General features: G+C 38.9%; 2 protein-coding genes and 4 long non-coding RNA genes across 6 annotated transcripts; 4 read left to right on the top strand and 2 right to left on the bottom strand.

The window, feature by feature from the left end:
* Positions 1-5,316: 5,316 nt before the first annotated feature.
* On the bottom strand, positions 5,317-9,188 carry LOC106047371 (uncharacterized). The gene is made up of 4 exons (XR_001213734.3): positions 8,712-9,188; positions 7,891-7,939; positions 7,155-7,224; positions 5,317-5,982 (listed from the first exon to the last, which is right to left on the bottom strand). It is a non-coding gene; the product is annotated as an uncharacterized lncRNA (long non-coding RNA).
* Positions 9,189-31,600: 22,412 nt separating this feature from the next.
* On the bottom strand, positions 31,601-39,675 carry LOC136790534 (uncharacterized). The gene is made up of 2 exons (XR_010830647.1): positions 39,444-39,675; positions 31,601-31,703 (listed from the first exon to the last, which is right to left on the bottom strand). It is a non-coding gene; the product is annotated as an uncharacterized lncRNA (long non-coding RNA).
* Positions 33,701-111,747, top strand: LOC136790533 (uncharacterized). Its single transcript, XR_010830646.1, has 3 exons — positions 33,701-34,447; positions 96,552-96,662; positions 111,349-111,747. It is a non-coding gene; the product is annotated as an uncharacterized lncRNA (long non-coding RNA).
* LOC136790532 (uncharacterized) lies at positions 63,616-69,004 on the top strand. Its single transcript, XR_010830645.1, has 3 exons — positions 63,616-63,825; positions 64,464-64,600; positions 68,631-69,004. It is a non-coding gene; the product is annotated as an uncharacterized lncRNA (long non-coding RNA).
* A 6,824-nt stretch (positions 111,748-118,571) lies between the features above and the next one.
* Positions 118,572-125,945, top strand: NT5C1B (5'-nucleotidase, cytosolic IB). Its single transcript, XM_048047424.2, has 6 exons — positions 118,572-118,943; positions 119,454-119,621; positions 122,451-122,580; positions 122,988-123,110; positions 123,798-123,982; positions 125,000-125,945. The coding sequence occupies exons 1-6, from the start codon at positions 118,587-118,589 to the stop codon at positions 125,336-125,338; spliced, it is 1,302 nt and encodes a 433-aa protein (XP_047903381.1). The 5' UTR covers positions 118,572-118,586; the 3' UTR covers positions 125,339-125,945.
* Positions 125,946-130,972: 5,027 nt separating this feature from the next.
* Positions 130,973-143,128, top strand: RDH14 (retinol dehydrogenase 14). Its single transcript, XM_048047425.2, has 3 exons — positions 130,973-131,368; positions 135,493-142,705; positions 142,962-143,128. The coding sequence occupies exons 1-2, from the start codon at positions 131,006-131,008 to the stop codon at positions 136,108-136,110; spliced, it is 981 nt and encodes a 326-aa protein (XP_047903382.1). The 5' UTR covers positions 130,973-131,005; the 3' UTR covers positions 136,111-142,705; positions 142,962-143,128.
* Positions 143,129-144,179: the final 1,051 nt, after the last annotated feature.

Raw genomic sequence — 144,179 nt, 5'->3', positions numbered from 1 at the left:
GAATCCATAATCTAACCATGCCTTCTTTACAGTCGCAGGCTTTTTTTATTTTTATTTTTTGTCTCTCAAGTATGGCATCTCCAAACATTGAATGCTATAGATTGACTTTTGTAATAACACTGTTGCTGCATAAATTTACCAGTGTGAGTCCACTGAGTGGTTGCCTACAGTGCCTTGAGTTGTGTGTTATTGCAGAGCAATATAACGTGTCTACATAGCATAGAGTAGTACTCTAGGTTCTGGGAAAAAATAAATAACTGTGCTAACATGATGCTGTACCTGAGTTAATAAGTGCTATTCTTTAATCCACTAATTTGCTTAAACAGATTGTTACACTGAAATACTGAGGTTCAGGCTGCATATTATGAAAAAGTTCTTCACTGAGAGGATGGTCAAGCACTGGAACAGGCTCCCAAGTGCAATGGTCATGGCACCAAGCTTGCCGGAGTTCAAGAAGTGTTTGGATAACACTCTCAGACATATGGTTTGATTTTTAGGTGGTCATATGTGGACCCAGAAGTTGGGCTCAATGATCCTTGTAGATCCCTTCCAACTCAGGGTGTTTTATGATTCCGTAATACCTATGATGTTTTCCAGATTGGAGCTACTTTTAATTTGAAGAATTTGCACCATGCTTTATCACTCAATATAGAAATGTTCAATGTCATCTTCAAAATTCAGATTTTAAACTGTTTGCTTCTATTCTAACCTATGGAAACTAGTGAGATGATAAAACTATGGTGATACCTTAGTCAACATGGTCATAACTTAGTCCTACAGCGTTTTGTTTTCAGTTATTTATTGTTTTTTGTTTGTATTGTTTGTTTGCTTAAAGGTTCATTTAGGATAGATCTTGGCTGAGCTTATTACATTCAATTCAGTTCTGTACTAGAGTGCTAAATATATTTCAGTCTTGAGGTCACATCTTGATGGCTGAGAATGGAGTTAGTTTGTAATTTTCTAACCCAGATGGATAAACTGTGGTCCTGCAGAGGAATACAACTCACATAATTCTAATGTCAACATTGTAGATAACTATATGTGTGTTAGCCACCATAGACTGTCCACATAGTCTATGAAAATAAGTCAACAATTTGGGAACACAATTCATCTGGCCCATTTTAAGTGTTTCTGATTTGACTCGTATTCCAGAAATGTCTGTTTTTCTCATTGATGAAAAGGGAGTTTAGGATGACTACATGACAAAAACCTACATTATAGATATCTCCAGCCAGTCTAGTGAATACTGTGCAAGGAGACTAACAGGCCACAGAGCAGGCAAGCAAGGCTTAAGCCAAATCTATTCAATTATTTTTACCCTTATCCACTGAGAAATTGTTCCATGATCCACTCAGCACAAATAAAATGAATATACTGCAGCTGCTCTTCAAGAGCAAACACTGAAATACAGGACTGGTGACAGGACTGATAAGGTCCACACAAGACTACTCAGATTTAAATGTAACCTTTCCATCTACCATGCCTTGCCAGAATCTATTCATTCAGGCCTGCATTATGCCTTAGTTTTCTATCAACCCAAAGACATATTCAGAAAAAAAAAACTATTCAAAAAAAAAATCAAATTCAAAAAAAAAAAAAAGTGGAAGTTTTCTGAGGAAACCAGAAACCATATTTTCTCCTTGTGACTGAACAAGTTTGGAATTTGTTAGTGATCTCACTTAAATCAGTGTAAATCGGAAGTAATTACAACAAAACTGATCAAGTTGACCTATTATGAAGTGAGAATCTGGGCCTACTGTCTTAAAAATAGCAGCAAAGCTTACGTTACATGAATGAGAATGATTCAAGTTTGTTCTAGTGAAATGGTGTGGTCTGTCTTTCTTTTTTTTTTTTTTTTAATGTAACAGAGGGAAATAGCACTGTAGCTGAACTGTTGAATAAAAGTTTTCACTTAACTTACAATACATTTTTACTGTCATCAAAAAAGCATTTGGGAATAATAGTTTCCAATAAGTCTCCGTTGAAATTTTGGGATAATAAACTTTTATATCTTAATATTTATGATTCTAATAAACTACCACAGTATTAAAATGAAAGATACAAACTCTGAGGTCAAAAACTACAATTTGTTGTAAGGCAAAACAATTCTGAATAATAAACCACTATTGAAATCTAAGATCACTTCCTATAATTTAATAAGTAATCCCCTTGGTGATATATCCCGGATATTAAACTGGTTTAATTCACTTGGACCAGCTGTTTTAAATTGGTGCATAACATTCTGCCAAATGATAATACAAAAATAAACATGAAATGACATGGTAACCATTTAAGTTCTGAATTTTACCTTCATTGTCTACTACAAAGTGATCAAAAATTGGCAAATTGGGGATCAATGAATTAATTTATTACTTTTAATAGTAGCAAATTACAAGTCTAAAGATAATGTTTAGATTATTATCTCACCTGTAGTAGCCTTGAATAAGATGTCAGTTGATCAGATGCAAGTGGTTTTATCATATCTCACAGCTTCCAGTCCAGCTAGTATGTGACAACTAGTATGTGACAAAGCAGTTAGTGCTTTTTCACCAAAAGCATCCAGATGCAGAGTATCAGTGCTTCCATAATTAAGTCAATATAGCTTTTACTTATAAAATTTATTCAAAGGATGCTATCTGAGTCTGGGTGAGGAAAAACTCTGTCATGTGCAACCAAAAATACTCCATGCTTGGATGATCATAACATTTCAAATACATTTGAGTTAAAAGACTAGTCAGTCATTAGAGGAGATGACAGTTTATCCATTACTTGTTCCATATGAATGTTTTGTGATGCACTGAGTTCAAACTCTTCTGTCCAATCTGTGGTACATTACAGAAATTTCCCTTAACAACCAGATAAAAAAAAGAACAGGACAAGCCAAAAAAGTGCCATATTTATCCTTAATATCAAAAATATTCATTGGCTATGGTTTGGCTTGCCACTGGTGAGGACATTCCCTGCACACAGCAAATGAGCTTGTGAAACCTATAATTTATTGGAAAATGGAAAAATGCCATCATAAGGTACAGTGTAAGACCTTGCTCAATAATGCAGCTTTGAAGTGCGCGGAAATACAAGCAGCAGCCACCACAACTGACAGAGACTAGAAACTCACACCATCTGGTTCCCAGAGCAGGTGCCAATGCCCCTCAGGGAATCTCTTCTTCTCTGGTCAGGAAATCATATACTGTGTTGGTCATGCAATAGGACAGGCTGCAGCCATTACAATGTGGAACCACATCCCACAAAATTTGGTGCACTTGAGAGCTATGTTGGCTTGAGGTCTATAAAAATGACGGTTTTATTTACACAGTTGTTCCATTATGCCTTACTGAAGGAAACAGAGAGATTGTGTAACATGCTGCTCATTTGTTTATTTGTTTTTCTTTATTGGATAAAAGTAATGCTGAGGAAATAACTAAAGTAACTGACAACGCTGACTTGAAGAAGGGATGATGGCAAACAGAGACAGTTCTTTCTGAGAGAGTGCTGAATGGCAGGTTCTCTACCCATACAGCAAATCCTTCTTCAAACGAGTGCCCTCTATGGGTGGGGAAAGATGACCGAGATTATTTCCATTTGTGAAGGAACTGTGGTCTAACCTCAGATCAACAGATCTAATCAACACTAATACAAGAAAGCGCTTAGCCCCATTGTAAATAAGCATAGACTGCATTAGTTTGGAAGCAGACTCAGGGAAATCAGTTCTGGAAATACAAAATGCAGGTCTACCTGTAAGATTTTTGACTGACCTTAATGGAATTGGCAGCTTGATCTAAAAATAAAGATAGCTTGGGTAGGAAGAACATAAGAAGTTCATACGAATCACCCTTGGATTATTTATTGCCAAACTCTCAATGGTGTCAAATACTCTGTAGAGTATTACTCTGTACAGTAATACTCTGTAGAGTCACTTTTAAAGGTGGTATTTTTGTATTTGATCCTTACCTGACATACATGAGCAATATTCCTATGCAGATAATGAAGTTTTACCTCTTTAATCCAGGCCACAAAGCAGCTGGATTTCTCAATTTCTGTAATTTATAAAATACAACATAATGCTATAGAAGTAGCAGTTAAGATTTCCACTATTTGGTAAAGCACCAAACACTCTGGGGGCTCAGGAATAATTTTCAAGTATTGTTTCAATGTGTTTGAAAGTGTTTGAATTCACTGACTATTCTCAGCTATACAGGAACACACGCACATGCGTACACAAACAGCTCTTGATGGAAATCAGAGCACCTAAAGGAGAAGGTTTACTTTACTCTGGGTGATCTCAGCTACATTATTTACACACAAAAATATCTAAGAGGGAATCATAAAAGCATATCAAAGTGCACTGACTTTCTTGTGTCCCTCCCTCCCAAGCTCTACAACAGGTTTTGCAGTTTACCTTCTCTTCCTGGTCAGTCTCTTCCAGATCTCATAAAAAAACAGAGTAAGTGAAAACTGAAACTTTTCAGGAAAAATGTTGTTCAACGTTTTCTTTTAGAAACTTGTCTGCTGAGTGTTTTACATATTTTTACAGAATCTTTCATGTCTTTCTCTTCCTGCTCCGTAAGGGACACCCTTAGGAGGCGTACAAGCATATGTACATGTTGATTGCGTCAGACCTCATGCTTTGTGGGCCTCATGCTTCAGAAGCATTAACCTAATCCAAACCATCACCTGTCCAGTTTGTTGGGCAGCGAACAAGGCTGTTGCAGAACCACCAGGCAGGTACAACAGGTGTGGTCCTATAGAAATGTTCTAGAATGATCTGTGCATGGCACCTGTCACAGCCCTGAAGTGTTGGATCTAAAAGTGTGTGTTTAAACACAGAGACAAAGAAGGGCAAAACAATTTACCATGTTTGCTGAAACTTGTCCTGTGAACTATGCCTCCACAAAATGGGTCTTTACCAGTAACATTGGGATCTTTAACAAGAAATAGGTATCTGATATTAAAGACAAGGCAGAAATCAGACATGAAAATGAAGATTGTGCAAGTAGTTCGGTAGATATATGACTCCTCACTCTCTTTTTTTCTCTTTTTTTTCTGGACCACTGATGAACATAGCGCATGCAGAAGGGTAAGGCACACCTGCATTTCAGTTCCTATATGGAACTCCAATATGTGGGGTTTGGGATTTAAGCATCAGCTGGATACACGTTAATTCACTCCCAGGAAGAGGTGGAAACATAAGTCAAACCACAACAAATTGGACAGAATCAGTGTGGGGAGATGGGAGGTGGTGGTGGGGTGACTAACTGCTTTGCAATTTCTCATAGCCAATATCTTAATTCCCAGCCTGAGGGGAAGAAGGGAAAATCATTGCTCCATTGTATAAATCAGAATAGTGCCCTTTTTTACTACATCTCATCTTATAAAACTGATAGCAGATTCACAATCTAGCCTGAATTTTGGAGAATAATACACTTTCTTTTCTCTTTAGCATTCTCTCTAACCCTGTTTCTTAGGCACTTGCCCTGCTTGACATGTCCCTTGCAAGATGCACCTACTAAAATTTGATGTTTCATATTAAAGAAATGCAAGACTGTTCTGAGGAATATCTTCACCATAGCATGACAGTTGTATTGGCTGCTGGGCTTTCAAATTTCCAAATTACCTTTGAGTGTGCTTTTGCTATTTCCATCATTTTAAGGCCTTTCTTTTCCTTATGAGCCCACCTGCAAAATGGCAATAAAACTTACAAGCTTTAGGGGGCTTGTTTTCCAAAGTTCATTGCAACTCTTGTTTTTAAGAGAGCTTATCACTTTATCAGGCATCAGGTATTGTGTTATAATTCAGTATGCCTAAATATATGCGGTTAAATGAACAAAACAGCTTGTATCATGCAAGATTTATTCAGGACAGGGTCTGTTAAAATACAGGTGATTAAAAAAAAAAGTAATCTTCATCATTATACTTGTTTCTAAAACATACTACAGATCCCAACAAAATAGGTTCAGTATCTTGTTATGTGGAAGCTTCAGCCTGGAAGAAGACTGGAAGTCAGTTCAAACATCAATAAAACACCAGAGTCCTTAAAAACTTAATACGTAGTAATTCATCTAAAGATTATACCTGTGACATATTTATTATTTATTATTATTATTTTTTAACCTTATTACAGCCTTATTATGTTAGATAGATACAGTTGAATTACTTTCTAGACTGAAGATGGTGTTGTGGTTTAACCCTGGCAGGAAGCTCAGCACCATACAGCTGTTCACTCAGTCTCCCAGGGTGGGATGGGGGAGAGAATCAGAAAGGTAGAAGTGCAAGAACTCATGGGTCAAGATAAAGACAGTTTACCAGGTAAAGCAAAAGCTACATGCACAAGCAAAGCAAACCAAGGAATTCACCTGCTACATCTGCAGGCAGGTGTTCAGCCACTTCCAGGAAAACAGGGCTCATCACACATAATGGTTTCTTGGAAGGCAAATGCTATTACTCCAAACGTTTCTCCCCCTTCCACTTTTTACCCCAGATTTTACTGGTGAGCAGGACACCATATGGTAAGGGATATCCCTTTGGCATCGGTGTATTATCACAACTTTTTTCATCTAAAGTCCAAAACATAGCATTGTGTGAACCTCAAGCAACCAAGATCTGCTTTCTTTACTGAAAATAAATAAATAAATAAATAAATAAATAAATAAATCCTGAATCATTCACAAAGTTTTTTAAAAGACCTAATTTCCAAAAGGTGAAGAATATTATGAGAAAAATTCATGGAAAGTAAAATGAAAGCAGAGAACTTTGAATGAAACTTAGGAATTCTTTTAGAAGAGTTTCTTAAATGGCTAAACCCCCATGATTTCACAATCAAGAAAGAACAAACTTTGGCTAAAAGCCCAAACTCATTTTGTGGAAATCAGGATTATAAAAGCAATGCACAATACATAAAAATGGACAGAAATGGCAGATTTAGTTATCAGCATGAATGAGAAATGCTGAACAGGAGAAAAGAATTAATATAAGAAGTTAAAAGTATAGGACAATTATTACTGTCATTAAGGAAATAAGAAAGAACTTTTAAAATTTATATTAAAAATACAAAAAAAAAAAAAAGCCAGAAGTGATATCATCTTGTCATTAGATAAGGTTGTTAAATCTGTTAATAATGATAGAGAAAAAGAGGATAAATGTTCAGTAAATATTACCTTTTAATTATTGGATAAAAACAGGATCATTTAATCACTTCACATGAGGATGATTAAGTTCTTCCTAGTCCTATAGTTAACAAGAAGCATTTTAGATAAAAACTGTTAAAAATTTTAAATCGGTAGGCCAGAATGCTTGAATCCACGAGTCCTCAACAGTTTCTCAAGGAGACAGCTGGATCACTGATATTACTTTCAAATACATCTTGAAAGACTGGAGAAATTCCAGAAGACTAGAAGATTACAAATGCTGTGCTAACATACAAAAATGGTAAATTAGGCATGTTAACTGGACAATAGTCCCAGCCGAAATAATGGAAAAGGTGATACAGGAATAAGGATAGGATCAGGAACTGATTGACAGTTCCCATTCGTGGTGCATGCTTTTACCTCTAATGGCAGCTCTCATGGACTGCCTGAAGGGTAACCACCTGCAACACAAAATATGCCCAAAATATTGGGAGAAGACAACAATAGATGACACAAACTCTGATGTAAGTAAGAGCTCACAATTATGAGAAACACCAAATGAGCTGACCTATTTAGACAGGTGAGACCTTTTAACTAACTTGTTTAATACAGCCAAAATTATTCTAAAGTGGATTTGAGAGTCTTAAGAGACAAGCAACAGAGCTAAAGTTCCTAATATAATTCTGGAAAAGAGAAAATAAAAAACAACCACAAAATTTCTATTGTATAAACTGAATAACTAATGCAAGCAAAGTGAAGATTTTACCTCTGTCTGTAGTACTGATGAGATTGTGTATGCAATAGTCTAGTATCATCTGGTGTCCGTATTTAAAACAAAAAAAAAAAAGTGAAAAAATAGAAAGGATGCAGAAAAGACCTTAAAAATCATTTCAGGGTGGAGAAAATACCTAATAGACCTAATAGTGGGACACTGGAAATACTCATCTGTTTACATGATAGTAGATTTAAGGATGGCTTGATTATGTATGCATTTAAATTCATTAGGAAAAACACTGAAAAGAAAAAAAAAAAAAAACCCTAAATAAAATAAATGGGTGCAAGCTGAAAACAGACAAGCTTAGTTTGGAAATAAGGCACATATTTCAGCAGTGAGAGAGATAAGTCAGAAAAAGCAGCTACAAGGGAAAGTAGTGAATTCTCCCTCTCTTCATAGTAATATTGACTGCATTCCAGGAAGATGTGCTTTAGCCAGAAAAAAAAGCTATTCTTTAGTTGGAGATTTTTGCTCAATCTAATATATTAAATTGGCCAATTATTCCTTCTGAACTGAAACATTTTATATAGGATACAACTCATTTAACTTTAGTTGTCTACAATGTAGACTTTGAAACCTCATGTAGCCTCTCGAAGATTGCTTTAGAGTCAATAAACTCTTTGGGGGCTAGATTCATATCACCCATTTTAGATAACTACTTTAGGATGAAATTAATCTTGAAAACTACATGCTTCTCTATGATATAAAGGAGGTGCTATAAAGGGAATAAAAAGCAACTATAAAGGGAATTTGACAAAAATGGTGTAGAGGTCTCCACTGAAAATGTATGCAGTCAGATGAATTCTTCATACCTTTTGTGTCTGAGTATCAGCAAAGCATTTCATGTATCTCTACAAAATTCCTTGATCAGTAAACCTAGTTAGGCAGGAAAGGCAGTACCTGGATTTCTGTTAGCATTAGGTGAGGTTTATGACATCATTAAGTGAGGTTTATGACATTTCTTCTGTACCTGATATGTAGATTTTTACACACATATTTAGATTTTCTCTTCCACATATTTCAGTCTAAAGTATATTTTAAAATGTATAACAAAAATGTATGCATCCCCTATGTTTTAAAAAGAAATTTTCAAAAGGAATTAAAGATGAGGACTTGAATGTCTTTAATCACTAAGAACCCAACTTTTCATCTCTACCCAGTAATCCAACCCTATAGGAGGACACAGAACAAAATGATATCTAGTGTGAAATAGGATCTTGCTGTGATTCTGAATTTGGGATGTTTTCCTGTTTGCTTTGAACTCCTCATTTACACAAAACAGAATAAATATTTCCAACAACCAAAAAACTGGAAGATAAAATAAGTCACAGATCTTAATGGAGAACAAGGCTCAGTCACTGGAAGCAGGCACAGGAACACACATAGAGTTAAAGGAGTTGTGAAGTTTGAGGGGTTTTGTATTTGAAAATTAGCAAGATCTCCCATATCAAGTCCCTGGTCAAGTTTTTACACAAACAACATGGCTTGAAGTCAAGGGAAGATTTGCCTCGGGAAGGACTAGAAGGTTGGATTCAATGTACTGTTCATTATGGTTATTTTCCTTTTCTTTACGAGCCACTTGGGAATCTATCTCCCTCTTTCAACTGACATAAACTATTTTGTTTCAACATTATTTTTTACTGTGCAAGCCTGTATGCTCTATTGATGTTGATTATAATTTGGTTGCTCACCAACTTAAATTGAAAGGAAAAGCTGCAATCCAAACCCATTTCTGTAGTGATTTAAGAACAGCTAACACATATGATGCTTTGACAAAAATTTCTCATTAAATAGTTATTACTGAATTTTTTATTTTTGTTAAGGAACCTTTTAATACCAAAACACATTTCACCTATAAATGTTTTACAGTATATAATGCTTCTTCTAGATAGACTAATTACTTAAATGAGAACATTATACAAGCAATGAAAATGATTAAGGACTTAAAAGAGTCCCTTGTGGAGTACCTGAAAAGGGTAGGATTCAGCTTGGACATGATACATTAACTGAGTGCAATAATTAATGTAATAGATGTATGTAACTTCAAACGTCTATCTATCCTTACTCAAAGTAGTAAAAAGATTAATACATTTCATTTGTGGAACTCCTTGCTACAAGATACTGAAAAAAAAAAGAAAATCTCAGTATGTTTATTTTAGATTTAGGTTACTCAGAGTAAAGTTGTAAAACAATGCACATGGAAACTTTGAAATGCACATGGAAACTTTGAAATTAATTGGTTAACTAATTAATGAGCTAAGACACTTTTCCGTCTTGCAGTTCAAAATGCAGTTCTCTGTGCTGACATTTCTACTATTAATACAGATCAAAAAAGGCATAAAAAAAAAAAAAAAACAAAAAACAAACAAAAAAGCCACAACAAAACAGAACTTAAAACCATAATTGAAGTCTTACTGAGCTGGCCCCATTTTTCAAGTATTTTTACCCCTGCAAGAAAGATGAAGAAGAAAATTATCACTTGGCCTAAGCATTAGCTAAATTACTACATTTTTAGAGATGATCTCAAACCACAAGACTGAACATGACCTGAGATCCCATATAAAACTGTTCACTACCCATGATTAGGAAGAAAATTCTCATCTAGAGTGACTATTCTACCAAACTGTGGCAATGTCCCTGCGGCGTTTCTCATCTCCTCTCCAGAGAAGTCAGCTAGTCCAGAACGGCTTAAACCCATGGCACTCCTATCTATATTGGAGTGGTTTTATTGCATCCAGCGAAAAGCCCACCTGGCTCCAAAGGCAGAAAAGCAGATGACGAGCATAAGAGCAAGGCAAGCAGGTAGTGAAATTGCACCTACCTCCAGCTACACATTCATACTGATCTTCCCGATCTCAGTAGATTTCTCTGTCATTTTTTTTTTTCTCTTGAATGTTGGCATATACGATGTCCTGAGCCAAGGAGCCCCACTCTGAATCCCACTTAGTTTAACTGCACCCCAAGTGAACAAGCTATTTATTTTCTTTTGGGCCTCTCTTCTCCCAGCTCCAAATAAACAGTCAAGCCTTATGGCCTCCTTGATATCACTGTACACAATAAAACTCCTTTCCGTATCCACCACTCAATCATTTATTTCTCAGCTCTCAGAAGACTCATTTCTTTAGTTGGTCTACACAATGGGGGTATTCCATATCCCTCCCTCCATCTGAATCTCTTTCTGTCCTGTTATCCTATGTGGGTGATATTGCACACAGCGTGGTTTTTTTGTTTGTTTTTTGTTTTTTGTTTTTTTTGTGTGTGTGAATTTATGCAGTAGCACATCATGTTCTCTTTTTCTAATAATTGGTTTATGTTTTTGTTAGTTCTCTACAGTGTGATCTGATTGTGTCCACACACAGCAGCACTTGGAGTAACAGTTGGCTTGGTACTGACCCCACTGGCCTCTGCATGCACTAATTTAGAGGTCTCTCTCACACATGAACTGCAAAATTTGTCTGTTGCGATCCGCCCACCTATGTCTCACAGCTGTGACATCCCTGACACATCCCTGTCAGTAGCTAGTGATATTCTCATAAACCTTTTTTTTCCTTTCCTACCTCATCCTAGGATAGCCTAAGAAACACTAACAGAAGGCCTAGATCTCCTCCTGCCCCCATGTGGTTTATATTTATGCCTGATTTTGTTTCTTCATTGTATAGTGTTTTTTAAGAGGAAACACTTTTTGGATAGTGGCTGCTTTACATTCCTCACATTCATACTTTTTTACTATGTGATAGTATAGGCATAGGTTATGGACAGCAGAAGGTAGTGCGAGGACAAAAAGGGGCAAGGTCCAATAGGGTAAGTGTAAGTTGAAGACACAGGTAATAGAGAGAGACGGGGTGCTTGACTGATTTGTTGGACCAGACCATGGACTATCTCCTAAATGAACCACTGGTTGCTTGAGGAGAGACCCAATTTCTCAGTCCCAACATGAATCCTGGAGGTGACCCAATATGCAGTGTGGATGGCCCAGGGAGCAGGACCCTGCCATGAAGCAATTATGAGGCTTCTGCAAAGAAGAACAGAATAATCTCTTCCTCAGATCCCCTGAGGACAGGAAGAAAAAACAGTACATTTAAATTACAGGAAGGGAGAATTAGATTAGTTGCTGGAAAGAACTTTCTGCGTGTAAGGAGAGTTAAGCCCTGAAATAGTTTACCTGGCAACTGGTACAGTTTCTATTACTGACAGGTTGTAAGAACAGGTTAGACAAACATGCCAGGAATTGTTTTGACCTGCTTGATTTTTTCTTGGGTCAAACACAGAGATAAGATCATTTCTTCTGTTCTTCCCAGCCTCACCTGCTAGAATATTATAAATTTTCACCTTGGATTACTAAAGATAAAATGGATTTTTTTCATGTTTCCACTAGTGTGAAGATTATCTTGTTATGTCCTTCTAAAAATTCTGACAGACACAAAACCACATTCTGTACTAGTCAAAGTGGGAAAAAAAGCAAGCAAACAAACAACATGCCCCCAAAACAAACAAACAAACAACAATAAAAAAACTAACAAACATACCAAACCAAAACAACAACAACCAAAACAACAACAACAAATTGTCAGAGTCTCTGTCGGGTTCTGCCAGTTTTGCTTCATGTGCTGAAACTAAGTATGACACATTTCATGTAATAATACAATATTTGCTTAGTAAATACATTTACGCAATTGCTTTGGCAGTCTTTGCCTTTTATCTGTTGATTCTTTCACAAGCTGAAAAGTAAAATGAGTGTTATGGCAAGTTTCTTTTTCAGAAATTACAAATTGAAACCACTTCAGAATACCTCTGCTCAGAGATCTTCTAGGTTTGACTTTGATTACAAAATTACACATATCTGTTTAAGTATTACTAACGAATACAGGACTAGGAAGGATTATATTCCCAGTTTTGAGGTTAATAACTTGTACAGCCCCTGCTCATGAAATTTAAAAAGATTCTAAATAGTGGCCACTGGTCATTTTATATGCCATGAAAATGAAAAATAATGAAAAAGGTTGGCTTCAATCTCGCTGAGGCAGTGAAGGAAAGTAAGTCCCCCTTCCCCTTCCCCTTCCCCTTCCCCTTCCCCTTCCCCTTCCCCTTCCCCTTCCCCTTCCCCTTCCCCTTCCCCTTCCCCTTCCCCTTCCCCTTCCCCTTCCCCTTCCCCTTCCCCTTCCCCTTCCCCTTCCCCTTCCCCTTCCCCTTCCCCTTCCCCTTCCCCTTCCCCTTCCCCTTCCCCTTCCCCTTCCCCTTCCCCTTCCCCTTCCCCTTCCCCTTCCCCTTCCCCTTCCCCTTCCCCTTCCCCTTCCCCTTCCCCTCCCCCTCCCCCTCCCCCTCCCCCTCCCCCTTCCCCTTCCCCTTCCCCTTCCCCTTCCCCTTCCCCTTCCCCTTCCCCTTCCCCTTCCCCTCCCCTCCCCTCCCTTCCCTACTGTACCATGTAGGTAGAGACATTCCCAGAATTGTTTCTCAGATGTCAACTCCTCTAAATCCATAGGTCTTTTCTAGTCAACATGTTCAAGTTTTCTCAGCTGTGACAATGGGCTATGTGTCATGAACTGCTTCAAGGGTGTGCTCAGACCACAGCCAAAGGATCCACAGTGTGTTTCCTTTGCTAGGAAACTCTGTAATGCTAAGCAAGCTTAATCCTCTAGCTATGTGCAAAGCATGTCTAATATCAGCTATCAAAAAATGGAGGGACTTTGAACATGAGGGAGAATATTGTGTTACAATACTCCTCCTTGGAGCCAAGATACGGGGCACCTCCCAGATCATGGATTTAGTCATAAGGGACACTTTTTCTGCAGTTTTGGTTTTCCAAACAGGACAGGGAAATCACACATTAAACATATGCCTGAGCTTAAAAACAGCATCAGGAGAAAGATGACGGAGAAGAGAGGTAGCTATGGGGAAGTTACATTTCTTCAAGGATATTGTTAGGTGTCTCTAGCTAGGTCAGCTGCTTCTGCACCAAAATTTTGTTCATGATTAAAGTAGGTAGCCCTGATAAGCATCTCATTTTCTATATGGATACTGTAACAAACCTAAATGCATAGTGGTCTAATGAGCTGATGGATCCCAGTGATGAAATCCTGTACTCACGAACCAGTAATAAATCAAGCACTGCTGTGATGTTAAGCTCAGTTTTCTGAGCTCAGTATAACACAGATGAAACATAAAAAGAAAAAAAAAAAAAGAGGATTTTGTTGATGAAACAAAGATAAAAGTCTGTTACTGGTCTTTTTTGCAGGTCTCTTCTATCAGGTACTTCAGCCATGACAGAAGTTTCCTTTTGGCTTCTCGTTGGAAACAATGTTTTCCTTGCTTAAATGAATGTGAAAAAATGTCATTGTCAGTGTTATTGACTTCATCATGGATAAAGTCAAAATATTTCTTAGGATCTGTGAAGCATTTATGAGGAACTGAACTATTACATTTTTTGGAAAAGGTTGAATTTCCGGTGAAATTTGCTAAGATTACAGAAATGGAAATCTATGACTAAGTAACTGTCCACTGACATTCTCCATCCGTCTTAATGTAATGGTAGAGGGGTTTGTTAATACTGCAGACATGTAAAATACTCTGCTCTGAAGTGATTTGAAGGTTTTAAATATTTGAAATATATACATCAAAATCATTCATGTTTAAATTATATTTAAAATATGTATACTCAAGATATAATTCCAGGTGTTTTGTTCTGTTTTGTTTTGTTTGCTTTTATTTCCTCTGAAGTAGCAATAGCATTTTTGATCTTTAGATTTCCTATATTTTTTTTTTCTCAACACAGTTTTTCCAAAAGCAGGAAAATGATGTTTTCTAATTCATAGAGGAAACGATGTGACACTGCCAATGTCTTGACTTTGTTTTTCTTCCTTCCTCTTTAGACTCTTTAGAGCTACATACACATAAGATAACAGTCTTACTGTATATCTATACTCCAGAGACAAAGAAACAATGAGACAAGGTGAGTGAAACTTCCTGCTAATGACAATGTAGCATAAAGTGAAAGAAACAAAAAAGAAGGGGGAAACAAAAAAAGACATTGAATGAAGTGACATGAAAAATTTACAGTCATAGTTGAATCATCTGTGTGACTGTCTTTCATATAAAATAAATAAATAAATAAATAAATAAAAATCCAAAAGATTTGTGTGACTAAAAGAGCAAAGGATATCCTGAAGAATAGTGAGGAATTTCCACTTATTGTAATTCACGTGGATACCAACTCCACACAAATGAAGGGAGATGTACAAGCTAGAAGGACAGTGGTGGGTACCTAGGAAAAGAAAGGAAGCTAGACTTGACAGTCACACTGTACAGCTCACTGGTGCCAGAAGAAAATGTGACGGATGTTAGACATCACGTGCAAGTGGGCTATAGTGAGAAGGAGGTGTAGGCAGGGACTTCTGGAGTAGCAAAGTACTGTGAAAAGCAATGCATAAACTGGACTTGCATCCAGCTCCTGACTTCAAAACTCCTAATGCTTTTTAAAAGGTCTTCAAGACAGAAAGATTAGGAAGACACTGGAGAGGAATGTTAATTTAAATACATAGCTGTAACACTATTAAGATATGAATCAATGGAATATATGTGCAAGTAGAAGTAAAGAGTAAAGCTAAAGCTAGAGCTGGCTAATGAATAATACTATACTTTAAAAGGCCAGTAGCCAGACTAAGGTTGACATACACTTTGGTGATATGTAGAATAACCTAAGTAACCAAAGAACTAACTGTGCTGGGCATTTGCACATCTTTGGGATGGGAAGGAAAAAGAATTATTTTTTTTTTTCCCCCCAGCTTCTAAGGACTCCAACACTACAGGAAATTAATGCAGTTGAGCCAGAAATTCTAGAGTCCTGTTCTACCTGTGCAATGTATTTGTGCTATATACCTCACAGAAACATCAAGGAAGAAGTGTTACATGACAAACCATTCTGACACATTAAAGCAACCCTTGCTTATATAAGTAAAGGACCACTGGTCCAGAAAGAAGGTCCATCAGAATAAAAGTCATTCTGGATGAGATCTGTTTAAATCTGGACAGCAAAATCTATCATAGAAATGTTCGTTTTAAATGTAGACACTATTATTTTAGTTATAGCCACTCTTGCTTATTATTGGTGGATAGTTATGTGAAAAGATATTGTTATTCAGCATCAACCCTTTAAGTTATTGTGCATGTTAACACACAGGTCCATGTTCTTATACATTAGCTAAAAAGCACCCTCTGTCATTATTTGCCTGATATTTTAATCTCCAGCCACCCAACCATGCAGTCGAACACCACCATGATACTCAGGTTGCGAGTCATTCTCTGTGTGTTATAGCAGATGCTATCAGACCAAAATCCACCTATCTGAACCTCTTGGAAACTATCTGCACACAGTGGCTGATGTCAGGAACAGAATGACTGGCAAGCAAAAAAACAAAGTAGTCCTATTAACGGACAAAGAAGATTCATAAAGGAACGGGACTAGGATTTTGTCCATAATAACAACCAATTTTCATCCCTTTTCCTGTCCTTCTGCCGTTTTAACACTCACCTTTCCACCAAACAGAGGAATAAATAAAAAACTGGTCATACAGGTTGGTATTGTCTTGATAAAATCAAGTTCATGAGCAGATATTTCAAACCCTTTATTAGCAGGGCCATAAACAGCGTATGCTGTTTGATTAGGATATGATGAAAAGAATTTATTAGCAGATGTGTATTCAGCTCCACTGTTTTACTGGCAGCTTTATGAGATTCTCTCTTAGGCTGACAGGTGCGGCCTGCCAGCTGCTTTGTACAGTAAACAGGGGATGGAGACCATGCCATGTGTAACGATTTAATCAGTTACCATCAACTGCTAGAAAATAAACAAGGTTTTGTACATTTCTTTCAGTTCCATGTATATTAATTGAAACCAAATACTACGAATGACACTGAAAGGGAGTATCAATGATCAGAGAAGACCTAAATTTAATAGGATACAGCCATGTAATACATAAATATAATAAAACACAGTCATGTAATACATAAATATTTGGTTAAAAGATAGCAGAATTTTGTTAAACTTGGCAATGGGAAGTCTTTTGAAGTCTCATTTGTCAGTTTCCATTCATGGGACAGTCAAATCTAGTCAGTCGGGTCACAGCTGGCAAAAGAAAGATGATCCTCCTGGTTTATTGTTCTGATAGAAAATTGTCATTACAAATTGAAAACACAGAGCAAATAAAAGAGGGCAAATGGGGAACTTGTGTGGTTACATATTTTTAACTGTTGCGTCTGGCTGTACTTTGTTTAACAGAGGTTGCAGAATTCAAGATGTCTATATCCTGGGTCTCATTACTATTGTTTAAAAATTTCTATACCACTAGCTTACAATTAAAATGTTCTTCCTTGTCTCAGCTCTTATTTCCCATGTTTTTGGTCCTCTAAATATCTGTAACCTGAACTAATATTTTTAGTAAGTGTATGAAAGCTGCATTGAAACGTTTTTATTTTAAATGTTTGCATGTCAAAATAAAGATCCTTTTTCTGCAACAAAATGAGAATGTTCACACATTTTAAATAAAAAATAAAGTTGCTTAATCAACAGAAGAACTTTTTACAAAGGTTGAATTAGCTTCATTTTCTACATGCTTATATTGAAAAAATGTCATAATTTCATTACAAGCAAGGGCACCTTGAGAGGTGATGCAAAAAAATCTAGAAAACTTACCAAACTCATTGCCCAAATTATTATAGCAGTGATGAGTTAATAAAAATAAAATAAAATAAATGATAATAAATAATAATAATAGTAATAAAGATGCGTGTCTCTTGAGGAGGATGTTGTTTTGTTGAACTGAGAAGCCAACTTGTGGCATCAGGTATTTCTACTTCCTTCTTATTAGAGCCAGTGGTGTGTAAAAATGTAATGTTAATTTCAGAGAAAGTGCAGTGGTATTCACTGGTTGCACTGGATAACCATAAGAAAGAAAATACAGTAGAAGAGTGAAGAGGAGGTAACTAGTGAAGGGTCTTGAACATATGCACCAGAACTTTGAGATTTTAGCAGAAGGGAAGGCAACTGAAAGACTTAAAAGAGCATGAGGAAATAATGCTGTTGTGAAGGGATATGTCTGTGGATTACAAACAAATTAGGGAGATTAGCAGCAAACAGAAAAGCTAAGGATGATGGAATTAACGGGTGGAAACTTGCTGGGAGTAAATGCAGTCTGGAAGTAGGAAAGTTTGAACCAATGAAGGAGCAAAGCTTTGAAACAGTGCTATACTGGCAGAGATGAAAGTTGAGACCTGCCTACTGCTAAAGAGGGTTTTACAGGTTTGTGAGAAGGTCTCTATGATGCAGTTTCCTACCACTGGACTCAGTGATGCGAGATGTCTCCTTCAGATCTATATTTCTGTGACTGAAGTGAGACACTAAAAGGATAATTTAAGCAACACCAATTTTAATGACTTGAAGGTGGTGAGTTTGTAGTAGTAACAGCAAGAGAATCTGAAGCTGAGATAATGACTGCTGGTCTTAGTGGGCAGAAATATGACATTTTTATAATGTATTATGATGCACTTATTCACTGTTTTTCTTTCTGTGCCCCTTGGTTTGTTTTCTTGCTGAAACTGCTTTTCAACATTTTTTTAAGAAAAAGTATTAGATCAAGAGCATGTGCTGTACAACTCATTAGGAAATTGCATTTAATGCATACGCACTCTTTCATCTCTTTTGGGATGCTTCAGAAAATTTGCCTTGATCAGTTACAACGTAGGAAACCTGGCTAGACTTTTCCATGCAAATATCCCCATCATATTGCTTTTCTGTACATTTTCAGTGTAGACTTTGTCTTAGGGCACACATTTACAGAAGAAACACTCCTTGAACCCTTTCCATAGAGATGGCTTTCTATCTTCTCACAAGTGTTAAGACAGCTTTTACATCAGCTGGGGATCTAGAACAGGTGAGAACAGTAGCTCCTGGGTAACCCACAGAACTTGCATCTGCATTAGTAAACTAAATGATACTGTGGCCCTAAAGCTAAGCATGCCATGATATGGTTTTCTCCATAGTAATAAACTCATCACCTCCAAAATAAGGTGGCCACATTCAAATTCAGGATTGGGAATATCTTCATCCCATACATTATTCCCAGACCACACCTGGGAATCATCAGGAAGAGTGCTAGTTATCTTGAGTCAAAATCAGGCAAGGCACCATTTAACATACAGATAATGGAGTGCTCTGCTTAACTTGCTGGTAAAAATGAAACCTTAGGATACAGCTAAATCTGCAGTCTGGGTGCGCAACAATCACAGACTTCAGGATGTAATAAACCCATCATAGGATACATTTATATTGCATGTCAAGCTCAGGTCAGCTTTCTGGATCTGAACTCTAACTTACCTACAGCGCAAAAATTTACAGCCCTAAAACAAGATTGCATTTCCCCCGATGGTAGGTTTTTAAGACCTTGGGGCTGCTAAGGTCCAAGGTGAGACAGCATATGATACTCAGGCCTGTTTTGTGGCCTGAAATTAATAAGGGCAGTTTGAGAAACTACTAACTGTCTCCCAGAGGCTAGACACTGGTAAATTGTTCCCAGAATTGGCCTCTTGAGGCAGCAAAGAGCACAAGGTGTGTTTGTAACAGTGATGGGATGGTGGGAGGACTGTTTAGCTACTGCCTACTAGCTAAGCCTAATGCAGTAGCAACTAGTCCATAGGATCAAGGCTATGTTGCAAGTATTATAGACTGAGAACGTTATCTTCTCTGTGTGTTGTTCAAATCCTGTCATATATAAAGTTTCTCCGACTTTGTTCCACTTGTCTCCAACATAGCATGCATGTCATCTGCTGGATTGATTACTGTTTGGTTTCCTAAGGAATCTTGCTATATTCTTCCTGTCTACTTGAAAACAAACTATACTATCTATGCCCTATTCCTAATTAGCGCAGGCACTGCATGACCTATCATATCAGAGACATCCTGCTCTGGTTTCATAACCAAAGTTTTCTTATCTTAACCCTACAAAAGGTATCTCAAATAAGCATGCAAATGCAGCCTTAGAAACCATCTGCACAGCTTTGCAGACAGCTATTGTGCATGCCTTAGTACCACCTTAAGCACACCTCCAATGACCTTGGAACTTTTTTGTGAACATACATATTCTTCACTCTCTATATGCACAGATTTTAAGAAATCACAGAAACAGAAAACTGTCTGTCCAACTACTTGGCTCAAATCTCTGGAGTGCAAAATATACAGCTATAATAATTGATTGCTTTGAGCTAAACACGTGCACTGTAGCTACACAGTAGTGGCCATTATTTCCTGGATATTTCTGGTTCTCCATGTAAAAGACAACTTATTTCTCCTTTGTGTACCTCACTACCTCCTGCTCTCCTCCCTGCTTTTACAGGCTGGTGCACTTCTGGAGAACATAAATGCAGCAAAACATATACCCTTCTGGGCCCTTTTGAGCCTGATGGTTTTTAAAATAGAAGTTTCTCCCTTACTCCCCAAATAAACAGAAGGATCAGGCAACATTTAGTCTTAAGCTCAGAGCCCCACTGAAACATATTCCTAATGTTATTTATATGGTATTTCTATGTGGAGAGAAGTTATCCTCTGGAACCTTGCCAAGGAAAGTGCACAAGTAGGTGAGGGCCTAGAAACAACTGCTAATCTCTGAGAAGACTATGTGCTTCCACCTCCAGGGTCTTTGTTTAAATTCCTTGCTATAGATTATATACATCACTGAATGTATTCTTCTTGTGATGAATTTAATCACCTCGAATCTGGACTTGCATTCTAACTTTGGGATCACTGCAGTACACCATAGCTATAAATACAAGTTGTGTGTTGTGTTCTTTTTTTTTTTTTTTCAAATGTCACGGAGAATTCTCTGAATAACTTTGCAGTCTTGACATCTCAAAAACAAACAACAACAACAAACAAACAAAAAAAAACAAACAAAAAACCCACAAAATTTTACAGAGAGGTAAAAATAATGAAGATCATTTGAGAAAATATTTTCTGAAAGTATATTAACAAAAACTTCCCCCTTTTTGCAGGTAATGCCCTTTCTGTTTTAAGCACATTCTACAGGCCAAATGATTCCAACCTCTTGCTGTTAATTTCCACGAGGTGCAGTCAGTCTTGCACTCATGGTTTTGATGGAGGTCAACAGAATATAGACACACATACATTCCCATGCCCACCTATAAAATGGCATCCAGCAATCTGGAAGACATATGATGACAAAATACATTGCTTGCAATATACTCAGTATTTCAAGCACTCCGACATGCTATTAAATTCATAACTGTCCCAGAAGAATTTTAGGACCATGAAAAGAGGTTCTCTTGGTAGGAACTTAGTTGAATGTTAACAGCCACAGATTGATTAAATTCAGTGGGACTATACATGTGAGAAAAGTCCCCAGTGCGTGTTACCGTTTGTAGGACTGGTCTGTTAGTTTTGACTCAAACTGAGTTCATGGAAACATAGAATCATAGAATATCTTCAGTTGGAAGGAACCCAAGAGGATCATCCCATCCAACTCCTGGCTGCATGCAGATCTACCTAAAAATTAAGCTATATGTCTGAAAGCATTGTCCAAATGCTTTTTGAACTCCAGCAGGCTTGGTGCCATGACCACTTCCCTGGGGATCCTGTTCCAGTGCCTGACCACCGTCTCGGTGAAGAACCTTTTCCTAATAACAATCTGAACCAATCTGATGCAGCTTCATGCCATTCCCTCGTCAAGTGAGTTGTACCACTGCTTGTGCATTACTACTAGGCAGTGCGCCTGTTTGGCAGAATAGCAGTGTGTGTGTCATGTCCAAAACACTCCTAATGGAAACAAATAAATAAATAAATAAAACTGCAATGAAAACAATAAAAAAGAATTTGGCACTAAGTGAAGGACAACCTGGGAAGTGCTGATAAAGCAGAGGTGTTTTTCTCCTCCAAACAAAAATGCTAGAGTTAATTTGTTGCAGTTTTGTCTGCACAAGACCTATTATATGGGCTGTAATTTCACGGGATGGAGACTGTGAACTCCCAGGTCACTTGTAAACTGATCACTCCCCAGCCTCTCCTCCTTCTGCTTTTAAGTGTTTTGAGCCTGGTAAATTGAAACCTGAAGAAACACAGAGCTCTGATCTTTGGGACCTCTAGAGCAAACCTGGACTTTTGCTGATTTGCTCTAGGAAGTAACTGCTTACTTACCCCATAATTAACACCACAAAGCTGATCTTTGGAAGATAAAGTATGGGAGGTCAGAGACAGGATCAGGGAGAAAGGTTACATTAGAACTGCAGCATTTGGGGCCTGATTGTCTCTCATTTGCATCAAATTGATCCAGGAATTATTTCGTTGAAGTCAAAGGTGTTACTCAACTATAAAAGCTGTCTGGATTAGAAGCAAGTCATTAGTATCACTTGTTATACATTTTAATCTGCATATTTAGTAAAAAAAAAAAAAGCAATAGAAACTGCTTTCTAGCTGCACAATTACTTTTACTCTTTTATCTCACAGCAGAGGCTATGTTAACATTTTCTTACAAGTTCTGATTTGCAGAAAGGTTTCAAACTCATAAATAAGTATTGCTATTGATTGGCTTGCTTTAGCCAAGAAACTAAGTACAGTAATATTCATGACATTGAACAAGCACCGTTAAACAAGCTTTGTATAAAGTAGTATATTGTTTACTAGTTTTAAATTGTGTATTGCTGCTAAGAGTTAAAATCACATTCTTGTAGCAAAATGATAATAATAATAAAAAAAAAAAGTCCAAACCCTCAGCTGGTGGAAATCAGAACAGCTCCACATGTCCCTCATTTGCATCTTGGAAGGCTGATTTCAGGTTGCTATCAAGTTTATATTAATGAGGAATCAGTCCAAAATATGGGATACAATAAGTAATGGAATCAGTTTCCATTTCTAAACTAAGAAATTCATGAATAATAACAAGAACTCAATAGGTATATAACATATATTTGGAAATTCCTTTCCAATTTTAGACTCAGATTCCTGCATTCCACACAAATGTGGCTGTACCACAATTTTATTGTTGACAACCATTTACATCAGAAATAAAGAATCCTAATTTTGAGGTTACAGCAAGACTTATTTATACTACAGGACTGGGTCCTACCACATTTTAAATTTACTGGATGAATAGTTTTTTTGTGTCCCTCATTTTGCGTCTTTGTCACACACTGCATCCCACATTCAGGCTTTGGCATGCGAGAGTTATGCATCCCGAAGACATTTTCCTCATAAAACTGGCTGTTTACTTTTTGTGCAGCAATACCACAAAGCTAATGCTCTTTCTTTTTAAGAGGGTCAGGGTCCTTGGGTCTATTTTAAAATGAAAAATGAAGCAGTGCAGATCAACTAAACTTCAGAACATAAATCAAACCTCAAATAATGGAATGGGCAGCCTCTATTTCTTACCCAGAATATGTGAACACTGAAGATGGATAAACAGCCTGTTAATTTGCCCTCTTGTTTTAATCTTTATCTGAAAGATGATTCTAATATACAGAACAGAACAGAAATGTGTTTGTGGAGTACTTTGGCTGCCAAGAATAATTTCTGGCTTGCAAGCAAGAAGACATCACCAGTTATGGACACAATAGTCTCTTCCTATGGCTATACCTATGCTAATTGTCATAATAGTCATAAACAGTAACAGTAACATTCTGGGCACTGCAACACAATTACTTATGTGGTTAAATATTTAAGAATTGCCCCTGGCATGATCTGTCCAAGCCACCTAGCACTTTCCCAAACAATTCCCTGGCACAATACAGAAGTTGATGTGGTAGAATAACCACTGAGGCAGTTTGAAATAACCCCCATCCTGAAAACAAAGAAAACTTAATAATATGTAAGTGTCAAGGCAATGCCAGCTGGCCCCCTTGTCAGAGAATAGGCACTGGCACTGTTTCATTTGTTAGTATAAGTGTAGTTTGTAGGACTAAGACACACCAGCGCAGTAACACTGTATTTCTGGATGCTTCATCCCTAAGACTCTAGCAAATGAAAGGAAATCCATGTAGGGAAGAGCAACAGAAATGTCCAGAAATGTTTCCCTCCAGCATTTAAAGGTCCACATTTTATAGCTGACTCAGAATAACAAAAACACTGGGAATACTATCATCTTGTGCATGTATGCCTCACTGTCAATAATAATTGACCTGTAGTGATCATATAGCTTCTTTACAAACATACTTCAATGATGCATGATTATTTCAGGTATCTCAGTCCAACTTAAGATACCACCAAGAATTTTCAAATCCCAGGCAGCCACACGCAGACCCTCTGCCTAGGACGCACATTGGCTGGACAGTAGAGCAGAGTACAGGAACCTTTGTGAGGTACATGAACACTGAAGAACATTGCTATGGAAAGCAAGCAGAAAAGTCATGACAGCTCATAGACAAACTGTTAAGCCTTGCTTCCAGTTCAGGGACTAACAGTATCTTTGCTTTCCAGGTATTCTCTGTGTACACATGCTATATGCCCAAACTGGACTCCTCTGCCTATCTCACCAGCAATGCCCAGGGCAGCAGATACTCATAGCACATCCCAAGACCACAGTGAAGACTACTAATAAGTGATGACTTCTCTATATTTTTTGAAAACAGTAAGAATAGTTCTCCATATTTCCTCTCAGGTCCTAAACTGTAGAGTTAACGTGCCTTTGAGGGTTGGTCTCAAGCCAACTTGTCTCTAGTTCAGCGTCCCCCAAATGAGACTGTAGATATAAACTAATGCTGAGGACATTCACCTTGCACCTTATTCAAGAAGTGAGTTCACCACCAACACCACCCTCCAAAGGAGACACGTATATTTTAACTAAGTGTTCTGGAGCACCTCAGCCAAAAATGAGAAAGGAATATTTTGGGGTATATTCTCTCTAAAAGGTAAGATGCATCTTTTACAGGGGAAACAGGTTTAATATCTGAAAAATAGTTTTCCTTCTCCATGCAACCCTTCATCTACACTGCTCAACATGTAACCTAGTATTACAAAATTGCAAATCACCTACATTGACCTCTCAGAAGCTGATTACATCTTCATCATGGTGGCTACTGCCCCTACTACTTCTAACATGGAACAAGCATGATAGAACTGTGCTCCTCAATAAAATCTATCACACTCAGCCCATTGTAGTTCATCATGGGCTTCTGAAAATTTTATTAATGAAAAGAGACATAAGGTCATAATCAGTAATGAAGGAATGTAAGAAAATTCAAGTGGAGAACTTCAAAAAGAAAGCTTCAGAACGAGTTTTCTTCAGTATGTTCCTTCTTTCTCTCTTTCTCTCTTTCTCTCTTTCTTTCTTTCTCTCTTTCTCTCTTTCTCTCTTTCTCTCTTTCTCTCTTTCTCTCTTTCTCTCTTTCTCTCTTTCTCTCTTTCTTTCTTTTTCTTTCTTTCTTTCTTTCTTTCTTTCTTTTTCTTTCTATATCTTTCTTTCTTTCCTTCCTTCCTTCCTTCCTTCCTTCCTTCCTTCCTTCCTTCTTTCCTCTTTCCTTCTTTCTTTCCTTCTTTCCTTCTTTTTCTTTCTTTCTTTCTTTCTTTCTTTCTTTCTTTCTTTCTTTCTTTCTTTCTTTCTTTCTTTCTCTTTCTTTCTTTCTTTTTTCTTTCTTTCTTTCTTTCTTTCTTTCTTTCTTTCTTTCTTTCTCTTTCTTTCTTTCTTTTTTTCCTTCCTTCCTTCCTTCCTTCCTTCCTTCCTTCCTTCCTTCCTTCCTTCCTTCCTTCCTTCCTTCCTTCCTTCCTTCCTTCCTTCCTTCCTTCCTTCCTTCCTTCTTTCCTTCTTTCTTTCCTTCTTTCCTTCTTTCCTTCTCTCTCTTTCTCTCTCTTTTCCTTCTTCTCCTTCTCCTTCTCCTTCTCCTTCTCCTTCTCCTTCTTCTTCTTCTTCTTCTTCTTCTTCTTCTTCTTCTTCTTCTTCTTCTTCTTCTTCAGGCAGAATAAATTACTAGGACAAAAATTAATTAGGAATGGTTCAATTTTGAAAATAAAGACAACATGCCATCTCTCCATCTCTCTCTCTCTTTCTTCCCTCTTTTTTTTTTTTGAATAAAATGGGAACAACACCTTTTTGAGGACAGCTAAAGTAGGAGACTGAGTGGACATGTTACTTGACTCGAACTTTCCTGTTAACAAAACTCTCCACCATCAAAAACCTGTCAAGGGAGTTCTTGTATTCAAACAGACAGCAAATTAAACATATCACTAACCTCAGGGAACCTAGAAATACCAAAACAAGGGATATTTTTAGCCTAGTTAGCTACTTGGGAGTGGTAAGTGTCTGCTCTTATTAAAATCTTACAACTGTTTCTCCCAAATGTCAAAATTGTAAAGCCGTTGACTGATACAGCTGAGATAACCTAGGCAATGAAATCCCACTGCTTTAGGTGACAGTGGTCTCCCCATGACGCTGCCATGGAGCTAATTTACTTTTAAGAAAAACTAGGATTTCTTCCAAGTTTAATTAGAAAACCTTCATGATCCAACTCATTGCCTCTTTTCTTAGGTAGCGCTTGAGCTTCAAGCAGAGTGTATGTACAATGGGTGACTAAATTTGCCTTTCTGTGGAGTGGCTTTTTCTTGCTTTTTTCTTCACTTCATGACCTTGCTCTTTATTCCATGATTTTCAGTGTTCTGAAAACCAAGGATAGGACTTCTAGCTGAGTAAAAGCTTATGTTATAATAATAATATTAATAATAATAAATGTCTCAGAACAAACTAGTATAAAAATCTATACACCATTGGCAGAAACCAACAGCAATATTAAAAAATACAGAAGACAATATGTAGAAAACCAGCTCTGTTGCATATAGGAACACAAAGAAAATCAATGCCTGTGTTATAAAAAATAGGGTGAGATGTTCATAAGCTCCTTTGCATTCTGGATGTCCTGGTTTCATCTGGGATAGAGTTAGTTTTCATCCTAGTAGCTGGTATGGTGATGTGTTTTGGATTTAGAATGAAAATAATGATGATAACACACCAATATTTTAGTTATTGCTGAGCAGCGCTCACACTAAGCCATGAACTTTTCAACATCTTATGCTGCCCTGTCAGTGAGGATGCTGGGGATGCACAAGGAGCTGTGAGAGGACACAGCCAGGACAGCTGACACAGACTGGCCAAAGGAATATTCCATAGAATATGGTGTCATGCTGAAAAATTAATATGGGGTGGCTGGTTGGGGCGCGGGTGCTGCATGGGGTCTGGTTGGACTTGTTTAGCGACTAGTGAGCAATTGTGTTGTGCATCACTTGTTTTGTGTATTATTATTATTAATTATTATTATTATTAACCCTTCCATTCCTGTCCTCCTAAAAAGTCTTTATCTCAACCCACCAATTTTTTACTCCGCCCCCCCCCCCCCCCCCCCCCCCTCCCGATTCTCTTTCCCATCCCACTGTGGGTGGGAGGGAGAGAGCGAATGGCTGTATGGTGCTGAGCTGCCTGCTGAGTTAAACAACAACACTGGGGCATCCAACAACTGAGGGGATATTGGAGACCACAGGAGCTTTGTTGTTTCTGGTCCAATCATTCTTAAAGTTCGAAGGAGATTTGAAGGTGCCTAGACCATGAGGAGAAGACAGCAAGCTGGGAAGTCTACTTAGGGTAGTCGTACAGGAAGATAATTGAGACAGGAGTTTCTTAGGAATAGAACTTTTTTGCACTCATGGGGTTTAGAGGATGGGTGTGGAAACAGCATGCGTGCTTGTCCATCTTGTGCTTGACTAATCTGAATAATGTCTGGCAGAGCTAGGCGTGCACAGTCCACAGCAGCCAGAGCTGGCATTTTGTCAGCCTTGCCCAGAACACAAACCTGAAAACTTTGGGATTCAGTTCAGCCTCAAAAGCAGCATGCATGAGGAGACTCTGAATGCCATAACTAGCTTGCACTTACATAAGACTATTAAATTAATTAGTCTTATGGTATAAAATGCAATTCAATCCTGGTGATAGGTTGGTAGATTAATTGTAATTTACAGCCTTGTAAAAGGGAGATATTAAAAAAACAAACAAACAACAAAAAAAAACAATGAAACAACAACAAAAACAGTATATAGAAAAAGAAAACGTGAAAAAAAAAAGTATCCCAGTACTCCAAGCCTTCTCCTTTTTTTCTCAGTTTTTCCACTTAAACATAGAAGTTAAAACATTATGGGGTTTGACTGCTTTCAGTTTCATAAAAAAAAAATAATAAAAAAAAATAAAGCAGACAATATGGGCAATGTCGAGGTTTCATTTTGAAAATAAACTCTGATATCTAGAAATTTATTTATTTATTTATTTCCTGATTCTTTTTTGAACCATTCAAATATGATGAAGAAGGTGATTATCCTTGAAAAAATCTTGAACAAAAAATTCCCACAACTTCTAGTGCTCATCCCAAGCTTATACAGCCTACTCCCTTTCTTCTAAATGATATATGACTTTTCTTACACAGGTTTATTTTTTAAAAAGTCAGTAAAATAGTATGGATTTCAACATAGAGAAATTCTGTTATAGTCTTGAAAACCTACAACACCTGTATAGGGCATTTTAAAAGTGAAAGACACCATTCTGGGTCCTAGCCCTTTCATATCCCATTCAACAGCCAACACATTTTGGTGATAAAGCCCCAATATTTCATAACATGAATTTGTCTATGTCATATAAGAAATATGCACACAACTTCAGAAAGTGACTTTGTGTACTATTACTTCTTACAGCAAAGTAATGGGCTCAGCACATTCCCTGAAATGCTTTTCATTGCAGAGGATAACTCTCATTTTTCTTTTTTTCCTGTTTCACAATAATGTTTTTTTCTTCATTTTGTTTGAAATTTGCTTGCATCAATAATGAGAACAGTGAATCTAAATCTCCACAGTTTTTTACTCAAGTGGTAGAAATTCCCTGAGTGCAGCTATCCTGGATGAATATTTTCATGTCTCTCACTCGGAGCCTTCATAACAATATGTTTTGCCCTCAGTTGACTGAGAGGGCCTGTGTTTCAGAGAATAAGGCTTCAATGCTTCCTGAAAGTGTGACAGCTTCAAAGTATGTCCAATGAGACCCCAGAACCACCAGTCATTTTGGAAAAATGTTGTTGCTATTCCTCTGATCCATTGTCTTTTTCAGAGTGGCACAACTGTGTTTGCTGTGCACAATTCCCAACAAAGTGATTGATGTGGAAGGCAAGCCAGGAAAATCTCTGCTCCACCCCATTTTGCATGTTCCATGGTCCAAAATGTTCAATAACTGCCCAGATGGGGAATATATTTTTTCCTTTCTGTTCCTCTATATATTCCTTCTGCAATTTGCATTATCATTGGGTCGCTCGCATGCTATTTACTTCATTCTACAGCTTGTAACCCTTTAACAGTCTCCCGCCTACAACACTGCTCTAGAAATGTCACCAGTGAATTCCTGACATGAAATGTTCCTGTAAACAGAAAGAATGTGAGCAAATACATCCTTTGATTAATCCTTGCCACACACACACACACACACATTGCTTTATAATCCAAATGAAATCTGCAAGCAGTCAAGGTGCTTGCATTCAGCCCTGTGTTGTGGTGACATATGTGAAATGTTCTGCTCTCGCTTCGGTGTTGTATAACCACCATTGCTACAGCTTATGTCTTCAGTTTCTTCTTAGGTTGCATGACCAACACTGAGATTAGTAACAAGTTTTAAAAGATGTCCACATACTGATAATTTATCACACACACATTACATAAATATATAAATAATGTGTACACAAATATATCAACTGCTGCACATGTAAGTACCTGATTTCCCATAATGAGCAATTTGAGGAAGCCTATACCCCAATAGATATTAAATACTGTGTCTGAACCAGAGGTCTCACTTTTCTCCTAAACATGCTACATTCACTGGGCTGTTGGATTTATGATACTGCTCAACATCATGGTGCCTAAGCACTTTTTTTTTTATTAAACCGAAAGAAGTTGATTTTTATTTAATTATTTATTTATTTTTTGGAGGGGGGTGCAGAGTGTAATAGTTTTCTAGTAAGACACAAGAAAAATGATCTTTGTAGGATTTATTGCTTTCTGGTTTTATTTTATTTTATTTTTATACATATAGCATTTTGGTATCAAGGGATAAGAGTATTGCAAGTACTATATTTGGAGCAAAAAAATTCTTCTGCACCAATGTGCTTCTGGAGTAATTTCCTTTGCATAACCCTTAGTTTGCACCAGTGTAACTGATAGCTGGTGATGTTTTTTATGGTAGCAGGTTTGTGCCATCACCGAGAGCTGGGTTTCTCCCCAGAAATATATCCCCACCCCATGCAGAACCTGTAACACAGAGGTACCACCACTTCCTCCCAAGAGGAAACTGCAGCTGATACAGAGCCACACTCCATTTCAGAGGATTTTTGCATGATTAAGGATCCCTACAAATTTCTGGTCATGATATCAGTAAGTCTGAAGAGGATGCAGCCTGAAGGTACATTATGTTTAACAGCCTTGATTGTGTTTTACTCTGTTAAACGGACACCATTATACTAAGTCTCTAGTAATTGCTAAACCGTTACACTTAAGCAAATTTCCATGAAAGATATATAAGTCCCCAGAGATGTTCTGGCACAGGAGTGTTAAGTGCAGCATCCTTATTTTTTAAGTAGGTGATTCCTTGCTACATAAATGTCCCAGTCTGCTGCTTGCACAAAGGTAAGATGACCCTCCAGAGACATTAACGGGCTCTTTAACTCCTCCGTGCCTTATTCACAGCCAGGCAGCATCCCACCTCCCTGCTCCAGCCCCGCTTTGCTTATTTGTGTTTATGGTACACAAGGCGGTAGATAAACAAAAAGGTTTTAGACACTTTCTGTTCTTAGCTAAACCTTTTAGTTACACATTAGGGAACAGAAGTGTGGTACGACCCTCTGTTTATTTGTGGTTCTTTTAAGTGATGTCCAGAGACCTACATTTCATGGTTGTTTGAAAGTTTATATAACAGTGGGAAGCTGTTAAACAGCAGTTTACCTTCACTTTTTTTTTTTTTTTATCGTGTAAAGGATTTGAAATTAACACTCAGTCTACCCTATTATTTTAGTTATTACTCAACATTCTCCAGGTTTTCTTTTCCCCCAGAATTTACGTTTCCTATAAGTAATGATAAGAGTATTCATGTCACCAAATATTTAGTAACTATGTGCTTTAAAATAGCCCTTGCAGCTTTCATAATTAATTGCTTTTGAGCTCTGAGTTAAAAAAAAAAAAAAGTTGCGATTGAAAATTAAAATATGCATTCTTCACGTTAGACCTATAAATGAGACAAAAAGTACTTTCGTAGAAATCTTTTAATTTTATTTCCTTGCATTCTATTGAGTAATATGTAATTCAGTCTTTTAGATCAGCTGGAAATGTTTTTTGAAATGTTCACAACTTTCTTGCATGTCTCCCAGTTCCTAAAGCTTTGTCATGTTCAAACACCCTCAGGATCTCTTTAACACTGCACTGCATTCAGCATATAAATTTTTGTCTCATGTCTGAAAGCTCCCTTTTTTTCCTTCGTATAATTTGACCTAATTCTCTTTCCTTAAGTCAATGGTATTTTTGCATTGCTGTAGGATCCTACTTTTGCTTTGGTGTAGGATCTTTTTCCTGCTTTATATAGCTGCAGCTCTTTCCAACAGCAAACATTTCATTCATTAAAAAAAAATAAAAACACACCAATAAGCAAAATCCAGACTAAATATTTACTTTATTTACAAGCCAGATCTTAATGCAGTATCATCTTGGGATACTGGATACGTTGCTTTTCTTCAGATCTTCTTAAAACTTCAAGCTAAGAAATATAAGACAATTTAAATGTAAATCATTTAGCATATAAATTTGATTTTGATTTAAAAAATAACTGAATAATATCTGCCAAAATTTTAATGTAATGTATGCATTATTTTGGCTCCTTATATTAAAATGAAAGAAAATCCACTTTTTAATTATAATTTTAAGTTTTTGGAAAATTACTTTAAACTTCAGCCTCAAAGACAAGCCTTTTTTTTTTTTTTTTTTTTTTTTAAAAAATAAATATATATATATAAATTATTTGTGTCCAGGATTTTTTTTTTCTGGGAGAACATGGATGGAATTCACAGTAAAATAAATTTAATATAATTCCATCAATTATTTTTGGAAAGCTCACATGACATAGTCATATCCCATTAATTCACAGTGATCATTAGAAGGCCAAATGAAAACTACAGAATAATACAAACTAGAGCCAAAAACTTGAAATGGCTCACTACACAAGGCCACACTTATTTTAGGTTAAAAAAAAAAAAAAAGAAGAAGAAGAAGGAAAAAAGGCATATTTTTCCCCTTATTAACATTGTGTAATACTTTTAATTTAAATGACCATACTTTCTAAAACAATTTAAGGATAATGAATTCTCATGGTATAATGTTATGTGTTTATATTTTTTTTCTGGAACATTTCAGCAGCTTCAGACTCTCTGCTACAAACATGTAAAATGTTCTGCACTGCAAGGCAGTGGCAGACATAAAATTTCTCTTCTAAAGTTGCTGAAAACTCCAGAGTTTCTGAAGACAAATTTCTCTTGTTATCATACTTAGCATTTGTCAAGCTATTCCTTCCATTCTCTAACTCTCCCATAGTATATATACATATATATATGTATTAGTGAACGACAGAACTGCAAATCCAGTCCCACCCCATGAAAACTGGCCGTATGAAACTTTGCTATAGTGAAACTCCACTTAGATTGCAGCAAAATTAAAATCACAGAGCACGTTTCTGCTTTTTGAATGCGCACACTGCATTTGCAGAGCCTCTTGAAACTGCTGACAGCCAAGAAAACAGCCGCACTGAATGTCTTAATAGGTAATAATGCTAGCAGGGATTTCTGAGAACGATCACCAGTTCAGTTCCCCGTAGGAAGCAAGCAAAGGGACCAACTGTAGCTTTTGAACATTTAACCTAAGTTCGGCTCACAGTTAAAAGACAGATGTGGTGCGAAAGCTCCAATTCACAGTTAATAACTTCCCCCTCCTCAAACATATACAACAAAAAAAAGAAGAGATTAAAAAGATATAAAGGCTTGTTTAGGCCAACAAGTTGTTAAATTTCTAGAGCAAGGACAATTTTCTAAGTACGATCATTTCCTCCAACAAGGTAACTCATGTAAACACCATCAGGGTCGTATTGTTTGTTCTGTGCTGCCAGATGGGGGATATAAACCATGCAGAAACAATTTCAGATTTCCACCCTGATTAGTTCATCTTGAATATTTTCACAGTGTGAATCTGGAAGTCAGAAGTTTACATAATGGTTATAAATTAGGGAGAAATCCTGCTGCCAAGAAAGTCACACTCAGACAAACAAACTGTCTCCTTCCTAACATGTTTTAGGTGTTGCTTATCAAACACATTCTCAGCTGTAGGTGGAAAAAAAAGAGCTTCAGCTCCTCATCGGTTTTTGGATTACTGTTTTCCCATCGCAGGCTATTTATTCCAAGCAGCGATTTACCCAGTTAAAAGCGGACACCTCTCCACACCGTCCCCATCAGCCAGGGAAGGGGGAGGCTTGCAACAGCCTGCAGCTCCCCCCGTGGGTCAGCAGAAAATCCACAGCTTGCAAAAGCCTTAGATGAGCTCTCAGCTGAATCCTCGTCCAGTGAGAAAATTCACTGGGAAAAAAGCAATACCCAACACCCCGAGTCTTTCTACCAGGTGGCTGAGTGAGAGACCTGGTCCTGCGCCTCTAAACTCCTCGTGTCCCAGAGGGTGGCTGCGGTGGAGGATGCCGCTTAGCACCTTGCGCCTTCCCAAACCTCTCCAAGGCACAGCTTTTGCTGGTTTTACAGTCATCCCAAAGCATAAGCCTTAAAAAACAGTATTATCTTACAAAATCTCAACAGATTGCCAGTTCTTATTAGAATCGATGGTTGTGGTTAAAATGAAAAAAATAAAATAGAAAACACAGTGTAGCCGTGCAGTAGACAAATACCAGAGGAAGGTCTATGCAAAGGGAGCTTTTGAGGAATAGACAGATGGAGTAGGCAAAAGGTGAAGTTTATACATTCTTTCCAATTGACTTGGCTGAGTGATAAAGCCAGCAAAGAGCTTGCTTTTATTCAGCAATCATTTTGATCTAAAATTCTTTGTGTACCAGTTACGTAATTGAAATTTCTGGTTATTATAAGTACAGGGGTGAATTCTGCCCTCTAATGTATGCACAAGTTCAGCTTTCCTTTAGGATCATCTGGGTTAATGTACGTGTGTGTCAGGACAGAGTTTAATATTATCTCCGTGGAACAGCGAACAACGTTAGGTCAAACAAGCCGGTTTCATTTAATACTAAGCATGTTTAAGAAGAAATGTCAGAGTTCAGTTCCGCTGGCTCGTGATGTAAATCAGGAATCAGTGAAGCCAGACACCTACCCTGCTCTTATACTAATTTTGCACTAGGATTACTCCGCTGAAATAAATCAGTTCTTTACCAGGAATCCACCCTACTGACATATGAGCAGTTCATAAACTTTATGCAAACTAGGAAATCATGCTATGCAGGTGAGTAAATTTATTCATGTGGTTTAACTACTTGCTACAGTTACATACTTTTGTGTTCCTGCTGCTGAATTATTTTGAGCTGAAAATGCCTTTTCTATTTAAAGGAAAGTTTTGCTGAAAAACCCTATTTTTTTTTTTCTCTTCTCTTCTCTTCTCTTCTCTTCTTCTCTTCTCTTCTCTTCTCTTCTCTTCTCTTCTCTTCTCTTCTCTTCTCTTCTCTTCTCTTCTCTTCTCTTCTCTTCTCTTCTCTTCTCTTCTCTTCTCTTCTCTTCTCTTCTCTTCTCTTCTCTTCTCTTCTCTTCTCTTCTCTCTCTCTTCTCTTCTCTTCTCTTCTCTTCTCTTCTCTTCCTTTTCTCTTCTTCCCTCTCTTCTCTTCCTTTTTTTTTTTTCTCTCCTCTCCTCTCCTCTCCTCTCCTCTCCTCTCCTCTCCTCTCCTCTCCTCTCCTCTCCTCTCCTCTCCTCTCCTCTCCTCTCCTCTCCTCTCCTCTCCTCTCCTCTCCTCTCCTCTCCTCTCCTCTCCTCTCCTCTCCTCTCCTCTCCTCTCCTCTCCTCTCCTCTCCTCTCCTCTCCTCTCCGCTCCTCTCCGCTCCTCTTCTCTCTCCTCTCCGCTCCTCTCCGCTCCGCTCCTCTCCGCTCCGCTCTGCTCCCCTCCTCTCCTCTCCCTTTTTTATCCTCTCATCTCCCTTTCCCATACCTCTCCTGACACATATGTAAAGACTATAGACTATACAAATGAAAAAGTCCTCAAATATATTTTCAAAAATTTCTAACCTGATAATAGGATAATAGGTTTTGATTTTTTTAGTGATTTTTTTATTATTTTTATCGTTATTATTTAGATAGAAAGAAAATGAATGTTCTCCAGTTAACTGTTTTACATAAAGAAACTGTGACACTTTTCATACAGAAGAGCAGATCAATCCCTAGAGCATAGCAGACCGAATCCCACCCCATTTCATCTGTGGCTTATTTGGTCGGCTTTTGCCAGGTGGTAATGTTTGTGTTAGCATCTCTCCCCAGTATCAGTTGTATGAAAATATCCCCCGTGCTAAAGGACTTCAAAGAGGGAAAACACACAGTAAGGAGTGTTTGCTATACTTTTAGATGGGATTCCCATGATCACACTCAATGCATTTGCTGATTATTATTATATTTTTTTAATCCTCTACCAAGCTTGGGACAACATGTACCCACACTACCTGTTTCCCTGCCTCGGTTTTGGGGGCTGAGGTGTACAGCCCCACAAAGCAGGGGCCAGAGGGGCTACACAGCTGCAGGGTTCAGGCTCTGCTGTACCCACAGCCTTGTAGCTGCAGCTTCTGGAGGTGGAAAACATTTTCTCCTTCGAGCTGATGCCGGTGGCCGGACGTGTGAGCGCCCAAGGGGCCGCGGGGCTGCTTCGGCGCTGGGGCGTCCCGGCAGGGACCTGGCTGCTGCCAGGGCCCTTCGCCTCCTGTCCCCTTCACAAGCTGTTAAATGGCGCCTCCTGCCTACCAGCGAAAGAAAATTGCCTTGAAAAGCTTTGCCACTCAAGTTTTTGACCATTACTCCACTGGGGTTTTGCCCTTCACACCTCAGAGGTTGCACCTGAGATACCCTGGTGGGCAGTGTCCCCCCACCCTGACAGGGGACAGCGAGGTGGCCAAGGTGCTCTAGGGCAGAGGCCCAAGCTTTGCTTGGTGCCCCAGCACAGGTCAATATGTCTCCCTGCCACCCCCACGTCAGCTGTGGCCCCTGAGACACCCACAGGTGTCTGAAGTGATGGGCCTGGGATGGAGGGGGAGTTGTGCTGGGTAAGCACGGTCCCAGTGACCCACCTCACTGGCTCAAGGTCACAACAGGCCAGAAAGGATGAGATAGTTTCACCTAACTTTAGACATCTACAGTGTAGACATGCACAGGCCTACATCCACTCTGTGGTGCCTCTATGCCATGGGTGGGGAAGGGCAGGTATGGCCAGAGTCCAGCATAACTCACTCTTGAGCACACACCTGAACGGACCAGAGAAATTGCCCCCCATAAGTTCTTGTTTTCATTGATAAAGTGTTCAGGAACAGAAAACCGTATTGCAGAGGTCCAAAGTCTAACAGCAAGGTGAGCTGACCCTATTTGTAGATCCAAGGTATAGCAGACGCTGTCTGGTAGGACCTGGCCTCCTCTTGGATTATTCGTGCCTTCCTCTGCTTCCTGCCTGCATATCACAGAAAATCTGAGGAACACCTAACTATTCAGACACCCAAGTCACTGTCCTTGGTTAACACCTGGCAAATTTTGAGCCACTGCACTATTTGCTGCTGTGGTGCCATAGAGAAGTCTTCACTTTGAGGCAATACAGCATTTTGCATAGATGTTGATTGCAGAAGAAGAAAGGGAAGCAGAGAAGATCTTTCTTGAATGAAGAAATAGTGTCTGTATAATTGATTAAATATTTTTCTTTTGTTCTCTCTAGTGTTAGTTATCATAAATTGCCATGACCTCACAATGCTGATGACATTCATTCCTGCATGAGTTCTGCTGCACATAGGTTTAGGGCTGGATAAATTAAATGAGTTTAAGGATTTTTGGAGGATAATGATATAGCCAGGCTTCTATAGAATACATGCTGAAAACAAGTTTTTTTTTTTTTAATTTGTGTAAGGGAATGTGTTTTCACATGTAAGTACATTGGCTCCATTTTTTTTCCCCACTATATATCACAGTAACTCTTGAACAAAACTCAGGGGAAATAGGGCAAGCAGTATTAAGCCTCTGTACTTTGGTCTGCCAGAGTTAACTCTGCAAATTCTCAATTTTCACATTTTCAATTTTTTTTTTTTTAAACAAATGTCTAATGCACCCAGTAAGCATTATATGAAGTGTAAATATTACAAATATAATAGGGACTATAATAGGTGATTTTAAACATAAGGCATAAATTGCTCACACATACTTCATTGCATCATTTCTTACATATATGGCAATATATTCAAGTGGATATAGAAATCTATTCCAGCGATATTGAAAAGGACACATTTTAGTCTTCACATCTAAACGTACTCCCCCTGAGCTTTCTACCCATAATATATAGAGTGCACCACCTGGACATTTCAGCCCTGAAGAAGATGACAGTACTTCAGTCTTTTCAAAACATCTCTGAACTATGTCAAGAAACAGTCCTGGTTCTGCTCAGTTACGTTATTCAGTCCTGTGGATGATATCTATCTGGTCTATGAATGCTGATGAAATCAAAAAGTGCAGCATGTACCATAATAGCAGGCATTTGGATCAGCACATGCAATAAGTGTTCTCAGAATATCTCCAAGACTCACACTCTGCAAAGCATTGCCTGTCTCTTGTAAACACAACTAACTCAAGGAAGAATGTATAAACTCTCCTTTCACTCAGCTTTGCCCTTTTTCTCTCTTTAGTGGAGGAAGAATCTCCGCTTAATATCTTTGGTTATATCTTTGGTGACTATACATCTGCAGCCTTTCAAGAGACAGTTGTTCCCTCTCAGGTTCTTCTTTCAGGTCCTAAAAATAATAATAATAATAAAAAAAGACCACAAAAACACAGACCATGAACCAAATCTTATCTAAATGGAGGCTTTCCTATGAAGGTGGAAAAAAGTATTTACCTGATTCCCAGCAATGATATTTCTATAATCTCTCTCTCATGCTAGGAACATCACATTTCTGCAATCATGCTGTCTGTAAGCCACCCAAAACACGCTGAGCAATTGTCACAACCTATTTCTGGATTTTCCAGAGGCTTTCAGGTTTATCCAGGTGTGCAGTCAGTCAGCTTGTGTAAAAGCATATCCATTGCAGATAATGTTCATCTCTTATATTACTGCTTTTTTTTTTTTTTTGTCTTTCTTTCTTTTCATTTAGAAAAGTCATACACTGAAAAAGAGATGGGCTGCAGGCATACTGTGACTGCTTAGAGCTTTTAATGCATTTGCCATTCACATGAGCAAAATTGAAAAGGGGAAGATTTTTTGAGTTTTCATTAAAATAGAATTATCCTCTTTCTTTTTGTTTATAAGACATTTTGTTAAAAAAAAAAGTTGTTAAAAAGAATCTTAAAGTTATTTTTTAAGCAGGCATATTATACCATATATATACAACAGGGAGTCCAAAAAGTTTCTTGAAGCTCTTCACATTTTTTTTAACGATGCTTTTTTTTTTTTTTAAGATGTGAATAGAGAAATGGAAGACAAAATAACTACTGTGCTTGATAATTTCTCTATTTAAATAGCACCAAATAGATTTTGAGCTTCAAAAGTCTTTTACATGAGTTGGAGAACGGAAGTGTGAGTGGAAACCATTACCAGGACTACTACTTGCTGGAAACAATTTTCTGCAAGACTGGTTTCACAGTGCCACATCACATCAGATAACATTTTGATAATTATATCTTTTCAACATTAAGAAAGAAAAGGATTTTGCGATTTCTAAGTATAATTTGCAAAAATATAACAGAATTCAGCATGAGCATTGCTGAAAACCGTAAAACCACAAGAACCAAGAATGTGTTCATAAGCATATTTCAATGTGACAGCCATTGCTATGCCGGTTTCCTCACAGCTATTCATATGCTTATTGGTCAGGTAAGAGTTAATTGGACTCTGCAAAAAATCAGAAGTAGCCACTGAAGAGAAAAGCTTATTAAAGCCTTGTATAGAAAATACTGGTAAAATACCAAGTCATCACAATTGGCTTATCGTGCTTTATCAGAGTGGCCGAAGAAATATTTTCTATTTTGCTTTTTTAAATAATAATAATAATAATAACTTTGAAAACAACAGCAACAAAACTTAGGCTGAAACTGAAGGATATTTCTGCCCCCCCCATGTACAGAAAGAAATAATTTTTCAGCAAAGTGATTGTTTTTCACATTGAGTATGCAGCATTAAAACACATAAGGAAATCTTTTCTGAAAGTCAGAACATGTGTAGCTACAATTACAATGCCTATAGTGCATTACAATGCCCAAGTTTAATTGGGAAACTCACTGTAGAAGACACTTAGAATCATAACAGGCTTCTTTAATCAGCGATGTCTGTTCCAGTCCTCTTCATCAAAGGCAACGTGGGCAACTCCATGGCAGACAGCAGCAGGACCAGGTTTGTAGGCAGTAAACCGCAAGATTTGCCATATTGTACCAGCGGAGTGGGCTCTGGTCTAAGCAGACATTGCTGGGGCTGAGGAGTCAAAGGCAGGGATGCTGCCCTGAGAGACATCAGTTCTGTGGTTGCAGCAGTGGTCGGTGGGGGAATTTTAGCTCATTTAACAGCTCCATCTCTGTAAGTGCTTGTGTGGGTGATTCAAGAGCATCACAGTCTGCTCAGACTCAGTGTTCCTCACCAACACTCTCTAACTGCCAAAAGTGGAAGATGGGAGACGGACCACACATAGCCACAGCTCCTGCATGTTAACAATTAAAATCTGCTTGAAAAAAAATTAACAATGAAAACTCTTAGCTATGTCATATTCATTCCCTCACACATGAATTACGAGGTGAGCCCTTACTTATGCACATATTTTTGATATCACACTTCCCACACTGTAACATAGTCTCATTTTTGTATTTATTCAATGTAGGCTGGCTGGCAGCAAATGATACACTTTGGGTTTTCATGAATATGTTATGTGCACATAAATTTGGTGTGGTGGACGGAAGAGAGACCATGGGTCAGGCACATGAATAACTAAGAAATAGAAACAAGTAATGGCCATTATATCATTTTTTTGTCTTCTCACAGCATGTTGAAGACAGAGTTGACTGGATCACCTGCACCCTGTAGCTGCTCATATATGTAGATGCTGCAAAAAGAATTTGAATTAATAGCTATGGGTGGCCTTTAGGTCATGGGCAGTAGCTGCTTAGATTTCCCTGCATCTATTTCCAAAGTAAAAAAAATGCCTACACTTGATGCCCATCAAACACGTGGGGCAATAAAACAAAATGAAATAAGATTAAAGTAAAATAAAATAAAATAAAATAAAATAAAATAATTACAGAATGGGAACCAGCAGCAAGAAGAAAGTCTTACAATTAGAGACCAAACCAGAGGTTCCCAGTGCTGTGTAGTAGGTCTATGTCAACACAGTTCAGGCTGGTACAACATAATGGTGTGTGCACAGGCTCCCTAATATGGCTAATACATGAGCTTGTAGGCTTGCCTTAGTTCATAAAACAACTTCCCTGTCATGGATCCTCCACATTCTTGTAGGTCTAGTGGCAAGGTCATTGTGCTCCTCCTATCTGGCTTTGGTTCAAAGATGCTCTTGGGAAGAGATCCTGTCTGTGCAGCAGGAGGAGTGTTTGCCCTGTGCCTTCCTTCTGCTTGGTTTCCTCCAACCCTCCTGAAGGCACTGTTTCCAGGATGGTGTTCTTAGAACAGTCGCTGCTGACAAAACAAACCCAAAGCTAGCTCTGCTCTGTGCAGCACCAGCTATGCAGGTGAGTGATACCAAGAAGCTATTTACAAGGAAGGGGCAAGAAGTGTATCGTGCATGCAGTGGGGTGGCATTTGTCAGGCTCAGTGTAGCCAGCTGTAGTGTGAAGGATTGCAGCAGAGAGTCTCCCTATGCTCCCTCCCTTTGTGCTCAGCAGCTGGAGGTAGGTAGTTCCAGGGTACATGGTGATTCATTTAGCAAGTAGATGTAAAAATGGGTCAGATTCTTCACATTGTAAATACACTTTATCTCCATTAACTATAAAGGATATCCCCAATGACTAGCTCAGATGTTGGTTCCTACATTTTAAGCAGAAAATTAGAACAAAATGAGTTCCACCTAGACCTAGACTACAAATTAGGAAATGAGATGCGTTTTTTTTTTTTTTTTTTTGGGGGGGGGGGGGGGGGGGCGGGGGGGATTGTTTGTTGGATTTGTTTTCTTTTTTAAACAAAGCTCCAGCAATATCTTTTCTATTATTTATTTTTCAAAAATACAGACATTAAAAATGCAGATTGCACACACTATGGAGTGCTGATGTTTTCACAAAAAAATAAGGGTTTAGTCTTTGACATGGATGAGCCATTTTGGAGAATCTCTGGATCATGAGGAAGTTTCACGAAATGGAAGGAAATTAAAAAAAAAAAAAAAGAATGAAAATATCAAAGAAAAGTAAACAATCACATCCAGCCACAACTAGAAAACTTTCAGATGCCCTTCTATGCCCAACATAGGGTTAGTTTAGGTTAGTTCACCAACTATCATTTATTGGTAGGGTTTCTTGACTTCCATAGTAACACAAGCTTGCTCCAGCTAAACATTTGTTGTACAGTTTCTCAGTGTGATTCTTCCCATGACAGTTGTGGCACAAGTTCAGCAGCAATCACCAGATGGCACTGTTACAGTTTCTTTATGAATAATTTTAATGGTCTTTCACAAGGAGCTGTTGCAAGTAGCAGAAAGATCAATTTCAGGCTTAGTATATTAATCATATTTAGCATATAGGCTTTGGTTCTCTTGATTTTGGGTTTGTTTTCTTTTTCTTTCTTTTTTTTTTCTTTCTTTTTTCTTTTTCTTTTTCTTTTTCTTTTTCTTTTTCTTTTCCCCTAGGAGCCCCACACTGATGTTTGGGTTGAAATTCTTGACAGCAAAGTTTTGTGGCAGTGCTTTTTGTGACAAGTTCCTGTCAAGACTGATTTATACGGCAAAATCAAACAAGCAACATTAAAAATAAACCCTGATGTGCCTTGCTAATTTCTTCTATGTAAAAAATGATGTATTACAGCCTGAAATCTGCTGTGGCTCTCAACAAAGCCACATTATTATGGTGCTCTCTTGTCAATAGATTTATGAAGTTTTGCGGATTTGGAAACAACTATATCCAAGCTATATATATGAAAAAAAAAAAAAAAACTTCTCTTTAAGTGGATAAAGATTGGAGAACTGTCAGAAGGTTACAAAGCTTAATGAAAGATAGGTCAAATTTCAGAAGCTTATGACTACAAATTTCATGTGAGCATCGTTTGTTGGGAAATATTAGGTATTTTCGCCTTCTAGCTCTAGCTTGGCATGTTGAAAAAAACATCATGTACCATCTTAACAAGGATAACAAAGGAAATCATTTTTAACACTGAAATTGTTTCAAACTAAAGTTTCCTTTAAATTTTCTAAAGTTCATAGTGTTTGAATCACTTTCTACATTTTCAATGATAACTCAGGAAAGAAATGAACTATTTATCTGGAGGTGAAAATAATTGTGCTGCATTTTCAACCACTGCAGTTGTGTACATTATGTTGTTTATTTATATCAAGTCAGCCATGTAACTCTCAGGTACAGTATCCAGATGCTCCCATCTGCATTTCTAGACTTCTGCTCCAGTTCTTGTGTCACCTGCTGAAAGAAAACAATCTGACTGTCTGCAGATTGAGCAGCCACTTCTTTGAAGCAGTTACCAGTGCAGCCTCTGACTCCAGGTCTCTGCCAGCATGCGTTCAACCAGCCTGCAGACATCAGTAGCTGGCTTTCCCCTACTCTGAGGCTTCACGTTAAATTGCTGTTGAGACTCCATGACATAAATTAAGAACAGAAAAACCAGTTTTAAGCTTACGGCTCTGAAGAAATCACCAAACGAGTTCTATTTTGGCAGCCTGCTGCTCACAACTCAGAAAATACGACAGCAAAGCAAATCACATGTCCAGTGTGTGTTTTATAACCCTGCTCAGACTAAGCCATCTTGTAGGCACATGCTTGACTATTTTTAGTGGCTGTGCTCCCGCATATATGGCAAAGTCCTTTAGCATTGGCTACTCACTAGGGGCTACTTGAAAAGTAGCAAGAGATGTCAGTTGCTGGAATTTTGACTGAAAATAATAATACCTGGATTTCAAATTTGCTGCACAGATTTGCCAAAGTGCAAATGAAGTCAGCTCTGGCAATGTGATGATTCACTGATTGCTGCCTTCAGCCATGAAAGCTCAGGATCTGACTGTGTTTTATTTTCATCACCATTACAGCATTATTTTAAAGGTACACCATTGCTCGTGGGAACGTTGGTTTTCTAGGGTGTGCATCTGGGAATCAAACATTTCTTCCCCAGCTCCAAGCAGGCACTGTGGCAAATCCAGAGGACCTATAACTGACACATCCCATTAGTCATAGAAACATCCCACTAAAATTAGCGGCAGCTTTTCATCTTTATGGGCCTCATGCCTCGGTCCATATGTAGAACATACAAAATGGATTTTTCTTTTCTTGGCATGTAACCCCGTCTTTCCGGTACTTTGGTTCCAGACCTTCATGAGCAACGCAGGTGGCTTTTGTTGCTCCACAGCTCATATTCTTGACAGTTACTGCATCTACACAATACTTCTGGATTCAGCCAGGCTGAAACATTCTCACAGTTACTTAAGATTATCAGCATTAGCACATAAATATAATAATAATTAATAATACTTTGGCTTCTTGAAGATCCCCTGTGCTGCTCTGTTGGCTCTGTTTCAACAGCACCTAAAAAAGATGACAGCAAGGGCTCCCCCATCCCTGTCTTGTTTTTAAACTATAGATGGTTTGTTTCTTAGGTGTGCAACAAAAGTGCAGCCAAAAGCTACTGCGATTTTCACTTTCACGACCACCTCACATTTGGGACTGTATCTGTTTATTCATTTGTTGGGTCTCAGCTGAAGACAGTTCAAACCTGATTTTTGGAGGTGTTGGCCACTTAACAGCTTCCATGTGAGCCAAGGAGAACTGTGACTGTGCAGCACTGTTCTTAATGTAGCTTATGGTTTTTGAAATGAGCATGCTCTACAAGAGCCCATTTCTACAGTGTTTACCTCATCTTTATTCTGAGTCTAAATTTATAACAAAAAATGACCTGAATTATTTCTGCATCATTCACTGCCTTTGTGAAATTAATAAAGAACACAAAGAGATACTTTACTTCATTAATGCATATCAAAAAGAAAATCCAAGTCTTCTCAACCCTGCAATTCTTGATTTTCTTGTTTGTTGCCTCAACATACAGGTCAAATACAGAGTAAGACTCTCCTTTTCCCGTGGAATGGTTACTCTGAAGCAGGGATCAGGCTGTGGTGAGACCTCTGCATCCCCATTGCTTTACCTGGCTTATGCACTCAGGATTTTATTTCCCAGTGCAATCAATATTCAAATCTTCCAAAGCACTTTATCTACTCAGAAAAGACAGCAACGTGCCAAATTTCCCTAGATGAAGTCCCAAAGCCACATTTCTCACTTTCAAAAGGAAACAAATATATAAATAAATAAAATAGAACTGCCTGGATAAAAAACTCAAAACAGTACTTGGAGCTAACTAATAACACAGGTATCACTTTTTTTTTTTTTTTTTAATCATACCATGCAACGGAATGCAATAAGAATAATGGTTGTACCCATTGAGAAATAGAAAAGGTGGTTCATTTTGGTTTGGAAAGAAACAGCAGTGTGTCTTGGTGTTGCTAATAAAAGCTTTTAGGGTTTTGCTCCCTGCAGGCTTCATGGCAGTAATCAGCAGTGCTTCTGTTAGCTCATTATCAGCATTGCTGGCAGCAGAGGAGGGAGAATTGGTTGCACATTCTGATTATTATTGTCATTGTAACACTTTATATTAAGTCTCCTTCAACAAAGGATTTACAAACCGCATTAGAGACAGTACATCAATAGAAGCTGTTACAGAATCACACTGTAACTATACAGACTGATTAGTCTTTTATTGACAGCCTATGAAAAATTTACTAACCACCCACTAACTGTTTGTAAACGGAGCTGAAGTATTCAGACTCATATATTTGAAGAACACGAGGGACCGTTCAGAGGATATACTCCAGTTTCTCACTGAACACAGGTCACAATGTCTTGCCAGAAGAGTCCTGCGGTGAGCCAGCCGTTTCTGGATGAACTAGTGCATCTTTCCTAGAACATCATCCATTCTGGACCTGAAGTTTTCAAGAATCCTTAACAACTCAGTATTTAAACTTGTAAGAAACAGAACTCATGCAATTCCAGATTTCAGTTATTGAATAGCCTGCAACAGTAAAGATCCTTCCATTACTGCAACCTTCACCCGTCTCTCTTACTCTTTCTTTCACTTGATCTATGTTCTATAAAGTAAAAAATCATTACCCAATATTTAGGTTTTGGTAGGATTTGATCTCTGTCCAAACCAGAATTCAGTCATGCTGAAGGCAACACATCCTTTCAAAGATTACATAGGCAACATGAAACAGATGGATAAAAACCTTGGAGGCTGGCCACAGAGAAGAAGGTAAAGGAGTAATGGGATACATACAGCTCTGAGCCACTCACATGCCACAGTGAGATGTTTCCCCATCACTGCACCTGCAGAGGTACCTCCTTTTGGAAAGCCCTATGAAAAACGTCTGAAAAACTAAAAGAATCACTGTACATTAATTGTGTAGCAGATAATAAGTGCAAGCTCTGCCCACATCACCGGTATTCCTCTATTCATGAGCTATGGATCATAACCTGCATTTCTTACGAGGCTGCTCTGCCTTCCCTACTCCCTCCTATGCTTCCCTGTAGCAACCTGTTTTTTTTTTTTTTTTTCAGAGCACACAGAAAGGCCTGGCATGGAAACCCCAAGGCGCTCTTCAGTTTGTGTCCTAAAATAAATTGGATCTCCTCTTGTTTTTCTTGAATAAGTGCAACACATTCTAACTATTTTTTGCCAAGGTGTTTAGAAACAGTAAAGCTGGGAGATGAAGAGCGCTGGCAGACTGGGCTTGAAGTAGTGTGCTTACTGCAATGGTATTCTCCAACCAGCTGTTTCTGTTTCCCTGTAATTTGTTCAGGATTTGCATCAGGACCTCTGAGTTCACCTTCTGCAAAATATTTGTTAAATTTTTTTCTCTCTTTCTCTGAGACAAGTGCTCCCGCCTCCACCCTGACCCAACCTCTTTTTAAGGAAAATAATTTGCCAGTGGATTGGAAACAAATTAGTACCATGTTGGCAGAGCTGGTCTGCTTGATTCCCAGACACGTTCCTTGTACTAGCTAATTTTTTTCATTGTGAAAATAACAGAGGTGGAATGACATGTATTCAAGGATCTCCTTCAACAGAGGCAGATCTAAAAAGAATGTATTCATCCTCCACAGTTGTAAATGTGGTGTGTTCCCACTGGCTACAGTATACTCCGGACATCATAAGGATTGTGAATCTTTGGAGAACTCACAATTTAAGTTTCAGTGACAGGCTGTCTTCTTAAAATCTTAATTGAAAAATATTATAGGATCTGCTTACAGACTTCCATTTACATACATCTGCCTAATTCCTTCTTTCTTACAAATCTTAGACTATTTACCATGGTCATGAGATTTAATTTTTGCTATGTCCTTTAGACATCAAGACATTTTCCTGATGTAGGGAAGCTGAGGTATAACAATGGATGCAATTCACACATGAAGTCTGGGTTGAAATAAGAAATAGACGATTAATTTTCACCCATTTTTATAAAAACAAAGTTCAGATTTTTCACTTCAACACATCTTGAGGTTAAGCTAACTAAATCTAATGTAAAACTGAAATGAAGAAAAAAAAATCTAAGGTAAATGAAGTATTTTAAGTCAAGCAGAGTGTTTAATTTGATCAGAACTGAAAAACCTTTTCTTTCATTTTCATTTTGGCAAAAACAACAAAGAGGTCATTTTGGGTTGACCTGAAATAATTTTTTTCTTAGTTCAGCCAAAGAGTGGAAAGATTAGTTATTTAGACAGCACTACTCCTAAATTCAACTGCTATGCCATTTCCAGCAGGCTATCCTTCCTGCCTTAAATGAGCTTTTCATCCTTATATATACGTTTATAACAACTGATGAGAGAAATATTGAGTAATCACATAGGTCCCAGTCAAAGTTTCAAAATTCCTTTAACTGTTTGACCTTCCTTTCTTGGAAGTGAATCCTATGTATGTGTAATTTATTCATAATTCCAGTTCATGAGACTTTTTGTTGTTGACTGTGGCCATTTGTTGTTGTTGTTTTAAAAATAAAAGCTTTCCATATTAATTTGTTCCATCTCTTGCTTCGTGGGACATAATTTACAGTGATGTGCCTGGCCCTAAATGAATGCAGGTTAGCTTACAGTAGGAAGGACTGCTGGAAAAAATACAATGAATTGTCCCAAAAATAAACAAACTTAACTTTTCAATTTGGGTTCTGCCAATGGCTCTTTGATAATGAATATAAAGGAGCAGGATGTTTGCTGACCATGCTACAGATGTCTAATATTTCAGTCATGTCGAATGAATCACTTTGGTTCTGTTGGCTCATAGAGAAGTAAATAGTCTTTTTCTGATTCATCTTCTAAAACGATATTACTTTGGAGAAGCTATTTGTGAAACTGAGTGCACGGAGCAGTCTGTTTGTTCTTTTTAATTCCTTCCCCGTTTTTCTACTTATAACACCTTTTCTGACATAAGCATGTGCAGCATAAACTTTGTGTCATGTGTTATAGGGTAGAAAATCTAAAATGCTAAACACACTAGTGTACTTTGGGTAACACCTACAATCATAATGAAGTGTTTCCTGGCACACTGCATTCTGCACCTTAAATCACTTTTATATTGAGCTCCAAAAGTTTAAGGTCTTTTCTGAGTTACACGTCTCTGTTAGTGCCTGAGGAAAGGGAGCTGGGCCATGGTAGACAACTTCTTCCCAGGGCAGCAGGTGGAGGTGGCTACCAAGATCAGCATCACCAGCTTGTGGTGTTGGGCTGAATTGTGTCCAGAGGTGCTACCCAACATTGGGACAGGAGTGCACCCAACATTGGGACCAGAAGAGTGATGTTCTGCCAAGCAAAGCTGTAGAGAGGGCAGCCTCTTGGCCTGAGCCAAAGAGGGATGAGGAGCAGCTGATGGCAGAAATGTCTTTTACCAAAACACCAGGTTCCAGAAGAAATTTGTTTGGAGCTTAGCATTAAAACCCCATTTCAGTGCTGTATTTAACTGTGTGTCCATCTCTGAGAATATGAGGCACTACTTTAAAGTCAGTGGGATTTCTCACATTCTTAAAATGGGTATGCACTTCAGAAGCTAATTTGGAGTATTTTCAAAGTTTTTTAGGAACAAAGAATGCTTAGAGAGAACTGATACAGTAGAAGACGAGAAAATGGCAAAAAGAAAAAAAAAGTAAAAGAAAAAAAGAAAAGAAATGAAGAAAATTAAAACATCAAACGTCAGAAAAAAAAATTGCACAAAGTCTGATAATTGACCCAGACATCCATAATTCGGACAGAAACCTAGGCACATTAATACATATTAGATATAACATGAATTTGAAATGCACTGGAAGCATTGCAAGTGTCTAAACTATATTAAAAACACCTAACTTGAGAAGATAATACACTTTTTCCTTGATTACACAGGAATTAAATGGGACAGATTTATATTTTAATTGGCAATGATGATCTTCATTTTCAAACTTTTCAAATTTGCTGATTGCTAAACATTTACCAGAACTGCCTGACCTTCTGATAGCCCTGACCACCTACAGGCCATAACTCCTATTCAAATTAGACTGCATGCAATCTCGTCTTTGACAATTACCAAACTACAAGAAAGTTGTTGGCCTTAAGGGAAAGATAAAAAGACCTAAATTTCCATTGCAAATCAGTATGATTTGGATAGACATTATTAGATAATATTATAGGTGTTGTCAAGGTTGCTTTCCATATGACGGTGTATTTTTCAACTATTAATTGTATCTGTCATTTTATTAGCATTAAACTATTACTGTTACTATTGATTTAGTACCATGAATAAAATCCTTTAGCAGTATTCATTTTTGCTGCTTTTAATAACTCAGAAATGCTAGAAAAGGTTGTTCCACCAATACAATTCCAACAACTTGTGTCTACCTCCACAACCTCATGTAAATGTCTTAAAACTAATGGACTTTAGTATCAAGATTGATCTACCAAGCTGCAGCAGACTAGTAAAAGCTAGAGATAAAACAGGTTTACAGCCCACTGTGCTAAGAACACAGAATATTTAAAAGATTTCACAATAATCAAGGTGGAGAAAGGAAATAGTCGTGAAAGGGAAAAAATGTGTACTGTTGGGTACATAGAAAATACTCATTATTTAATGCTATGAAATTAAAAGAAAAAACAGCTAGGGCTAGAAGGAAAGTTATATGAGTTTAATTAAAATAGGTTTTAAAGTTTGTGAATTAAGGAGTTGATTTTTTTTTTTTAATTAGCTTGACACGCTCTTCTTCAAGTTGCATCTCTTCAAAGTAAAGCTTAAGGCCATCCTAAAAAACCAGCAGATCTTGACCCTTTAAAACTCACCTCTGATCTTGGAACAGAGCTTCCATGTTTCACATGAATGCAGTCTTCCCTCCCAATCTATTTTGGATTTTTTACAATCTCCATGTTATCCAGGAAGTCTCTGAAGCTCAGCTCCTACCAGAACAGTTTTATACCTTATACCTTTGACAGGAACTGCTGGCATTCAACTGCAGAAAGCTGACATGATTTAGGAGGGGATAAAACATGTACATGTTTGTTGCTTGAATTTTACAGCTCTGCAGGGAATGAGAATCTTTTTTTTTTTTTTTTTTTTTTTTCCCACATAGGATTTAAAACCTTGGCTTTGTTCCACACTTGAAAATTTCAAAAATTCTCTGCAAGGAGATTGCAAGATTAAATTAATTTGGGATCAATTGAAAGGTTCAGTTTGACCAAAACAAAATCCTTTTAGCTTTTTTTTTTTTTTTTTAACATTATATCATAATATATTTAATATATATTTATAATATATTTAATAATATATAAAATATTTATAATATATTTATATTATATATAACAGCTTAAAATATTCAATGATAATCCTAATGCTTTAAGGGAAGTCCTGAACACATGGCATAATGTAACTGATACACTGATGTCTATCTGAGTTTATGGAAACCCTAAAACAACAACTGTGGGAGATGTGAAATGAGCTATACATCCTGACCTGTGTACAGGAGTGATATTTGATAATATTAATATTTAAAATAGTTTATTAAAGATCATGAGAGAAGGAAAAAAAAAAAAGAATAGGAGAAATGGAAATGATATTGGGAGAACCAAGTATTGAAAGAGGCAAATTTTTTTTGGTGCTATGAGCAAACTCTATTTATTAAAAACATTATGTCTTTACATAGTTATAAGTGCTCTTATATTGTCATACCTATCACAGAATCACAGAATTGTAGGGGTTGGAAGGGACCTCGAAAGATCATTGAGTCCAATCCCCCTGCCAAAGCAAGTTGCTTAGAGCAGAAATATTATTATTATATTATATACTTATATATATATTATATACACTATATTACTACCAAGACAAGAAGAATCAGGCCTTCAGCAATAATGAAGCTCTGTTAAGGAGAAGTAGATGTTCAAGAGCTGAATTATTTGGAATCATCACAACCAGCACTGGTTTAATATGCAGTCATACTTAAGTATTTGCATCGAGTGGTAGAACATTTTGGTATATCTTTTAACCTGTGCCATCAGAAGAGTTTTCACTCTCCTCTGTCACATTGCTACCACTTCCAAGAACATGAAGAATAGAAATATAATCAGGAACAGTCAACATTAGCAGAGCTAAACCCAGCTATGTTTGATGAAGACATGAGCATCTCTGCGCATAAGGGTGTAACACACTCTGACTTCTATAAAATTGTTGAGATCATTTCCCACACCATTCCCTTTTGTAAGCTGAGGAAATCTGGGCTGGACAAACTGTCTGCAAGATGGATTGAAAATCCATCCTGCCAGAGCACTTCATTTTAATTAATGGTGCAACAACAAATTGGCAGGCAGCAACAAGTAGAGCATCCTAGGAGTTGATACTAGGACTGACATTGTTCAGTATCTTAGTTGATGACCTCGATAATGATACATAATACACCCTTGACAAATTTGTACAATACTTAATTAAACAGAGAAGCCAGGGGTTGATACACTAAACAGGAGAGTTCAAAACCAGAGGGACCCAAAGAAACTTGAGGACTATGCTAACAGAAGTCTCATGAAGGTCAGGAAGGAGAAATGCAAAGATTTGCACCTAGAGCAGAGTAAACACAATCAAGTAATCAACTGGCTGAGCAGCAGCCTTGTTGGAAAGGACTTTGGGTATCTAGGTGGACCAATAGCCAACTTGGTGCTTTTATCACAAGTACAGGAAACTGCATAATGGGTTACACTAGGAGGAGTGTGTCCAGAGGAATGAAGGAAGATGCACCTCCATTCAGCAGCTGTGGAGATGAAGTGGTGATTTAACAACATCCTACAAGTATTTGAAGGACATTTACAGTAACAATAGGTCCAAGCTCTTCTCATTAGTAGCAGACAGTTTAAGAAGGAGCAAGAGCAACTTCTTGCAGCTTGGGAAGTCCACCTTGAAAGAAAAAAATCTTCAATAGGAGAGTAGAACAACACTGGAAACCACATCCAGGTGGAAGATCTGTCTTTGGAAGGTGTCAAGATTTGCCTCAAGTTAACCTCAGCTAGTCTGATCTACTGCTGTTAATAGTCAGGCATTGACGAGGATATTGCAATAAACCTCCAAAGATCACTTCCAGTTTCCTTGATTCTATGATTTACTGTCCTTCCCTTCCCTTCCCTTCCCTTCCCTTCCCTTCCCTTCCCTTCCCTTCCCTTCCCTTCCCCCTTCCCTTCCCTTCCCTTCCCTTCCCTTCCCTTCCCTTCCCTTCCCTTCCCTTCCCTTCCCTTCCCTTCCCTTCCCTTCCCTTCCCTTCCCTTCCCTTCCCTTCCCTTCCCTTCCCTTCCCTTCCCTTCCCTTCCCTTCCCTTCCCTTCCCTTCCCTTCCCTTCCCTTCCCTTCCCTTCCCTTCCCTTCCCTTCCCTTCCCTTCCCTTCCCTTCCCTTCCCTTCCCTTCCCTTCCCTTCCCTTCCCTTCCCTTCCCTTCCCTTCCCTTCCCTTCCCTTCCCTTCCCTTCCCTTCCCTTCCCTTCCCTTCCCTTCCCCCCTCCCCTCCCCTCCCCTCCCCTCCCCTCCCCTCCCCTCCCCTCCCCTCCCCTCCCCTCCCCTCCCCTCCCCTCCCCTCCCCTCCCCTCCCCTCCCCTCCCCTCCCCTCCCCTCCCCTCCCCTCCCCTCCCCCTCCCCTCTCCCTCTCCCCCTCCCCTCCCCCCCTCCCTCTCCCCCTCCTCTCCCCCTCCCCCTCCCTCCCTCCCTCCCCCTCCCCCTCCCCCTCCCCCTCCCCCTCCCCTCCCCCTCCCCCTCCCCCTCCCCTTCCCCTTCCCCTTCCCCCTCCCCTTCCCCTTCCCCTTCCCCCTCCCCTTCCCCTTCCCCTTCCCCTTCCCCTTCCCCTTCCCCTTCCCCTTCCCCTTCCCCTTCCCCTTCCCCTTCCCCTTCCCCTTCCCCTTCCCCTTCCCCTTCCCCTTCCCCTTCCCCTTCCCCTTCCCCTTCCCCTTCCCCTTCCCCTTCCCCTTCCTTTCTTCTTAGAAAAATCAACAGTTCAGAAAATTTCCTTTCTGACTACAAAGCCATGTACACTCCTTAAAACAGGCAAGGGTCTTTGAAAGTGTAATTTGAAAATAATATGACTACACAGGAAGGTAAAGTTAAGAGCCGAGCTAATGTGACTTTCAAAATCTTTGTTGTTTAGGACAATGCATAGCAGACAATAGATTTCACTTGATCCCTATATTGTATACTTTTTACAGCAATTGCAATAAACAATTTAAATCCCTTCCTTCCTTCCTTCCTTCCTTCCTTCCTTCCTTCCTTCCTTCCTTCCTTCCTTCCTTCCTTCCTTCCTTCCTTCCTTCCTTCCTTCCTTCCTTCCTTCCTTCCTTCCTTCCTTCCTTCCTTCCTTCCTTCCTTCCTTCCTTCCTTTTTCTCCCTTTCTCCCTCCCTCCCTCCCTCCTTCCCTCCCTTCCCTCCCTTCCTTCCTCCCTTCCTTCCTTCCCTTCTTCCTTCCTTCCCTCCTTCCCTCCTATGTAGATTTCGTAAAATAAAGAACACCAAGTGTAGGATGCTATTTCCAAAGCAAGATCTTTACTCATCAGTTCTGTACGCAAAAGAAGGGAAATCACCATGACTAATTGGGAATGAATTCAGCAAGCTGAATCATGCAAAAACTCTCAGGCTTGTGAGAGAAAGTAATGGAGTATACAGTCAGGCTAGTAGATAATCTGGAATTTTGGTACCAACATTCTAACTCATTCCCAATTTATACAGAATTTGGGCCATCTACAAAAGACTTCACTGTTCTTTTCTCTGATTATATTTAAAGTCTCAGAAAAAAAAAAAAAGAAGAAGAATTAGAAAAAGAGTGATGACAATCCTGCTGAGATAATATCTTGTCATCTCAGTTCAGTTCACTTCTAGTGAAACTCCACTGCTTGGACAAATGAAAACAAGAAATTTATGTAGAAGTTAGCAACTTCCCAGAAAAACAACTTCACACAACCTTGCGTGTCAGATTTAGGGAGTGGTTCAGTGTTACTTTTTAAGATACATATAAGATAAAATTAATGTGGTGGGAAACAGTACCTACATAAAATTTCCCAAGTAGACAGATAATAAACAATATAGTGAAACAGGAACCACCAGAGAAGTTTGCTCAAACAAGGAATTGGAAGTTGTTAACACAGAGATTCTGAAAATGGGCAGTTCTGGCCTCTGGAGAGACTTTTTTCACTCTGTGTGGCCCTTGGAATATTTTCATCCAAAAGGAGTTCCCTTGGATGAGATCCTTGGAAAATATTTCCCTTTGATCTCTGGTGTATTACTCCTCTTTTGCAGCCAGCCAAAGTTTAAAACTAACTTGACTCCCCTTTGACTGATACAACTTCCACAGTTAGATACAGAATTAACATAGCAGGGATCAGAAAGACCTCAATAATCGCCGAAAATCATCAAAATGATGCTTGTGTTGGGCAGAGTTAAGATGAAAATTTTGGACATGCCTGGAAGAGTCTTCTCTCATCAGCATCAGATGCTTAGAAGGGCATGGGCTAGGAAGAGAATCATCAGCTAGTGGAGAATTCACAACTGCACAGAAGACTATGCAACTAGGTCAACTCATACTACCTGGGAATCTGCACCCCGAAGACAGAAATCATAACAATAGCCCTAAAAATAAGTTCTCACAAACTGGCCCACTCGTCAGCACTGCTTCTTACTTTAGTGAAGCTGGAGATCTGCTACTAATACAGGCTTCTCTGCCCTAAATCATTTATTTTGGCAGCTCGTAAAATATGGAAACTCTAACACTCAATATTCCCCACTCTCTCATGATTACTGTTCAGGGACAGACTCTTTATATCAAACTGAAACTTAAAGATTGTGGCATGTTATCAAAACCATAATGAAATCTTGTGCAAGCACAGTAATCAGAGATGGCTATTTGTCAAGACATACTGTAGAGAAAAACAAAATCCCACAGTAGAAACAGGAGTGCTTGCTCTGCTGAGATACTGTGAAAATGAAATGAGGCTCTTTTTTCCTCCTCTTCAATCAAAACTCAGTATGAAAACAAAAACGTTACCAAATAACTTTTGCTGATAAAAAAAGTTGGCTGGAAAGGAGCAGTGCATAATTTATACTGAAACAACATTAAAAGGGGGATTGTTCACATGGATATTTCTGAGTGTGGGATCAGAAATTTTGGCCCTGGGGGGAGCTTATGTTACTGCCACTACTGGGTTGAGGCTGTATTTGACTCTCTCTGTGAGACAGTCAAAATCTGGGAAGCTGCATGGGGAATGAAGGTGCGGGCAGATCTGATATTACTTTGGAGGTCCCTGGTGAGCGCATGCCTGTGTTTTGACCCCACCTGCTGCTGGAGGTTACCAGTTCTATCCACAGAATATCTGCAGAGGTTTAAACTTGACTCATTGCTTAATGATGAGAGCACTAGAGGGGGAGTTACATGCTCTGGGATCTCCTTCTGGCTGTGCCATTGATTTGTGAGCCAGAGGCCTGCTCAGTAAATCAGGGATAACATTATTAAGTTACTTAAATGGACTGTTGGGATGTTAATTACCCAGCACATTTGTGGTCAGATTGCCCTTCTGAAAATCAAGCTTTGCTGTCTAAAATGATTCTTAACTCTGGGCACAAAGATTGAATGAACACTTCAACCTAAATGTCCCCATTCTCTGCTCTACAGGCTCTTATAGAAGCATAATTTCAAATATCATCCCACTTCCAAAAGAGGAGGGCAGTGTCAGGTCAGGATTAAGTATCTATCAGAGATCTGTAAGGAAGATCTTAAAAGAAACAGTGCTATCTAGTGTTACTTGTTGCACAATTGTGTGAGTGCTAAAGGACTAAATGTGCATGTAAATACTGATGTGAAAAGGGCAGAAAGGGTGGGTGACAGGGGTATAAGAGGATGCTTTATTTCTGATCATAAGTACAATCTATTACTGAGGCAGAGCAATGCAAAGTTAGTACCTGTCAACAAGACAGGTGGAAATTTCTGTGTTTTTTTTTCTTTTTTTCTTTTTTTCTTTTTTTTTTTTTTTCTGATAAATGTTGAGTGCAGCTGTGCTTGGCATATGCTTGTGCTGTAAACAGAAGCCATAGCCAGGAAACATCATTCTGATTTTTCCACTTCTGCTAATTGCTGCTTCTGCTTCATCAAGGGTGGCACCCAGGCCATATCCTGAAATCTATTCAAAACCAGGGCACAAATTAGTACCAAGAATTGCCTAGGCTTGTAGGGACCTAAATTCATTAATTCATCTGAGCCAGATGAAAGAGTTATAATGCTTAATTTTAATTACACTTAAATACTCAGAAGTTTCTTTGTTGGTGGATAACCACAGACAGAGCTAGGCCCTTCTTCATGTTCTCTACAAGGAAGGAGAACGAGAGGGAGTGAATATGGTGATTGCCTAAGTAGTCTCATGGTCAGGGCATTTGCCAGAACCTCAGTGTCATTATCTTTAAGCAGCATAGTTCATGACTGCAGGACTCCTACCTCTTGGATTTCATGGTGTTACAGAAAAGGTAATATCTGGATCTAGATCTTTGCAGTTCCAGGAGGTATCCATTGTAAGAAGAAAGCTATCTCAAGTAGAATTTCTACTCTTAGTAAGTCCATGCCCCATGGTAATCCTATAGTCCTGCCAAATGTAAATGCATCTGTAGGGCTAGTTTGCAAAATTTATGTGAAAGAAGAAAGATATTAGAATAAAATAATAATAATAAAAAAATGTGATGGAAGGTAGCAGACAGCAGCTGCATTTCTAGTTCAGAGCATGGTGACCAGCAAATCCATCATTAGAAGTGTTGTTCAGTTTCACTTATCTTTCTCAAAAATGTAAAGATTAATAGTCTGTAAGAAGGACCAAAAGAAAAAGATAGAAAGACAAAATATCCTATATTTATGTGTTCACAAGCCTGCTGTCTGTGGGATAGCAGGCTGCTGTGTTACAGCATTCTTGAGTCAAAGCGTTCTGTTATGGGAGTGTCATCTGCATACTGGCTATTGCCACAGCACAGTATCTTTTCCCAACTGAAAATATATTACTTTCCCTCGTAATGTGCTCTCAAAATGTCTTGGTTAGATCTCTGTAATTTTCCATTTCTTTTACTTGAAACCCTTTCTCTTTGACATGCCACAACCACTTGACCTCCAAAGTTAAACAGCTAGGATAATCTTCCTCGCCCGCTGTACTAAATCCATACCCTTTCGTTAAAAAATCTTTTATTTGTTCTGCTTTTCTGCACAATAAGTAATGCTTCTTTTTGATATCAGCTCCTGGTTCTGCCTTCCTGACAGCTGTACACACCTCCATTGCCATTTTCCATGTCTTCTTGTCTCCATCTATCACTCTGGATGCCTTAACAAAGAGCTATAGAGTTCTCAGTTAAAATTCTGAACACAATTTAACCATGTTTTATACCAAATTAGAGAATTCAAATATATTTTTACTCATTTTTGAAAAGCATGTGATTTATACATGCAATATTTATAAAAGCTTTAAGACTCAGTTGTAACGTTTTCCCCATACACTCCAGGGATGTGTCTATATGAGGTCTTTGAAGTAGGTTGCAAACTCACTCTGTCTGAGACCTGTACCTGCTCAAAGTCAAACAACTCCAGTTCCAATGTGCAGCTATGACTAATGCTGCTGATTTGGATCTGATTATTCTTCTGCTGCCTTAAATCACAAGCAGAGGTAACCCACAAGGCTTGTTAGATCAAATGTAGGTACCTACAGCATAAAAGCCAGCATCTGATCCAGTTATCTAGGCTGTATTTATAATCAGTGGGGAGATATTGCTGTTTCTAGAGTGGAGTTCAGTTCATCCTGAAGTTGGTGCTAAAATGGCCTTATTTTTGCTTAATTAAGCTGTATGTGTGCCTATTTGTCTCAATTAGCTATAAAAGTTTACAGTAACTTAGATGCAGACTTGTAAATTACTTGCCTTCAAATTAATACATAAATTCATGGTCTGGACTCAGTTCCAACATGAACCTGTCTTTAAGGACCCTTTCTTTCTCTACTGAATGCTCAGGACACCTATGCAGACCTACGTCCACTTTCCAAGGTTTGAGTTACATTTTCCTGAATCTGGTTAAGAATATGTCTGGTATCAAATAGTTACACAGGAGGATCTTCATTTATAAATCATTTGTTCAGAGAAGTTATCCGCTGGTGGTGTACTAGAATAACATATATGGATTTTCTTCACCATGATAATTAGAGAATTTTAAATGTATACCAAAGCAAAATAGCATGGCTCTTGCTGCAGCTGCAGCAGCAAAGTCGCAGTTTCCAACAGTCTTGGTGGTAGCTGTATAATTTCTACCAGAATGATGCACTATTCCTATTGTGTGGTGACTGGATATTATATCACCATTTTTTAACAGTATTTGATACATATGAAAATCACTTAATACTTAGATTAAATTTCCATACTGTTTAGTAACTCATCACAGAAACTATTTTAAAAGATGTACAAATTTATCTCTGCAAATAATCAAATTACTTCCTTTGGGGTGCCCAAAGAAATATTGCACATAAATCTGGAAGCATTATTTCCTTTAAAATTTTCCTTCACAGTGCTTTATTGATCTCTTTCTTGTCATTGCATCACTATGAAACATCTGTGTTTTTCCTTCAGCTCACCATCAGTTCCATTTGAAAAGTCTGTAAATTTTGTGCTCCTCTAAAATCTATAGATAATTGATTCCAGGAGTTTGTGTCCACAGCAAACTGTGTAGCTGCAGTTCCACTTCATTTAACAATATACAGTTCTTTGTTAGGTAGAGATCAAAGAATATAATTTTATTAAGTTTTATTTGCCAGATTGGAAAAGAATGGGCTTTCTTTATTTAAAATAAAGAAGGCAGGCCAAGCATTTTCCTTATAGAATATAGAGTGCAAAGAGAGGTAAAACAAGAACAAAAGCAATTCATAAGTATCTTGAAGTAGTTTTCTAATCAACAGCCTTAATGTGTACTGCATTCAAAATATTTTTACCATTACTAAAGAAAAGTGTTTTTACCAAACAACACTGAGGAATAAAAAGCCCTGGGAAATGCAGACGTAAGCAATCATTTGCTAGAGTTTGTAGCTGAGGGGAAAGAAAAAGAAAGAAAAAAAAAAAGAGAGAGAGTTGGATAGAAAAGAGAGGATACGTTTAATGCTATCCTGTGTTCCCATTCTTCATGATTTTAAGCATTTGAACAAGTTTCTGTAAATCTTTGACTATCAGAACTACCGGCTAGCCTGTGTAAATGTTTGCAAGATCAGATCTTTTCTGTATAGCAAATGGTAGCATTTAAGAGTCACTCTGCTATGTCTAGAACACTGAAGTAGTGCAATACCTAAGCATATGCCTAAAGCATATAACAGGATATCACTTTTTAGTTTGGTACTCGCATGCCTAAATGAGGGAGGAATCTTAGTGGTATTGCTTTGTAAGGCTACCAGCCACTCAAAATCCTCCTTTTCTGGCTGAAACTTGTCCATTTTTTTTAATCTTTTATTTATATAAATGAAGAAAAACACTTCCATGTTGTTTCTGAGTTTTAAGTTCTTCACTGAAAATGTTCTTCACTGAAAATGTTTGAAAGACAGTGACAGAATAATATCACTTCAAGTAAAATATAAAATGGCAAGAGGGAGGTGAATAAGTAAGGCAAGGAATGATAAAGATGCTTCAGATCAGCCTATAAGAAAGGTGAAGAAAAGATGAAATATAAAAATCAAAACAGGATGTCTTGGAAAGTAGCTGCCAATAGCAGCAATATTTTATTTTGGAACAGAGAAGTTCACATCTTTTTTTTGGTACTTTATTACTTCTGTTTTAGGTTTTGGGAGGCCTGTGTATTTGTTTCTGCTTGAAAGCTTGGTGAGGATAGAAAACAGAGTTCAGTTTTCCTTCACTGTAAATTAAGTGTTTTTGGAATGTGTAATCATATAAAAAAATTTGGCAGTGATGGGTACCATGTAACAGCTTAAATAGTTTTGGATACTTGACTCTGTTGATGGACAGAAGTTGTTTATTATTCTGTGTGACAAAACAGCACAGTTCCTGATTCTTATTTATTTTATAAGGTCACTTATATAGCATTGGTTTCCTTAAAATGAGGCTCGTGTTCAGAGTATGTACAGTTAAAAATGGGACTAATTACTGTACAATGGGGCATTAAAATTAGAGCAGATTACAACTGCTTGCCTAAGAGTTTTAAAGCAAACAACAACAACAACAAACAACAAATCCTGACAAAGTGGAAATACATGGAAAATATCCTGGTTTTATACAATTCTGTGTTGAAAATTCTACCTGATATGAAGTGTGCACATATTTTGCAATTAACATTTAGAGGTTTTACAATACTTTGCATTGAAATGACAAACTATTTTTGAGACAGTTCCAAATTCAAGATATGAATGATTTCACAATTTTATCTAAACATTTCAAATCTTTGAAATGAAATATAAGAGAAGAATTGATTTCAGTGATTTCTTTGAAATCTGAGAAATATCCTCATCCGGGCTGAAAAAAACAATCCAAGTATTGGAATTTCCTGGCATTCTTTTAATACATTTTTAATAAATTCAGAAAACTCAAAAAACATATCAAAAACAATACCAACAAAAATTAAAAAATATTATATGACAATACCCAAACAATATTAACTTTATGAGTAATAAAAATATATATGTAGATGAAAAATATTCTATTTAAAGTATAGCGAAAATAGTTGTTTTTTCTCCTAACGTTGCCCAAAAAAAAGACAGATTACGTTGTTTTTTGTTTAATTTCTTTTTGGATTAATTTTTTTGCTGAGCAGGAAATCTGGTTTTGGTAGCACAAGCAACTTCTTCCAAAGCAAACATTTTCTATATGCCTCACCTCTATTTTTCTCAATAAAAATGGTAGAAAAGTAAGATAATTATGCCAAAGCTGGAGATAATCCCACTATTTTAAATTTAGGTAAATTCAAGTATTGCTATTTAATGCAAGTAATTTTATTTGACATGTTCCTATTACAATACTACTAGAGTGTTTCCCAGGCTAATTTTTACCGTACCCATTTTTTGCACAAGGTACTGAGAAACAGAGGATTCCTTCCTCTTCACTTTAGAAACTTAAGAGGATTCCTTCCTCTTCACTTCAGAAATTTAGCTCAGGGTGCTTACATTATGTATGCTTTAGGATCTGTTTCCCTGAGTTTCCTCTATAGCCAAAGGAGATGGACAGGAATCATCTAAGGGAGGTTAAGCCCACAGCAGTACCATATAAAACAGAAGGTAGTTCTGGAAAGGAACAGAAAAAGGGGGAGGGGAAGAGGGGGAAGGAAAAAATAAAAATAATAATAAAAATAGAAAAAGCCATTATGTCTTGATATAAAACTTTGGTGCACATACAGCTTGAAAGTTGCATGCAGTTCTATTTACAAGTGTCCCTCAGAGAAGCTGAAATGGAAACATCTGATGCCATTCTCTCATTTTTATCAAGAGTGGAGGCCGTCAAATGAGATGTCAGTTTCCAAAGAACCATAAGATTAGTCAAAGGCTGCTTTCAGACTTGGAACTCTAGACCATGGATGTTTGATATGACCCATGATGACCATTCTTATGCTCCTTGTTTTCTTCTTCTGAATGAGTCTCTGAGCAAACACTGAGGGACACAGGAAGACTGAACTCCTGACAGTCATGCCAGTAACATTTCTAAATGTGGTATGAAGGTCTTAAAGCACTGCTTAGTGTCATTCAGGAAATTTGTGGTGCAGCAGGGCAACCCAGCTCCAGTCTACAGCCAGCAACTGGAGACATTAGTCATGTCTAAAAAACATTTTTTTGACTTACACACCTTTTACCCTGATTTCAAAAAATTATTTGCAGCCAAAAGCAGAAAGGGCATCTGCAGTCACTCATAGGATCTGGTCTCCTTGATGGCTATACAAGAGACGTCAGTTGACTTGTGGGCACAAATATAATTTCTGAATTGCATGTGTATATATCTATGTTATCATACTCTTTCACTGTGAAAGCAGTAACTACTGTATGTGGTAAAATGATATACTGTTGTCCGCAAAATGTCTTTGGCAATAGGATGTTCACTAGCCTTGGAATTTTGCCTTGTATAAATATTTTTAATCTACTCCATGTAGGCATATTTTGGCTGCAAAATAAAGGGTTTTGGAGATTAATATATCCAGGCTCAGTTCTGCTTATATATCCTACATACATCAAGGTTTTATTGAACTCTGCATCTAGAAACTTTGTGTAGCAGCTGTTTTGGGGGTGCCCCCCCCCTTTTTTTTTGCCTGCTTTACTCAAAGGAGGATTATGACTATATCCTATTTTTATACTCTACAAATGTAGTAATTTAATCTACAGATATATTCTCATTCTTCAGATGTAACCTATATAAAGTATGTTCAAATTTATAGTCATTGCTTTTCCTGTAAAGAATATTATTGGCCTCTTTTCAAATGTTCACATTTTCCCAAGGAACGTCCAAATAGCTATTTATCAATGAATAATGAATATAACAATTATTTGACAGTATCAAGTACTTTTCAGCTGAGTATCTCAAAGCTTTTTCAACTATTTATTAATCCTCACTATACCCTTGGGAGATATCTTTCACTAGTCTGGTTTATTGGCACAGCAACTGGGTCTCAGAGTTGCATGCCTTGTTTCAAGTCTGAGAGTCCATCAGTCACAAGCAAAAGCACAGCCTAGAGCTTCTGCTACACCACTGCTGTGTGGAAATGTATTGGGCTCTGTCACTTGTTAAAACTTCTGCCAGAGCAAGACGAGGTTTAAAGGAAGGCTGAGATGGTAATTCTGCCCAGGTGTACTTTACCAACTCTTTTCCAAAAACTGCTACTATCAGGGAAAAATATACATAAGTATATGCATATATATATATATATGTATATATATATATAATATATATATCTCATGTAAGCATTCAGCAAAGTTCTGCATGTTATATTTCTGTTGTTCCAAGTGTGTGATGCTGGTTTTCCTCAACTGTCAATCACATTGTGGAGAAGGTGACAAGTAAAGAGGGGGTTCCCCATACATCTCAGCCCTTGATGCCCCACTGACAGCCTTAAAGAGGGGTTCAGTAGAGGAAAACATAATTACTAGGTTTTTAGGCTGGGGGGGGAGTGACGTACTGGAGAGGGGGTGTTTGTCTAATTCAAATATCAACAGTTCTACTGTGAATACGGGAATGGCTTTCAGATGGACCACGGACATTCACATCTTTGTCCAATTTCTGCCTCAATCTGGTTGTGATAAAATGCCTGCAAATGCCAATTCAGAATACAATTTAGCAGCTGCCCAAAGCGCCTTTAGTTTAAGTCAAACCCCATTTTAGCAAGAAATGTGTTTCCCACTTCTTACAGAACTGGAAGTTGTTGCTTGCACCAGTTGTATGTGCTTTTCTTCATGTGACACTGTATACATTTCATGTGTAATACAAGTTACATTAATTGAAAGAGACTGTGAGATGTTTTATTTATGCTCACTACCACCTGATTTTTTTCAGCACTTTGCTGGAACAATTAGTCTAGTATTCCTGTAAACTTATATCTCATTACAGAGGGCCAGACTATCCCTCTACAACACAGACATGCATATTACCTCTGTAACTGGAAATGAAAGGCTGACACCGGCCCCAGCCCCTGAACCTTGCAGACCAGATCAATGGCCTTTGTGATGCGTGAGTGCGAGAATGCAGGGTTGGAGGCGTGGAGGCTATTCCTCCTCCCTCCCACTCTCCTGCCCCAGAAATCAGTGGAGAAGTGAAAGAAACTCTACCATACATTCAAAAACCATTTGGCAGAGACCAGAAGAGATGGGGAAGTAGCAGTGGTGACTAGATGCAGATTTCTAGAAATGCAGTTCAATGCAGCAGACGGAATATGGAAGAGTCATTCAAATGGCACTGATTGGAAAAGTAATGGGGACCTTTATGTTAAGTATGGGGATTTTGCCTTTCAGAGAGCTGAGATGGAACCTGTTCTCAGTTTGACATTGCCATCATGCTGTTGTGAATTATTCAAAGGCTGTTAATGGCTACTGCCCCTTGATCTAACGTATCCTGGGAAAAGGATCAAGTAATACCCAAGTTACACCGAAGAATCAGAGGTAGTGGTTACACTGTTTCTGGAATGTCCAGTGAGAGGAGATAGGCAAATCATGAATGGTTGTACTGAATTGCTCATCAGTGCTGCAGGGGAAACTACTATTTTTTTCTTCTTTTTCTTCTTCTATTCTGCCTTAATGTCAAAAACAACTCCTAGCTTTTCCCCCTCCAAAACATATTACAGACAGGAAAACTGGATCATACGCTGTTTCTATCCTCCCTCTTAAGTGGAGAAATAAGTTCAATTCTTTCAACTTTTCTTCAGAAACCACATATATTGAATTTTCTATCACTCTGTTTACCTTGTTCCGTCACCAGCATACCTGTGTCTTCCTTGAAACCTAGAACTTGTCACACTTTATCCATCACTTCTTTATCTGAGACCTCACCATTTCCAAGTAAATTACCTACCATATCTTATATAAGACTTTCTCTTTAATTTCTCCCAGAGTGAGACTTGCAAAAGCATCAGGTTGTTGACTACTAAGGAGCATGAGATTTCACCTAACCAGAGTTATCTTCTGTACTCCTGTGATGCAGAATTATGGGGTTTCTCTGAATTTTGGACCCTACAACAGTCTTGCAGGTATACTGATTCTCAGGTTCAAACCAGCTGTTTGTTTATGGGCCAGAGAAATATTATCTCCCCTTAAGGAATGTTTTGAAAATTTTCCCATTCCCCAGAGACTCCTCCTTCTCTTCCTGCATGGTTTCCCACAAGAGAGGAATGATCTGGCCCGTGAAATGGATGCTATTTTATGAATAGTTAGCCTCATGTGTTTACAATGTGTTAATGATAGTAAAGCATAGGAAGTCTTTAACCTAATGCTATTGCAGACTGAGCCACTGTATACATAGAGATTTTTTTCTACTTGCCACTGTTTTTTAAAAAGCTTTTTTCTCTATAAGTCATTGCTACCTTAACTTCACCATCAGTAAGAGCAAACTACAGGCCTCTCCAACAGACATGGACTGTTTCCAAACATAGAGACCTGTCTCCAGCAAAAATAATTTCTAAGTTTTGCCACAGAATAGCTTCTCTTCCCAAAAGAGAGTTTATAACAATATCATATAACCTCATGTGACCACTGTTGGGTTTTTAATGATGGCCACCATTATACAATGGAGACAAGAAAAGTGGTGGTGGTAATTTTTCTCCTTGATCTCCATGTCACTCTTCCTACCCACCTCTGTTTTACCACCACAGACCAAGTAACTAATGCCCTCACACTTCCATGTTGGGCTAATCTGAACTGAAAATCCTTGGTCTTGCCTCACAGGCCTTTCTGGTAACATTCCTCCTAAGCTTGACCTCACTTACTGCACCCTTCAGGATGTTATAACATTTGATCTACCATAGTTTTATTTATTATGTGACAGTGCTGGCTTTGCTCCTTTGGCTGCACAGGATACACATTTTGCATCCCAGGAGTCACTAGGGATCGTGTGAATGTCCCAGTAATGAAGGATGTAAAAAGTCCAAGGTTTAAGTACAAAAATGGGAATTAAACTCTTACGAGCCTGTTTTATACTTAGAATCCTCCAGCTAACGTACCAGTGCGCCTGGCTAGACTCTAGTAATAAAATGTTCTTGTATTTTGTTCAACAAGAAAGATTCAGAATAACACTGTCTTTCTGGATATACGTGTGTAATTGAGTAGAGCATATTTCTGTGGTTTAAGTAGTCATGTTTGACATGATCTGTAATAATTAGCAAAGCCTCATTGACCTATAGCACTCTTAGCTGCATAGCAGAGTCTGTGAATTGCTCCTTGAGGAAAATTCACCCTTAATGTAATTCCATTAACTTAATACCCTTGAGATTTATACTGATTTCTACCACTATCATCAAAGAGTTTGGCTAATTAAACTGGGGAATAAAAATTACCCTTTTCCAACTTTTAAAATTCCACCCAGGCCAGAAGGGAAATCCCCTGTGGTTTTTATTGTCCCTTCCCATAAGGATAAACAACCTTCTCTTAGAGCTCTTGTCTTTACCCACTGTGACAGTTAAATGGACACTGCTGGGTTGAAAGTAACGCTCCTAATATTGACTCTTATTTGCACTAGTATAAATCATTAGTATCTCCACTGTAGCAAAAAATTACCATGAGAAAAAAAAAAAAAGTATAGGTGGGAAGCAAAATAGACCTTCATATTTACAGCAAATGAAACAGTACTATCTATAGCATGTTATCTATAGCCTGTCAGACTCACAGAACTGTACTTGTTCTTCAAATTCAATTTACTTATCAGTCTTCATGACGTTAGCTCATTGTTTCTGTAAACTTACAGAGTTTATATGCTTCAATTGTATTTTGTTTTCACCACATATGATTAAAAACTACTTTCCAACAGTCTTATAGGATAATAAAAAATGTTCTTGTAAACAGTAATAATAGGTAAGTCTTCTATTAGACCAAACAGTAGAATATCACTACATGTTCCAGTCCCAAATAATATATAAGTGTCAAAATCAGAGGAGCATATGTGAAATATTAGAAATTTCTTGTGTACCACCTCAGTAACATTTTTATTCTATAAACTAACTGAGATAAATTTGAGGTTTCCCTTTCATGGGCAAATACTTCTACTTAAAATAATTATAAAACTCAACACCATATTTTGGAAACAGAAATATCAAAAAGTTCCTCAGAAAAGGAAATTCATGTTAAAAAGTTGTTTAGTCATAATTGAAATATTGTTTTGAAAGTTTCAGAATTAAGTAATTCTTGGAAAACCATTCTCAAAAGCTCCATAGCTAGGGTTTCCTCATTGACCAGCAACACTAAGACTATGAAGGGTCAGGACCTGTGGAGGCTGGGGCTGCCCTATCAACATGAAACCAAATAAGCAATTTCTGGCCTAATAACAACCTGTGAGTGGGGTGGCAAGAACATGGTAGACTTTCAGCAGGAAGCTGTTTGTATTTCATCAAAACTTCATCACAGCTGACACATTCCTACAAATACTTCTGTTTCCCCAAACTGGCAGTTTCCAACAAAAGAAGTGTTTGATCGCTGGCTCCCAATCAACCTTATTCTGAAGTGCTCTGTGCAACCTGGTCCATAAACAGTAACAGGTTATTTCCAGCAGTTTACACCTGACTGGCACATACTCAGCTCTATTTCACTATCCAAACTATTCCTCCAGGCACTTTTGTTTACACACATATCCTTTGGATAAGAGCATAATTTAGTCTCACTAAGAAAATATATCAGTGGTCACTGATCAATGTAATATACTTTAGAGACTAAACCAGATTAAAGTGAGCCTATTAATACCAGAAAATACCAATCAATATTTGAACTGTTTATCTATATATATGCTAAAAGTGCATTAGCAAAATAGCAGCTTATATACAAAGCAGCCCATTGTACCCACGTTGGTCCATTTTTCTTCAATCTACAGCTGTGCACGTAGCCCCACTGGTTGTAAAATGCCAAAACACTGCTCCTGACAGATCACACCTGCTTCAAATAACACATCTCACCCCACACTAATCTGCAGCTATAGGCTGGTTTTAATGATTTAAAAATGCTGGTATTAACTCTTAATGCTCAACTGGTTTTTATGGAAGCAGCGGAGTCCATTTTGTCTAGTTTTAATACAATCCCAATAAAACAGCTGGGAAATTGCAGTGCCAGGGAAACGACATTCAAATCCACCATTTCCCCTATTGTAATAATAATCAGCTTGACAAAGTCAGATAGTAAAGCAGATTGTAGCACTTTGGGGCTTTTTATACATATATTTAATTATATTGTTAAGTTCCCCATTTGAAAGCAATTAAAAAAATACTTTCAGTTCAGGATTATAAAACTACCTACTTCTGATTTCAGCCTGACATTTTTATTGGTAATCTGAGTTATAACATGCTCAGGTTCATTCCTCATTGATTGGTTGCTGAGCTTTCTGCCAGAGTTTTATAGCTTTATGGGAAAGTACAGTATTTAAAACTCCTTTAAATTCATGGGCTACTCCTGCTTCTGAAAAAGCTTCTCTTGACTTCTCAAAAATGCATAACAAAAGCCCATGTTTACTTAAAAACATCTGCTGCATCCTTTTTGGTGTAACATTAAAAAGTGGCTTGATGTTTTCCATGCTTTCCTTTTACCCTTGTGTCAAACTGCAAGAAAATACAATTTCTTACCAAACCAGGCTTCCCCTCTTCCCAACACAGCCGGTGGAGCCGCATGGTGGAACGGGGTACAAAATGGACATCCCAAGGGAAGTGGTCACTTACCACATACACCATATAATACAGTCCTGTAGGACTTCGGCCTAGCTAAGAGCTACAACTTGACGAGGACAGGAAGTAAGCAAACAGTGGGCAGGAGATATCATTGCCTGGGCCTGTTGTTGGCTTCCCAGCTGAGAACAAAAAGGATCTAAAAAACACCAGCAAAATCATAGAAATCAGAAGGTTTCCTTTTGCAGGTCATACAGGGAAACTCAGATCAGATTCTGGTAATGAGCTGCTTTTTACACTAGAATCAGAGGCAAAAGTATACATAGAAATGGCTCAATGTTTGTTATGCTTATTGTTCTGTGATATTTCAGTTCTTCTGTTATTCTGTCCTGAAACATTTATGACTTATTTGTTCATTATTCAGCTTGTAGCCAGCTCCCTCTGTCTTGCTGGAGGCACAGATCAGCAAGATTGGAGGGGAAGGAGGATGAAGGATTACTGGCCCACCTCGCCTGGGATGGGATGGTGGCCACAGGCTCTGGTGTCCACAGAGCTCCCTGTGCTATGCCCTGCTTGTCAAGCCTCCCTCAGCATCTGTAACGGCTCCCATCAAAATTTTGAAACTACGGAAGGCAAAGGTTTTGCTTGAGACAGCACAGCATATACCAGAGGATGCCCAAATAATGTTATAGTTGTAATATCCTCACTGAGGCCATGCTGAGGCCATCTCAGTGTCATACGCTTGGCTCCATTTCTGGTAAATACATGAATGGATACTGATGATAAACATTGCTGCGGTTTTGTAGATGCTGAGATGCTCTCAAAAAAATTAGGAGTCTCACACTGAACTTTCAAAACATGCTTTTTCTGTCTGTTAGCTCAAGACTGCTACTTCACACTCACCCACATTGGTGCAGGCTAAACCTCAGCAGTGAATTTATGCCATGTAAATACAAGCTTGCTTTTCCAGAACCCTTTCTAAGAAAGCAATGCTTTGGAGCTAAATATCTCTCAAACTTAACACTGTACTTACTGAAGGAACACAGGGCGTATGAAAGCATAACAGTAAGAAGCTGTTTATACCCTTTAATATTATAACTCAGCTTTTGTCATAAATCTCTCTCCTTGATTGCACATACCTCCAGCATGAACTCATGCTCCTTTTGATTTTCCTCTTTATTACCCTTAGCCAACTGAGTGATGTGTGAGTTCCTGTCATGGTGCTGACTCTATTACAAAGTGCAAAGGTAATTTACATCACGGGGCTGGCAGGGCAACCAATAGCACCATGCCTGGGAGGCATGCAGTTCCAACAAGCCTCTCTCTTTTATGGATGATAGAGGGCAATATTTTTTAAAAAAACAAACTATAAATTTCTGTGCATGTTCAGAGGCAAGTCCTTGAGGTGGGAAAGCAGATTTACATGCAGCATCATGAGGAGTCAGCATCTTCTTTTTCCACTGAAGAGCCCCAAGAGCAGAGCCTGAGCCCCCACCTCCCTGCCGAAATTCCTCTGGCTCATCGTGGGGCAATCAGAGAAGTGGGAGAGCAGAAAATTCATGTTTCTTTGCTGTGGAGGTTCACTGTAAGCCAAGACTCCCTGGAGTCAGAGCTGCAGTTTTCACACAGCTCTATAGCCTGACCTATTTGGAAATAGTCATTCAGTTTGGATATAAACAAACCCTCACTCTATCAGAGTTCAGGCAGGGGCAAAAGCCCTCCCCAGAGCACAGCCTGAGTGAATGGGGTCAGTCTTTAGAGAGCTGGGAGGAAGAAAATCCTTTCCAGGTGGCCCTTGGTGATACTTACAACACTGATGGAAGCAACTAATTTTGGAGGCCAGTCACCCTACACTGTCTTTATAATCATTAAAGAGAGAGAGACACCTCAAAAAGTGGTTCAGAGAAGCCTAGTTAGGCTCTTGGTGTGATCTGTGCTCTAAAGATGACTCACCCTTTCCAGTGGTATATAATCTGTACTCCTACCTGAGATAAGAGCCCACAGTTAGCCTGGATGAATGCACCCACCTGTTGCTCGTGCGACTCTAGAACCAGAAATGCACAAACCTGTTTGTGACCGAGGAGAGAGGCACAACATCACCCCTCCTCTCTGACAAAGTGCTCCACCTGATGCTAACATTTGCAATCAAATATGCTGTTGCTCTCTTCACACAGAGTAATGGGAAGGGAGAAATCTTCCTCGTCTTCACACACATTGCACATATGTACATTTAGACAGTGACGGTCTCATTTTACTTTTAAAGAGGTTCAGCAACGTGACAAACAGCAATGATCCATGGCAGCCCTCGTGTTCCTTCTGCACCACATAATGAAAAGGACTTTCTTGATCTTCCTCAGTGGGAATTCAGAAATATTTCACTGTTTAGTGATAATCCTTGTTAGCATTCTTTCTCTGGTGTTCAGCAGCATTTTTAATGATAGAAATGTGTTTGTAAGATATGATGAGGTTTGATAGATACCAAATTTGCATCCATCTGATCAAAGCTATTCAAAGCAAGCAGAGGTATCAGAGCTTGTATTTCAATTATACAGGAGTTAAGCATCCAGGTAACTTTGGGAAATGGATTTCAGCAGCTGGCAATATCTAATTCCGATGCTTATTTAACTTCAGAAGAACTTCTTTCTGTAAATTGTGATGGTGGTTATGGATCTTCACTCAGTTGCACATAGATGTGTTACACAGCTTTGCCAGCTACATTTTCTGATAGCTTGCACTATACACTCAAGATGATTCAATATAAAGTTTCTTCTCCTGGCTTTTAGTGCACAGTTTAATTCAAGTCCTTTCATAAAGGGGTTTAGTGTAAGCCAGGGATATTAGGATGATGGACCTGTCCATAAAAGCATAACTTTTCAACCACCTCCCTAAGCAGAAATGGAAAAGAATTATGCTCTGCATAACCTTAAGAGAGCCTCAGCATTAGTACGAGAGGTACTGATGTAGCCTCTGTAAATAATCTCACACCAAACATTTCTACGGAACTTTTTTTTTTTTTTCTTTTTTGAGCAGTAGCTTAACTCCAAAGCCATATAAATCTACCTTGTTTGTAAAACTACTGTAGGGCAATACAACACAGGCCAAATCTTCATTCCACTGACATCCATGAGACCAATAGCAGCAGAAGAAAGCAACTCTCCCATATGTTTATTATACAGTATTTTATCCGGCTGTCATGCTCCACTGGCTTTTCACTGAGCTGAAGTCTGACCTTCAGCTTAGTACGTATATGCAGGGCAAAGTGACTGTGTGTAGATTGCTTTATTTACCAGCAATCCCTGGGTGTTGCATTATCTCCCCCTGGGGCATGTTCTACATCTGCTTTAAGGGTGTGTTTACACTGGAGTGAGTGTAGTTTGAGCAGACATTCCTGAGCAAGCTTTTTAAGGAATATCTGAGTACTCCTTGCAGCACAGCTGTGATAGCATGGACTTTAGCACAGGCTGGCTACCCCCATATTTACTCAGTTTTGGGGCTAGATTGAGCCCAAAACTGCTGACCAGAACACTCTCCAAAATCCAGGAAACTCAAAGACTTTGTAGATCCATCCATGCTCTGGTTCCCTGATACTGTGCAAAGCACAACCCGGTGAGATTGCAGAAACCAGAGCAATGCCCGATCCATCCAGCATCCCACCATCATCAGACACCGTGCACTAAACATACTTATTAAATATATCATGCCTTAGACAGCTAGGAGAAAAATGTATAAACACACTTATCCCTAGGCTGCCTGGACTAAGACAATGATCTGTTTGCCTTCAGCAATGAGGCCAGTCTGAACCCTTAAATGTAGTTTGTGGGAGCATTGTAATGGTAAAGTACCAAAAGATCATACTTTAAAAATGTATAGTTCAGCACGTATATCTAATGATCTAATACTCTAATACTAATATCTATATCTAATACTCAGCATGTATATGTAATTGATCAAGTTATGGTTGCTTTAACTGTCGTGCGTTTCCCTGTGCTCCCTTGGCACCCGGTGTATCCCTCAATTAACGTGGGCCGGCAGAGCAAAGCAAATGAAGCCAAACTTAGATGCTAAGTTGACAGGAGGAAGGAGTGCAAGAACACTTCTCTGAATTGTGCTTCTGCTTTCCTCTTTCTTGTCATTGCTGTTCTGGTAAAATTACATTTTGTGCCCTCCTCTTCATAATCCATCCATCTCTGTATTTGCTCAGTGTCTGTTAAGTCACTGAACTGTGACTGTGAATGAATCTGTGACTTACAGATTGCATAATTTTATCTGCCTTTCTTATCCATGGTTAAGTAACCATAGGAAGGATGAGTATTTTCTGTATGTGATAAGTTCTCCCTTTTCTCCTACAACTTTCTTGAAGGCCCAGCCAGGCCTCCCAGGTCTCCTTAATTGTTGTAGAAGACCTATTTGAAGTGATGCTGGTTATTCTGAGAAAAACTGCAATCAGTGCTATCATGATCCTGTAAACACAGTATTGAATTTGGACCTGAGACATCTGGGATTTATTGCCATGTCTGACACTGGTTTATTGGGTGGTGGCGAACAAGTTGTTTTACTTCTGAATACCTCAGTTTCTTCATCAGGGAAAGAGGAATACCATTCACTTCCCCTTTAAGTCTTTTGAGATCCATTAATGAGCAAAGATATCCAGAGAAACAAAGTTTTTCAAGTGACTATATTTAATGTAATTATATTTTTTTCAGCAAGTCCACTTGTGTTCAAGAGCTGCTGTACTGCTGGAAATTAAAATAGGTCAGGGTCAAATGTTTGTACAGATATTACAAATGTGAGTATTCATATTTTTCAAAGTTTATGTCTCCATTTTCCTAACAATGTTAGAATTTGTATCTGAATTCTTATCTGAATTCACTGTGCAACCCTTTAATAACTATTTGAATTATTGACAGTGAGGCTTGCACAGAGGACAATTCTGGCTATACCTTTAATACTCCAAATTACTTTTTAAATGTATCATAATAACTCCAAACAGTAAGCAGCATATTGCTATAACTGGCTATTTATTACATCCACGGTAGAAAAGGAAAGCAAGTCTCTATTATTTTTTTGTTCATATAGATGTTCCTATAAACCAGATAGTTAAGTGATGTATTTATTTTGGTAGCAAGCCAAGCAGAAATATTTAAATCCTACTTTTGGAAGCAAGAATTATCTAATCACTCACTGGCTTTTATAATAAAACATTTATCATGGAACATTAATCCATTAGTACTTATTTTCCATCCCATCCTTTCACTAGCACCTTGCTTTGAACAAGGTTGAGTTTGGCTGTGATTTTTCCTTTTATCATATATCATAGTTACATGATGGGACACACCAACACTGAATTCTGAAAAAAAACCCTTGCACTTTGGTTGAACTTGGCACCCAGATGTTCTGCTTGTGCTTCCACTGCTAACAAAATAGTGCATGTGTGAGTTCTGAAATTAGTCTTTCATCGTTATGTACCAGGGCTTCATGGTTGCAAGGAGGCATGTGGAAACAGCTAAGAATAATTACCTGTTAAAGAAAAACTAGTGTTTAACTAGCTTTGTTTTTTCATGGCTTTAATTTGCATAGCACATCACCAAACTGCCACGCTTAAGCTCTCTGGCATTAAAGTCAAAAATGAAACACTTCAGAGGGATTTCTGCTTTGTTTTGTTTTGTTTTGCCAAATTAGAGATTAAAGGTAACCCCTGACTAAAAAGTGCAGTCCCTGACTCTGTGATGCCACATCACCTATGGTGTCATGTAACTGATCAAAGGTTTGACTTCCTCAGGCTCTTGCTGGACCAAGATTTGCAAAGACACAGCTCAAGCCAATGTCAGTTGAGCATCAGAGGGTAACATGTCCTCCTATGGTGCAAAACCTACAAGAGGAAGGGGAGCACTCAGGGAATTCCACAGTCTCACTGCATTTTCTTCAGCTTTCTCTGAAATTAAAAAAATAATAAAAAAAAAAAAGCCAAGCAAACAGAGAAAAGGTCCTTAAGGAACCAAAACTTCCCACAGGACATCTGTGTAACTGAGAAGTCTCAGCTGATCTAGGGTTCTTGTGTGCTGCTCTGCCCAGTAGCAGTTGCATGTCCTGGTAGGTATGTTTGGAGACATTGTCACAGCTGGATCTGTCCTTCGTCCTCCACTGTGTGCTGGGACTGGGAACGGGCTCAGGCTGCAAGTCTGTGACTTTGGGTCCCAGGTGAAAAGCAACCCTTCACACATCCCAAACGCTGCAAAAGACCAATGTCATGTTCCTCCAAATGGGGTCCTGCAGCCCAGTGTCAAAGAGAGGTTGGTACATTTGTTTTCCATTTCTGTGCAGACTTCTCTGAGACAAAAAAAAATCCCTTTTGTAACATATATTACAGAAGGTATGAAACATCAGAGCCAAATCCTGCAAACTTGGGGTGTAACATTTGCTGCTAGAGTAGAACCTTTGTAATCCATAGGTGTAATAAATACAATGTTCATTTTGTACAGGACAAGAGCCAAAGTGTTATTAATTTTAAAACTGGAAGAGCCTGATTTATCCCACCTCTTTTTTACAGATTTAATTGAACTGCTTCTGTCAAGTGCCTGCTCAGGTAGACTGCAGCTCAGGAATTTTGGTGACTTTAGTCACTGCAGTGACTGGTGAGGCTAGGGTAAGGCTAATAAAATGCATGCAAAGACAAAACTGACCACTAAAGCAAATTACTTCTGGGAAATAAAAGAGGAGATCATTTCAAAACCTATGTGTTGTTTCCATGCTCCAACATTTTTTCCCTGTTGCCTTTTAATAGATTGATAACAGCTTAGTGGTCTTTGTACGTTCACCAGAGGAAAGCCTCTATTGCTCCAGGTAAGGTGCCTTACCTGGCAGAGAGCAACTGGATACAGAGACAGGAGTAGTCCTTTATATGTTTTAGATTTGATGCTTAATCAGAACTCTCCCATATGATTTTTGGGAGTGAAATACTTTCTGTCTTTTCCTGACTAGATTTTTAACCCTCAGACCATTATTCTGTATTGTACACCTGCACTTCTTACAGAACTTCTTAGGATGTCAGCAGAAATGTTATGTGCAAAGAAAGATGCAGTGCAGATGCAAATAAACAGAGCTATTCAGTAAGAAAAATCCCTTTAAAAATCAGTTTTAAAATTATTTGTACTGTCCAAACATTTAAAAGAAGACCACTATATGTTCGTTGTCCAAAAGGAACATAAAAAGTAGATTCCTTAACTTAACTTCATTTTCTTTAGTTATTTGACTAATTCCTTTCTACTAATTTATGTGAAGGTTTTGTCTTTGTAAGATAGGCCACATATATGCACAAGACTGTATTACTATATTTTTAAAAATAATACTATTCTTTCAGATGACTTTTATTTTCAGTAGGCTAATCTAATGTTTATACTTAGACACCCTTCCTAATTTCTCATGCATGTTTCACTTGTTTATTAGAATAGTTCTTAAGAATTTTTTAAACAAAAGTAATTTAAAGTTATATTAAAAAAATATGGATTGAAGATACAGACATTGCAGTCAATGGAAGAATACTATTTTATTTCTCCCCATTAGGAAATCATTAGCTGCATTCTGAGGAAGAAGTTATCAGCACAGGAATCTGAGGATTTCTTGTCACTGAAATAGTATTACCTCATCCTTTAATTACACTGAGCTGTCAGTGCAGGTGTGTTTAAGGGATCGGATCGGATAGAATTCCCTCAGCACCTACTGAGCCAAAGATTCATTCAGCACGTGTGTCAAAGCAGAGTACCATCAAGGCCACTCTAATTTTTGGAGCCAAAACTGTCCCAATGGACTGCTCCTGCAGCAAGTAATAAGTAATAGAGAATCACATCCATATCACCTTCCCTATTCTGGAGTCAGATTTACCTGTGTAAACAATAACAAGTAATATAATAACATGGAGCATAATATAATATAATACAACACAGTACAATAGAGTACAATGTAATATAATAATAAATAACTATAGAATTATTGAGTTATGAAATTGAACACTGAATTTTCCACCATTTTTTGATATTAGAGGATTATTAGGACAACTTCTTATGACAGGATTTTCATACCTTCCTCTGCTGATCCATCCCTTCTCTCTGTGCTGATGGGGGACGTTCCTACATGATACAACACTATGTCTCATCTAGTCTGGTAGGTTGCACAGTTGTCCTACAAGAGGGAGGTTTATATCTACACACTGGAGAAAGATACCTCTCCACCAAGTAGAAAGGTGAGATTTATGGCCACACAAGACAGGTGTTCTGCTAATTCTCTTATAACAGAGAAAATAAATTTTCTAGAATATACGAGCATACCCACAGTCCTCAGAGTTCTCTGAATTATAATTCAAATGCATATGTTCATCTATCCTTTTGCACTGATTAATTAAATATTTAAAGAAAAGCTCTGCATGAGAAATTTTACAGCTAAACATGTTTGTGGAAAAAAAAAAGGAACAAAAAACTTGTCATGTCTTCTGGTAGATAAGGTAGCTCTCTATCTTTTAAGTGTATTTTAGATACATTTTAATTCTGTGATTTCTCACCAACAGGAAAGTCAACTCTTTCAGTACTTATCCTTTGTTAGACTACATAGTATGGCCAAAATGGCAGAGAATGTTAAACACTTGTGACAGTAAATGCATGAAGACATTATAGGATTTCTTATATGGAGATTGTACTGGCACTGTTAAAAGAAAAAAAAAATCACTTAGAAAAAAAGCTGCATGGAAAAAAGAAACAATCAAAATTGTCTAAGTAACACTATCATATAATTAGATTGCTTGGCATAATTTAATACATGAAATGTCCTCAGTTCTCATACTATTCTCTGTCTTGATTGAAGAAGGAACTAAAAGACCAGACTTTTTCCATTGCTAAATTTTCCATTGTGAAATTTGATGTATTCATGACTACAGAACCTCTGTTAATCAATAAATCACTTGACAACTTTGATTAATTAGCTAGTCAACAGCTCATAAGACAGTTCAGTCAGACCATCTGCATTTTCTTTTGTCCTATGTGATTTTTCAGTGAAGTAAAACATGGCTGTTCCCGTTCCCAGACTGTTTGCTTTAAATGTTCTATGGAAGAATTATGTATTATTTTTATTTGTACTTCAGTAGCAACTAACGGCCTCCTCTAAGTTCCAAGCTCAATTTGTGCTAGGTTTTATATGATCCCATTTAAATAGACAAGGCTGGGGGGAAAAGAGATGTCAATACCGCCCCACAAGCCTGGAGGCAAAGCCAATACCAGAGGTCAGATGCGTGGAGTTCTAACCCAGAGCCTCGCCAGTCACACTGCCTCTGCTGCGAGAAAATACAGAATGCTCTTGTCTAAGCAAACAGCATTGTTTTCAAAGACAATTTACCAGCATGAGTTTTCCTGTAAAAGGAATCATTTTATTAGCGTTCTGGGTGGGATGTCATCCTACAATGGGATGTCTCCCACAGAGCCATCTAACCTACCCTTACTTAAACTTTAGGTGCTGCACGCTACTGACCTTCCAAAGAAAGTGCCCCAGTCCCTTCAGCAGGGGAGATGGAGATGGTGGAGGCTGATAGTAAGCAATGCAGAGGCACATGTGGTAGATGAGAGCATCTTTCCCTGGAGAAAAATAAGATTTGCATGTGTCTTAGTCAACACACAAAAACATTATGACTGTGAACATGGCTGGGCTGTAAATTCAGTCATGTTGGTACCCTTTGGATATGTGTGACAGACAATAAGACAAATATAAACTTAATTTAACTTCTCACCTTGATGTTCCTATTAAGTTTCATGCATATCTCTTCAAGAATGTATCATGGAAATGTGGTATTTGCTACAACTCACATTTATTGTTTACTGTGCTGATGAGTATTAGGCTCATCAGTTACTTAGTGTTTCTTGCTCAACTTCAGATTTAATGTTCCCTCTGGCTTTGCTGACGCCTCTTCCAAACTCTCCTGACTGAGGGGGAGTTCATAACATCCCTTCTGCTCTCAAGCCCAACAGATGTCTTTGAGTCACCCCCAGCTGCCCGTGCTTGGAGCTTGCATGGTTCCACAATCTCGGTACCGACCTTAAGACTGCACCTTGCGACCTTCTTCTGGTTTATTTAAACATGGAAGTTATTGTCTCTACTCTTATTTCCTCCCAGTGTTTCTAGTTCATTTATATACCTCCTACTATTTTCATCCCTGTTGCTTGTGATAAGCCCTCTCTGTGATTTTTGTCATTCCCCCTCACAAACTTTTGTTACAAAATAAGATAAGGAAAATATCAAATGCTGGGATTACCTACTAGTCAGAAGTTTCAGTATCTGCGACAATGATGCTGATCTTTTCAATTTTGATGCAAGTAGGTGTGAATTTTCCTATCATTTGCCAGAACAAATATGAAATAAGGTGGAGACCAGGGTATCTTTCCCTGGGTCACATGTAGTAACAAGATTTAGTAGTCATTAACCAGAGCACCATTTGAGACTTGTATTTCAAACACACGATGGCTGAGTTTCCATCTCAAGCAGCCAACAAGCAAGAAAACCAGAAAACATTACCCACAATGCTTTAAATGCTTTATCTTAATGCTTTTTTTTTTTTTTTACTTGCTTCAGAAATAAAAAACAGAGGCCACTGAGCAATATATTGAAAAAAATTGAACCATACCAACCTTTGAAGAATCACTTACAAAATAGTATTTTAAATTAAAAAGTATGTGTGTTGCACTTTGGACCAGGTTGCCAGCTGATGTAAAACAGTTCAGCTCCTTTAATCATACGGGGCTATGCCAATTTACATCAGCTGAGGATCTGTCTAATAATAATACGTGAAGCAGGGCTTCACCACATACTGTACTGAATGTTGGAAAACATCCTGTACTTAAATGCATGCAGCTCTTTAACTCAGAGTATGAGACTGGCCACATTGTTTGACATAAGGGTTAGTTTTCAGATAGTGAAATTTCAGTTGCCAGGTGCCAGAGGCAATTTATCAGACACTCATAAAATAAAGATCAAAAAGCCCATCAGTCTCCCACTGCATCTGGGATCTAGGAAGGAACACTTACAGCCCCCTATCCTTTAAACAGCTCTCACTTAAAGAGCTCACTGTTTATAATAACAAGAAAAGGAGAAAGGGGTCAGGTCAAAACCAGCAGAACAGCAGGTGGTGTTATAAAGTTTTTTTTTGTTTTTTTTTTTCCTCCGCAGTTAAAACTTTTGTGAAATAGTAGTTCAAATGTACTCATACAAACCTGTTTCACGTTTTTAATTTGTATTTTTAGATAATTTTGGTTATTAGAATACAAGTCACAAATGACTTGAACTTTTTTCTCTGCTGTTTACTCCAATACATTACAAAAATAATACCGAATGATTTCCTTTTATGCTTCCCTTTTGACTGCAAGCCCTTGTTACATGCTACTGAACTCATGTTTTAAATCCACAACCAAAATTCCTCCAAAGTTCAAAGGGTTTTCTGAGCAGTGTTGCTGTTCATAACCAGCTTAGCTGGAATGGTGCAAGATGAGAAGTTTGGACTCAGATCTGAAGTGTACTATTATTTAATATTTAATGAGGAATCACAGTCAGTCTTTGCTGAAGTCATAGTTGTGAACCTTGCCTTCTGAAAAGTTGCAATGTCAAGGCCCTGGTTCTGCCCTCTGGTCTTCCTGGTGGGAGAAGCATCTCCCCACATCCAGGCAATGTGTCATGCTCTTGTTTGAGCCCATCTCTCATGACACCCATCCTCAGAGACAAAATAACCTATCTTCATCAGGTGAGAACTGACCACACATGTTGAGAGTTGTCATCAGAAACTCACATAAGAACATCCCTCAGATGAGATGGAGATAAGGCATATTGCTATTCCAGAGGAGTTGGTGAGTATACCATGAAAGCCTCACCTCTGGTCTGCAACTGACAGTGACAAGCTGATAAATTTGATCTATTAATATGTAACATTACCACTGAGAACACTAGATCAAAGATCTCCACCAATGTACTAAACACATCCTGTGAAGAACTGAGTACATGCAGCTTTCAGAAATGTTAGCGTTGCATGGAATTGAACACACACACACTGCAGTAGAGGGGATGGAATTTCTCTTGATTTGATTAATTTAATTTAGGTATCTACCCAGGCTATAGCAAATAGTAAATAGTATATAGTAAATGGAAAGAAGAAATTATCTAAATTAATATCCTGAATACAGTCCAACTCAGAAATTCTGCATCATCCTCTAGAGGTGTTTGCCTCCACCAGTCAGCCTCAATAGCCCTAGCTCCAACATGATGCATCAAATTTATCCTTACTACACGCAACGTAAATGACCCTCCCTGATACAAATATGATCTTCTCTAGTCCATCCTGGTTTTTCATGAATTATTTCAGAAGTGTTCTCTATTGTTACCTCCACTGAATCTAGCTGTTTCTTTACCACTGCATTGATTAATAGCCAACTGTTGGGAACAGAAATGCCTCCCAGTTCACAAACACAGTGCTCATCATTTTTCAAAAATGTAAACGTTTGTCAACAGTTACTGCACAGAGGTATTAGAAATCCATGGGAAAGAAGTCGTGTGTCTTGGATGCAAAAGTAAAAATACTGTTTGCTGGGGAATGGGGAATGTGACCTTTTTTAATTGTGACCACAATATCGTTACTACACACATCAACATCCATTGAGGCTAGTACCCCTTAATTTTCTGACTGCTATCAAGCTTCCCAAACACCTTGTCCAAGAAATCATTTTTCTACTCTAAAGCATGAGTCAGGTCTCCCATCTGCTTTGGACATCCATTCAAAAAAGCTTATTTGGCCTTAATCCCAGTCACTGAATTCTGTGTGGTATCCAGTATAGTGTATGCATTATTTTGAAATGCTGTAATATTGACTATGTTATCTTTGCTTTATAACTGTGATCCCATAGAGCTTTCCTTTGTATTTCCAGCATTCATTTCCCAGGCAGTTTTATAAAAATATAATGAGGTGCTATTATTAAAGCCTATTAACTTATACAGGCTTGTTTCCTGATGAGAACTCAATTTTATTTTCCTTAAGCAGCAGGCCAGATTGCAATCAAGTAGTTTCTCCAGTGAGTATCCCAACAAATTCATCACCTGATTTCTTATACTGAGATAATGCCACAGTAGACACAAGGCCAAAACTTTCCTTTTTCGAAGTTCCAAGAGTGACATATTTACTCTTTTCATAATAATTGGCCATACGAAGGTAATTTTTTCCTTCATTCCATTGTTTCTTGTCTTCTCTCTCTCTCTCTCTTTTTTTTTTTTTTTTCCCTAATTTTACTCCCAGAAATAAGGCTGAGATATTTATGGATAGTGCTGAGCTCATGGGTTTTGATTAAGATTTCTATATGACTGAACAATATCTTTAATTCATCTCTTCTAGCAGGACTAGCATTAGGCTTGTGCAGCATGTATAGGCACAAGACCACACAAAAGAGGAGGCTTTGCATTCCAGGTCACCATCTCCAGAGGCTGGAGCAGAGCAAGGGCTGCCAAATTGGTTAGATGGGCCCCAGCTTCACCCTGCAGCTGTCAAAGCCCTCCCACGCACTGACAAAGCGAGATTTTCCCACCCTTCTCTGAACTCCAGAGATGTGCTGAGCATGGAAATGTGCCCGAAGCACCAAGGTGTTAGGCATTTTTGCTAAAAAGGGCTGGAGGAGGAGAAAGGCCTTGCAATGAAAGTACAAGGTTGTCTGGCTTCACTTTCAAGTCCTGTTGCAGATTGCTTGTGTGACCTTGCGTTTTACTCCCTCTATTTCTAGTCTGTTTTGACTTTGTGTTTCATAAAGCATCAGAAGGGAATGAGGACATCAAGCAGTGATTGATGGAGATACACAGCAATCAAACCAGGTTTGGTCACCAGCACACTTTCCAAAAATAGTGCAAAGTCAAAAAAAAAAGAAAAAAAAAAGAGGAGCTTTTCAGTATAGACTAGGGAATGCAAACAGCAGATTCATTATAAGATAATTCTGAATGTTTTAAAAATACTAATAGGTCAGCAGCTGAGATATGCAATTCTGCTCCTACCAAAAAATGATATTTCAAACATACTGAGCTCCTGAGAAAATATTTTCAGCCTGAATCACAAAGAACATCTTCTGGCACTGCAAATGTCTCATGAGATTATTTAATTGATATACTTGTGAGTGTCCAAAACATACAGATTTTTGGAAAGCTACTTCCATCGAACTGGGATTCATCCTAAATTTCCTTGGCACCGATTTAATGATATCTGAGGTGATTTAACAAGTATTTCACAAATACCAGACCTAAGAGAAAAGTGCTACTTCAAGTTTTCTCAGTGGATAAGACATTAACAGGATGGTTGAGCAACCCTTTCATGGCAGCCCTTTCAACCAAAGACCCAGTGAACTTAACGTGTCTACATTAAGTCTAGTCTACACCATCATATTCCTAACGTGGCAGTCACTCTGAAGGAGGTTTTTAAATTTCCCATGCCGTCTATGCGGAAAACTCCATGCTTAAGAAAGACTCTGTTTAGATATTTGATTTCCCTAATTTTAGGCACAATAGAATGCCAGATGGGATTCCCCCTACAGGAGGCATAGTTTGCCCAGGCAGATGAGAACCACCTTCCATTACCAAATGAAAGCTGACCTAATTTTATATAAGATGTTTTTATGATATTGAAGGCTACCACACCACATAAATTCTCTAATATCTGTTTTTAACTTGGCTTTACTCACACATCTCTTTAAGCAGGTAGGAAGCCAATCCTAAGCATAGCAGAAAAGCCTTAAAAATATCAAAATTAGATGTCTATCTATGATTTTCATGCATGCTAAAGCCAAAAGAGAATATTATGATCACCTGATCTGCTGTGTAACATACTACCTACATTTTGTCTCATATTTTATGATAATGTACTAGATTTAAACCAATTCATTTTTAATTAAACACTTAAGAACTCCAAATTTCCTTAGCTAAGCTGCTTCAAAGTTTCATTAATTACAGTGCAGATCAAGTTTCATTTCTCATTAAATTGAAGGAGTATGATTTAAAACAGAACTTGTGAGATTACCACTTCTATGGGTATGCGTGTACAGTTAGATAGCAAAGCATATGCTTATATATAAAAATTGACATATATATTCCTGATGTGAACGCAGTCATTAAATAGAGCCAATTATTCCTTTATGCTATTCAAAACTCTACCAATTGCTCCCAGCACAAACCAGGTTCAGATCTTGGCTGTTTCCACTGGCTCTGTGATTTTCTCATCTCTAGCTTTTCCATTCATTAAAGTCATAATGAACTTCTCCTTTCCCCCTATCCTTCTCAGCCCCCAAATCCCTTCATTAGCATGCCTGACAAGTCTTATCATGTCAGATGTGAGCTCCCTACTCACGTCTACTAACGCTACTGTTCCCACCTACCTCTGAAGCCTTCCCTCTGCCCATTCCCACGCTCTCCCTCCAAGCACCTCCCAGCCCTTAGGCCTATCTGCTCCAGTTGGCTCTTTTCCTGCTCCCTGTGGTCCTCAGGATCTGCCAGCTGGCCTGCTTCTCTTCTTCCTCAGAAAATTAGATACTTTTGCTGTCCCCACTACCTAATGTGGAGTCAGGTTCATGTAACCCCATCTCAGCAGGAGAGCTCTAAACTCATCTTTTTGCTCTTGCATTGCTGTTCACACCATTTTTGGGGCCAGACTCCAGTAAAAGAGAATCCAAAAGTTGTGCACAGTTGTGATTAAAGGCATAATAAACTGGCTTATAGACATCAGCTGCTGGATGGACTCTAAATTCCTTGATGGTTTTATGAACACATCACCAAACATTGATTTGCCTTTAGCTCTAAGCCTTCAGTTTCTTGTTTTGAGAGCAGATGTTTTGCAGTTTTATACAGAACTATTAAAAAAAAGAGAACAAAACCAAACAAACAAAAAAACACTTGAGTTGTTATAAAAACAAATATAAAAAGAATTAGAAAATAATTTTCTGAAAACCTTGTCAGAAAAACATTTAATTAAAAAAAAAAAAAAAGAAAAAAAAAAAGGAGAAAGAAAACGTCTTTGTCTCTCCATAGTATGTGAAAGTTCAAACTGACCATGCAGTTTGGTTTTAATGTCTTAAGTAGCCATTGATTTTTTTTTTTGTTGTTGTTTGTTTCAGAGTGCTAATATCTAGTCTAAAAATTGCCTAGAGTTGAACTTCTAATGATAAGGTTACTCGATGCTTCTAGACAAAAGGAATTACTTTTCTCATATGTTATGAGAACTAATCATCATGGGAACAAAAGGAAAAGTTGGCTACTGAACTAGAGGAACTAACAGATCCATTACTTTCCTGGAAATGTTTCCTTTTCACTGGCTAATGTGCATTATGAGCTAATGATAATGCTGCACATGCCTATATGGAAAGGATGACCTCTTTCTATCCATTCTCTGAGCAGACAGACAAAATCTATCTCAATTTCAGACACCACACAGCACATTACTATGTTTTAGCGTATATTTACACTAGAACTGGGTGCTAGGACAGCTCTGTAATTTCCAAATTGCAGATGGTTCATGTCTGGGCCATTCAGTGCACAGCCTGCCCCCATTTATATGGACTTACCCACACGTAAAAAGCTCTGTTCTTTGAACATCTTTCTCATCCTTTTTGATTATCTACACAGAAATTTGTCCTCTTAGAAGAATTATTTTCAAGCCTTCTTCTGGCAGTGAACTTCATCTCATTTGGCAGATGTAAATGAAAAGCAATTTAATATCCAGTAACCGTGGTGCCTTTCTCCCAGATGGTGTTCTGAACCTGTTCTAACCTACATTTATTTCCCCTGTTCTGACAGAGGCAGCTTATTCTTACCCATACCAACATCACCTTATTTTTGACATGCATGACAAATTAGAAGGTTCAAAGTACTCAGTTTGGTCTTTTCTGTTCCGGATCCGCAGTGAAAATTTATCTAATTCTAGAAGCGGTTCCTCATCCTTCTTTCGCTCCCTCCTTCCACGAGCATAAATGGAGGATAGGAGAAATATCTGGTAGCAAAGGAAATGGCAAAAGTCAGGACGGGGAAATTACTGAATAATTATTACCATGTTCTGCAAGGCTTAAATAGCACTACATATCCCGCAGAGGAAAGTACACCAGATAAAGTCAGACTTTTTTTTTTTTAATTATTATTTTTTTTAATTATTATTTTTTTTAATTATCTTTTAACATGCTGTACTGGGTCGGGCTGGGATGTTAACTTTCCCTGCAGCAGCCCATACAGTGCTGTGCTCTGCACTCGTAGCTAAAACAGCAATGGTATCACACCAGTGTTGTGTCTGCTGCTGAGCAGTGTGCTGAGCATTTTAATGCTGCTGAGCAATAAAAGTTATTTCAGGGCTGAATTTCCTCCCTTATTACCAAATCACACAAATAAGCTGTGGTGCAGAGCTGGGTCATTATCTGAAACTTTGTTGTGTCCTTAAGGCTACTATCAATGGGCTCTGAGATTAAAATGACATCACAACTTTTGGTAAAAGAATGCATATTAAGGAAAGTATTATGGAGGGAGGCAGTTAAATGTGGGTTTATGAATTTCTCTGTGCACTTGTTTTTGTATGCAACAGATGAAACATGGGATAGTCAGTTTATTGGTTGTGCCAAATTCTGTATAGAAGCAATGGATTAGGGTTAAGGAACTATGTGAAAAGCTGCAGGCTTTACTTTCTGGTTCGATTGCTGGTTTAAAGTACTTGTGAGTCTTTTTTTTTTTCTGGAAAATGCAGAAAGAAATTTTTATTCTGCTTGTTGATTGACCACCTCTAACCCAAGACAGTGAATGAAATACACTTGAACCACACCCAGTTACACCATCACTGGTTGATCTTCTGCTGAGAAATAAGCACAAAAAACCTGTCATCTGCTACTGCTTGGCAAGGAAAAGATAGCAGAGTGAAGATGGGACAGACCATTGTGTCAGGAAGGCAAAAACAGACTTCTGAGAAAAACTCAGATTTAATGTTAGAATTGTAATTCATCCATGTTGCTATGTCCTTTATAGTTGGGAATGCTTCATTAAATACCATGCATTGTTTAATAAGCAGTTTGCCAACGTTTCCCCATTTTCTTTTAAATCTAGGGCCAGCAAAGAAACTGCTTTCTAGACAACACAGATAGTTTAACTTCAGCAAATGTACTAATGTTGATAGTGTCAAAGAAGAAACATATCTCTGACAAGAACTGAGCAGAAGGTGCACAGCAGATAAGGAAATTATTATTATTTTTTAATTGAAGCCAAAGGAAAATGGAATAAAGATAAAAGAGCAATCAAACACTTTATAGTCTTTTTTTTTTCTTTTTTTTTCTTTTTTTTTTTCTCTTTTCTTCAAAGTGACAAAAATCCACTGGATTAATAAAAAATCAACAGGACAGCCCCACTGAGGAACAAAGTTATCTGCAGCCTTTTTTATCAAATGAAACATTCTAAGAATCTGTTTTAATTAAGAGCATTACTTCTATCTTTTACCAAATACAATCTTCTATTTGGCACAGCTTTAATAACAAATGGCAGGTATTTAAACAAATGGGATTTTAGCCATGGAAGAAGGACGATATCTATCCATTTGTTTTGTTTAGAGTCGATTCACACCTTGACTGAAGTCCATGGGTCTTGCACGGACGTAGCAAGGGAACTGCATGTTTCGTTTTGTGTTGTTTGTTCTCTCCTACATAGCAGTGACCTGATATCTTACTGCACCAGCTAAAACCTGCTTACATAACGCCACTCTCTCCCCCTTCTGGTAGGTAGAGCAAGGCTGGATGCAACCCAGCAGTGATGAACAGCTACAGAATTGCCCCTTCTTATATGACACCAATCACACATACTGTGTTAAAGAGGAGTTCCTTTTAATTCTTCCTTCTTTTTCTCCTCCACCTTCCTCCCCCTCACTGGCAAGTTTGTGCCAGCCAGGCACACCTGGGCAGTCCCATGTTTCTTACCACCTTTGTGCTGTGAAAGCAAAACTGTCCTCGGGGTTCTCTACTTCAGAAAGATGCAAGTTTAGCTATACATTCAAAACATACATCCTGATTTTAAGTAGCTGCCTTGTTACTTCAGTAGTTAAACTTCAAGTACTATTTTGGAGAAAAGCGTGGGAATTGAGATTTGTTAGATGTGCCCCAAAGGAGAATTTGTCTAGTTTTAGATTGTGAAATACTCCAGCTTCTGGTGTTGTTGTTCCTTTTTATTTCTCAGAGTAAACACATACTGCTACTCTGACATGCCTGGTCCTTCAAATGTTAACACATGAGAATAAACTTTTATGGTTACATGGATCAAAGGGTTGCACAAAATTAAGAACATGCATTAAGTGTTTGTAAGATCAGGAATGTAATCTACTGTGCCCAAAATAAAATTTCAGCGAACCTAGAGAACACTTTGCAGATATTTTCTTCATCTTGAATTCAGATGAATATTTCAGAAAAGAATGAACCCGAATATGGTATCTCTTAGCTTCATTCTGCTTCATGAAAATTGTGTCTAAGGCAAAGAACAAGCAGCTTATGGAAAGTAAAATTTTGGTTCTGACTCTACAAAGTGAATATCTGTGCTTAACTCTATGAAAAAGACTCTTGGCATCTTTGGGTTTACTGTATAATGGTTTGTCACACACTGGGTATGTGTGACTCTCTTGTGGCCTGGCTTACTTTAATGCACATTTTTGCAGAGCACTAAAAACAGTCACTGGTCTTATAAGTGTAAGTTAGCTTTCATTCTCAGGGATTTTTTAAATACCCAGATTTGTTAAGCAATCCATAATATAACTGTTCCCTCTTGCAGTTAAAAATCATAGCTTCTCCAACACTAGCTGCTGTACCTCACATAAACATAATATTGCTATCAGCTGCCTATTGACTTAACATGTTTGATTTCTTTCTCTCTCTCCTACTTAGAAAGATTAAAGGCTTAAATGGTCTGCTATACCATATCATACCATATGTTAAGAGGAAAGACTAATTTTGGCTGCCTACAACATTCCAAGCCCTATTTAAATAATATTAGCTAAAGCTCAACTTGTATAAATGCTTAAATCTGCAGACGTAAGGCTTTGACTAACTAAAACCTTTAAGGACAAAAATCTATGATTTACTGCTTTTGAAAGGTCTGCCATGCTCCAAGGAGATGTACTATTTCTTGGTGGAGTCCTGGCAGGGCTCAGTGATGCATTCACAGGATCCATTCACACCCACTGAACTTCACTTAGGAAGAGATCATCCCCTAACCACCTCATTCTGATGGTTAAAAAGCTCTTGCACAGCACTCACTTAAAGGCAGTTTTTGCTTTTCACTTGCTTAGCTATCCACTCACAGACAACTATAAGCAAATGCTTTCGTTCCTTCTGCATTTTGTTTCTCTCACTAACAAACAAGGCCTTCGTGAAGGTTTTCAGTGTATTGTGTGAGCCATCATGCCATGGAAACATATAGGTGAGAGATGAGCAGAACTGCCAACATAAGCTTGCTGTCACACACTTATGGGTATCCAGAGCTGGAAGGTCAAATTTGACAAATCGGCCCTAAAATAAGAGGAGGCATTATTTGTGTGAGGACAATTAAACAACATAGATGCTAAGGAGAAATTATTTCATCCTCATCAGTTGGAACAGCTTAGTACTTTTTTACAATGTGTTTTAAGGCAGCTCCTGGGAATAAGATTATAGGCATTAAATGAAGTGCTTATGGTTCTCTTCTGGGGGTAGATTCAATAAATCTCCATTCTTATGGAATTTGGGGTGCATGGGCTGCTGCAGCAGACAAAGAGTATCAGCAGCTCTGAACTCAGACAGTGTCTGCATTTCAATCTCATGCTTCAGTTTGTTGCCTGAAGAAATCAGAAAATATTTTTTTCCATTCTTATGAACAACTTCAAGAGCTGTTCTGTTTATTTGCTTATTTTCTGTTTAGCTAGTGAGTTGTTATTTTGGGTTGTTTGGTTTGGTACATTTCTCTTCCCTTTGCAACATTACACATTGGCTGCTGCTGGAGATGTAGCAGCCTCAGGACAGAGAAGCAGAGGATTCCCTCAGCCATCTGGGTTTTCTGCATGAAATTTGATGAACTGAAATATGTCAAGTTAGACTGTGTGATGCCATCATCCTATCTAACATTAAGGTTTTTGTAATTTATCTATTCACATCTATATTTGTATTGTAAATTATAAATGTCATCGAACTATGATATTTGAATTACATTTTAAAACAAGAAGGAAAATATAATTGTTATAAACTTTATAGTACATCCTTTTCCTGACCCAGTGAAGTTATTATGCTTATTTAAGTACTCTTCTTTCTACACAGACTCACTTGCCACTCCTTCTGTATCTTAACTAGATGCTCTATCTGCCATTCTGGATGACTGATCCATGTGACTGATCCATATCACATGGGCATGCAAATTACCATCATAAATTAAGGATGAAATTACGCCAATGATCACAGGAAAACAATTAATTACTCTGAAATTAAATCTAGTTTTTCACTAGAAGTTCTTCTAGTTCTTCTAGTTTCTTCCTGTTCTAGTTCTAGTTTTTCCCTAGAAGTCAATCCAAATCTCTATTTTGGAGCATAAACATATCCTTATGGATTTCCTCTTAAAACTTATGTCTTGCTTACAATGAAATTCTGAAGGTAAGCAGCAGCCAACTGAGTTTTAATGTGGCACTGCAAATGTATGTTTCATTATTCCTTGTAAACACAAAGGAAGCACTCCAGCTGATGATCTACATCAGACCGTACATATGGCAAACATCAAGAAATTATCAAACTTGCTGCCTTGAAGAAAACAACATCAGCAAACTGTGATTGTATTAGGTGTTGCATACAAATACCTATTTCCATTTTTATATAGGAATTACGCAGTATATTGACTCTCCTCTAAAATCTGGATTTCTTGGCCATTAAATAGCAAACCTTCCATCCTAGGCCCAGCCACATGTGGTGGTTCACCCTTTAAATCCCACCTACCTGGTCCAATTCATTTGTATACTTTATTGTATAGCCAGAAAGATACTGTCAGGCATTTTTTCAGGCTGCCAATGAGGTTCCCGTGAAGATGAGAGATGTTTTGATCAGATAAGACATTCTCAAGAATCTTCTTTACAATTAGCAGACACAATCATAAAGTCTACTTTTTCAAGGCAACAACATTACAGTTTACTGCAAAACAGAGAGATACAATCCTGCTTACATTAGACATTGCTGTTATACCACACATTGAAAAATTCTACCCAGCCAGATTGTGTTCAACATTTCTGTATGTAGTACTTTCCAGCTTTCTTACAAGTACTGAAACAGATCTCGGTGTTCACTGTATTACTATTTTTATTTAATTAATTGGTTATGTTTTTTTTTGTTTGTTTGTTTTTAAATGATCCACCAAAAGAACAATGACTTTACTTTCTATTTCAATTTATGATTTTAAAAGGCCATATTCGTACTTGAACCTGCACCTAAACTGTACGTTATGGGATATCCTGTCAATTGTTTACTTGTTTTTCTGGATTTTCTACAAATCCTTTATATCTGGTCCTCTAAATATGTAGTATTTGCCTTGGTAATGAATTATTTTACTTGATTAAAATAAATAAATAAATAAACCTGTGATCATTTGATGGTCACCATGCTTGAATAATATTGCCAAATGAAAAAATAATACTGGAATCTCAAAACTTCTCTAATATTTGAAATATCTGGAGGTATTATGTTCCCAAAATAATTAGGAATTCAAAGGGATAAAAATCCCTGTCTAGTGACTCGCTAGGCACGATATACACAACAGAGATCGACCAGAACATATTCAAAATTGCTGCAGCAGAAGTCATTTTCAGAAGAGAAAAGCTGAAAAGGGAAAAGAAAGCTGATTAGTAGCATTTCTTGTGCAAATTTTTGATGTTCTTCCTTCCAAAGACCAAATGTGTATGCCCTATGGAGCCTCAGAAGGACATTTCTACACTGCTCACATCCACTGATGTTCAATCGGAAGGTTCTAAACTGCGCTTGCTTACTTTCTACCTAGGGAGAAGCTTCACCCTGAAGGAAGAAACACCAAAACCATAAGTTTATTTTATGTTGAGCTCTTTCTTTACATATGGCAAAGATATAAGTTTATCCGACAATGGTCTGTTATGATATGGCAAAGTCATGGGATAATCTTAGGCTGGGCTGTTAGGATATGCTATGCTGATCTATGTCAGTATCGTGTTAACTTGGTGCCAATTTTAGAGGTGTTTTGGACTCTGATAGTGAGATACAGGATGAGGGATAGAAAAACAAAATGAGAACAAAGAGATTTTTTTTCAAGGGATTAAAAGGCAATCAATAGCAAAACAGATATTCCCGGTGATAAAAAAAGTCTTTGGAAAACAGCCATTTTTCTGTAACGTATGTGTAAGAAGGAGAACCTTAAAGTGCTTCCACTTCATCTATATACCTCCCACTGTTTTCATCACTGTTGCTCGTGATAAGCCCTCTCCTCCATTTCTGTCACTCTCCCTCGCAAACCCTTGTGATCTTTCCTCCTTTTATGGCTTTATGCTTTTAAATTGCTCTAAGTCTGCTGGTAAAAGAGAATGCCTAAATATATAACAGATACACCCGTTCACCTTGGGATGAATGTTTTATCGGTTCAGATGTCATCATACTCTTCACAATCACATGTTCCTTTCTCCAACACATATGGCAAGCAGCTGTATCATACTGGCATTACACTTACTTACAGTTTATACCTGGGAGATCCAGAGGTTCAAAATTAAAACACCAGCAAAAAAAAACCATTGCTGACCTCTTCTTAGAGAGTACTACTTTTAATCAATGAAGAAACAAAGATCAATGAGGAAATAAATTAAGCAAGGAATATTATTTCCTTTGTCTTCAGAAGATGTTATTCCAAAGGAGAAAGGGTGCTATTAGCCCCAGATCTGTGTACAAAGGTGATCAAGAAATGGCCCAAGTTTCTGATCTTGTTTCTCTTCTCCAATTTTTATTAAAGAGAGAGGAGTAAATATTTGCATCTGGCATAGCCAGAGAGCTGAGTGCTCTAAAAATAACGTCCAGTGTTTAAGTAGCATGGTTCTTTCAGATATCTTGAAGCCCTTTTACGGGAGTGGAGAAGATATATAATCTCTGTTTTCCAAGGCAGAAAGATCAAGATACTATTGAGTTAATTCACCTGTCCAAAGATAACCAACCCTTAATTTCTCATAAGGGACAGGATCAGATTCATGGCAACCCAAGCAGCTGAATTCTGTTTCCCCATTCACTCATTCTCTAGCATTTCCCTACTGTTTCATGGTACATAGCAAGGGAGAGGCCATATGAGTGTCTACAGCACCCCTCTGCCATTCACACCACAGTCGCATCTGTCTCTCTACACTAATAATGCCCACAAGCTGGGGCACTGGTGAATAAATGCAGAACTGCCGAAAACTTAATCTGCAGAAAAGCTTTACATCACTAAGCCAGATGTCCACTTCAACTTTCTCCTTTAAAAACCATGATCAGAAATTGCTGGGACTGCAACAATTGCAGAGATGGAAACAAAGCTTTTACTTATTGCAAGCTGTTGGCACAAATTACTTAGTACAACCGGAAATCCTACCACACAGCAATGCATAACAGTGCAGTGCCTGGTTGCAAAGAGCTTGCATCCCACTCACATGGTCATCAGGGCAGAAATCTTTCAGCACAACTGCACAGCACAGAGCAATCCGCCTATGTTATATTTAGACTAAGAAGTTTTCTTTCACTCTTGCTGTATGGACAGACTGGGAATCACATTGCATACAAAACCAGAATTAGTTCCTTGACTTCATTCCCTCTGCTAACGTACCGCTTGCTTTCTCCTTCCCTCCTCATATCCTGACATTTGTCAGCCACAGCATACAAGTTTTCCTCTATTTAAAATGGCAATGTGATGTGTACCTATTTTATTGACACATCTAGCCATTCATGTTGGAGCATTATTGATACATTCACATTGACTCACATTCCCCCCCCCCCCTTTTTTTTTTGTCTCCTTTTTAAATTTTAAACATCTGATATTTCCAAGGTATTTCACCTTTTCCTATTTACAGCAAAGTCCTAGCTGTGTAAATGCAAACTTCATTTATTTTTTTTCTCACTAAAAATAGGTATTTCATGTCTTTCCCCTATTTTGTTACTGTTGATATGAAAACAAACAAACAAAACAAAACAGAAACAAACAAACAAACAACAACAAAAAAGCTACCAAAGAGTAGTGAGCATCATTCATAGCTAGTCAGGACCACCACTTTTAAGGATAAGTTCAGAAATGGATTCAATCAGCTCTTCCTAAAGCTCCCCTGCTACCATTTACAATGGGACTGTTCATGAGGGTGAACAGCAATCTTTATTACAAAAATAACTCATGCTATCCCAGCTCATAGTACCACTGGGTATGTTGTAGCTAAGTTGCTTGCTCTGCTGCTCACATTGGTGCTGTCTATCATTTTATATTATTTGTCTTGCTATAGCTCCAGTAGTTGCCTGGTGTCAAAAGCTCTTTGGAGATTGCTAAACAGACCTTCACTTATGAATTTTGCTTGAAAGTTTTCATCCCTGGAAATGGAAATGCTGTGAAGCTACACTGATGATTTCACACATGTAGCCTCCCTAATATAATAACCATCTTCTAAGTAGGGCTGAGGTGAAGAGATGTCAGGTGGTGGTGGCCAGAATCTTTTCTTCCCCATATCAATCACCAGGAGATCATCCCAGCACGTGGCAGGAGGCTTCTTGGTGAATGCCAGCATAGGAAAAGGAATCAAAATCCAAAACAGTTGTGAACCAGTAGGATATCCAGCACAAGTGCTCAAATTGGGAAGTGGCCAGGACATGGAGACTAACAAGATAAATGTGCAGAATATGCTTGCTTTATTGCTAACTCATCTCTGTATTTCCCTTTCTCCCTCTGCACATTTATTGCTGTTTGATGGTGTTTTCCAATAGCACTGTAACTTTTCATTGTGCAGGCCAATGGGCCACAGTGTACAAATAAGAGACCAGTGAAGCCTGTTTTTTGAATACTTCCAGATTTCTGGGTGTATCCTTTCATTGTTCATCTTAATAACTATATCCTGGGATTACAAAGTGGATCAAGGGCTACGATATGCCGAAGGCAAGTGTAGCCACCCAGTGGTCATTCAGAGCTATGGTACACTGCAAGTACTCCATGGAGCCCAAAGGGTTCACTGCTGCTGCTCCTTCAAGCTATTCAAGAGCCCATCTACATAGAGAGGAGGATGCAAAATCACATTAAACTTTAGTTACTATATTTTGCTTTCCAAACTCTAACATAAATAATGCTACTAGTCAATTTATCTTGATCAGGAAAATTACTGTACAACAGAATATATAATACTCTTACGATGTTATTTCAAATTTGCATTCTGACAGCACAGACAAACCCAAACTGAGATTAAACCCTCAGTATCAGTGACAGTACACTGATTTCTATTAAGTGACAGCTTTTTCCTCAAAGATTTTACAATCACACAGACAAGAAATGAAAAATCAGAAGTGCTACAAAACCAGTTGGGAAATCAACTCACAAAGGGTTTCTGGGGCTTTCAAGGTGAACCCAGGAAGCCATGGCTAATTTATGAAATTAATCTGTCTCCTATGTTTTAATCTAGTGCCATCATAACATAGCTTTATTTCCTACACTGAGCATTCTCTGTTGATAACATCACTGATATAAATTCACACTGCCTTTCATTTTCTAAGTGGCTTTTAAGGAAGTCACAGAAGCTTGAAAAACTGTAGGGAAAACAAAACAAAACAAAAGCAACCACCATTAGTATTTCAGATATTGTGAAACAACTTTTTTTTTTCTTTTTTTTTCTTTTCTTTTTTTTTTCTGGTCATGGAAGAAGGACGGCTAGATTTCAGGAATTTTTCTTAAACTTTGGACACAGAACTGTCCCAGAAGAATAAAATATCACTTACATATTTCACAGATATGTAAGTGATTTTTGTAAAGTGTTTTTAGAGGATTACAGAAGAGATATCATAAGACCTGAAAATTAACATTATATTAGGACATTTGGCCTCAAAGAACTATGACAGACAAAAAATATTCATTGTGATAATGAAAGTATATTTTTTATTATACACAGGCCAGTAGCATCCAGAGATAGGTTAGAGCTGTAACTGAAGTTTGAGGGCAAATTGGACAAATGCTTAGACATATTAAAAGCAATAACCTGAGGCTACTTTCATGAGATTCAGGAACGTCTGGAACAAAAAATAGGCCCCTTCCAGTATTGGATCCATCTGCCAATTTGACAATTTGGCAATTTACATAGCTATTTTACAATAGCTATGTAAAAGAAAGTAAAAAGTGGTAGGATTCAAAATTCTATTTATGTCATCTTTACTTTCAGCTTTATTTAAAAAAAAAAAAAAACAAACAATTGCAGTTAATTGGAGGATGCATGTTCTGCAGTGTTTGCAACAAATCCCAAAACCCTAATGAAATCTCACTAGTGAGCAATAAGTAGATGCGTTGAGCATCAGACTATATAAGGTGAAGTCTTCTTTAAAAAAAAAAAAAAAGATTTGTCTTACTGTTATTCTGCTGTTGCTGAATGATAAAATAATAACACTGACTCAAGTGGAATAATCATCATCCTAACACTAAACCTTTCAAAAAATCCCTGTTTCCTGTCTTCCTTTGCACAGAGTTGGTATGTATAACTGACTACATTTTAAACCTCATTATTATGAGCACAAACCCACCTCCTTATTATTATGTTCAAACAGGCCTACATTGGGGGACCTTGAGGAAGAAGAGTTGAACCACAACTTCCCTTGAAACATCTTATTCCAGTCACTAGTCATTGTAGGATACAGACTGCTGGACTATAGAGAATGACAGGTTATATAGCCTTCTTCACAAAGGACATCAAGCAGAATTTTCAAATTGACAAATCTCCTCTGAGAAGGCAGAAACAAACAATGCTTACAATTATTTGAAATACACTGCCTTTATGTTTCTCTTCTATGGTGTTCCCAATAGATAAGAAAGCCCTAGTTGTTTCACAGAACTCAATGTGTTCCTCTCCCATGTTGAATCCCTTTCCCCATTCACAACTGAAACTCCTTCCCCAATCAGCTGAACGAATTAAAGCAGATGTTCTTAAAAAAGTTGATCTTTTAAGTTCATTAACATCAATCTTATAACTTCATTTACATCATTAATGATTTAACAAATGAAGAGGAGGCATCATTCTTAAGAACAAGTTCAGATTAGTAGAAATCTGTTCATTATGATTTATCTTCTTTTGCAGAATCACAGAATAACAGAATGGCCAAGGTTGGAAGGGACTTCTGAAGATCATCTAGTCCAGCCCCCTGCTGAGCAGGATCACCTAGAGCACATTGTGAAGGATGGCATCCAGGTAGGTTGTGAATATCTCCAGAGAAGGAGACTCCACAACCTCTCCGGGCAACCTGTTCCAGTGCTCTGTCACCCTCACGGTAAAGAAGTGCCCCCTCATATTCAGATGGAACCTCCTGTGCCTCAGTTTGTGCCCATTGCCTGTCATCCTCTCACTGGGCACAACTGAAAAGAGACTGGCTCCTTCCTCTCAACACACTCCCCTCAGATATTTGTATACTTTGATGAGGTCTCCCCTCAGTCTTCTCTTTTCCAGGCTAAACAGGCCAAGCTCTCTCAGCGTGCCCTCGTATGACAGGTGCTCCAGTCTTCAAATCATCTTAGTGGCCCTCCTCTAGGCTCTCTCCAGTAGCTCCATGTCCCTCTTGTACTGGGGAGCCCAGAACTGGACACAATACTCCAGGTGTGGCCTCATCAGGGCTGAGTAGAGGGGGAGGACCACCTCCCTCGGCTTGCTGGCCACACTCTTCCAAATGGAGCCCAGGATACTGTTGGCCTTCTTGGCCACCTGGGCACATTCCTCATGGTCGGCCTGCTGTCCACCAGGACTTCCAGGTCCCTCAATACAGGTGTCCACAGCTTCCCCTCATAGGACTTGCCCTCCAGCCCTTTTACCACCTTTGTTGCCCTCCTCTGGATGAAGTGAAATTTCACATTCTGACACTAAAATGAGACTTTGGTACAACAAAAAGGACATCCCTTTTACATAGCATGAGGAAACACTGTTTTCTTCATGTCTTTGGTGGGGCAGAAGTGAATTAAAACCTGCTAGACTTCTGTGGTATTAGTATAAATCTGTGGATGTGAGCACTGAAGAAAGCTTGAATTTAAATTCTCTGCCCTTTGAAGAATTAGCCTCCTAGATAAGGTCATTTAAAAACAAACAAACAAAACCCCACAAATTTGTCACAGTTTTAATCTTCACCATATGTAAAGGCAAATATGTTAGAGATGCTTTGGATATTGTCGCCTATTATTTTTTGTCTCAGGACTTCATGTCCAAGACCTCTTTGTCTTCTTTGCTTTTTCTTTATACTGTCTCTGTTTCATGCACAGCAGCAATCACTGCTAACCTCTGTCCTTATGCACACTATTAATCCAAAATCCACCAGGACTCCCAGGTCTCTCTCTGCAGAGATGCTCTCCAGCAGGTCACCCCCCCAGCACCCTGTAGTGGTGCTTGGGGCTATTCCTCCCTAGGTGCAGGACCCTGCACTTGCCCTTGTTCAACTTCCATGAGGTTGCTCTCGGCCCAGCCCTCCAGCCTGTCAAGGTCCCTCCGAATGGCAGCACAGCCCTCTGGGGTATCAGCCACTCCTCCCCATCTTTGTGTCATTGGCAAACTTGCTGAGGGTTCAATCTTTATTCAGTCAGCTCCTGATCTACTGTGAATCTTCCTAAGAAGTGGTATTTTTGGTTCAGCTGCACTTTATTGCTTTAGGGAAAACAAACAAACAAACAAACAAACAAACAAAAAACAATAGTCTTTAACAATAGTTAAATCTGATTTTGTAGGGTTTAGGATTTCAGAGTTTGATTCTCCAGTGCCTCAGTAAGGGTTCACTCTGGCTGATGTTGTTTGACATTCATCATGTTTTTCCCCATAAGGTATATTTTTTGACAGTCATATTGCAGTCTTCTTCTCTGACACTGGGACTCTCAAACGGGCCCTGCCTGAAATCTGTAGAAACTTGGTATCTTTTGCAGGTTTACCACCATCACTTTTGGCTGAAATTAGCCAAGAATTTCGATACCTTTCAGGGATACAAAGATAATATATTATAACCGTTGCTTCCATTGGAAACAAATAGAAAAACAATGCAAAATAATAATATAGCGACAACAACAACATTTCACACAATTTACTGAGTTTTTCATTGTTTTGTAGTGATGTTTGCTGGAAAACAGACTCATAGCAGACTATTTTCTCATAGCCAAAGTAATCCCAAGACAAGTGATGTCCTTTTGACTGCTTATAGAAACCATAATCTGCTAACTTTTAAGATTCAGTTTTGTATTGTGTAGAGCCATAGAAGTTTTTGCTTGTGGCCAAACCAGGTCTGGCTGCAAGCACTACATTTGCTTCCAATTGAGTAAAGTGAAACTTTTGCGCAAGTATACTTGTACTGAGTTCCTGAATGATGTGCATTAGCGATCAGTGCTTCCTCAGCTGGGACAATAATTAGAAGCGGGGTCTGAATCAAGATTCTTGAAAGCAAATACCCCCATTCTTTGCATTAGTTTCCAATCCAAAACCAGATGCAGCTCTGAATTTCACAAATGAGATCCCCTTCAATAATGAGCAGAACTAAAACTTCAGATCAGATCCCCCAAATTCAAGGATTTTAAAATCCAGCTCTCTACTTTGTGGTTTGGACCCCAGTCTCTTTCTAGAGATATTTTCAAAGTTAAATCCTAGTAATGGGCAAACAGTTTCTAATGTTTTTCTCTTCAGAAAATATTCCTATATATCTTTCAGCTGGTCAAATTATCCTATTTGAAACGCATTTGTAATTTGCTGCGACTGAGTGACCTGCTTGTGAGGCTGTATCTGATCATTTGCAGACCCTGTTAAATAACAGCTTGTGCATGACTTTAGCAGATGGTTTAGCTAACATATAATTTCTATAGGTATATAACATAACATTTGGAATAAGAAAGCATAATGGCCTCAAGATTCGCTCTTCATTTTTGCAAAGTCATTTGCTCCTAGCTGTTAGAACACAACAGCAAAAGACAGTACAGTGAAAATTACGATAGTGGTAAATTAAGCTGAATAATAATCACTTTTAAAATAATACTCCAGAAACTCTACTAATATGTGTATAAAACCAAGAATTTCACAGATAGATGCAAAAAATGAGGTATTTTCAGATCAGGCAAAACAGTTTGATCATCACTGACTTGGTCATTGTTTTAAATATATACAGTCTCCAGAGAAGGTTTATTTTGACCTAGTCATCATTAAATCTGGTATTAAAAAAGAATCAGCAAACAATTCCATAATTTCTTTTTGGGAGACAACATATTTTAAAGGATATGCACTGTCAAAATTAAGAGGTAAGATTTTGCTCAGTGCACTTGGATTTCATTCCAGATGTTAAAAAAACAATAATTGGTTTGTGGCTTATGTTTTTCAGACTCTGGAGGAAGAGATATTGCAGAGCTTAACTTCAGAAGTAGGTAGTTATTTTTCCTACACTGCCTCTGTCACTGATGAAGGGAGTTAGAGGTCCTGGGAAGCAAGATGTTACTATGCAATACCATGAGGGCACTCCATGGCTCCCCCTGCAATCCTGATACCAGCAGCATCCATAAAGCAGGAAAGATAGGCTCTGCAGTTTGTCCCACAATTTTTTCCATCAGTGAACAAACTAGAATGCTATGTGATAGCCTCCCTACATATGAACCTAGGCATTTCCTTCGGAAAGAAATCCTGATGCACAAGCTAATGAAATATAACCCTGTCTCCTCACCTCACAGAGTTAGAATGAGGTCACAGGGCCTCATGAACCAAGCCTGCAAGGTTTACTGCAGGACCAGTCATTCCCATCATATTGGCTCAGTCCAGGAGCCTCTATGAGAAGCTGCTGCGTTGAGTCACCCCCTATAAGAACCCACCACTATTTACTGGCCATGGAAGAAACCTAAGATCTGTTTGTTGTGCCCACAGTCAGCTTTTATCACATTTGTTAATCATTTATCCCCTATTAATTGCATGGCAGTTTGCTCAGCTAATATTAATTCTGCTGTGAACATCAGAGGATGTCTTGTGAGCAGATCTATGGGTGTTCTGCACATGTATTAATGAGAGAATATGTCAACCTCCAGAGCTAAATGAATATAAATCAGTAATCTCTGCCAAAATATCTCTTCAGATGTGTTTTTCTTAAATATTGTAAGACACACACCCCCACACAAAAAGGGGTGCATATGACTTTGCAAAACTGTTCAGAGCTTCCATTCCAGTTTTTATTTCCAACCTGCCCTACCTTCTCAAACTCCTTCTCTGAATATTTAGGATAACTTAATTGTCTAGTTCAAACCTAAAGTCAAATGAAAATCATCATTAAGTAGTGGGAGTAGCTCTGCTGATTGATGTATGTGAATACAGCAGAAAGAATCACAGCACTGTCAGAAAATAAAAAGTAACCATCAATTCCAGTAAATGAAGACAGAGTATACAAAACTATCAAAACATATAAAACTATCACTGCCAGTCCTGCAGCACCCACATACGTGATTCTATTTTTTATGAATTGTTCCAAGCCTCATTTAACAAGGAATATTGCTGTCATTACAGTGAGGTGGTCAGGAACACTCTCATTCTACTTTTCAAATTAGAACACATTGATTACTTCATACAACATTTTTCAAGGGGAAACATTGTTCTCAAGAGTGGATTGAAAAGCATTTGTAAATGTCTTTTGAAGTAACTGAAACTTTGTCTCCAGAAATGACAATTCTATGATCCAAAATTACTTTTTATAGAGAAATTTAAGCAAATTAAATCACAAAATATATATTAAAAACAACCAAAACATTTCCAAATTGCCAAAACAAAATGTTACAGCTGATCTGAACCAAAACCATATCTTCTGAATTTACAGCCCATGATGTTTTTAGGTTTTGACTTCTTTGTCCTGATGCAGGACATAAACATTTTTCCATACTGTTATATTTGGCCAGAATGTGAAATCTATTTCCTGCCTGTTTCTTTTTTACTACCATAGTGATGGCAGCTCTCCTAGCATAGTCACAGCTGTAAGATATTGGCTGTGCTGCAACTGTGAGAGTGCTTTTGCTGAGATATTTTATGTCAGTTCCACAGACCCAAAAGATAGCTGTTCAGCAAACCAATGTTTTTACTTGCTAGGATAACTGTAGATATATAGTTTTACACAAAAAGGGGGGGGGGGGGGAGAAGACCCTCAGATCTAGCTTGTATTATGGTGTTAGCCATAAATTTAAGAGTAGATTTCCCCTATTTGCATCAATGAATCTAGTTCTCAGAAAGCATTCCTGTAATTCACCAAAGTGCAAAGGGTCTCTTGGGTCTCATGCAGGCAATTTTAGTGTTAGCTATAATCCATATTTTAATACTTGAATATAGTGATGGGAGATGCACTAATACCATGGAAATGGTCTTAAATATCCCCTGTTCCAAACAATGCCAGAATTATTAGATGTTAATAGACTTCCTGTATTCACTCTGCTAATTTTTTGTCCTGCTCCTAGTCCCTATGTGATCTCTCTGTTCCTGCCTTGGTTGCTGTCTCAGAGTATAGATAAGACTGCTTGAATTTCTTCTCTGCTCCAGCTCCTGGAAGTGGGATAAGCTGAAGAGGACCCATGTACTGTATTCCTTTCCACCAGCCAGGTGTTTTCCTCTCTTTCCCAAGCACAACACTAAAACAGAGGAGACTAACCTTCAGTGGGATCTTGTGGCATATCTATAACAACAACAAAAAAAAAATTTAGACTGTCCTTTTTTTGGATAGTCTCAAAACAAACAAACAAACAAAAAAAAACTATGGACTCTTGACTCTCCAACTCATTCCTATGAGGATAAAATCTCCTGTCCCCCAGAATAGAATGACTGTGTGGAAATAGCTTAGTGTGTGCCACATCTGCCACATTAAATCCCCACAGCAGGCTTGGGCACAGTTGGGAAGGGCCCTGCCTAGTGCTGTTCCATCATGCCCAGGAGCACACTGACACTGACACACACTACAGTCAACGGATGGTACCTGGGCCCTTCTCCCAGTATTATTTACTACCTTAGAGTTACCTGTCTAGCCTAGCATCCTAGCAAGAGTGGTGCTGAAAAAGGCTTCCAGGAAACCCAGACAGTATAGAAGATGCCAGCATGTATGTTAAGCCCCAGAGAAATGTCCCTGACTCCACAAAAGTGAGATCAGCTGGAGGGTGAGAGGTTAAGCCTTAGTGCCATCCTTCCTGAAAGCCCACTGAGCCCATGTTTATAATGGACAGCAAAGCTTGATGATGTTGTCAACATGGAGTTGGAACAGATGACCTTCAGAGGTCCCTTCCAAACTCAACCGTCTTGTGATTTGGTAATACTTTGTTGGCAATGGTATTGTAAATGTACTGGACAGGATTGTCATTTCACATACTCCCTAAAATATTAACACTGGAATGAGTTTCAGCCTACTTGAATGAGCATTAGGATTTATTCTACTGGCTGAGACTTTTCCTTAAGCCTATAAATACCTAGAATCAAAAATCATTATTTATTTATTTATTGCAGTCAAAATGCTTATAAGGAGAGGGCAGGAAAGAGATGGAAAAGAGAGGTCAGCAGTTTTAATCTTGACCCTAACATTGCCCCTGGACAAACCACTAAACATTTGAGTTTGCCCATGAAACAAATTTCTTAGACCCTTGCAGCTGATGAGAGCTGCAGAATAATGAATCATATCATCACTTGCAAAGATAATATGTACAACCCCAATGTTTTCAAATTTCATAAAGATGACACAAGGGCAGCTGGAAACCTGCCAAACTTCAGAACAGTTATTGAGTTATATGCACAGTATCAAGGCACAACGTGTATGGAGGAAAAAACAGTGTTTTGTAGAAAGAGACAGAAACTGGAAAATAATATGTTAATGGATAAACAGACATACAGAGGTCCATTTTTTTGTTCTGTGATGTTTCACAGGCTGGCCATGTCTTGTGCATGATTGATTAGTCTCCTCTGTGTTATGACCCCCACAATGTTTCTAGGATGGTAGACAATTTAGTTCTATTTGCTTTTCCCATGTGTATTTCAAAATTTTTGCAATTGTAATAATAATACTGAAAATAATAATAATAATAATAATAATAGCGGTGAACTTACATATAAGATCAGTGGTTTCACACGTTTGTTAACAGCTAGCAGCTCTTTATAGCTCCCTGCATAAAGGAAGCGTATATGACCTAATAAAATTGTGTAAATATACTGTCATTAAATATATGTAATAATTATTCTAATTTGATATATTAGCTGTCAACAGGTTTTGGACTGGGTGTGGGGTGTTCCTACATGGCAGTTCAAGCAGAGGTGGCAGCCAGCAGATCCCTCAAAGGCACTCTGCCAGTTCCCTGAGTGCCGGCTGCTGATAAAAGAGGGAGCTTTTCGGAGGTAAAGTGAGTGATGCCCAAGCATGCCTTCTAGGGATGCCAGCATCACTGCAAGAATGAATGAACTGCTGTGTTGGAACTTGTGTCATGTGGTGATATCTCTGCTTTGCTGTATGGCCATCACCAACACCAAGGAGTCCAAAACGCCACAGGGGACAAACAAGGTAGTTACAAGGGTTCCAAATGTATGAAGTGTTTTCTTTCTTTGACAAGTACTGAAAGACATGGATTCGGGGGTTTTGTATGTTTGTTTGTTTGTTTTGTATTAGGAGTGCACATTTCTACTTGTTATAATAATATTTTTGAACTTTATTTCAATTAACCATGGGGAATGAGATTTGCCAACTCTACTGGCCAGAACGGGCCCCATTTCTATATATCCCAGCTTTGCCTTTTTACTTAAGAAGAAACTACAATGAGAGCTGGAAAATAAATCATTAGGTTTTAAGTGAAGAAAGGGACAGGCTTCTTTTTCAAAATTGGTGCCAGAATCACTTCCAGGTATGACCAAAAATTGGGAACTTACAGCTAAGTCCTGGGATTTCATTTTGTTCTTACTCATTTGCCTTCAAAATGATGAAGCGCTCAGAGAACGCTTTGCAGGCCTGGTGACAATGAGGATTGCAAGAAGTCTTTTAAATATAAAACACCTATATAATAAGAAGCAAAAACAGGCAAAAAAATGATTGGCTTTTTTTAATTATCACCACTTACTTCATCACCACTTTGAATGAGTGCTCACAATTACTGTTAGTGTGATATTTTAACCTAAATACTAAGGAAGAGAAATTTGGCCAAAACTCAGAACAAATTTTCTGTTTTGTCCGTGTGAAATACTTGATAATTTGTAATGCATTTAGCCATTAATCATTTTAAAGGGCTTTTAAATGGGCATGAAGTCCTTTGAGTCTTTTCCATATACAGACATTGGATCAGGGACCTTTGCTACAAATTACTTTTGTCTGGACTTCTAATACAAAATCAACTTGAGAACAAGGGAAATACATCACTGTTAAATTTTATTATAAGACAGAGCCATTATAACACATCATGGGAAACATTTTTGAGCTGTTCTATTAATAACAGCAGTGCCTGATTTCTTTGGTTTTAACTTACCTTTTTCACATTTTCTTGTGACATTTTCCAGATATAAATTGTTATGATGAAGAGTCATTCAAAGCAAGGGAAAAAGCTGTAATTATGTTTCTCTTTTCTAAAAGAAAGTGGGGCAGGAGGGAGATTATTTTACACAGATCAGTGAAGGACACCCTAATAAAGATTGGTCTGGAACATTTCTTTTTATGACAATTGACTTATCAGCAAGAGCCATTGTAGCAAATCTGGAAATTACATAATTGCCAGAAACTGTAGATATTTGACTTGGCAAGAAACTTAGGTGTCTCTGATTTATTATTGTAAGAATTTGGCTCTGCAAAGATGAAGAAATGTTTAATGAAAGAACAGTAGAATACAAATGAAACAAGCAGAGATCCTGTTTTCAGAGGCTATATTTAACTACATTGTCACTACTACTGTAACACAAATAAACTAAACTGAAAGCGTCCAGGATGGCAAACTGGCACAAACATCAATCTGCATGAAAATACTAATTTCAACAGCTAAACACTCATCTTTTCCACTCCATTTTGTTCTGCCTTTTGGGCAAGTTATTTGTAGGTCATTCAGTTTATTAGATGTTATTCCTTTTTGCACAGGCACAATAATAAATGTAAAGCTGAAAGAAGCTGGTTAATGAACACTGGCATTTTTTTAAATCTGTCTTTCAAAAGGCAGTGAAGTCCTTCTGAGTAACAACATCTAAAGACATTAGGCGTTACTAAATTTAAAAGAAATGTAGGTTACCAGGATCCAAGTGGTGAAGTGGGAACACTAAGTACTCATTTTAGATTTGGAGGATTTGCAGACCACAGCAATTCTGAAAACACCCATAATTATTCTTTGTATCAGAAGACCGGGTCACCACACAGTAGATTAAGGTGAATGTCTTTGCTTAAACCGTTTGCATCAAAGAGATTTACTTTGGCAAGTCCTCCAGGAGAAGTTTTCCCTTTGATAAAGTTCAGTCTCTTTTGCTGGAGAAAATGCTGTTTCCTGAAAATGGATTATAATCTACTCTTTAATATCTCCTTATGTTTCTTGTGTTTATCTAACTACCTCATAGAGGAGCTGCTAAGAACACCCTCAGTTTATCTGTCTTGGCGTGCAGCAGGGCGGCAACAGCTGGAATCAATGCCACTGCTGCCGCTCTGTGCAGCCGCTGTAAAGGGAAAGAAATCCTGACGCTGCGTGAGATCGACATTCCTATCTCCCAGAAGACACACATGCTGGCACCACCATCATCCATTAGGCCAGAAGTTTTGAGCCTGCTATCAGGTTGGAGCTTCCCTGCTGGCACTTGGATAGACCACTGCCCTGCCAGAACTCTGATCATCTCCATGTTACGGAGGAGTAAAACACCCTGTTAGAAAAAAATGTTTCTGTTGAAGTGGAAAACTCAGATTATATATTTCATTGTCAGAAGATTAGGGAGAAATATGGCAAAAAGTCACATAAAACCACTTTGTTATCTCCATAATATTTTTCCAGGAGTAAATACTGAGTAGATGTTACTGGACATGTTGGGAGAGGGAAGATATGTCAAAGAGTCTGAAGTTACTTTTGCTAAATGGAAGATGGAGATATCACTAACAATAAATTAACTTGCTCCATATTGACCATGATATCATTAACAACTGAAGCCACATAGGCAAATGTGTTTCCAGAGACCAGAATGCAGAAGTCTTCTGCCCAAAAGCCTTGATTCCAGCATGCATAGATGAGTAGACTCAGTCTTTTTTAGCAACTAACAGTAAATGGGTATTGCTGTGGCCATCAGCAGTAAAATATGTAATCATCAGAAAACAGAGCATGTCCAAACAGTTTGGCTTGGGCTTTACCACTCTGTCAATGTAAGCAGAAGCAGCATAGTTCGTGCAGTATGTCATGTGCTACAAGAGCATTTATTAATGGACAGGTTTATGGAGGTTTTTGTTTCCTCTCTCTTCCTGTAAGCACCAGCTGCAAGATCGTTCTCTCAAACTAATTCACGTGGCCATAGCCTTGCAGACTTGCATTCAGCTCTACTCTTAGACCACTCTCATTAGCTTGCCTTCATTTCACATTTATTTTCCAACTATTTCATACATCTACATTTTTAAAAGAGTGGGTAGGAACATCCTCAAAGACAAAATTCTACTTTAGTGTTCCAGCATGTGCATTCCTTTTTTTTTTTTCTTTCTTCTGAGTATAAGCAAACATTTTTAATCTTCCTTAATAGATTTATTTGCATTTTCTAAGGCTACATTTTTTAATAGGAAAACAATCATCTTTCACCTCATCATCATGATTTATATCACACATTGCGTCTTTTACACATTTATTGTATTATAACATAAATATTTTTGCTTATTTTTTTCCCCTAAATTATATTGTAACCTTTAAAAATGAATACTAGGTAAAAGGCCTCATAAGTCCTAGAACAATAGAAAAGTCACTGACAGGAAATTTGAAACAGAAAACATTATATAATTATTATTACAGCAGTGGCTGGTTAAAAAAAAAAAAAAAAAAAAAAAAAGCAACAACAACAACAACAAAAAAACCACCATATTACCATACTTTAAAAGGTCTTAGATGTCTTTTCATTCATTTTCCATAAGGTCATAATCCAAAGGCAAGAGTGAGGAAGAGCTTCATTCTCACCTGAACTGAGAAGGAGATTGAGCAATAGAAGTGTTCTTTACTCATTGCAAACACATTAGCTGGAACACATCTGGCATCCTTAAAAACTGAGAGCAGCTACTACATTGCAATCAGAAAAGTTGGAATCGTGTGTCCTGGAAGTCCTGGAAGTTGTCTTGGAGGCAATGCAGGATGAGGAGTTGCTAGCACATGGGTGCTTCAGAGTTGGAGTGCCCAAGGCAGCTGATGAGAGAAATGGAGACTTTGAGCACCTCTTGTGTTTTAGAGCAAAATTGAGAGGATCCTATGCAAGCAGATTATCAAAATTTTATGCTAAATAAAGGACTTCATTCACAGACCCTCAAGAAAGTTATGAACTGTACGGGGCATATTATTTGCTAGGAAAAGTAAAATTTGATGCTGACCTGAGACCCTATTTCAAAAATTAAAAGCTGTTGTATCATTTCGGGTGCATCTGAGCTAGTTTTTTTTTTTTTTCTTGTTTGTTTGTTAAAAACAAAACAAATTAATTAAAAATTGGAAAAGCCTATTATGATGCAAGGTGACTTTTTTATTATTATTATTATTTTTAAACTAGTTGAAGCTATTGATCACCTCAATATAATTATGTAGATTGAAATAGCAAGAGGTCTTTTGAACCTGGTAACAGGATTGGAACTTTACTGCTGCAACATGCCATGAGACCATCTCACAAAATATGCCTCAGGTTGTCTTTTAGAAGAACTTGCACATATTATAGTTTAATGGTTTTTGTAAGATATCAGAATGGTAGGTATACCAAAATTTATGGTTGTTGTTTTCCTATCTTTTTACAATGACATCTAAATTTACTGGCACATATTATGAAACTAGCATCCAAGCCATCTGAAAAACTCATTTTATCTATGTTTTTGTGCTTCAATTTATTTGACTACTTACCTTCTTTAGCTTTTCATCAGAATCATATACAGTGCATGGTCTGCTCTTTAGAGTCTTTTTCTTGGCACTAAATAAAACCCAAGAATGTGGCTACCAGTTATTTCACAGCTTTTTACTCAACTGTACAGAGTTCTCCCATTTTGGAATGAATACAGTGTTGGCAGAGTATGTATTAAAAGCTATAGCTTAAGCTGACTAATATTTTCCACTTTGCCAAACATTAATTCTTTGCAACATTTTATTATTATTATTATTGTAAATTCAGCCTGGACTGAGAAAAGTTTTTTCAGCAATTTGTTCATCTGCCTCCTAGAATGCAGTTTGGGAATAATATACTGTTTGGCTCACATTAATATTTTTAAGTAACTTTTGCCATACTTCCGATAATAGTAATAAAATAAAATAAAATAAAATAAAATAAAATAATAAAATAAAATAAAATAAAATAAAATAAAATAAAATAAAATAAAATAAAATAAAATAAAATAAAATAAAATAAAATAAAATAAAATAAAATAAAATTACCAAGTTATGAGACTTTGGAAAATAAGTTTACACATGCTCAAGAGAGTTATACTTGAATAAGCAAGAATTCACTGAAGATGTGATCTGTACTGATTGTATTCCATTCACACCCAAATTCCCCAAAACCTCCTGCTAACATGCTGCAAAACACAGAATAAATAAATAAATAAATAAATTAAATAAATAAATAAATAAATAAAACCAAAAAAACAGGAAATCTATTCTAGAGTATCAAGGGACTTTTGACCAATGCTTCTTCACTATGTGGAAGCTATTATGGTGACAGAAACTACAACAAAACACAGTAGCATTTTTTGCATATTTGTTTTACCCCTTCTTAGTGATACTTTTGTGATGTTCATGACTTATGAAAAGGAATAACTTGATGAAGTTCAGCTGAATTGGAGATCTGGGAGGCTTCTACAGAGTTTTCTATCTTGGACAATTCTTACAGGACCAGAAGAAATCTATTGTTTGGATATACAACTTTTCCCTTTCAAAAGATTTTGTAGCCAACAGAACAAACACAGTTTTCCTGTGCCACTTTCCATTTCTTAAGCAGTCTATTAAGAGTTAAAGATTTCATTTCTGTGGGGGCTGTTTGCAAACCTTGTCACTGGCAGTCTGCTATGGCTCAGTTGAGCCTATTCCAGGACAGAGAAGCCAATTGCTGGAAGGGTGAAATTCTTCTGTTGAAGATATCTCACTACCAGCAGGAAGGACAGAATTTTGACCCTAGACTTTAATTTAAAGATGTCATGTGAAAGAAGTTCATGCATAAGGAGGAAAACTATAACACTGATTAGAGAAGGCAGAGAGAAATACCATATCCAAATATATGTGATATTATTAGAGATATAAATATCACTAGGAACTCTGTGATATGGCAGAAATGAATGGATAGACTGGAGAACAAATGGTACCAGTAACGATAAGTGCTAATTACTCCTGGATATGATAAACAACAGATTTCATCACACATCTGGATGGATAAGAAACAATGTTATTTTTACTTGATTGGTATAAATGGTGAGGATATTAAAGAAGCAATATCTACAGTGATAGATATAGACAGCTTTTTATCAGACAATTATTAATTGAGACAGCTGAAAATAAATTGAAGATCCTAAGTGGCATTCAAGGCTTTAAGTCAGAACTAGAAGGAAGGAAAAAATACATCCATGGAAACAGATGTAGAATAAAATGTGAAATAGTTTAACAGAGGCAGGTCATGCAAGAATAAATATTCTTTCATTAATATCTTATTTTTATACAGAGGAAGTACTTTTAAACTAATTTTCTTGAAGGTCTGTGGAAAAATTTATTTTGGTTATGTGATTTGACAATATATTTTATGAATTATTACTGAACCATTTTCTTATATTAATGTGGAGAAGAAATAACTACATGGGACATAGAGAAACTCATTGGCTGCTGGTAATTACTCCTGAGTCATTCATTACTCTGATCTTATTTATTTTTTGTTAATGACCTCAGTCTTTTCTGGTTTTGAGAAGTCAGCAAAATGAGATGAAATTTAATGGTACGAGATCATTAAGTTAAGAAAGAAAGAAATCCGTCATCTCATTGGTTAACAAAAGCTGTTAATAAAGAAATAAAAACAATTAGTAAAGGTGACTGAAATGCAATGAGTATATACCAAGAGACACAGAAGTCAAGGCTTAGAAGGAGCTCAAATTTTTTATTCCTTTTTAATTGCTTAGTGACAGTTTTTTGAGACACAGTTCTTTCTCTAGTTGTAAAGTGGAGAAAATATGTCTGAGTAAGTCTTTTTAACAGTTTTCTTACGTCAACAGAGAACAAAAGAAATCTAATTGGTTTTAAAATATACATTGGTAGGCTCTTAGATAATGTGAATTCAAGGAAATAGTCTCAGGTAATCTGTTCTTTGCTTCTTTTTCTACTCTCCATGCACTATGTGACAATATTTTGTTACACAAACTGAAATTTAGCCAGGCACCAGATTTTCAGCCTGAATTTTGTGACTAGTGCCTGGTAGTGGTTATTGCAGTAGTGCTGATGAGAGGTGAGTTCAGGACCAGCTCAGCCTTCTGACTTGGCAGTTGCACCCAACATCATGCATTATTTACAATAATTTTTTCAGCTTCTGCGAGCAGGTGGGACAGAGTGAAGGAACATGACTTCAGGTCACAAAGACACTCAATGTGATTTAATTAACACCAAATGCAGGCAGTGGTAGACACTGTCACCAGGGAAGATGTCATTGGGTACTGTCAGAGCTCTGCTCTCTGCACATGTACAGGCTATCAGTCTGAGTGTCTCCTAATGCTCCTTTCATTCCTATTCCACAGTGATTCACCAAGCTTAAAAACACCAACAACCCTTCCTATCTTTCTGTATGAAAGAAAGGATCATCTCCAGGGTGCAAGTGAAGCCTTCAGTGGAATGAACTGCCTTCTGCACATACCCCTCTCTCACAGAGGAAGCCCATAATGACTGCATCTAACCTGAAAACTTCTGTACCAGAAGGAAATTACAATGCAAGGAGGACAAGCAGTTTATGTGTTTTTTTCCAAAGTCAGGAGCTGAGGTTGATAATATAACTCAGATATAACCCAGTTATATGATGCAAGGCCTACTGAAAACCCTCTGAGTTTATCTGTTTGTTCTGTGATTTTATAGCAGCATGTAAAATGAGGGTTTGGTTTTCTGATGTTGACGCTTATGGTATTATATATTGTAAAATCCTCTTTCTGGAAACCTTGCTTTTATATTATTACTGTTGTTGCTATTCTTGTCATTACTTCTCTTATTGCTATCTTTCCATGCCCTCAAGAAAAATATTGAAAACAGAGAAATATAAACATGACTTTGATGTAAATAATACAACTTTCAAGGGAACTGAAAGCATTCAAGGGAGCTGAAAGCAGACTGCTGGAGCATTTCCTACCTTGATACATGAATAGTGCTGTACTGGGTTGTGAACAGATGTACGTGTCTGAGGAACATTTTAAGCCACATGACAAAAGGAGGAGCATGGTGAAAGGAGCTCTGAGTGTGGGTCTCACCCTTGGCTGCAGGTTAGTCCCACAAATTCACCAATGTCTGATGCCCCCCATGCCAGGCAATTCCCATTAGTGGCCACATTAACCAGGTCAACACAGTTTTCTTGGACATTTGTGGGCCACGTGCAGAAGGATTGAGGCACTGCTTTGCAAATGCCTGAAACATCAGCCTGGCTATGGGAAGGCATGAGGAGAAGGGCAACTGTGCAAGCCTCACACTTAATGCTTGAGCTTGGAGATGTCTGCAAAAATCATCTTGCTTCTACTGAAAGGACTCAAGAGGGGAGGAGGGATGTCATATGGGGAGCACCTTCCTGTGTGTTCCTACAGGATCAAACACAACAGCTCTCCAGTGCTTTCTGAGGCTCTTGGTAACTAGCATAACACAAACAATAACACATTATCATCACTTTTAGTCCTGATTCACTTTCTCCCAGATGCTTAACTTGCCAAAAGGAGGGAGGGGACCTGAACCGTAAATGGGATACACATTCCCTGCAAACGAGAGTCACACTGTAACTTAAGTAACAGGCACATCGTGTGCAGGTTGCTGACAGGTTTGAAGCCATAACTTAGAGAAGCCCTAAATCTCCTCCTGTATGTATACCTCTGGCTCCTCTTTTCCCCTTAGGAGTGCTACACTAATCACTTGCAATCCTCTTCTTGGAACTGGCTGGTAGCTCTCCACAGTCAAAAGCACATTAACTACAATTAAAGCTTGCCTCCCTTATTAATAGCTGTAATCAAACCATTCCATACCACTTGGAGTAATTTGTGCTTTTTTTCTGGCTATACTCCTACCCTTTGTTGCCCAAGAATGCTTAGAAAGTTTTCTTTTATTATTATTAATATATATATATATTATTTTTATCCTCAAATGCAAGGCTTTGTCCTCAAAGACAGTAAAAGGGGGGCTGGCTATACACACAAAAATCTTGTCTCCCAGCCTGCTACGTAGATCCCATTATTTGTGAGTTACACCATGGGGGCAGAGTAGAGTGAGACTTTCTATATATGTAAAGAGGAAAGACAGATGTTCTGTTTTAGCAAAGCAGTGGACCTGTTTTTCCCAACGTATTTGTGAAAGACAGCCAGTGCCATAATGCAATCTGTGGGTGTTTTCGCCCTGATGGCTCTGGTTTTCCACTGCTACTGCTACACAAAGCCCGTGGTACCATTCAGTCATCACATCAGTGCAGTCTCCTCCATCTGAGGCACTCGAGCACGCACTTTTTTGAGACCTTTTTGAGATGCACGTTTGAGACCTTGTTTTGTTCAGGAAATGGGTGGGAAACCGCACTTGGATGGCTTTTCTATGTATGCCACTGAGGGGGCAGGAGAAACATTTCTAACAGTCCTGTTTGTTCTCTCTCTCTCTCTTTATTTTGGGGTTAAATACAATGAGCAAAGCACAACAGGGATTGAGTGAGATATCTTTGGTGGTTTTGTATAAGCACATGAAAATATGAACTAGGAGTCTTTCACAATATGATTTTCTCATTAAATAATATAACCTAATTGAATACTTAACTTGAACTCTCATGGAAACTAATATGACTAAAGAGCTGAATCATTGGGTCTTTAATGAAAAATAGAACATTTAATTACCTGAGTGAATCTCAGAATAGTTTAACTTGTTTTGTTATGGAAAAATGAATCGATAGGGTTTCAGCATTTAGGTCTCTGTCATGCCCAGACTTGTCCCTGTGTGGTGCTGTTTGCTTGGCTGGAGCCTCCATTTATTTCTCTTATCAAGGAGATAATTGGTGCATAATAGAAAACCATTTAAACAATTGTCAGAGCTGAAGACAGAGCTGAATTTAAATTTGGAGGGATATTCTACTTTTTACTCAGCAGGAACTAGGAACCCCATGGGATTTACATGTATAACATATCCACCTTCTATGTAATTTATGGTTGTTTTGTAATGCAAAAATTCTTCTGTTTCAGCAGGAAACACAATCTTACTGTACTAAGTGCCTACAGAATAACTCCAGTAGTGCAAAGTCCATCGGTGCAAACTGACTTATGTCAGTGCAAACTGACAATCTAAACCTGTTATTATTGCTGTTGTTGTCAGTGATGGTAGTTGTGTTGTTGTTGTTGTTGTTTTAATACAGTAGTTTTATTAGTTTCTTTTCTACGTTAACTGAAAAACAAAACAAACAACAAACACTGATATAATTATTTTATGATAGCATATTCACCTTGTTTTGAGCATTTTCTGACCATGGACTTTCAGCAAGACTGTATTCTTGTCTTATTCCTCCTCCATTTGGCAAGACGGCTAGGATTACTTGAAGCTGGGCTCCTGCCATATTGTAAGAAAAATCACTGAATGCTTCTAAATTCTTCCTGTGGCAAACAACTAGCTAGGGTAGGCATATTCAGTCCTGGAGCTAAGACACTCTTTTCTCACGTTTTTATTTAACATCCTGGTAATGATAATATTTTTCTGAATTTCAGAATCCTTCTTGATTCCTTTTTGAAACCTTGTAATTTCATGATGAGCCTGCCTTGGGGGGAAAGTAAGCTCATAATTTTTTTGTTCATCTCAGAAGAGTTAGGAAGTCAATTCAGTCATATAAATATATTATAGATTATCCTTTCCTAGAAAAATTTGTACAAAACTCTGTACACAGAAGAAATGTCCAGAAAGCTAAAGACACTGCTTGGCTGCTGATTCATCCCTACAAAAATAAGGAATAGAAAATGTCAGTAATAGGAGAAATGAAACTCCCATTGCAATAATTAAACAGGATTGCTTAGAGAAAAGAGATCATGGGTCAGCGAGTCTTATGCATCCCCATAGCAAACCTCTGTACTTGTGCCGGATTGAGCCTTGGTTGTCACCTAATCTGTTGCATGGAACGAGTGATGGAGATGGAATAGATCGCCTTAGAATAATATAAGATTTCTATCTCTACACGATTTATGTTGCTGTTGCAAATGAATGTATTAGTACAGAAAGGCCAGCAGTAAAGCAAAGCCAGGAAGACAGATGGCAGCTGCCATAGCTTACGGTGTGATGCCATATATTTCTGCATTCCTGTTTCACTTCATGAACCCAGAGAAATGGAAAGGTAGGAGAAGAGAGAAAATGAAAACCACTGCTGAAATGGCCTGCACAACTGCTAGATGCACCAGAAAACATCATGAGATGAAAAAGGAAAGTATTTTGATGGAATGGGAAGATTTCTTCGGTGTACACAAATAAATGTCTCCAAGGCATGATGCAGCTTTGCCATACAAATCTTTGACACAGACCAACTGCTTTTTGTCATTTCTGCCTGTGTTAGACTGTTTGATCAACAGGAGGCAGGCAGTCTGACATCCATACTGAGAATTTGTAGGAAACAGAAAACAACTAATTGTTAATATAAAGGGATAACTTTCATAAAATTAGGTTGTGAATTCTACAATTACATTAAAAGTAATTATATTATCTACGAGCAGAAGGATTTTCCAAATTATTTATCTGGCAGGTCAGATGTAATGTGACAGTGTTGCCACACATTTTACCACGGTAGGCTGACCTAGATCAATGCCCTCCTCATGTCCTTTCCTTCTGGGAACACCCTACACGCAGGTCTTGGGGTCTGAGCATGAAAAACCAGAATGCATACATGAAGGAAAGGTCAGTGCAATCACAGCTTGAAGTGACCCTGACATGACTCTGGATTAGGCCCCAGAGACCAAATGTCTATGATACAATCATGCACAATACACGTTAGCATCTATATATCTAAAGGGAGAAAAAATCCTTCTATTGTGAGTCCTTTCTTGACTTTTGATCTCAGTCTTTTAATTATTTGGAAATTTTTCACATTCTTCCAGACATAAGTAGCTAGAAAACAAATAAATACAAAACAACAACAACAACAACAAACAACCACAAACAAACAACAACAACAAAACACATACTTTTCATTAATTATGCACTTCGAGCTCCTTCTTGAAATCTTACTCAGTGGTTAATCTTAATATTGGAAAGGTATACGCTGCTCAGGCAGGGGAACTTTTAAAAACGCTGCTATTTATAACAGACCAGGGTATATACATGGCTTACATTTGCTGTACAGTTCTTGGGGAAAAAAAAAAAGTGCATACAAAGACAGCACCAGACATTCTTTTTTGTTTGTTTTAATACAAATACCCTACAACTTTACAAATTAATGGGTGATAGCAGAAAATTCTTTCCCTTTCTAGTTTAGCTCAGAAACCACAAAGTCATTTGATTTTGGATCCATTCCTATTCTCAGACTTCCCAGGAGATTTAGTAAAAGCAACACATAACTCTTTACTGGAACTCCATGGGCATTACCACATTTTTTAGATGTAGATAAGGCTGCTACATTCTGCATTTGGAAAGTCAAGACTTCATTTATAAGGTGCTGAAGCTGGAAGGCTTTCATGTTGGGCCTTAAATTCACAATCTCCAGCAGAAGAGGAAATGGAGAGAATGTCAGCAGCAAGCAGCAGAGCACAGAACAGAGCCATCTCAGTTCAGTGCATATGTTCACACAGTTGAGTGCTATGTAGAGATACCGTGTGGGTCCAGAGAGCAAAATATTTATGTTAGCATAGCATTGCTTTCAGCAGCAGCACTTCAACAGCACTGCTTGGGCCCAGAACCAAGTTACCATCTTTTACATTTTCAGATGTATTGCAAAGGAGTCTTCATTGCTTGAGTGATGACTTTTTTTTTTTTCCCTTGGCAGGGGAAGCAAAAATAAACCAAAGAATGTGCTTGAGGAGCCCTGATCTTGCTCCTGAGTACGTGCAGGGAGCTGGGGAGCACAGCATAAGCATTCAGCCTGGGCGCTGCTCTGGGAAATGCACTGCCACGGGTTGATGCAGAGATGACAGTGCTGCTTTGTACCCAGCAGAGAACTGTTTCTGATTCCTCCTGTTCTCTTCCCCCAAGTAATTCACCCACATGCAGTATTTAACCAGTAATAAATGCATGGATAGAATTTTCCTAGAGATCATCTTAGGTGAAGTGTTTGAGCAGGGCAGTGGTGGTGACTGGGGCCAGTCTGTGTATTGAATCCCTTTTTTTAGCTTCTCTCCTAGCTACTCAGCCTGAACACAGGCTTGCAGCTGCTCATGTAGAAAAGCATTGCAAGCAGGAAAATGTCTGTCTTGACTGCAGGAAGGGGAGCAGGTGTTTTCAGCAGCATATGTCACACTACAGCTCTGAGTACAGATACAAGAGTGAAGCATCCAGGATCAAAATTCAATGAAAACAATCTATCTATCTATCAATAGCAGAGCCACTAAAACCAGATTCGTTCAGATTTGTTATGCCTTTTACATTGTGCCATGACAATAGCCACTTAAAATAATCCTAACTCCTCTCTTCACATCTGTCCTCCTAATGTGTTACTCTCAGGTACTGTCCATGCACCTCACATGTTTAGCCCCCCTTTCCCCACTTTGGTCAAGTCCCATTTCCCATCTTACATCCAGAGCTCAGCACTTCCCTGCTTCCAGAATCCTCCCTGCTCAGCAGGGCAATGATTTGGAGAAGGCAGACAGACAGGGAGTAGTAATTTGCTATTATATAGTAGAAGAACAAGGAGATAAATATGTTGCCTTTGCAGTACAGCCTTTTCCAACAGTAGGGCAACAAACTGCATGATGCTGTTGATGGTCATTAAACGTTTTAGGAATTTAAATCTCTCTGAGATCTTAATCCTTCCGTCAAATTCATTTGGAACTGGACATCACTAGGGAATGATGGACAGATGGCATAATCACATAAGCCTCCTTTCACTGGGAAACCACATTAAAAAAAAAAAAAAAGTAGCAGAAATAATTATGCCTTTTGGAGAATGCATGGAGGCAGAAGGACGTGATGTAATTTGCTGAAGATTATGCAACAGTCAGGGTCGGAAGCAATATTTAGGGTCTCCCTTCAAAATATTACAAGTCCTCCAAATAGTGCTTACATGTGCTGTGGGATGTACAGACACCGAGTCACTGGCTACGAGCAGCAGCAAAGGCTGTGGGTGTGCTGAGCCAGACCCCATACAAACCCAGGAGAAAAAGCGCTTCCTTCCTCATTTCCCGTTATCACCTTCAGCTCCTCAGTTTGGGGGATTTAGCTGTGGTTCAGACAAGCCAGAAACATTTTAGAGGTATGTATTAGATAAGCAGCCCATATTATGTAAGTACCCTTGTGTGGGATTCTGGTTTTTAGGACCACCCAATCCACCTGCCAGAATAGCAGTTCATTGTGCACACTGAATTTGACCTAAGCACTAAAAAAAATAAAATTACTGTTTTTAAGAGGAATTTTCAGCCTCGTTGTATGGAACAGATGACCCCGGGCCATCACCAACCACCCCATTTTGAAGCCCAGCAACATTATTGCTACGTTTGCAAAGAAATCTAGAAATGTCCTGCTGATGATGTTAAAGCAATTAAACCACCGCATCGAAATAATAAATCTGAGAGCGCTGTGGGCATTGGAGGCTGGCTCCTAACAGCATCTTGCAGCGTGGGGCAGGCAGGGCGCGATGAGGCGAGATGTCGTGGCCCTGCTGACCCACGGGGCGGGTGCTGCGGGGCCGTGCCGTGCCGGGCCGGGCCGTGCCGGGGGAGGGCCGGGCCGTGCCCGACACAGAGCGAAAGGGAAAGCCACAGCCCGGCCTCCTTCCCCCTGCCCGAGCGGGGCGGAGCGGCCTCCGCCGCTTCCCGGTCCTGGGCTCCGGCCGCGCCCGCTCGGCGCTGCCCCGACCCCGGGAGCCATGAGCGGCTCCGGGCCGGAGGAGGAGGAGGCCGGGCTGCAGGAGGCCCGGCTGCAGGAGGCCGAGAGGGACTGGGCGGCGGCCAAGGCGTTCTACGACAACCTGGTCTCCAAAAGACCCCGGCCGGTGAGAGCGGGAGGGATGGGGACTGGGGAGGGGGTAGGGCTGGGGGTAGGGCTGGAGAGGGCTTGGACGGGACTGGAAGGGGGGGAGGACGAGGCTTAGGGTGGGGAGGACGGGGCTTAGGCGGGGTATGACGGGGCTGGAGGGGTGACGAAGGGGCTTTTTTTTTTGGTGGGAGGGATGCCAGGACTTGGAAAGGGATGCCGGGGCTGGAAGGGGGGATGCCGGGCCTTGGAGGGAGGAGGACGGGGCTTGAGGAGGGGAGACGGGGGCTTTGGGGAGCACACGGGGCTAGAGGGGTGCCGGGGCTTTAGGGGGGTGCCTGGGCTTTTAGGGAGCTGCCGGGGCTTGGGGGGAATGCCGGTGCTTGGGGGGGTGCCAGGGCTGTGGGGTGGTGATGCCAGGATTTAGGGGGGGGTGCCGGGGCTTGTGGGGGTGCCGGGGTTTGGGGGGAGGACGAAGCTGGGGTGCCGGGTCTGGGGGTGCCGGCGCTACCCTCCTCTCGCTCGGCAGCCCAAGCCCCAGCACGCCATCACCGTGGCCGTGTCGTCCCGAGCTCTCTTCGACCTGGTGGAGGAGCGTCGGATCTACGAGGAGCAAGGGGTGGAGAAGTACGTGGAGTACCAGCAGCAGAACGAGAACGTCACCCTCAAGCCCGGACCGGCTTTCCACTTCGTCAAGGTACGCCGGCAGGCTCGGGAGGGGTGCTGAGGATGCTGCGAGGCTGAATTTCGGGAAGAGGAGGAGCCCAGAGCCTTCCTAGGACGGGGATAATCCTGCCCCTGGGAACCGTTCCCCTAGCGGTGAACTCGCCTTGGCCGGGGAGCCCGAAATCAGCATCCTCAGCGCAGCGCAGCAGCCGGACACTGCGGGCGCCCATAGCACTGCTCACTGCCCTCCTCCCGCAGCATCCCCCGGCGTATCCCCTCCCTTTTAAGATCATTTTCAGTTAAGACAGGCCCCAAAATGGTTTTAAGGATGTTGCAACCTTTTCACCTAAAAAGGAAAGGAAAAAAAAAAAAAAACCAAAAAAAAAACACCACAACCCCCTTACTTCCTAATTTCAATTTCACTTTTTTGTCCCACTTACAGCTATGATTAAAGACAGTGTTGGCTCAACAGGAAACAATTTACTATATTCAGAAATGATTGATTTTTTTTTTTGTCAGCTTTAATTTTTTCCTTGCTTTCTTCTCGTGAGACCCCACCTAGGGCACTGCATTTTGGTCTGGGGCCCCCAACATAACAAGGATATTGAATTGTTGGAGTGAGTCCAGAAGAGGCCACAAGGATGATCAGAGGCCTGGAGCACCTCTCCTAGGAAGACAGGCTGAGGGAGCTGGGGTTGTTCAGCCTGGAGGACAGAAGCCTCCAGACAGACCTTGTAGCAGCCTTCCTCTACCTAAAGGGGGCCTATAGGAAAGCTGGGGAGGAACTCTGTCAGGGGGTGTAGTGATAGAACAAGGGGGAATGGTTTTAAACTAAAAGAAGGTAGGTTTAGATTAGATATAAGGACGAAATTCTTTACTATGAGGGTGGTGAGGCACTGGCACAGGTTGCCCAGAGAAGCTGTGGATGCCCCACCCCTGGACGTGTTCAAGGCCAGACTGGATGGGGCTTTGAGCAACCTGGTCTAGTGGGAGGTGTCCCTGCCCATGGGAGGGGGCTTGGAACTAGATAGTCTTTAAGGTCCTTTCCAACCCAAACCATTCTATTATTCTTTCTCATCCTGGAAATTTTTCTTGAGGACCAGCAAAAGCAATAGACCCCCAGTTGGGAGTCAAGGTTTAAGCACAGGTGAAATAGAATATTTTGCTTTCATTGCACAAGATAAGAGAAATGTCCAAGGCAAACAGCCTCCAGCATGGAAAGCAAGTTGGCTTAGCAAAAATGAAAAAAATTCAAAATATTTATGATTTTGAGAAATATGTTTATGTCTTTAGTGGGACTGATTTGAAAAAAAAAAAAAGAGAAGTGCAAGTTTGTTGGATGCTTCTTTCTACTTGGAGACAAAGAAAACCTACAGAAATGGTATCTTTTTTGTTTGGATTCCTTTGCTGAGATCTTTAAGATACTAACTTAAAGACATTATATCTCAAGCTTGTAGCACTTAAGAACCCTTATCACAGGCCAGTATCTCCTTGGGCTGGGAACTGTACAGGCACTTGAACAAAAAATGGCATTCCTCTCTTCCACTCCCCCTTAATCTGTAATACTTGAAGAAATTCTCAGTGTGCTAGAGTATTAGAAGAGAGTAACAAAAGGAAAAAAAAGTGATGCAAAGGGTTTGTGACCAGATACTGAGATTTTTTCCTAGGCCTTATACCAGGCTCTCACTCAGGGTTCTCCTAAGCCAAGTCCCACATGACATAGCCTTGCTTTTTAAAGTGAGATTCCCAGAATTTAATTATAAAATCTACATTTTAATTCTTAACAACTGGTCTGGCTTTTTAAAGCACCTTAATGAAAAACAGCCTGTCTTGGATTCATTTGATGATTCATTGTTGACTTTATTGCCGTAATCCCAAGGAATTCCATTCAAGGGCCAGCTCCCAAAGTAGAGGTCTGTAAACCTAGAGCAAAAAGCAAGTCTTACTCCAAAAGGATACGATTCTAAATATAAGTTGAGACAAGATGGATACAGAGAGACGACCAGATGGAAGGTCAAGGAAATAAGAAGAATGCCAGACTGTGAATATAGCATGTTGGTCTATTAGCTTAAAAGAGATCTCGAATGAATCAAAACCTGTCTCATTCAGTAATTCAGTAAGAAATCTCCAAGAAAATCATGCTTGACAGGATATGATTTGGTACTTGTTTCTTAAGGACAGTCTGACACCTGAGCTGTGTCAGTGAAATCTTTGCATAAGTATGTGTCCCAAATTCACATTTGTTCATGAGAAACAAGCAGTTGCACATACAAATCCCTTTGTACCTTCTCCTCGATTTCACAGCAACAATCTTTAAGTGGACAAGAAAATCTCTGGATACTACCATTCACCAGCAATGTTTTATTAAATTTATTAAGCAACATGAGTAGGTAACATGAACATTTCTGAAAAAGAGACCTTTTCTGGTCCTGGGAAAAAAATTTTTGGTATCCAAAACAAAACAAAAACAATTCATAGGGAGATTAGATAGAACAAATTTAAGTCCAACATCTTAAGCTTAAAAAAAATAAAAATTACACAAATATTAATCTGTATTCTGAAAATGTTCAACAGTGCATAAATATATTCCAGATTATCATGGTGTCCCAAGAAAAAGGATTTCCGTTATAAAGTTAAATTCTGTAACTTTCCAAAAGAAACTTAGTTGCTTCCCTTCAGATAAGCCCAGGCAAACAGTTGCTGGGAGCAACAGAGCAGAAAGAAATAAAACAAGTTCAGCAAGTTAAACATTCAGATATTTCTCATTCTCCTTCAAGACAGTACTATCACTAAACCCACAGCGATTAAGAAGGAAGGCACATTCCACTTGTCTATTGACTTCCACATTTCTACCCTGTAGGCACTGGAGCATGTCAATGCCCGGCTTCTTGAGCTATACCCTGATGATGAAGAAAGATTTGATATTGTTCTGATGACTAATAACCATGCCCAAGTGGGAGTGAGGCTTATAAACAGCATTAATCACTACGGTAAGTAAAATAAATACGTAGAACTGCCTGTGGTTATATAATGAAATGCAGCGATTTTGTTTATCCTGTTCTGACTTTAGTAAAAGCAACTTCTTTGATATAGACACCCATTCCTTAGGATATTATATTTATTTTTGTGTGTCATAGTAAGTGAGATATCCCCTCTGCTGTCATAGAAGTGAATCCCCTCTGCCGTCACAGAGGGATTTTGTATGAAATTCTCAGGGAGGAAGGACTAATCTATTGTAGTCAGTTTAAGTTGTGTAACTTGTTGAAATTGCAGTGAACAAGATTGTCTTTTTTAAGCTTACTGTCAGTTGTAGGCTAGTGTTGTTCTTTACATCTTCATTTTCCAGGTTTGTAGTGTCAAGGTGGAGTCACACCTTGTTGTGCTGTTCTTGTTTCAGGCTTAACAATTGAACGCTTCTGCATGACAGGAGGAAAAAGCCCTATTGGTTACCTGACTGCGTATCTTACCAACCTATACCTCTCAGCAGACTCTGAAAAAGTGCAAGAAGCTATAGAAGCAGGTTTGAATTGTCCTTTTTTTGTTCTCTTTCAGCTGGGCTTGTTAAAAACAAATCTAGTCATGGTGTGTCTTTCACAGAAAGTAGTGCTGCTTCATCAAATCAGAATTTCACTGCTGTGCATGCCACAAACTTTGTACCTAATCAGATAACATCAGGTTATTTCTCTGCATTTTTCCCCTCTGGCCTTTCAGCTTGCTGATAATGATAACTTGATCAGCCTCTACCTCTGTCACACCTTTCTGTCTCCTCCCATGCTGCCATCATACAGGAAGTGAATTCCTCTGTGCACCGGCTTGCCGCTCCCTATTCAACATCTGTTTGAGTTGAGTCATCTGTTTGATAGGAGTTACAAAAGCTAAGTTATGTGTTCTACAAGCAAAAAAAAATAAATAGTTTGACATTACAGTCTCATTGGAATTTCATGCTTTGTCTCATTTGTAGTACACCTTGGGGACCAGGTTTGTGTGTTACACAGAACTGGAAATAAGCATGTCTAAGAAGCTATGCCAATAGGACAGCTTCCATGCAGATGTGTTAGAGAACAGCCATTACAAAGTAACTTCAGGGATGGTTTCTGCTCCCTGTGTGAAAAGGTCACCACAAATAAACTGTTAGAACTGAACTACTGGTCACTTTATGAATGACTTTGCAGGACATGCCAACTGAAGTTCTCTGATACACTTTCAGGCATCGCATCAGCTACCATGTTCACTGCCAACAAGGATGTCGCTTATTCGGATACACAGCTGAGGGTGGCATTCGACGGGGATGCAGTTCTCTTTTCTGATGAATCAGAACAGATTGTCAAAGAACAAGGATTAGATAAATTTTTTGAACACGAACAGCTGAATGAGAATAAGCCTCTTGCACAGGTTTGTACTTAAATCAAAGAGTTTTCAAAACATTTTTTTAAATTCTCATTACTGCTGTCTTTCTCCAGTTTCCCCAGTGTGTATGCTTTAATCATTGTGGAAGCTGAATTATCATTTCATTGCCCTATTTACTTCCTTTTTCAAGGATAATCTTTAAAATGCATTTTTGACCCAAAAGAAGCCAGTAAGGCAGTCCTTTCACCAGATCTCTCACTTCACTGAGAAAAACTGCATATATGAGACAGTGGCTTCCAGTTATATTCTAATTATATTCATTATAAAAAGGAAAGATTGCTACTGATTTCCTTGATTTTTTTAATCACGTTGCATAGGTAATGTTAATTTCAAAAACTGGAATACTCAGGTTGCTGAAGCGGGGTGATATTTTGCTTATTCTCAAGTAGAACTATGACATTTGTCTAAAAACCAAAAATATTTTAAAATTAGCTTCAAATAAAATGCCATCACTACTATTGTTAACAATGGTATAAATCAAAAATAAAAGCTTGATCTATTGAACGTACTGGACAGTTCAATATATTGCAAGTTGAAACTAAATATTATTTACTACTTTTAATCAGGGTGTAATGTTGTCATTAATCTGTAATGACTTTGGTGACGTGTAATTAGGTCTGCTGTTGGGTTTTGTACAGGCAAGTGATTGCAGCTTGTGGATCATAGGAAAATGATTTCAGTGCTTTCAAAGAACATAGTATTAATAACTGTAATTTTAACTTTATAATGTAAGAGATCTTGTAAGCTTTATATTGTAGAGATCTTGTAAGTAATGAGAATCAGTTTCCTACTGATCACACCATGTAGGATTATGGCTTTAACTTTTTTCCAATTCCTAGTGTGTGTAGACCCACTTAGAAATAGTTCATACAGAGATTGCTATATTTATAATAGCATTAAGGAAGGAATTTTGTTTGTAACTGGCAATCTGGAAGAAAGCACAGGGTTGACTTTGAGAACTGTGGGAAAATATTTACTATGCTTCTGGTATTTTGTACTCAGGGTCCTTTGAAAGGCTTTCTGGAAGACCTAGGGAAACTCCAGAAGAAGTTCTACGCAAAAAATGAACGATTAAATTGTCCAATAAGGACCTTCCTGGTCACAGCCAGAAGTGCAGCAAGTTCTGGAGCCCGAGTCCTGAAGACTCTTCGTAGCTGGGGTCTGGAGATTGATGAGGCGCTGTTCTTAGCAGGAGCTCCTAAAGGACCGATCCTGGTGAAAATACGTCCTCACATTTTCTTTGATGACCAGATGTTTCACATCGAAGGAGCGCAGAAATTAGGCACCATAGCTGCACACGTTCCCTATGGCATTGCTCAGAAATACCAAAAATCTGTGTGACTGGATGGCACCATCAAAGATAAGGTTCTTAACTCAGCCAGCCTCTAATATACCAATAGCTCTTTCTGAAAACCTCTATTTGTGTACTATAAGCACTTTGTTGAAAGATTTGACTTCTGGCTAGAACAACCTTTAGAGGAAATATTTTTAATATTGTTCAGTTTTTAACAGAGTTATTTTAATAGCACTCTAAAGCGGTTTAGTTTTTTTCTGTTGTTTGTTTGTTTGTTTACCTGTTTGGATACAACACTGTGTTTTTGATATTAGGGAAAGATTTGTACTGGTTTTATAGTTTGAAACATATTTTGAGAGACAGAGCAGTTATATTTTTTTCTAAAAAGCTGCTAATCGGTTATTTAAAAGAAAAAAACATACTGCATATATTGCCCTTACTGTTTATTTCTGAAATTACCAAAACCACAGTTTGCCTATATGTTGTTACCTGTTGGTGTTTCCTTGTTAGATATGTATTCAGTAGCTTTGTTACCGTGAAGTTTCAGCTTCTATGGGTCTCCAGTGAAATGTTAGCTTATTTGATATTGTGTTTACAGGAACCCTTTATTTTTCTATATTGTTTTCCTACTATAATAAAGCTGGCTTTACAGAACATTGTAATTTGTCTATGTAGAGGTTTGACTATAATTTCCTATGCAAAATTAATTTATGTGATCAGTATCTCTCTGCCTCTTCCCTCTCTGAGATAGGTAGAACCAGAACTGACTGCTTTCAGCCCATAAGATAAGAGTGAGAGGTCTTGAAGACACTTAAATTCTAACAGATTTTATGTAAATATAGAGCTGGGAAGAAGTCAGAGATGCTGTGAGTATCTTGACTGAGGCAAAGAACGAAGCATTAGAGCATACCTTTACAGCAACAGAGGATCTATACTGAAATACCGCTGTTGATGGAACTGCTTGTTTCTTAACTAGATTCACTTAGGTTTTACAGCTGTTCTGCGATCTGCATCGACTGAGTTCGGCAACCTTGGATGAATTTCCAGGGGACAGGTTTCTGTTGCAACATGAATTCGGGTAAAATTACACCATATGTCTATTCTGCCTCTTTTGTGCTGAGTTCTTGTATCTCAGTGTCATCCACGTATTTGAGTGCCTTCCAAATGACACAGCTAACATCTGTCAGGTGGTGTTTGTTCTCTTTCCCTCCCCAGTGGAACAAGTGTCCTGCTTTATTTTCATTGTTGCTGTGTATTTATACCAGAAGAGACAAAACCAAAAGAATGCGCTTTGCAGTGGGAGTAGCTGATGGTGAAGGCTTTGTGGTGATCTGTGGTGCCTGAGGGAATTCACTCCAGAATCTCATGTAAGCCTCTGAGAAAGTGTGGTGTCTTCTGTCCAGATGAACTGTCCTGTTATTGCAGAGAGCTTCATTTCATTCATTGTGGTTTCCCTCCCAGAAACCTAGGCAATCTTTTAAATGCTCTTTTCTTTGAAAAGTTCTTTGAAAGAAGAACTGTTTCCAAAGTTCTTTGAAAACAAAGATGAAAGCCTTGATCCCATACGAAACTTGAATAGGGAGCATTGGAAAGGTTTTTATGTATTCACACTAGCCTGTCTTCTTGATGGGATGTACTGCAGAGTTCTGGTGTACTTGGAATTTCATAAGTGTTAAAGGCTTTGTGCCCAAAATATATCACATTTCTATAACCCAGCCAGGAGGTGAGGAAGAAATGAATAACTGCAGCCTGGTCATTGTCTGCCAGGATGGGATAGAGTTACTTCGCCAAATGGAGATTATAAAAAAGTTATTAACAGATGTTTTTGTATGAGAGCTCAGAATCAGCTCTCCAAGACATCCAAAAATATTCCTTAGCTGTGGAGTATAAATTACATGTGTATTTCACCACAAAAGCATGGCTACAAACTTCAGGAAGACTGGTCCTGCCTTGTTGAAGCAAAGCATGATCAGCCATTCTTCACCCATGCATTGTTAGAGCTACAGATGTGATGGTTGGGTGCCAAAAAAAAAAAACAACATAAAGGATGTATGCCATGCACATATTGCTGGCACTTGACTTTCTTTTAGCATAGGAACTGAAGTCTGATACTGAAAAGGGCAAATGGGATCCTTGATCCCTGTGGGACTCTAGAGGTTAGTGTTTTATACCTCACAGGGTGAGCATGTAAATCAGTGAATAAATAGGAATCGTAGTCATCTAGTCTATTCTGCTTAAATTTATTTCCAATCAACAACCCACCTACAGCAAAAAATGAAACATGCTGGCCCGGACATAGGAGCTTCCAGTTCTTTCATCTTTTTTTGATCTGTACATAGCGATAAAGGGCTATCTCTTGCTGTGTCAGTCCTGACAGCACTGAAGCATGTGTGAAGAGAAATAAAGAGAGAAAAGGTTCATATATTAAATTCATATAGTAGGTTTCTTAGTCATAGAATTCAAAACAACATTAAAGCCCAGAAGTTCACATGAAGGTCCACAGTCACTTCTCCTAAGTTTAATTATCCAAAATGCACTTAGATGTGTATTCAAATTACATACTGTCTTTTAATTGTGAGGTAACTCTCCCAAGCTTGGTGGCTGCTTCTTTGCATATCCAGCTGGCAGCATTTTGGGTTAATGGTGTCTCATTCATTCATGCAAGTGCCCCTTTAGGCTGACCAGGGTGTCTGGGGACACTCAGGTCTGCTAGGTGGTCTCTGCCCATTTTACTCATTGTCTCCAGCTCCAAGGCACAACTTTGGCTAGTGGACCAAAATAATCATTTTTCAAGAAAGTTCTCTGAAGGGGGATGGGATGGGATGGGATGGGAACTGAAGGAAAGGGATTTCTAGTTTTGCAGACGTAGACTAGAAGAAAGCACACACCTCAGGGACTTGTCCAGAATTGCACTCCAAACCACAACAAAACAAAACAAAGCAGAACAAAATACTTGCTTCTCATGCTTATGAGGACACCATGAATTTATGCCCCAGCATTTCATTACTCTAAGCCAGTCACAGTTAAAAGAACAGCAATTTTCAATAGGGGAATAGAGAAGAGTCCTATGGTTCTGGACTGTACTGCCTCAGTTTGTTTATAACACTGGATGATAGACACATGAAAAAGAAACTGGCAACTGGTACTTTAGGTACCTCCACACGGGCTCCTCTGCCTCTGCCAGAACCTGTAACCTGCACTGACTTGAAGTATTACTGAAAAGAACATATCCATCTCCTTAAGCGCAACAGATGGGCAGAGAAAGCAGTGAAGCAGGTGGATGTTTAAGGAGAAAAATAACTTTCAGTTACCAAGCTCAGTAGTTTCTGGGACCAATAATATCTGAATGTGTATGTCATCCCTGCCTTGATGAGCAGCTTCTGATCACTGTGACCAGTGAGCTTCCACGTAGAATGATCCTTGCACTGAAGGCTGAATTGGCCATTGGTAGACCCAGGCAGGATCCTTGAGATCCATGAGGATTTCTTACAGGATGAATCTCTTCCTCTAACAGGGAATTTTCTGGTTCTTTTATTTTGGCATTTCATTGAGAACCACCATCCCTTTCTCACAGTCCTCAGCTGTAAGGTCACTAGGCAGTATCACTAGTATGGCTCCAACGCCTCCAAAGATATAATTTACTCTGAGCAGTGCATATGGAAGAATATCTCACTGGGAAACAAGATTCATTCATCTCTGAAAGCATATTAAGGATACGAATGTCGTCTATCCTTTAATGTTTAAATTTGATAGGCCAGCCACTCAATTTGCCAGCTTTATAATGCTCCACAGACTACTGAGAACAGCCTAGCCAAAAGAATGTTACTACAAGTGACATTTTACATTTGCAGAAGAAAGTAATGAACACGTTTGTAACACCTAATTGTGAAGCAACAAGGAAGCAGTTCAAATATCAGTGCTCTGAGGCTTTTCAACAGCACCCTTTGACTTCCTCAGAGCTTAACTGCATTTGAGGAACCTATATCCTAACCTTATGTCACCTGCAATCTGCTTCAGCTCCTCAGAAGGGCTCTGTTAGGTTATCTAACATCTAATCAAATTAAACCCAGCAAGGATCAGAGGAACAATGATTGGCCAAGGAACCCAAGTAAACTAATCACAGAAAAAAGAGAACACACAGCTCCTCCTGAGGTCATCAAAGGTGAATGATTCGACCATTATTCCTGGTGTGAAACCTGCTAGTATGAACCAAGCAAATAATTTTTCGCTGGAATGCCGTGCAGACTAAGGGGAATCATTGTCTAAAAGAGTACAGGGTTTATTATGGGATGTAGGTGGAAAGAAAATTGTGGGTCAGAGCAGAGAGAATTTGGGGCCTGCACAAATTTTATTATGTTAAGTGCAAGTGGCAACAATAAGGGAGGGAGAGGAAGCAAGGTGGACTGAGGAGACAAAACAGAAAAATAGATGGAGAGAGGGATAAAAGGGGCTGGTCACAGGTAATCCAGGTGTCTGGTTAATATGTTTGACCAAAGTTTGTACCTCATCACTGCAGTCTGACATATCTTCTTCACAAATACTGTTTCTATTTTCTTTATGGGTAATTCTTTATTCTGAGCATGTGTGTGTGGACCATGAAGGAACTTCCAGTTGGACCAGCTGGTAAATAGGGCAAGAGATCTGATTGCCAGCCATCAGAGAGCAAAGTCACAGGTCTGAGGGGCTCAAGGGTCTGGTGCCAAATGGATAGAGACAGTCTGGACACAGCTACCAGACAGACCAGCTGTTTGAGGGCCCCTCACTATGTGTATGTGAACCATTAGTACACTTCTAGTTGGACAAGCCACCACGCAGGAAGAGACCAGCATCTGGGAAAACCCAGCATCAGAGCTGGTGCCTGAGTCTCTAGGTATAGAAACTGGATGGACTTAGAACCTGTGCTAGTATTTAAGAGACCAGTGAATGTGAGCATGGTTGTGAAGTGAGTGTATGTACCCATACCTTCTGCAAGCAGCGTCTCTTCCACCAGACTGGGATGGGACAAACCACTTTGGTCCTGAAGTCCACAAAAGTTGGTTACCTCTCATAGGCTACCTCCAAGGTGATATTACTCAGCTGAAGCTGGTCCTAGAGCCAAGTGTTCAGCAGGTAAGCCTGTCAGCTCGCTGGCATGTTTAGACCCTAGGCTAGCTGCCAGAGCAGCCACCACCACAAAGAATTGGGTAACACTTCCCCACCCAGTCCATCCCTTCTGCTTGCAACACAGACGTTGCAAGACATGCTTGGCCGTATACTAACATCTATCTTACGCTTGGACACAAAACTCAGGGGGCTCAGCACACCGTCCTGACACACCCACTGCACCTGGGCGACTAAATTGAACTTGCACAAAACATTTCACTGGCACAGAGGTCAGGTGGCATGTCAAGTCCGGCATGGTCACTCTCCAGAAGATGGTGGCTGCTTTGTGGGCACCTGTGAGTGGTGGGAGAGTGTGCTTGGGGCTTGGGCCAAAAACTTGCACAGGCTGCTGCTGCCCTACAGGAGGTGGTGGCATTGCTGCTCCTGGGAGCCCTCTCAGAAGAACTGTTTAACTCCCCGCGGGCAGCCGTGAGCTGGACTCAACTATCCTTCCATCGGGATATTCCGCGATAGTCCCGGGTGGTTTCGGGGCTCACCAAGCCCCTGCAGGACTACAACCCCCACAATGCCCAGCGGCGCGGCCGGCCGAGCCTAACGCGGGGCCCGCTCCCATGGCCGCGGCGGTGGCGGCGGCGGCGGTGCTGGGCGGGGGCCTGCTGCTGGCAGCCTGGCGCTGGCTGCGGCCCGCGGCCCGGCCCGGCGCCGGCTCGGCGGCCTCCATGCGGGGCAAGACGGTGATCATCACCGGGGCCAACAGCGGGCTGGGCCGGGCGGTGGCCGCCGAGCTGCTGCGGATGAGGGCCCGGGTCATCATGGGCTGCCGGGACCGGGCGCGGGCGGAGCGGGCGGCCAGCGAGATCCGAGCCGAGCTGGGCGAGCGGGAGGCGGCCGAGGGCGGCGGGGAGCTGGTGGTCCGGCAGCTCGACCTGGCCTCGCTCAGCTCCGTGCGGGACTTCTGCCGACAGGTCCTCCAGGTACGGGCCCTGCCGGGGGTAGGGGGGTCCAAGGGGAGCCCCCCCGCCTGCCCGCACTCGGCCCGGGGCTGCGGGGTGGTTGCAGGGCTTGGGGGGTGTAAACAAGCGGGCAGTGTTGTCTGCTTGAAGCTTAAAGGTCGTGGCTGGAGCACGTCTGCTACGAAGAAAGGCTGAGAGAGCTGGGGATGTGCGGCCTGCAGAAGAGAAGGCTCCGGGGTGACCTCGTTGCAGCTTTTCAGGACTTAAAGGGGGATTATAAAAAAGATGGAGGGTGACTCTTTGCTCAGTCAGGCAATGACAGGACAAGGAAGAATGGTATTAAACTAAAAGAGGGTCGGCTTAAATTAGACATTAGGAAGAAATTCTTTACTGTAAGGGTAGTAAGACACTGGAACAGGTTGCCCAGAGAAGCTGTGGATGGCCCATCCCAGGAGGTGTTCAAGGGCAGGTTGGATGAGGCCCTGGGCATCCTGATCTAGTGGGTGGTGTCCCTGCCCATGGCAGGGGGTTAAAACTAGATGATCTTTGGGGTCCCTTCCAACCCGAGCCATTCTATTATTTGTATTTGTTCAGGCTGTTCTAGTACTGAAAATTAAACTTTTTTTTTTTTATATGAGAAACAAAACATTTCCCTTTTCCCTGTTTTTCTGTTCTGAAGTAATTTGCCTTTAAGTTGACATTACAGCACAGCCGTGTGCCTATAGCAATAAAGGTTCATGAGTGAACTGCTCGCAACTGCATCCATCCTGCTGTCTTCTCCCTGACTCTGGACTCCCACACATCTTGCATCTCTTGCCAGCAGTAGCTGAGTTTAGTGGTTAGATGTTTTGTAATATATACATTTTCTCCAAATTTCGTGGAAAAAAAGTTTAAGGAGATCAGAGACATCCAGGCAATTCTCCTGATGGAAATGTTGCAATATGAGTTCAGCAGTACAAGTAGACACCAGAGAGCACTGGGAGGCACCATTAGAGTCATTCCACTCCAATGAAAAGCTTCAGCTGGGACTCTCATCACATCTAGCAATGCAAACCATGAGACACAAGGTCATAGCAAACCAGGCATAATCAGTTATGCCACTTGGTGCGCTGCTCATTGAGTCCTTGAAAGATGCTCAAGTGCAGTTGTGAGAAACAAAAATGGAGAGAGACTATATTGTATTAACTTTCAAATAGCTGTTGTAAAACTTAAATATCTGAAAAAGTCAAAAGAGCTCTGGCGGAGCTCTGTAATCATGTATAATAGTATATATGAATCTAGTTATAAGATCTAATGTTACTTCAGTGTTTTGTGAAAATAGACATATATACAAAATGATATAAAACACTAGACCAGAAACTTACTGTTTAACCTTTAAAGTCATATCTTCTGTAGCACATAATATCCAAAAATGTAAATTTATTATCCATTCGTCATTGGTAAAGCCAGTAGAAATGACTGTAAATGAGAAATGGATAGTGAAAGAGAGAGTGAATGTATTTGCAGGGTGCTGCTCACAGGTGCATTTTAACTTTTATTTTCAAAATAATCCCCAAAGCATCTGAATAGCAAGGAATATGAGTTCAAGAAGCTGTTACATTCAAGTTCACGTTATTTGTCTTCTGTGAACCTGTGACTGCTTTTTGGACTTGTGTTGGTTGTGGTTGTTTTTTTTTTTCCTTTGGTTGTTTGGTTGATGGGGATATTATTGTGTTGTTTGTGTGTGTTTTGAGATGAAGAATACTTAAAGATCATCAGGATGGGGGTGAATAAGGCTTAAATATTGTCAGGATGGGGAAACAATGCACTCTCACAGCCTAACTTTCTTTGTGGGAGCTTTCCATTCCAAAACTGCAAGTGATTACATCTTTCACTCCTTAGCCTCGTTGCAAAAAAATGACTTAAAGGTGTTGGAGGGCTCCATGGAAAAATGCAGAAAATGGTAGCAAGCTCAGAAGCTACAAAGAGTAGCACTGCCTGTCAAAGCAATGTTTTGTACTCTGATGCTCTTGGTCATAGTAGCTGCCTGCTTGGTGTTGATCACATTACTCTAGATTATTAAATGTAGGAGTCTCAGAAAATAGCACAAGTGGAAGTCCTTCTTGCAGCATTAATTCTTGTGAAATGAATCTTCTGGTCAGATGCTGTGAAAAGTTCCTAAAACAATGTTCTCTAAAGGAAGGAATAACACTTCAGTCAGCAAATCTGCAGTAAGGCACTTGTTCAGTGCTGTTCTTGCTTAGTGATAGAAACCATTATGTCCCTTTGGGAGAGGAGAATTGGGTTTGATGCTCTTTGGATCATGCCTTTGTAATTACATGAAATACTGAGAAACGTCAAGTCCTGCAGAAACCAGAGGCTGAATTACTTGATGTTTTGTGGGGTCAGATGCCAGCCATCATTAATTGAATGCCAAGTACAAATTTGTGTTTTGCTCTCTGTATCTTTGCCGTCAACGGTAGTCAAATAAAAGGCAAATGGTATAAAATTTGTCTTGAGATTCTCTATTTTTATCATCAAAATGACGTGAAGTGATCTGTGCTTGCCGACATTAGTTTGAGCGAGTCCAGAGAAGGGCAACGAAGCTGGTGAGGGGTCTGGAGAACAAGGCTTATGAGGAGCGGCTGATGGAGCTGGGATTGTTCAGCCTGGAGAAGAGGAGGCTCAGGGGAGACCTCGTTGCTCTCTATAGGTACCTTAAAGGAGGCTGTAGCGAGGTGGGGGTTGGTCTGTTCTCCCACGTGCCTGGTGACAGGACGAGGGGGAATGGGCTAAAGTTGCGCCAGGGGAGGCTTAGGTTGGATATTAGGAAGAACTTCTTTACTGAAAGGGTTGTTAGGCATTGGAATGGGCTGCCCAGGGAAGTGGTTGAGTCACCATCCCTGGAGGTCTTTAAAAGACGTTTAGGTGTAGAGCTTAGCGATATGGTTTAGTGGAGGACTTGTTAGTGTTAGGTCAGAGGTTGGACTAGGTGATCTTGGAGGTCTCTTCCAACCTAGATGATTCTGTGATTCTGTGAGTTTTAAAGAATTAGCAGCAAAGAAAACTCACGCTGCTTTTTGTGTTAAGCGAATGAATACTTTTGCATCCGAGTCATGTAAGCATAAGTTTCCTGTGATACTTCAGACATGGGAGAAATTGCTGAATTCAGAGGCTATTTGCGCAGCTTAGTTTAATCTATGTTTTTTGAAGAATTCATTGTTTCGGTTAAATTGGAAAGCCTTTAGTTTTTGGGTGGATCCTGGAGCATGAAGTATATAATGTACGTTTGAATTATCCTCACCACTTTCTGTGTTAATTACTTATATTTCCTGATGTGACTGATTTCCTGATTGACTTCTCTCAGTCTGAACCAGAATACTAATCCATCAAATAGCATGTGCTGAGCATATCATAAAAATTTTAAGCCTCAGTCTCATAGACGCATCTAAGTTCTTGAGTTTACCTATTAGGTAAATTGTTGTATGAAACCTGCTCAGTTAGAATCATGAATGTTACTTTTCTGTCATGAGTTTTGCTCTGTACTTTGCACCAAGCAGCGCAATGAAATGTAGTGATATTAGAATGAGATAGTGTTTAAAATCATGAGAATGTTGTTCTTCACATTTTTTCATTACATCTTCTCAGTGAGATGATGGGCTTGCAATATGACAGGTTCTCTTCAACAGTGACGTTCTTTGAGATAATGCTTTTTGTTCTGTATCTTTATAACTTTTGTGGTAGTACCCATGCCTGTGGCTGAGGTTTGTCATAAACAATTATCATGCATGAACGTGTCTGCTTTTCCAAGTATAATAAAGAGGTTACTTTTTTAGAGGAAAACAAAATGCATCACAAAGATAAATTACCACTGAATTCCTGCAGAAAGCTGTTCCCAGAGAAACAGATGTTGTGTTGTCTGCACACATTAAAAGTCGATACAGACCTGCTTTCATGTACTTGCGTCCTGCTGGAGTCAAATGTTCAGTTTAGTAGTAGCTCATTTTCATTTTTTTCAGTAACAATTTAGGGACTATTGGAAAGTTACAATTTAGAAAACTAGAAATTAAGTTATTTCCCTCTAACAGTGTCTAATGAGAAATATTAAGCATAATAGTATGGTTTGCATTATAAAACTGAATTATGTTTCTCTTTCCTATTCAAAGGAAGAGCCAAGGCTGGATGTTCTGATAAATAATGCGGGGATATTCCAGTGTCCGTACATGAAGACAGAGGATGGTTTTGAGATGCAATTTGGCGTAAACCACTTGGGTCACTTCTTACTCACCAACCTTCTTCTGGGCCTCCTCAAAAATTCTGCTCCAAGCAGGATTGTGGTAGTATCCTCAAAGCTTTACAAATATGGAGAGATCAACTTTGAAGACTTGAACAGTGAAATAAGTTACAATAAAAGCTTTTGTTATAGCCGGAGTAAACTGGCTAATATATTATTTGCAAGGGAGCTAGCACGTCGATTGGAAGGGACGGGAGTCACTGTCAATTCACTTCATCCTGGGATTGTCAGAACAAATTTAGGCAGGCATGTGAATATTCCTTTGCTGGCAAAACCCCTATTCAATTTGGTGTCATGGGCTTTCTTCAAAACACCTCTGGAAGGAGCCCAAACTTCTATTTATTTGGCCTCTTCTCCTGAGGTTGAAGGTGTGTCAGGGAAATATTTTGGGGACTGCAAAGAGGAGGAACTCCTACCCAAAGCCATGGATGACTTGGTTGCGAGAAAGTTGTGGGATATCAGTGAAGTAATGGTTGGATTATTGAAATAAGTGCTGGGCTATCTGCTAAAAAGGAATGCAGATAACTATGCAATGTGTATTTAGAACAGTGTAATTCTCACTTTGAGTGCTGTGGGAACACAGGTTAATGCTCAGAATTATTTAATAGAGGAGTGATTTATGCTGGAACTGTTTTGAAACAAAGGATAATCTTTATTTAATGGGTGCAGACTTTCAAGAAAAATCTGAAATAAAGTTTGAGGGTGTGAATATTTCTGATTAAATCTGTTCAGAAACTCATGTTCTACAAATAAATATTAAACAAAACTGTGTTTTGCAGTGTATATGCTTATTTGTCATGTTCTACTACTTTGTAGTCAGACTGGACAATGCAGGGTGTTGATGGTGAAATGCCTTTCATGTAAACCAGTTTTAAGAAGAGATCCTAACACTAAGATTTTTGTCTTTGAGCCATCACAGCGAAAGCTGGAGTAAACAGTTTTACTGGTATCTTGCACTGTAATCATTAGGCCTGAGTGCCATTCAAAGACTTGTCATTAGCCAAATGCTTCAGTGAACAAAATTATTGAGATGTATACAGTTTAGCTGTGAAGCACAAAGTTGGCTTTTTTTTCGAGTACTGTAACTGCCATTCACTGAGTGTATACACTTTGTTGTGCAAGCTGTATTTTTATTTTCACATATGCTGAACTGGCTATTTCTTGATACGTGGACTGCTTACGTTTCATTAAAAATGTAGTTGACATATCTTGTGGTCTTGGTAGGGCTTTGCATGTCATGAGTTGTGTCTATGCAAAGTTCACAAGACTTCAACCAGATTAAACTGAAGAGAGTATGTTTCTTGGTGTGTGTTTGGCTTTACTGATGGCACTTTAACTTGGTAATGAGATTAGAAAAAACTGTCTAATACAGTTTAATGAATCTTTAATAAAAAATCTTTTAAAATAAAAGACTTAGCACTCATTCTTTCACTGTGGAAGATACAACCAGTGGTCTTGATGCAGTAGCTTTGTTTCAAAGGTAGAAGATTCATCTGTGTCAATTCAGGGAGCCTCTGCTGCATAGAGTTAAAAATAAAATAAGCTTCAAATAAATTAAAAAAAAGGACATTACCTGAAGCTATAACGATTTTTTTGGGGGGGAGGAGGAAATTCATACAATTAATGAGTTCATATTGACATTTATGACATTTTTGTCTCTAAATAAACTGGTCTAGCAGTTAATTCAGAGTATATAGAATATGGAAGAATGAACTGGAGTGATTTATCTTGATAAATAGTATTCAAGGAAACCAATATTAATAATACATGACATATTTAATAGACCCTTTTTACTTACCTGTAAATACACATCAGGTCGGCCCTTCAGGTAGCAACCCAGTTGTTGAGATCCTATCTCTGTTTGTTTACTCAGGCTCTAAGCCTGCTGGAGCCTCTGCACAGGGCAGTGGCCTTACCTGTCCTTGCCCTTTGCCAGCATGATCCTGCTCTGGGCCAGTGGCTTGGGTGGGGGAGGAAGGTGGCATTCCAGAATACCACAACACATGCTATGAAACTGAGCACGTTCCTAAGATCCTGTAACATGTTGAGCTTTGTACTGCTCACTGTAAGGCAAGGTGAAGAGATGGGTGTGCTGTCAAAACGTTTTCTTGAGTGTTGATCAAAGTTCTCTAAGTAATGCCAGAGGGAGACATGTAATGTGCATAGAGAAAGTTCTGCTCTGGACTTTGCATTTCAGAAAAGGAGGCTCAGGACACACCTTATCGTATTTACAATTACCTTAAAGGAGGTTGTAGTGAGGTGGGGATTGGGCTCTTCTCCCAAGCACCAAGTGATAACACAAGGAGAAATGGCCTGAAGTTGAGCCAGGGGTGATTTAGGCTGGGTATTTGTTTAGTTGGGTATTTAGGTTTTCTTCACTGAAAGGGTTGTGCAGTGTTGGAACAGGCTGCCCAGGGAAGTGGTTCAGTCACCATCCCTGAAGGTCTTAAGAAATGTGCAGATGTAGAACTTAGTAGCGTGGTTTAGTGGTGGGCTTGTCAGTGCTAGGTTAAAGGTTGGATTAGGTAATCTTAGAGGTCTTTTCCAACCTGAATGATATGATTCTATGAAATAGCTGTATGCAGAGAACTTGAAACAGCTAAAGAATTAAAAGTTCATTAATACGTCTAGTATGCAGGATAACAGTAAAATGAGGAAATGTTTTCATGAACTGCAGGTTATCTTAATCAAAACAACATGGTGTACTTCACCTGCCAAAGAACAAGAGTGAAGATGCAGAAGAGCTGAGCCAAACTTGGGTTTCTGTTTTCAGTACTACTGTTCAGCAATACTGAATTAATACTACTGCATTGTTTCAGTGCTGAAACCTGCGTATACCTCTTGAGAGGAAAGCCTTAGGTGCAAAGGTGGAGAATGGAGAAGATGACAAGTCTGGAAGTGCTGTGGTAAAGAACTGCCCTGAGGAGAAGATTATATATTTTTCAAACTGAATGATCAGCGTATGATATACACTGGCCTTCAAAACAGCAAAGGTGCATGTGTACAGAAATAAGAGACGTGGAATAATAAATACCAGCTGTATAGTAGGACTCTATAACATGTAATGCCTCATACATCTACCAGGTGTTTTTTTCTTTTGAAACATTGCAGAAATGAGATCCTTTGTCAGAAAGTGATTACATTCCTGTAATCATATCTAGATTAAAGTCCTTGTTCCAGAGCAGGAGAGTAATCACATGATACTCTTAATGGAACATAATATGCCTGAAAATATTGCCTGAATACATTTTGAAAGGATGGATTGTTAAAATCTCTGGCACCAAAACATAAATTTTATTTTTTTCCAACATCAGTAACATTTGTCACCTTCAAGGTTGAGTTTAATTTAGTCGCTGTGGACCAGAAAGCTGATTACTCTCTTGAGACTGCTGTTACTGTTTATTTACGCGATGCTTTTGTTATTCTGGTAGCATCGAGGAATTTGAGACCTCATAGGTCAACAGGTCTTGTAAAATATAAGTGCAAAATGAAAGAAGACTTTATTTCAATGTGTGGTTAGCACTGCTGATTCAATCTAGGTTAGCATTTTGGCTGAGAAAGTATACAATACAATACTACATAGGATCTTAGTAAGCTCAAATATAGATCTGTGATGTGATGATTGTCTGCTGAATGGCTTTTCTTAGAGTTGGTAGAGGGATCAGTGTCTTGTTCCAACAACTTCACACTTCACCCCAGTATTGCAGTGCCTCCAGAAAGGTGTGGCAAGCTCTGCATGTTACTGTTCTGTAAACTATTTAATCCACAGCTGTCCAGTGTGGTAAAGCCAAAACCAGGACACATTTCAGTTGTCTCCCTCCACTGCCACCACCATATGAACACCACCATATGAACACTGCCATCCTCAAATTAAGCTTGTTTTCCATTAAGAATTAAACTTGGAAAAAATAAGGGGTGAAGGAGACAGACAGTAACCAGGGATAACACGTAAAGACCAGGGAAATGCAAAACAACAGCTTTCACAGGTAGGTATCGAGGCTGATCGCACTGCTAGTAAGTAGATATGCATGGAGGCCACATCTGAGGGTAAGATTTTGTTGAGGTCTCTGATAAACATAATATGTCGTGAGTCAACTCTTTCAAAGGCCAAAATGTACCTTCATCTATCTTGCATAAATTATTAGAATTTGAACATTTGATTTTTGATCCACCATCAGTGCTGGACCAGCACCTGTGCCCTAGTGGTTTGAAAGCTGGCTGGGATGTGTTCAGGGCACAATCACTCCTGAGAAAGCAGCCCTTGTCCTTTTGCTTTTTGCAGGTGAAATGCCTTTTTGGGGCCATAGCTGAGGTGTGGAGGGCCACAACAACACTTAACTTGTTTGCCTGTTTGCAAACTTTCCCCACTGCAGCCTGAGGCCCGTCGCAGCAATGAGTAGAAATGCTTGCACGTGGCCCCATTTCTCAGTGATCGAGTTTCATACTGCAACAACATTGTAGACTGACTCTACTGTAGATGGGTTATTTTAAAAGTGTACACGAGTGTGTGTGTGGACACGTGCAGGTGCAATTTAATCCCTTGTTTTTAAAAGACTGACAGGAAGAGCTGTGAACAATTTACCGAGGAACTGAAGGGAGAGGAGAGGTGGCTGTTGGTGTGACAGGGGCTCCTGCCTCCCGCATGGACTTGGTGTTTGATGAGACGTGGGGCGTTGGGCTTGGTCCAAGCATTGAGCTCAGGTGCTGGAGTTTTATCCAGGTTGCCATATCCATTATCTGCTTTTGCAGTTGGGAAACTTGCAGGCACAGCTGAAGGAAGAAAACATTTCCATGTAATAGTTGAGGGAAACAGGCATCAAGTGTGTTAAGAGGAACATTTTTAACTGCTTCAGCATAATTTATTCATCTTTAGAATAAGAGTTTGAGAAAAGAAACTTTTTTTTCCATTCTTCTTTTTTTCTTTTTTTTTGATTCTCAGTCCCAGCCCCTAACTACAAGCTAGCTCTTATAAATGAGGTTTCTGAAAGCAAGCTAAATTGCAGTTGCATGTATTTAATTTATATACCACATCTGTTTAAGTAAAGAGAGACTTATGTACATTAAAAAAAAAAATATTCTGTCACTAATTTACTCTCTTTACCTTGCCACAAAGGCCAACATCTATCCCTAGGCAAAGGGACAACACTGCTCTTTCAGGCACTATAGCCAAAGCAGCAGGCAAGCTCATAAACCCAGCAGGAGTTCTACAGTAAAAATTCTCCATCTTAATGAGATAAATGATCAGTTTTTCCATGATGCAATAAAAACAGAAGTATTTAAGCTCTCTTCTCTTTCTTCAGTGGTTGCCTAGTTTGCGTAAGCTTCCTACTATGTGAATGCTTCACAGGCTTCAAAGCCTGAGCCCTGGGAGTGTTCAGTGTGATTATGCTTTTGCTTAAAAATGTGAATATTTCCCACTTCAAGCATACTTAATTTCTTTCCACCTAAGGCTATAAAGAAAATAAACAACTTGCAAGAGTAATACAAATAATTTTAAAACGGGAGGCCTGTTCCCTTTTTCACATAACTTTTTCCAAACTAATCACTTAGAAGGTAATTGACTTGCAAAAAGATCCAGGAGGCCTACACAGTTGAATTATTATTTTTGATCTGTCCCAGAACAGTGCTGCTATTTCTCATAACAGAAAATGACGACCTCCCTCTAGACTTTTTACTTACCGCTTTAGCTACCACTAGCAGCCTCACACCTGTTGTAGCTGGATTCAGATCAGAGACATTAGATTTGAATATTTAATTGATTCCAAAAGACCTATGTAGCATGGAGAAAGGAATGCTTCCCTAATTGCTTATTTTGGGGAAGACTGGCACACAAACCGCCTAAAAGGTTGAAAGCCCTTTCTTTTTACATTTAACATTTAACATTTACATTTACATTTACATTTACATTTACATTTACATTTACATTTACATCTCTTCCCAAATAATGTAAAAGCAAAACAAAACAAAACAAAAAAGCGCCAAAACTTAATTAAACAAGATAGGGAAGGAACCGATAGCTTATTTGCCATGAAAGTTTCGACGGGTGTCACATCCTTGAAGTCTATAATATTCAGTTTAGCAAGGTACTGAGATCTTGCCATTGCTTCAAGGCCAAAGCAAGCAGTCTGAAATCCTAGTCCCGCTAAAAGTGTTGGGAGTCAGACATCTAAATAGTTTTGCTGACTCTGATCTCCTGGCTTTAGCTTTGGGCAGCAGGGCTCTTATAGCCAGGTGGATGGTGACTCTTTCAAGCTTGATGAATGAAGCTTTATGCAGTTCTGTGTATGTGTGGCATTTTTATTTGTTACTACTTTGCAAACTATGAGGTGGGGGTGGGAGGAAGGTTATGTGTATATTAAATACCCTGGAACATTCTCCATAAATATTTGTTTTTCTGTCCCAAAATGACATCCCATCTGTGCAGCTGTTGGGGCATGTGTCAGTTTGGCACCTGGACTGCTATTTGGTGATGAGTGATATTATTTCAGTTTATCAGAGTCTTGTTGCAACCTTACTTAACATTAGGCCATTATCCTGGGCCCCTTCTAAGTCACAGCATGACCATCCACTCAACAAATCCCATCTACTCCTGAGACAAGCGATGTCAGGGTCTTTCTAGAGGCTTCAATACAGAAGTCATGAACTCCCAACTGCCAAAAGGCAAGTGTCATGCCTGGAGGCCCAGAACCTACTTACACTGCAATGAGTAGGTCTGATATCAGTTTTTATACTCATTCATAGACAGGAACATCTTCTCCAGTGTATACAGATTAGTATTTTAGACTTCATTGAACCCTAGAAACAGAGTTGTAGGTGTAGACCATGGGTTAAACATAGCAAGTTGACACTCATTTGCTGTTCTGAAGGGCTGAGGTCCTTTAACCACTTGAAGTCAATAGTGGTTTGAGTTGCTTGAGACTTCACCTGGTGTCGACAATATTTGAAGAGAAGGTGGAAGAGACACTTATTTGGTGTGGGATACCTTTTCATCAAATTAATTTTCTTTCTTTTCAGTCTGCCCTGGTGGAAATCTTCAGAGGCTTAAAGGTGTTTCAGCCGCATCTCCATAGACATTGTAAAAGCATGTAAGTCTGCATCATGGAGCCATTTGTCCATAAAATTTTGCTATAAGCAGAGACTTTCAAAAAACATAACTTCATATTTTATGCAGTGACCAAATGATATTAAAAACTAATTCTATCTCAGAAGCAAAGCTATGACTAGGGTCCTGGGACATTAGAACTGAATAAAAGATAATGTGCTTACAGATTCAAGGGAGGCAACGCTAAAAATCAAAAAGAATAATTAGAAAGGTTTTATGACATTTATTTTTTTTTTCAGTTTCTGAGGGTTTTGTTTGCTTGATTAATTCTGGATACCTGCTATCTGGGAGAAAAAAAAAAAAGTTAAAACAGAAGAAGAAAATGTGAAAACAGCCATGTTTCAACAAAGCAGCGCAGTTCTTCACTATGGAAAACCCATAAAATGACAGGAAATGGCTTAATGTGGTAGGTGTTCATTTTTAAGGGTTCTGTTGACAGAAGTTGATGAGTGAAAATACTGTATTTCATTTTTGCCTTTTGTTCAGTAAATAGCCTGGAATTTTGATGCTGCCTAGAGGGACAGCTTTGTACTATGGTGGTCTAAATTGGGATTTTTCATTAATGTAACCAATCAGATTTTTTTTTTTTTTTTTAAAGAAAAAGGCTGAAGTCAAAGAGAAGACCAACAAAAAGCACCACAACGTTTATCTTTTACTCATCTGGAAGAGTTTATTTTAAACATGGAACATTGTTTGCTGCTGTGGAAATGAAAGTGAGAGAGTTGCAGCTTTCTTCCAATGCCATCTGGCAGATGATTTACTTGCGTATGGTATTCACTAATCCAAATAACCCTGTGTGTGGTAGCATTGTCTCTTTACTGATCATGCAGCTGAGTTGGCTGAACCTTAGATGGCTCACACAAGGCTATCAACAGCACAGTACAATAGACTTTTTAAAATTAGAACAGTGTTTAGGAGACGGATATGCCAAATTCATCATATCTTTACATTTTTAAAGCATTTTCCTTACCTGAGTTGAGCTTCATGTTTCCTTTTCAGTCTCTTCATAGTTTCATTCAACTGTACTCAGGCTTCAGCCCACTGAATTCAACACCTGTAGCCTCAATGCTCAGGGATCAGAGCATTGGGAATCCATTCCTAGGTTAGTATCCTTACCCTGATGATAACCGTATTTGCTCCTGTAAGGTCTCTTCCTGACCTCACGAAACTTATATTCCTGCTGAATCTAGCTCTAGCTATTTCATTATTATATTCATGCTAAATACTGCCTTCTCTTGCTGGAATATGAAAGAAAAAGCTATGAATGCTCATTTGGGGAATCAAAATAATTAGAAGAGTATGCCTTGAGGAGCTGATCACAATGTATGAGTAGATGGATGCGTTCACTTGTTTATTTATATTCTATGGAGAGATTGGTATTCAGATATTCTTCTACGCTCAAGATTATGTAATTGCTCCCTTCTCAATATGTTTGTTTGTTTTGAGTGATTTTTTCC

This window comes from Anser cygnoides, chromosome 3 (assembly GCF_040182565.1).
Source record: "Anser cygnoides isolate HZ-2024a breed goose chromosome 3, Taihu_goose_T2T_genome, whole genome shotgun sequence".
NCBI classification, from domain to species: Eukaryota; Metazoa; Chordata; class Aves; order Anseriformes; family Anatidae; genus Anser; species Anser cygnoides.
The sequence above is the reverse complement of the archived record's forward strand: the minus strand, read 5'-3'. Positions and strand labels throughout refer to the sequence as shown.

Coding starts and splice junctions, on each gene's coding strand:
- NT5C1B (XM_048047424.2), top strand. CDS start 118,587: ATGAGGCGAGATGTCGTGGCCCTGCTGACCCACGGGGCGGGTGCTGCG. Junction 122,581..122,987: donor AAACAGCATTAATCACTACG/GTAAGTAAAATA, acceptor TTCTTGTTTCAG/GCTTAACAATTGAACGCTTC. Junction 123,983..124,999: donor AGAATAAGCCTCTTGCACAG/GTTTGTACTTAA, acceptor TTTTGTACTCAG/GGTCCTTTGAAAGGCTTTCT.
- RDH14 (XM_048047425.2), top strand. CDS start 131,006: ATGGCCGCGGCGGTGGCGGCGGCGGCGGTGCTGGGCGGGGGCCTGCTG. Junction 131,369..135,492: donor TCTGCCGACAGGTCCTCCAG/GTACGGGCCCTG, acceptor TCCTATTCAAAG/GAAGAGCCAAGGCTGGATGT.